The sequence below is a fragment of the Typopeltis vanoorti genome, chromosome 1 (assembly GCF_054136105.1).
Source record: "Typopeltis vanoorti isolate ZY-2024b chromosome 1, IOZ_Tvanoo_1.0, whole genome shotgun sequence".
NCBI lineage: Eukaryota > Metazoa > Arthropoda > Arachnida > Uropygi > Thelyphonidae > Typopeltis > Typopeltis vanoorti.
In genome coordinates, this window is record NC_143549.1 from 56952902 (window position 1) to 57097080 (window position 144179).

At 34.5% G+C, this 144179-nt stretch overlaps 3 protein-coding genes across 3 annotated transcripts; all 3 read right to left on the reverse strand.

Moving 5' to 3' along the window:
- Positions 1-4742: 4742 nt before the first annotated feature.
- Positions 4743-14131, reverse strand: LOC150110002 (monocarboxylate transporter 9-like). The gene is made up of 4 exons (XM_090390798.1): positions 13948-14131; positions 11337-11480; positions 8322-9251; positions 4743-4852 (listed from the first exon to the last, which is right to left on the reverse strand). The coding sequence occupies exons 1-4, from the start codon at positions 14129-14131 to the stop codon at positions 4743-4745; spliced, it is 1368 nt and encodes a 455-aa protein (XP_090246924.1).
- Positions 14132-38350: 24219 nt separating this feature from the next.
- LOC150110003 (monocarboxylate transporter 9-like) lies at positions 38351-88929 on the reverse strand. The gene is made up of 4 exons (XM_090390523.1): positions 88746-88929; positions 88253-88396; positions 44074-45003; positions 38351-38655 (listed from the first exon to the last, which is right to left on the reverse strand). The coding sequence occupies exons 1-4, from the start codon at positions 88927-88929 to the stop codon at positions 38546-38548; spliced, it is 1368 nt and encodes a 455-aa protein (XP_090246649.1). The 3' UTR covers positions 38351-38545.
- An 18587-nt stretch (positions 88930-107516) lies between these two features.
- LOC150110004 (monocarboxylate transporter 9-like) lies at positions 107517-119609 on the reverse strand. Its single transcript, XM_090391920.1, has 4 exons — positions 119426-119609; positions 118813-118956; positions 113096-114013; positions 107517-107626 (listed from the first exon to the last, which is right to left on the reverse strand). The coding sequence occupies exons 1-4, from the start codon at positions 119607-119609 to the stop codon at positions 107517-107519; spliced, it is 1356 nt and encodes a 451-aa protein (XP_090248046.1).
- Between the last annotated feature and the right edge of the window lie 24570 nt (positions 119610-144179).

Here is a 144179-nt window from a genome sequence, read left to right on the forward strand (position 1 = left end):
ACTTTAATCTAGTTTGTTTTTGAACTTGGTTAGGTTTAAATACAGAGTTAATCACACCTGTTTTAAATATTTCGCAATTTTAAAGTTTATATCTTTTTCATTTTTATATGTAATCATACATCCTAAATGAATGAATTCGCCTGTTCTAAAATCTTGTTATCTATTACTATTTTCGTTCTTATTGGATCTTGTCCTTTAAAGGCCATCGTTGTTAATTTTTCTGTTACTATTAACCTTCCATAATATTTGGCTATTCCATTTAAAGTAAAAATATCTTTCTGTAAGTTATTTTCAGAATTTGTAATTATTATTTGATCATAGCAAAAATGAGAGTGTTTAAGTTCTCACAGTAGAAGAAACTTTAATACCTAGATCGAAATTTATATTCCATTTCATTAGTATTTCATTTAGATAAATATTAAAAAGGCGACATCCCTGTCGGACTCCTTGGTTTTCTCTGTCGGATATGATAGTTAATAATTTGACCTTATTTGTATTTGATCATTTTCATATATACTTATGAAAGCTTTTTGAATATTATTTTGTATTTTTCTTTCTTTTAATATGTTAAATAAAATACTTCTTTTAACTTTATCAAATGCTTTTATAAACACATTTATTGACATTGAGTCAATAAATGTGTTTCTAAACTTTCTAAACTGTATTCTCTTTTTTTTCTCTTTCATTAATTTTATGCAACATGATCGTCCTTTTCTAAATCCATTTTGTACTTCTAACATAAAGCTTTCAGAATAATTTATTCTTTTTTAATTAAAACTCTGCTTATATTTTGTAACAGGAACTTGGATTACTTATACGGCTAGAATTTTTCGGGTCATCTCTACTGCCGTTTTTAAAGATAGGAATCACAATTTGTTTTTTTCCATTCTATTGATGGGTTACTTGTTGAATACATTTTATTTAGAAATCATGAGAGTCTTTCTTTGAACCTTATTCCTGCATATTTATATAATTATAAACCTAACTTATCTTCTCCAGGTGATTTTCCATTTCTTGTTTCTTTCAGACTGATGTCTAATTCTTCTTTGATTATTTCCTTTTCATTTTCATTAAATGTTTGTCAGATATCTTTTTTGAAAAACATATTTATCTGTCCACAATTCTGTGTAGAAATTTAGAAATTCTTCTAATTTCAATTCGGTATTTAAGCTTACGTTTCCTGTACTTAAATATTTCAAAATCTTATATACATTGGGTCTCATTTTATATAAATCATGTTCTCAATTAGAAACACATTTGTTCCATGATTCTCTATGATTCTCTGACTTTTCTTTTAGCTATGGCTCTTATTCTTTTATATTCTATTTCATCATCTAATCTTTTACTACTTAGCCATTTATGATACGCTTCTTTTTTCATTGTGATTATTTCTTTGATGGTATTGCCCCATATCTTCATTTTTCCCCTTTAATGGAATTTCTGATCTTATCGAAGCTTTTATTTGCTGGTGTATTTAGTATCGTTTTTATATTTATCCATCCTATTTCTATTTCTTCATTTCTTTTTGTTTTATCTAAATATTGGTTAATTCTTTGTTCATATAGACATTGTATATTTGTGACATTTAATAATTTAGTTTTATAAACAGATGTTTTAAATTTTCTTTCTGCTCTTTTAATTTGTAACCATTTAGGTGGTAATCTTAATTTTATTTTAACGAGGAAGTGGTCACTACTTATTTCATATCCTCCGTGAACTCTAACATCTAAAGATAACTTTCATGTATTTTCATTTAAGATAAAATAATCTAATATTGATTTTCAATGTCTTATTGCCCAAGTATATTCATGTATGTCTTTATGTTATAAAAATAATTCATCATTTTTAGGTTATTATAAACTGCAAAGTCGGTCAATTTTTATCATTCCTGTTTCGAGTATGTTCTCCATATATTCCTATATTATTATTAATTTTCGTGTTTCCAATTCTTGCATTTAATTCTCCTGCTCATATTACATAATCATTTTTATTTATTTCATTATATATATTTTGTAATTGATTATAAATTTCAATATTTTCATCTTCTCTTCCATCTTTTAGAGCTTATGAATTGATTATTGTTAAATAACCTTTGTCTATTTTGATTCTAGTTTCTATTATTCGTTCATTCCATAATTTATAATATTTTAACTATTTTGAAAGGGAATTGTGAATCCAAATCATAACACCTTCTGGTGCTCTTTGGTCTCTGTCAACTCAACTATATATCACGTTATTTTTTTCAGTTCTTATGGTTTCTTTTAATTTCTTTTTAGTTTAGTGATTACTGCTATTTGAAAATTTCTTTCATTTAATATTATCTAATTCTATTTCTTTATATGCTATTTCTCTTACGTTCCAGTTTGCTATATGCATTATATTTTGTCGTTTCCATTTTCATTTTACCTTTTCCACTCCAGGATCATTTTCCATATATTCATTTCGATTATCTTTCTTTTATTAGCTTTGAAGTAAATCAATGTTCTCCATGTCAGGTCATCAGCCTGGCGATGGATAGCCCAGTGGTAGGAGTGCTACCTTAAGGCAGCCCTACCACTAGCCTTCTTCCAAATTTAAACCCGTAGAAAGCATAGGGTATACTGAAGGGGAAAGAGTATATTTTAGAAGGGACATAGATATAGGCCAGAAATGGAAACACCATATAGCCCTTGAATATTATTATAGCATAAGAGTCGTAAAATATGAAGAATTGACTGATTAGGCCTTATAGGAGTGACTGAAGTATTAAAGTGAATTGATCTTCCTCAAAGTAGATGATAGATCGAGTTAGGGGATCATGAGAGTGTCATTTCCCTTACAATCAAGATGATTGCCCTTATGGCCCTGTTGGGCCACTAGTCCTTATTCAATATATTCAACATACGAGGTGTGGCTATTAAATGACGAGACTGGTTGCAAAAATGTGGTTTATTATTACAATTGTACAACTTAATTGTATCCCCGTCAACATACTCCCCTCTATCTATACTCCGTTGTATACGAATTTTCCATTTTTGAAAACAGTGCTGCAAGTCATTAGGTGTTATATGTAGCGCTGCCGTTTTCTCCTTTACCTCATCCACTGACTGAAAATGGGTGCCCTTCAATGCGGATTTCAACTTTGCAAAAAGGTAAAAGTCTCATGGAGCTAAGTCCGGCGAGTAAGGTGGATGGTCCAACACTGAGATCTTCTTATCAGCCAGATACTGCTTTACAGACAGGGCACTGTGTGCTGGAGCGTTGTCCTTATGGAGAATCCAAGCGCTGTTCTTCCACAGATCGGGTCTCTTCTTCCTCACTCGTTCTCTCAGCTTAGCTAATACCTGAAGGTAATAATGTTGGTTAACTGTCTGACCCTCTGGTACCCATTCAACCATTACCACGCCAGTGATATATAAACAAAAAAACAGCATTGCCTTCAGTTCGACTTGCTCATTCTTACTTTTTTCATTCTCAGTGACGTGAGAGTTTTCCAGTGCATCGATTGTCTCTTTGTTTCTGAATCGTTCTGGAAAATCCGAGTCTCATCACATGTGATGAAATCCGCATCATTGAAGGGCATCCATTTGCAGTCAGTGGATGAGGTAAAGGAGAAAACGGCAGCGCTAGTGAAGCAGATAACACCTGATGACTTGCAGCACTGCTTCTAAATGAAAAATTCGTATGCAAAGGTGTATAGATAGATGAGGGGAGTATGTTGAAGGGGGAATAAAAATTAAGTTGTACATTTGTAATAAACCGCATTTTTGCAACCAATTCGTTATCGAATAGCCACACCTCGTATATATATATATATATATATATATATATATATATACGAGGTGTGTGTGTATATATATATATACACGAGATTCCCCGTGATCATTATCGCCTAAATATAACATCTTGTGTTCATTATTTAGAATATTCTCGAAAACAGATTGTCTTTTTTGGTTCATTATCATCACCAGTTAGATCAAACCAGCACTTCTTTTCCGCTGATAACTCTTACACCGATGATGCCTAATCTTGAGTGTTGCTAATGTGCATTATGCCTAATAACTGCCTTTCCACTGCTCGCCCTGGTTACCTGAAAGAACTCGTAACTTATTTACCAAGTATGTGCTCCATCCTATAAGAAATTCAGTCATAGAGTACCATCATTTTCTTTTTACTTAAGCCAATGAAAATAAAGTTCGGTTGGCTAAATTACAAACTGGTATTCCATTCTCTTTCGTTCTGTGATCCATAATAACAGAATGCGAGAAGAGTAATTTTAGGGAAATGAATAGGGAGATGATACTCAGCTTTTATGTTCATCTCCATCCAATGAATATACAAAAGGCTACATCTCTTGGTTTAATAAGTAGTATTAAACTGTATGAACACGTGCGTTTCCTACACATGATTTTGCTAATATGAACAAGATTACTTATTCTCGTAAAACTAAAAGAAAAAAAAAGAAAAAAAAATCAAACAAGGTTGTTCTCGTGTAAATTTAAATATTCGAATCCTTGTGTTTAGTTGGTAGTGTAGCATGATGGAGATTATCAAAATAGTATAAAAATTCTCCATTAATTCTGATAATGAATCCAGACCTGTCGATTATATCGCATTACCAACATGACATAGTCCATTATAAATACAGCACTTGGTGTATACATAATCTAATGATTAAACTTGATGCTGAAATAATTTATCAGACGCTTAAAAGAAATCAGTTCAGTTTATGGTGAACATTCTGTTTTTTTTTTTTTTTCAATTCATTCAGGATTCTTTAAGAGAAATATAACCATGAGTGCTTCGACAGTGACCAGAGAACTAAACGTGTAGAATAAACCATTATAGCTACCTAGAGTGTCTCTGAAGAAACCTATTAAGAACAAAAATAAAAATAAAATAAATATGTGGTTTTGTATATATATATATATAAATTTATATTTTTCCAGATTCGCTCACTCATGTATACAAATAGAGATGGGCTTAGAACCTTTCGTGTGAATCATTCATATAAAAAAGGAAATGTAATTCATTAGGCAACAGACATTAAAAAAAGGTTTTCTACTCTAGTTACGTATTCAGAATAAATATCGTCTTAATTAAGATTCTTTTATTTTGAAAATAACTAGATCATTCCATGACACATGTGATGAATGACGTTGGCAATAAAGGAGAAATTACATTCAAGTAGGATGAAAATCTATCTTAGATAAGGAAGTAATAATGCACCGTTACTTAGTGATGCCTTATCATTCTTTTGCTATTAGTTTCTCGGATTAACCCTGTATTGTTTATCCTTTTCTTTATCGAAACTGTTAAATAACTTATAGTTATTTTCTTTGTGAACGTCGACAAGATTTCTTTTCATACCATGCATTGTCATTGCCATTTTGAGCTTCATTGTCCATTTTATTAGCATATGTGTTGCACAATCTATACCTTCGGTTATCCGATTTCACTGAGGAAAAGAGGCTATTGAATGTCTTCATATGTCGTCGTCAGATTTCTTCTCTCGATATGACACGCCCACTCCCCTTTCTGTAGTAGACAAGCACATATGGTGTTTTGAATTGATTTCGTTGTCTGGTCTCTACAGCAGGGATTTCGGATTATGCAAACATTATGTACAGATAATAGCAAATAAGCTAAAGCTTTACAACTTATACTATGAAAAATTCATAAAATCATTTTGTTTTTTTATCCGTTTGCTTATGATCGTTTTATTTTTTTGTAGGATTACTTTAACAGTTCAAATGATATTTCTCAACATTCTCAACTCTAAAAAAAAAATTAATTATTCTCTCCAGATAACAGTCATTGATCTTTATAGAAATCTCAGTGGGGGAGGACATGATTGTTTTACTTATATGATGATGATGATGATTGCTAGTTGGAAACTGATTCAATTTCAAATGGGATAAGTTTAACTATTTTTGTCTCAAATCAAGACCACATGTTAATAGAATATCTTGTACAAAAACATTCATATTCCCGGTGATTGCACAATAAATGGTATATAAAATCGCACTATTTATTTCATATTTAAATAAATCATAACAATCTCCGTAGCTCACTTGATATAGATGAAGCCCTTTAGTCAGAACGACCTGGGTTCGATTCACTAACATGAATCGAACCCAGGTCGTTCCCAGTTACTTTCTCACTCTAATATAGTGAAAGAGACCAGGTGAGAAACCTAATCTCTTTCGACGAAAGGTGAGTTAGCCAGTCTCCTACGAAGGTAGGAAGAAGGGGGAATTCTTTTACCATTAACTCTGGTATTTCGTCTCCTAAAATAGGCAACCTGGCACCGTGAACACACAGGGATCTATAGTCATTAATGATTGCCCTGAGGAGGGATGAAGCAGAGGAGTGATTAACTGGCCTCATTACAATTCACCGTGAACCACTCATTAGGGGAATCTACCGTCCTAAAGGAATGGATGAGACTGATCAATCAATAAATCATAACAATCTCTCTATGGGAATCATATTGTCAGATTGCATTCAATCATAATTATTTATGGTTTTGTTTAGCAGAAATACAAAACAATCATATTAAATGTTGTATATATATATATATATATATATATATATATATATATATATATATATATATATATATATATATATATATATATATATATATATATATATATATATATATAAGTAATTTTATAAACTTGGTTTTTTTACCCCTTCTCCCAAGTAAGCAAAACAGTTAAGTTTGCGCCTGAACGTAGTTCAAGTCTAAAGGTTCAACACCAGGGAAACTCGTTGTGAAGATGGGTAAAGCTCTGATCACTATTCTTAGTATTTCCCAAAATGTGAAACACATCTCATTAGGAGATGTATACTGTTATACATTATGGGTGGGGGGGTCACTACACAGACCGGTTTCAACCTTTTTTGAGGAGACCTCAAACTTAACTGTTTTGCTTACTTGGGAGAAGGAGTAAAAAAAAACAAGTTTATAAAATTACTTGGTATCCTTAATATATATATTATCCCCAAGGTAAAAACCTTTTCACATCTTTATCTCATCCAGAGTTTCTTATTCAAAGTAAAAGCACCTTGTAGTAACTTGTATAGGTAAAGTTGATAAGGCTCTGTATTACTAAAAACCTTGGTATTTCAGGGTCTAGGTATCACTGAGGAGACCTCAAAAAAGGTTGAAACCGGTCGGGGTAATGATCCCCCCCCACACACACCCATAATGTATAACAGTATGCATCTCTTAGTGAGATGAGATGTATTTCTCTGGTGTTGCACTACCTTTAGACTTGAACTACGTTTAGGCGCAAACTTAACTGTTTTGCTTACTTGGGAGAAGGAGTAAAAAAACCAACTTTATAAAATGACTTGGTATCCTTAATATATATTATCGCCAAGGTAAAAAACTTTTTACAAATATATATATATATATATATACTAAGGGGGGCTTCCCCATGGAACCTATGGTGTCCAACCCCTCCCCCCCCCCCGGAGTTCCGGGCTGGTAAGCCGGAGACAAAAAACGTGACATAAAAACGTTTAAAATTTCGATTTAACTTTTTATATATATAGAGTAGATATATTTGTATTTCTGCTAAACAAAACCATAAATAATTATGATCAAAATACTTATCCGGTTGAATGCAATCTGACAATATGATTTCCATACAGGGATTGTCATGATTTATTGATTGATTAGTGTGTTTCTGTGTATTTTACTCGAATCTTTTGCCATCATAGCCCTTCTTCGTAATTCATTTCCATCATATCTAGATAATATACCAACAATTTTTACTTTCTCACTCTTAAATAAATACATTGTTGTTGCTTGCAATTAAACGTTTAAAGATTGTTTTCTCTTTGGGTGATATAATAAGCTACGAATAAGACAAGAACAAACAAACAAAAGAAACTGAAAAATCTTACTCACTCGTTACTTTCCCAGATACATGGTCATAGAGATTACTTTAAACTTAGTTAACTGAAATTCAGAAATAAACACTCCAGTTGCAAACATATATTCCAATCCTTCTAGTGAAAGCTTAACGACAAGCAACAGATGAATATGACGAGCTTCTTTTGTGATAAACTTCTGCGTGTTTCTCGTTACAAAACAAAACAAATAAATTAAATAAAATGAAATAAAATAAAATGAGGGAAAGCAGAAAATCTAAATATAGAAAGTCTGGTAATTAGAAAACAATCATTTAATGTTAAATGGGAAGAGATTTTTCACTTCTGGGAAAAGAATGTTAAATTTGGTATTAGAAGTACAGGGTAGAAATCATATATTTTAATCTACCATAAAGGAAAATAATAACATATTGTAAGAAAATATTTTTACTTACCAATAAGAACAGGTACTAAGAGATTAGCACATCCAAAAATGAAGATGGACAGCCCAGCTGAAAGGGCAAAATTCTCTATTCCCAGAAATTCTTCGAGTAAAATTTTGAACATTGGATATACACACGTTGTGGTCCCAAAAATGATACAAGCCACCATCAGTGTTGTGTAGCTCAGAGTCGAGGGAAGGCAAGCAACGTCAATTCCCGTTATTAGCATAAACAATCCCACAACATTCTGTTTGCTCAGATTTCTTTTATCGATCACCCATCCAACTGAAATTTGAGAGATCAAGCCTGCTAGTGAAGTGGCTATCACAAGGTAAATAGCATATTCCCTAGCGATCCCTTTATCATTAGCAAAATCAATTATAACAATATAATGAATTCCAAACAAAACAGAATATACAGTATTCGAAAATGTAATTATGATGAATTTTAGATTTATCAACAAACCTAGAATAACTTGAAGAGTGGAAAGCGTTGACTGTAGAAATCTAAAACATAGCATTCTCTTATTCCCTTTCGTTCTGTCTTCCTCTCCTAAATGACCACCTGTTTCCAGCTCAGAGTTTTCATTTGTTTCCTGAGAACGAGAGGAATTGTTCACTTCTACTATAGAGTCAAAGTTCTCTTGATCAGATGGAAGTGCATTTCTTCCGCCTTGAGTGTCGGAATCACTGCGAGCGCACAACTTGGGAGGTGGCCTTATGACAATTGCAGAAATAAACACGTGCATACACACACCTCCTAAAATTAAAAAAAAACCACGAAGTCCGTAATATTCAATCAGTTTCTCACTTGTGATTGGCAGAACACTTCCACCGATGGTTGATCCGGTGTACACAAGTGATAATACGGTGGTTTTTGTTGTTTTGAAATGCTCACAGACAGAGACATAAACGATAATCAATAGCAAGCTCATTCCAAACCCTACAAAAGAAAAAAGAACAATAAAATATAAGTAACAATTTGCATTAAATTGTGTATTCAGTATGAAGGATAAAATACTTAGTGGATGTTTTGTTCACTACAAAAGCAGTTTCTGATTATTCCTAATGATTGTTTGTTTGTTTTTTATATCCTTCATGCAATAATAATTGTTTCCTTTTACGGTCTATCTTGCTACTGTATAATATTTGGCATATTCTTTTCTACCAAGAAAAACCGGACTGAATGTTTGTGCTTGAGAAAAAAATAATGATTATTAAGTACTTTATGGAAGAGTAATGGATCTACTCAGATAATTTCAGTGAAACGATTTGTAGTTATCTGATGACCATGCATCTGTGTCAGATTTGCCCAATCTGCACTTGGGAATTTTAGAAACATGAACAATATAGTGAGAAATCCGGACCTTTGCATGTTATGTTACTTCACTACCCCATCTGTGTTGCCTTCACGCTGAATGTGATGGTAATAATTTAAAATTCAAAATAATGATGTAGTGTGATATTCGTTTCTTGCAGTCGCTTTTGTTGTCAGTAACGCAAATTTACTAACATTCGTAAATTCAAAATTAGAAAGCTATATGAGAGTTCATATAGTATGTTTTAGATCGTATCTCGCCCTAAAAAATAAATATTGCTAAAAAAAATATTATTACATTCATTCCGCAAACAAACTACTAAAACGACACGAAGAAAAAAAAATGAACAGTTGAGAAAACTTAATAAAAATGGCTTTTGTTCCTGAATAAAAAATGAAAATTCACCCCAGGAAGGAGCAAATATTAAGCAACTATTCACACACACACACATAGACACTTGAATAAACAAACATGCCCGGAAGTCCTCACTTCTATTTCTTCTTTACTTATCAGGTGAAGAAGTGGAATACTTTAGGAAGAGGTAAAGCAGTAAACCTCAATTACCCAATCACTACAACAAAATAGTCGCCTGCCTGAGAGAGCTTGAAAATCTGAAACCAACGCTGTGGAAACCTATCATTGCTTTTACACACTGTTCTAAAACAAATACCCCAATAAAAGGGGAGGACCCTTTTTCCCCACTCCCTCATATATTCACATGTCCTTGCGTAAAACCTTCTTGGACTATAAATCTTGTTAGGGATTTCACGTATTCTGTTAGTAGTTACTTTTGTTTTCTGTTTTTTCTGGATTGAGATATTTCGGTACTTTCTTCTGTATGTAAGATAGAAGGTAAGAAGAATACAATTGTTGCTAATTTGCGTTTTTAATTCTAATTATTGCTGTTTGCATAAACATCATGTGAGTTTTATAGCCGACTTTTCTTAAAGGAGGAGAGTCTCCTTTTCTCTAATCTAAATTAGGAATAATCCTATACATATAATACGAAAAAGCTGAAATAATTCAAACATTGTCAAAACAAAATAAGTCCTATGAAGAAAAATTCCCTCTTCAAAAAACAGAATCGAACCTGTACTGTTTTCATTTCATAATCTGCGATTAAGTATGCCACGAGTTGAAAAGAAAAATTAAAACATTTCTATTTTAAATGCGTTAATGAAGCTAATAAGCACAAAAATAGTCAGAACTCGATCATAAAAAATGGGAATTGAGTAGAAGAACTGCAAATAATAAACTCAGAAAACGACTTTCATTCAATGGGTTAACATCGGGTTTATTACTAAAGGGATTTCTTTCAATAAAGGAGGTTTATTTATGAAATGTCAATTTGAACAAAGACGTTCATACGTACGTGGACAAGTCTGTAACGAGATTTAATATTTAAAATTATTTTTATTATATTTGGAATTTGAAGAAGAATTGTATACGCTTATCGCTTTTAATGATTATATATAGTCATATATATAAAAAGAACTAAATTCAAAATTTAAACTTTGAAATAATTTAAATACTTTATGATGATTTTAATTATCATCACCAGTGCTAGTTATTCATATCGTTATATCAAAGCAATTGGTGAGTAAATGTGACAATTCTATCTGTAATACGAAAATTTGATTTCACATTTTCGTATTACAGACAGAAAAAGATCACAAAAATTCTGTGGACAAAATAATAGCATAACTTACCCAAAATAAATCCGTAGAATATTGTTAGCCAAAGAAGACTTTTAGCGAATGTACAACATGTTAAACCAACTACCACAAGTAAACTTTCTCCAAAGGTGACTTTGCGACATCCAAAACTATAAACCAATATTCCTGAAAACAATGCTACAGGAATACAAAATTTTTGTTATACTGCAATACCGAATGACAAAAGTACGTGCTATTTAATAAACTGTTATGTTTAAAATCATCTTTCTCTGTATGAATTATAGAGCAAATATTATGCAATCTTTTCTACAAAAATTCACATATATTATACAGCTTGTTAATTATTTTATTACAGTTTGTGTGTGTGTGTGTGTGTGTGTGTGTGTGTGTGTGTGTGTGTGTGTGTGTGTGTGTGTGTGTGTGTGTGTGTGTGTGTGTGTGTGTGTGTGTGTGTGTGTGTGTGTGTGTGTGTGTGTGTGTGTGTGTGTGTGTGTGTGTGTGTGTGTGTGTGTGTGTGTGTGTGTGTGTGTGTGTGATTCTATAATAAAAATAAAACACACTTTAATGAACAGAATTCTAATGCCTTAGTACCATATTTCCTGCCAAAGAATGCAACACTTATTAAAAATAAGTGTTGCATTCTACGAGTGCTTCATAGTGGTGGAGAGGTTTTGATATATTTAGCGAAGAAGAGTATGCCCTCCCGCCATGAGTCCCTTGGCTCCCTGGAGGTGTCAGTAATAATAATAATTATAATGATAATGCTATTCAGATTATTCACATATTAAAAAAATTCCCAATACTTATATGTAAACTACAGCATAATTGTATTCAGGCTAAAATCCCAAGGACACTTCTCTTTTGAGTTATTGAACAATCTTAGTAGGTACAAACAAGACTTGAACTATTCCACCGATAACAAAAATAGCAATGAAACATGCTGTAGAATTACGTTTGAAGAATTCATTATTTCCATACTGTGTGCACATCACTGAATATGTTAAATAAGTGACTTGAGATAAGAAAAGCGTTGCAATTATAATGCCTCTTAGATCACGGTTAAGATGATAAGAATAACTTGCAAAATGTCTTCGATAAGTACAAGTGTGCCATTTCAATGAGCGGAACATTGTCATTTAATTAACATTCCTTTTAGTTCTAACATATGAATATCCGTAATTCATATACTGTTTTCCCAATGTTTATGAAGTAATGGTAATCGTGTTGATTTTTCAAATGTTTACAAATAATTTATTATTTGATCTTTTTTTTTTACTTTCACAAATAGCACTTTCATTTCTTTTCCAACTTGATGAATTTTCATTTCGCTGATGTCTTGCTTATTTTTCATAAGATGTCCGAAAGTTTTAAGTACATGATGAAAAAGCAGTGAAGAAATATGATACTGATATCGATCCTTTTCGAATGTGAAGATATTTTCACAATTTAGATCAATTTGTTTAGATTTCCTAAATTTGTTCATACACTCATGCTACTGTTTCGGCATCCTTCATGTTCAGTCCGTAATATGCAGCGTACATCGTGAATTGAGGATCCACAAAAATTACTTCACATTAAACCACTACGTCTCATATGTATGTATGGTTTGTACAAAATGACTTGACAAGCTTTATTATAAAGATGCTAGCTAATTTTATTGTAGAAGAAGAACAATTTCCCTCGTAATGTCCACTACGGTTTTAGAGAGAGAAGCTTTATCTTTCAGATCTAGGTTTCAGTTATATAGGAAAAATGAAAAAATGGTCTCCACTTTAAGTCTAATCAGTTGACGAAGAACTCTAAAGATGGATCACGATATTGGCTTGAGATTCCTAACAAAAATTCGACAAATTGATGAAACTACTGGAACGAAACATTCAGAAAAAATTAAAAATGTAAATATACTTAAATAAACTCGGGAACTTGCAAATCAGAGAAAACTGCAGAATACAACCAATAAATCCAAAACGGAAAAAAGAATTAAACAATGGACAAAAAAAAATGTTAGGAATTGGATACCGAAGTGTAAAAGAAATATATAAAGATGAGGGCACGATGATGTATTGTCTTTAAAAAGGGAGGTACCACAAGCATTTCAGCTTAATAAGAAAAAGATGTAAATAATTTTATTTATTCTTAAAATTCAAACAAATGTATTTATTCAATGTATTTATTTGTCTTTGTTTAACCTTGTGAAAATATTTTTCTCACGTTTTGCATCAATGAATATAATTTTTTCTCCTGTTTTACATGAATAAATATATTTTTTCTCACGTTTTACATCAATGAATATATTCTATCTCACACCAATTACTTCGGACAATTAAGAATGAGGCTTCTCCACTTTCCCACCACATATAGCTAATGATATGTCCGCAATGCAACTGTTGCAAGTGATTTTTTCAATTTATCTAAATGTTTTAATGGAGGATAATATTACTGTAAAATAAGACGTATATAAATTAATGTAATCTTTATATTTTTGCAGCTACATACACAATACGATAAACCATATAATTCATATTAAATAAATGTTTATTTATAAGCAATTCTTGTAAATAAACATCATTTAAATTAAAAAGAAAAACTGGAAACAAAAATGTCTAACGTACTTTCAATAATCATGAGAAACATTTGTACTTACCTGAAAATTGTGCGATAATTGAATTGAGGCTACTAACCCAAGCACATTTTTCTCTCGACTCGTTGAACACTGTCATGATAGCTACAAACAAAACTCCGCTTGATTGCATTATTCCTTTTATAATGAATATATTAATTAAATATGCTGCAATCATAAGTGCTTTAGTAATATTTAGATTTTTCATTTCGGATGATGATTATGATCACAACACACGTTAAAATCATTTTTTTGAAATGAGAACCGTCTTTTATAGTGACTCTTAAATCAAGGCTATGGAGATAAGAAAAGCTTGCGTAATATCTTCGATAACCAACTGAATACATTTACATTGTAATGACGTAGCTCATTAAACTAACGGTTTGGTTGTGAAAAGTGAATTTCTGTCATTCATTTGTGATGATTTTGGAAATAATTATTCCAAAACTATGAAAAATTAAACGTTTAGTTTTTCATTAGCAATCGTTTTCATCCAAACATTTCAGTAATCCCGCAAGAGTAAGTTCTTTTCTCGTCTTGATGAAACCTTAACCCTCTTCTTAAATAAGAGCTTCGTGAATCCCAAGGCTCTATATGAAGTTTATAAAACATTTAGCAAATCGAGGTAAAGTTCTTAGTTTCGACTCCACAGAACTTTACCCCTTAAATAGATTCTTAATTAAGAGATCTTTAAAATAAAGCACGCTACAAGTTCACAAAAAAAAAACATCCATAATAATTTATTTATTTAATCACATCATCACCAAGGCCTGATCCATTTTTCTTTCATCTTACTCTCCCAGACCATACCAATCCCATTCTTAACTTTGCAGTAAATGATTAATCCATTATAAAAAATAATAAAAAAAAGTAATCAAATGACTGTGGCTAATTCTTGTAGCTGTTCGAAGTAACTGTATTTTAAAATAATTACCTTTGTAGAAGGCGTGGCTACGATTTTGGACTTTTTCCAAAAATGCATTCTGTGGACCTCAGAGGATTCTTAGCGTTTCGATTGTCTTTCCTGAAATTGTATTTCCTTTATCATGCAATTACCTTCATTAGGGCATTAACAGTTTCTACAGAAGGTTGGCCATCCATATTTACACGTTGTGTACAAAAAAATTAGCCTTTTTCTAGAATACTTTGCAAATTCTTTGCCGCAAAGGTAAAATAATTGTTGAGCAAAATTTTAAATGCTTTCTTAATAGCAAGTAAACAACTACTAGTTCACAGATTCACAAAATAAATAGCAATAAATAACAAAGTAAATTTTATTTATTTATAAACAAATAATGTCATTAACGCCTTTTCAAACTTTAATTTATGGGGACTCAGTTTACCTGTTCAAGTTTAATGTGAAGTAATAAAAATATGAATTAGTTAAAAGGTATTCTAAGTTACAAAAAATGCCGTATTTTAAATATATTCTTTAACAATGAATGGTCGAATAAATTCTTCTCTATTTGCTCTTCATTCAGTTTTCTTTAAGAAAAATATAATCATCGATACTTCCACAATTTAAATGAAATAATAATAAAATGGAATAAAAATTTACATCAAGGAATTAAACTTTCTTCTACAGTAAACTTCAACACTCTCCTCTTTGCCGACGACCAAATAATAATTACAAATTCTGAAGATAAACTACAGAAAACTATTTTAGATCTAAATGATATATCCAAAGATTTTGGTATGATAATATCTACAGAAAAATCAAAAACTATGGCCTTTAAAGGACAAGATCCAGCAAGAACTAAAATAGTAATAGATAACAACATCTTAGAACGGGTGAATTCATTGAATTACCTAGGATATACGATCACATATGAACTTGAAAAAGATATAAACGTAAAAATTGCAAAATATTTAAAAATAACAGGAGTAATTAACTCTATATTTAAACTAAACCTAGTTCAAAAACTAACCAGACTAAAAGTATACAATACATTAGCCCTACCCGTCTTAATGCATGGAAACGAAATCTGAACAATGAAACAAAAAGACAAACAAAGGTTAACAACAGCAGAAATTAAGTTTATGAGAAAAACTGTAAATTATACCCTATTTAATCACAAAAGAAACGAAGAAATTATGAAAGAATTAAACCAAGAACCAGTAATAGAAAAAATTAAAAAATATAAACATAAATGGATGGAACACGTTCAAAGAATGAAAACAGGAAGATTACCAAAAGAAGCCTTAAAGTACAAGCCATTAGGGAAAAGAAAACCGGGACGTCGTCTTAAACGATCCAACGATGACTTCTAAGGCCGGAACAGGCCACACTAAGCCAAAATCCTTGTTACGCATGATGATGATGATGATGACTTCGACAATGGCTATAGAACTTTGCGTCTAGTTCATATCTATGAAGTTCATATCATATCATCTAGTTCATATCATAGCTATGAAGAGTATCTCTAAAGTAACCTATAAAATAAAGAACAGATTTTATTATTTTACGTTATTTTCATTTTTACTGCCGGTAATTAGTGCTTGCAGTGTTCTGAAATCGTATATATATATATATATATATATATATATATATATATATATATATATATATATATATATATATATATATATATATATATATATATATATATATATATATATCATTGTAGACTACATTCTTTTGAACCCTCAAATGAATTAGAAAGAAGACTGAAAGTGTAATATTAGTTATTATAATAGTTACAACTGGAACCACAAGGAATACTAAATAAATAAATAAATTAATTAATAAAGGAAGAAGAAGAATAAAAGAGAAGGCCCATAAACTATATTTTTGATTATTACACAAGATAAAGAAAACGGTGTCATTTCTATCTGCAGTAAAACAAAGCTTGCTAATATATCATTTATTGAGTAGTATTTAATACATAATTGTGCGGAAACTTTAGCGATCTACAATTGATACTAGCAGGCGAACCCTAATATCGCATATGTCCAACTTTGTTATGATCGCCTCCTGCACCTTTTGAGGGAGGCTTTCCACCATGTGCGGCGGACATCAGGTGAAATTTATTTCGATTCATCCATCAAAGCAGCACCAAGTTCAGCGACAGATGGAGGACTTGTTGCTATGGACCTCAAAGGCCACTCCAGTTCGCCCCATTTCCTGTCCATAACCCCATTTTCGATGGGGTTATGGTCAGGAGTCTGCGCATGACAGGGCAGTGGTTTAACATCCATCTCTTCATATCATTCCATAACAGCTGCAGCTTTGTGACATGGGGCATGTCGTCTTGATAGAAACAGGGGGTCTGTTCCATAAAAACTCCACAGTGTAGACAGCACGGGTGGCTGATAAAAATTTTAAATCGGGTGCTACATATACAAAATAAGAAAAATAATTCATTTTTTTCTAATCAATAACCAATTTATTAATAAGTACATTTACATATTACAAAAATTGCTTTATTAAAAATATTTCACCCTCACCACGATCATCACACATCAATAATAAATGTTTCTTACAAAGAAATAACGCACGCAAGCATACAATTTATCTGTAGCGACACTGCTTGTTGAGCAGTGTCGGTTTCAACATTCCGACACTGCGTTAGATCGCAGTGCATTTGTTTCGTATAACGATAATTTTTTATGTAACGATAATTGAAAAAATACACTTCTTTTTCATATTTTCAACAGTGACACTCGTCATAATAGCCTTGTATCTATAATAAATAAATAATTATATATTATTTTATCAGAATAAAATAAGATTTAGCAAAAATATTTCATCCGCACCCCAAACACACACCAATAATAAAAGTTCTGTATCTCACAGAAACAACGCGCGCAGCATACAATTTACTTGAAGTGACACTGCTCAACGAACAGTGTCGGTTTCACTTGTTACGTGCAGCGACAAGTGCAAACGAATATCGGCGAGTCTAGCCGGAACTGACCGACCGTGATGATTTCGACACTTCGTCTCTGCGACACGTCTCTCGAAGACAATGAGTTCACATCGTGTTGTCATACCACCTGTATTCAACTGCCACGATGAAATACTGCTTCCAGTATTTGTAAACTGGTTTTTATGTTATTAACTAACCTGGAATGTACCATATACTTCCAAATAACACAAGTGTCTAGACAATTATGTATAGATAGTGTATATAGATATTCAATTTTTAATATCAATATCTAGAATTTAATACATATCCTGAAACCTGGTTCGCAGAGTGGTTAGCCTCTCATTCTCCAACAACGGGTCGTCGTTTCTCATTCAAATGTGACGAGTCCTTATGAATGTATTAAGTTTGTTTTTGTTTCTGAACTTCAAGTCTCCTCATTATCTAACCATTCGCTATCTCACAATATGAGATAGGATCCCAACTATTCATATTCAGGGATTCATATAAAAGAAGACATAATTAATTAAGCAATGAACATTAACAAAGTTTTACTTATTTTAGTTTCTTCTTATTCACGATAATGTTCTTTTTAAATGAAGATGCCTTTAATTTCAAAGAGAAATAAGTCACTCTTCCAAACATCTGGTGAATAAAGTCAGCATTTTTGAAGAAAATTTCTCCTGCAGATAATGATGCATTGTTGCCACATTATCTGCAGGAGATAATTGCATCATGCTGTTGCAATTATTCTACCCAAATACCTCTTACTCTCATTCTTTCCCTTAATCAAAACTATTAGATAATTATATAGTATTTAACGTATAGTTCAGTTTCTGTTTAAACGTAAAAAGATTCCCAACCGATTTTCACCATGCTGACCTTCATTGGCCGTTTGGATCGCATTCCTCCTCTCCAGTTTACAAATTAAGATTTCGACTTCGAATTCAACACAGAAGTTGATAAAAACCTAAGGGGTGGATGACTGGATTTCGTTTTCCTACGTGAGACTATCACATCGAGAGCGTGATTTATATTATAAAATCCAAATATAAAATACATTTATGTGCTATCCCTTTGTTCTTATAAGCATATTTAACAGTTTAAATTCTATTGCTGGAGTTTTCCAGTCATCCTGGAGAGAGAAAATAATAATAATACTACAAATACGAATGTAAGACATGATAATTAATAAATCGCATAAAATCACATACCTTACGTATATATTTTTATTGTTTGTCAATTTTCGCCTTAGTAACAACGGCATCTTCAGTATGATTTTCAAATGAAACAACAAGAACAGAAACCGATATATTCAACAGAATGACACGCGCGAACTTCAAGTACATGATGTAAAGCGTGGTCTAATTATATTAAGGTTCTAGTAAAAGTAACTTTATCAGGTATTTTTAAAAAAGAATAAATAAATAGATAGATAGATATGCAGATAGTTTATACACAGACAAAGACGTTTGTGTTAAAAATAGCAATCTTGTGTGCAAGATTGACCTACTTTAATTTTTTTCTACAGTCGGACAGGAAGTATATATGCTCATTAAGTGTTAAAAAAGATAATATTACATGATAACGATAGTTTTTATACAATAATATTACTAATTACATAAAAAAAAATCATCTAACGCCATTTTATTCCCGTATACGGGGAGTAGGTGAGGCCATTTAGCCCTATCTAACTTTTGGAGACTGAGTGGGCAGTTCAATCTCCACTGGTACCAATCAGAGATAGATGGCCCAAGGCTATCACTAATTAAGTGGTACACAGTGAAGAGAGACGGCTCAAATGGGCCGCCATCTCGTGTTCCCTAACCCTAACACAATATATTTAATGTCTGAAAGAATGTGGGTTCTACGGTCGATTTTCTTGAGTTTACGGAACGAAAAACCCGAGTTTCCGGGAGGAAAAACCCGCTTGCCCGTGCCAGAGATCGACTAACTCGGGAACCGGTCGAAAAAAGGCTTAAGGCTTAGAAAAGTTTCCTCTAGTCGCCGACTAGACTCGAAACCAAGTCTTCCTTCGTGCGGCCAAGCGCCGTGGTGTGTAAACGCCACATCCACTGAGCTACACAGGCTCTTATTACATTAAAACTTACTAATTACATTAAACTAATAATAATCTAATAATCCCCAATCTTTGAGTTTCTTATTCGGTTTTAAAACAATGTGGGATTTAATATCCCCTTAATTTAAATAACTAAACTAATAGTTATTATACAATATTATTACAAATTACATGGAAATAGCAGTTATATGATCATTATTCACATTGTTTTGTTAAGTGACAGGAAATTTGCCTATTGCTTCTTTTTTTTAGGAGGGTGAGTACAATAATGTTACTTCTAAGTTGAAAGTGGACTGTTGCAGTTGCTGCTCAGCCAGCAGTTGATCCCCGTTAATTTCAGTCTCCATTGAAGAGAGAGTTTTTTTTCTAGGTTGTTGCTCTGCCTGTGGTGGTGATGATGATGATCATGCAGGAATCAGTATGAAGATATAGAGCTGCAGATCGAATGTTTTTTGACTGTGAGTGTACAACATTAAGATATTCCTCTTCTAAATGAAGACACCCACATGTTTAAGATACCGTTGTTTCCCGAGACGAATGGATTAATCTGCATTTTTCGAATAACTGTCTGCACTGCTTATGAGTCAGTACAGATAGTTATTCTAAAAAAGATAGGGAAATTTATGTAATATAGTAGGTGCGGGAACGGTATTGTGCCACATTGTTCACTAAATATCAGCGTCGGGTTTGGTGGCCCAATGAAGTGCTTATACTCTACAATATAAACCAAATCTATAGCGCCCTTATTTGCACTGTTGTATTAGGGCGCTATGGATTTGGTTTATATTGTAGAGTATAGTTCTCTCCCATGCATTGCTGGATTTTATCTGAAAGTTAGGCACCGGATCTTATGTCTTGGGAGGCCTGAGCCCATCTTTCATTATGCTATCACACATAGCATAGTTTTAAAGCAGATTTCATTGTATTTATCTGCTTGGTCCAATTACCAAATTCCATATTTGTGAGTCAATTTAAAAAACAGCGCATAATCCTGGGAAAAAGAATGTCATCTAAGACCCTCGTGCCTCGCCAGCTCCATGGAGAAAAACAAAATAATTCTCTCTCTCTCTCTCTCTCTCTCTCTCTCTCAGTGATAGTGTCAAACACAGGGGAGTCCGTTCGGTTTTCCATTCACTACCAAACAGTCCTGTAGTTCTATGTGCATTTAGTTTTGGCTCATGATTGCTTGGTATTGTTGGTATGCTGTTTGTACATTATAGAAATTCTCCTCTCTGCAAGCTATGATCATCAGCATATGCTGACTAAGTTATGGCTTGTTAAGAATATTGGGACTGAGTGCACTAAGCAACAAATTTACTTGCTCAGAAAGGGCTCTATGGCGATTGTGTAAAGAGATTTTGCATATAAAATCTTAATGTGTTGAATGAATCCTGGACCAAAACCAATACCAAAGGCTTTCAAGCAGTTGAATAAGTATGGATGTTCAATGCGATCGAAAGTCTACTTGTTAGTTATGCTTATCAAATAACTTATTAAGCGAAGGTTTTTCGTGGATGGATCTTCTTGAATTGGTGTGTTATCTTCTGCAGTTTGTGAAGCACTTTTTTCCATAAGAGGTATAATTAAATCCATCGTTTCTATTTCGATTCGGTTGATGTAGTAAGGTCTCACAAATGAGACCTTACTACATCAACTGTCCCAATAGAACATTGAAAGACAATTGTAGGCCAACGGATATAAACAGTTTGGTTATACCTTCTGAGATGCCTTTAACATAGGGAATGACGACACGATCGACTACCCCCCATCAAAATATACAATAAACGTTTTAATTAAAGATGTCTTCTTTCCTACAGAACAATCTCCTCTTAAGAAATCCTAACACGGTCCTCTATGAATACAACGACAACAACAAAAAAAAAACGTTTCAGTATAATTAAATAGGTCTTCTTCAGGTGTAAAAAGGCGGAAAATAGCAAACAGTTAAAGATTGACAAGTTAACAATCACTAGGTATCTACACAAGAACCTGATAATTTTAAAAAAATATTTCTATTTATGCGATGCATTGTTGATTACGTTATGCGTGTTTATGTATTCATATACACATGTTTAGCTAGATATGGGTATGATATATATTCCGTGAATTTGGTATTTGGGTTTGTATTGTTACGTCATTGTTTTCTTAAATATTTTTCCCTATTGTTCTCCTTGTGCTTACCGAGATCTGGCTTCTAAACTGACTTTCTGGGGCCGTTTCTCTCTTCGAGCTCTGACGAAATTTATATGTTAATGCTGCGCCAGTAAGAACTCTAAAATAGAAATTCTTATCTGAAGAAACTTTCCCAGAATTCAAGTAATACCTTATATAGATTAAGTAGTTAGGTAGATTGAGCTCTCAGTATACAGTTATGGCCTTGAAAATCAAAATTCCCCCTTTTTCCTCTAAACATAGGTTCGATATTTTCGTGAGCGGTAAAATTCAATCTCTTACTCAGACAAACTCAGGTATACATGGAAAAACACATTTATTATTTATCTAAGAACATTGCAATTTAAAAAGAACATATAATCAAGCAAATTAAGAAAAATAAATATATGATCTGAAAACCGGAGCTTCCGTAGCTCAGTCGGTATAGACGAAGCCCTTTGGTCGGAAAGGCCTGGACTCGATTCACGTCCATGACGTGAGGAATCTTTATCTGGTCTATTTCGACTAAAGGTGAGTTAACTGTCTCATGAGGGTGGAGTGTTCTTCTCCCCGTAACTTGGGTTTTTCAACCCTCAAAACAGACAAACCAGTCCCGTGAATACACACGGCTACAGTCATAAATATAATACGGCAAGGAAGGCAACAGGAACCAACCTTACTCATAATCATCTTTCTAGTATGGGAACTACCTACACCAGCCAATGGCTGAGGGAATAGAAAATAAAAATCTGAAATCATTAACAACAACGCAGTTTTTTATATAATTAGAAAGATAATTTCAAATTTATTCGAACCACCCTTAAAAGTTAACTATCAAATTAATGTTTCGATAATTTATAATACAGAATCTACATAGTATGCAAATTAGCAAATTGCTGTAGAACTGCTCGTTTATTAATTTATACATTTTTATTTTATTTCTGTTTTTCGAATATTTTTCTCTTTCCTTCTCCAACTCATATATAAATAATACCATATCTAAGGCTCATATCATATTTTGTCTCACAAGAGAGTGCTGTTTGTGCTTTGATGAAACATTTAGACAATATTTTAATTTGTACTATATTATTTTTTACCAAACACAGTGCTATTTTAATAAAAGTATAGCTATTCAAAAGTCAATACAAAATTCATAATTTATTAATAGACTCATTAATTTCCCTTTTCTGCAATACGATATGTAACCTGTTTTAATAATCTCCAACGATTTCGTTTCGATATTCAGGATATTCCTATAAGAAACTAAATGTGATGTTTCTAGTAAGTTTTCTAATCACCATCATCATTAGTAGTTGTTCCTTAATAATGATATCAAGAAAGATCTAAAAATAATTTATTGGATCTATCTTGTTTTGTTTGTTAATTTTTTTAAACAAAAATACACAATTCTTCAGCCACAGATTCTGTAAGAATTGATTGTTTTTCACACTTTTATTTTTCAAATATATTATAAGTTTAAGTAAATAAATTATGATCCCCAACTAAAAATGAAAAATAAAGAAATTGAAGAGCTCATGATATTTCCGATATAATATATACTTGTTATACATGTGATTTAGAGCCATACGATGTGACAGTTCTCTGCTTCCTCTTCCCCCCTCTCGGCATGCTTAATTCATGGATATGATCGTGCTTAAGAATTCAAGAGTGGAGTTGGGTGCCACATGTCATCAAAGAAAAGAAAAACGCTTAATTAGGTTAGAGTTCTGCTACGTCTTTGGAAAATAAAAGTCATTTTAGCACTGATTTCTTTCTTTTTTAAAAATAATTTATGTGTTCTGTTCAAAACTGAAAATTATTTACGACGGAGATAAAAAGTTTGCAAAAATGGGTTTACTGTTATTAATAAACATAAACAGCATATTGCCAATAGTTTCGTTAGCTAATACCTTGTTTCACTTCCTGTAAATCATCCAATTCTAGCTGCTGACATAACATATAAGTAAAATAATTAAGTAAGACATACATTATGAATTGCCTATGATGTCTCGTTTACTCCATATAATTTTATTGTTTATAACTGATCTTCTCTGAGTACCTGTCATATGCTTTTTCAATATCGACAAAACTTTAAAACTGATTATTATTTTTTTTTTCATTCTCCAAAAATAACTTCATTCTCTAAAACTGCAATACGAACATTTAAATCAGCAACAACATAAAGAAGATCTTGTCATAAACTGTCTTCCTGAAACTGCACCTACAGAAAACCTCAGAGACGTGGTTTTAAAATTAGGCCTGCAATTGATATCCCCCTACAGCTTAACGACATTCAGACCGCAAATCGGATTCCTAGAAAGAGCAAAAACCAAGGCTTTCCACCACCCTGCACCAGTCATAATTCGTCCTACGAGCAAGTCTACAAGAGACAATCTCATAAAAGCCAGCAGGCAAAAAAAAAAAAAGTTGCTAAGGGCTCGAACGCACAGCAAGAAAATACACCAATCTTCCTATCCGAATATTTAACACCATTCAACCAGAATCTGTTGTACCAAGCAAGACAAGCAAAAATAGAAACAAATTACCAATTTTTGTGGACCAGATATGCTAAGATATTCATTAGGAAGTCACAAACTTCAAAGCCGATACAAATTAAAAGCTCAGAAGACATAGAAAGGCTGCCACTGTGAAAACAAAGCCTCCTAATTAGCTCAAAAAGAAGCCCACAATAAAAAAGAATGTGGACCATCAAGACAGATGCAATAACACAGGATATATCGGCAATTTCACTTTGATCAAACCTTTCAGATCATTCATTTGACCTCCCAAACACCTACATACTTCCAACACAGCAACCAAATCAATAATCTATACAGGGTGTTCGGGATAAATTTGACATATTTATAATTAATTATATTTTTCCGTAAGTTACATGTATTAACACACACTTCTCTTCATTTAAAAGTTTGGACCCTTCTTCATTCATATACAAGATGTCAGAAAGGATGGATAGCTGGAACCCACCTGAATCATGGAAGAGAATAACTTGTATCATGATGATTCGTGCCCGCCATCAAAATAAGGATATTACGACTGCTGCCCAATGCTCCCTGAATACAGTAAAAACAATCAGGCATGAACTAGAGACTTGCAATGGTGACTACGAGGATGTAGCAAGAAGAAAGATCCCTAGCAGACGATCTGATTGCGTTCGTACAGCAGAATTCCTCGCAAATCTGCAGGAACAGGTGTTGAAGAACCCTGGCATTGGAATTCGGGCTTTGTGCGTGGAGTTGCTAACTGTAGTCAAGCCCTGGATAACAAGGGTAGGCAATGGTAGGCCGTATGTATGGCAGCAGGATTCGGCCCCTTGCCACACCTCTGGGAAAAGTCAAAAATGGTTGTCTGAAAATTTCTACGACTTCACCAGTCCAAATGTTTGGCCTCCAAACTCCCCAGACCTTAACCCCATGGATTATTTTGTATGGGGCGCAGTTGAAAAAGACACCAATCGCACTTCCAGTAATACAAAAGCCCAGTTAATGGATAAAATTAAAACAGTTTTTGCGGCCCTTCCCAGGGAGACTGTAGCATCAGCTTGTTCGAGGTTCCGAAGCAGAATTGAAGCTGTGATCGATGCTAATGGTGGTTATTTTGAGTAAATCTTGTTGATAGTATTGTAATTAACTCTGCCTGTAATGTTTTTTTGTCAATTCATTAAATTTAATAGATACAAAGAAGATTTTCTTTTTCCTTACGAAACTGTCAAATTTATCCCGAACACCCTGTATATATATAAAACCAATGTCATCTTCAGATAAGCTAATTACAAAGCTTCAAGGATGCAGTTGAGACATTACATCCCAGTAGTAGTATTTATCTAACATTATTGACTTAACATTCTGTAATTAATACTTATAGTAAACAGAAAATGTGATAGTAATACTTCAGTTATATATTTAAATTTAAAATTATATATTTAAATTAAAAAAAATATTATAACATAAACCTCAACATAAGTAATATTGTTTAACGTGTGTAATTGTGAATTATTAATGGTAATAATGGAAATAATGGTAATAGTATTAAATGATAATATTACGAGTAATTATAATTTTTACTGAACCATTTGCAAGAAAAAGTGGCATTGTTTCCTAACTTTTAGTATATTCATGTAATTATTCGTGAGATAATAAACTATTATTATTATTATTTAAAAAAAATAAAGAAGGAGAGAGCGCTGTGTTGGCATACGAACAGCTGCACAATGGTATTGCTGCTCCCGTTTTTTATAGTTTTAAAGCGGTTATAACTCCTATTTTTAATTTAAAAGTGTCATAAAGTAATTCTACTTGTCTGAAGACAGTGATATATAATTTACTGAAATAGGCTAAGTAGAATCCAAATTTTGAATGCTGAAAATTGAACAGAGTTCACCATGGTCACCAACCAGCAAAGAACAAAGGACGTCGCCATTTTACAGTTGCTCAAGGGTAGAAATATGAGTCATGAAGTGCAACAAGTACCTGACGGATTTATCGGCCGATGGAAATCATATAATCTGCAGGAAATGCCTTAGAAATCTTTACTTTACATGTTCCTGAACTCAGAAACAACATGGCAATGCAAATCCAATGCAAAACGAGAGGAATAGAAGTACCTATACTGCAGTGATTACAAAGAAATGTTTCCACCCACGGCGTAACCGATTACACTGGAGGCAGAATCAGATGATGAACTGAACACACAAAAAGTACAGGTGAGTCTTATAATTTGAATTCCGTAAATTTATTACTAGAAAAAGAAGTAAAAAAGAGAATATAGAATATAAAAGCCAGCTTAGTAAATCTTGTCCAAGAGCTCTTTGATAAACAGAACAAACAAATAACAAAAAATATTAACGAATATGAAGAGTTTGTTAAATATAATAATTCAACAGTCGAAGTCTTGCAAACGGTAAAAGACATTAAAATCAGCATTAACGTACTAACTGACAGGCAACACAAATTGATGAAAGAGACATCTTAACTCCGTCAAGAACTTAATTCCCTAAAACTACGATACGAACTTTTAAATCAACAACAACAACGTAAAGAAGATCTTGTCATAAACGGCCTCCCAGAAATTGCATCCACAGAAAATCTCAGAGACATAGTTTTAAAGTTAGGCCATGCAATTGACATCCCCCTGCAGCATAGTGACATTCAGGCCATAAATCGGATTCCCAGGAAGAACAAAAAACAAGGCTTGCCTCTACCAGCACCAACATTGTTCGTTTGACAGGTCCACAAGAGACAATCTAACAAAAGCCAGCAGACTGAAAAAGCCAGTTGCCAAGGACTTTAACGCATCGCAAGACAATACACCAATCTTACTAACCCAGTATTTAACACCGTTCAATCAACATCTGTTGTACCATGCACGAAAAGCAAAAACAGAAAAAATTATCAATTTTTGTGGATATTCTTGAGAAATTCACAAACTTCAAAGTCGATACAAATAAAAAGCTTGGAAGACATAGGCAGGCTGCCAGAGTGAAACAAAAGACTCCTAATTAGTTCAAAAAGAAGACTTCAACACAATAAAAATGAATGTGAACCATCAAATAGATGTAATTACACCAAAATACATAAGCAATTGTACTTTTGACTAGCTCGAAGCATGTAAACAACACAGAGTACAAGCGAGAGGACTCTCCATCCTGCATATTAACACCAGAAGCTTTTGAAATACGGGTTATAGTTATGGGCTTATCTGAGGAATTACACCGGTGTTATTGATATATCGGTACTAACCGAAGTATCCATAACCAATGACGAAGCGACTGCTTTAAAAATTCTAGCTCGAAGCATGTAAACAACACAGAGTACAAGCGAGAGGACTCTCTCTCCTGCATATTAACACCAGAAGCATTTGAAACACTGGTTATAGTTATGGGCTACCAACAATAACATCATGTACTAGAGAAGAAATATTCGGAAATACTGTCACTGATTCCAGCCTAGATCATATAAACATCCGAGCACCCCCAAACAGTAATACTGATTCAATCATAAAGTGCAAAGTAGCAGATCATTACTTCATGGCTCTAAACCTGCACACTACGACAATATCCATGCAACGCCCCACAGAAGAAAAGCGACACAAAACAATAATAGAAGAAGAAATGGTTAACCAAGAAATAATAAAAACCGACTGGAAACACATGGGATCAGATTCAGCAGATATCTTATACAACAACATTAAACTAACACTGAAGGATATATAAGAAAGATGCAAAGAAAGTCAGAATTCGTTCAAGAACAACCCGAAATCCTTGGATAATACAAAAGTTAATCCTAGAAATACACAGAAAGGACATCTACGTAAAGAATTAAAGTGATATCCAAATAGCGCAGCTTTACAAACCGAATATAAGATAACAAGGAATCGCCTTACAACATAAATAAGAAATGCAAAGAGAAACTGCTACAGAGACAAATTAACCTCTGCACAAAACAACATGAAACAAACCTGGCATCTGATCAATGAGATGCTAGATTGTGCTCCCAATACCACCGCCTCCGAAACCATAAAACACAGCTTCATGAAAGACGTAAAAACCTATCCGACAACTAGCAAATGACTTTAACCAATACTTTGTAGACTCCATCGAAGGACTGCAAAGAAATATTCCCCCAATCACAGAACGTGATCCTCCACTTGGACCAAAATCAAAACAGACATTATGGTTCCCAACAATAAAAAAGCATAACTTCTCTCTATAATACATCAAATCAAACCAAAAGCCCAGAAATTGATGGTATAAGACCTAAGGATATGAAGCAACGCAACTAGCTTAGGCCCTATCCTACTAAAATTAATAAATAAAATATTTAAAACAGGACAGATACCGAATATATTAAAGACATGTTTGGTATCATACCATAGTCCCGCACATACACAAACATGGAAAAAGAAATTTAATCAGCAATTACAGACACACAGCAACATTACCAATTATCAATCAAATTATGGAGCGGATCGTACTAAAGAAACTCGAAGCATATACAAAGAACTTTCATATTATCCCCAAAACACAATACGGTTTTAAGAAAAATAAGGGAACAACATCTCTATTGGAAGACTTTACAGAAGTAATTAATACCGTCTTAGACAAAATCAAAATTGCCATGGTAGTCTTTATTGATCTAACTAAAGCATTTGATACACTCACACATCAAACCTTATTAGAAAAGCTGAGACATGTTGGAACAGATGGGCCTCTGTACAGTGGTTTACAAACTATCTACAAAATAGAAAGCATATCACACGTATTGGGTCAAACAGATGAAGAGAGCTACCAGTAACCTGTGGAGTGCCACAGGGAGCTGTACTCTCCGCAACTCTATTCAACATATATATTCACGATATTAATCAGCTACCTCTCAAGGTAAGATCTTCCAATACGCAGACGATACAGCTATAATGTCCATTCATGATAACGCAAGCATAGCCCAAATAAATATGCAACATGACATAAATCTGTTCATATACTGGCTCACCAAAAACTCAATGCACCTAAACTCAGATAAGAAACAAATAATGATATTCAGATACTATTATAGCTGAACTCCACTGACTCGACCAGTTTGATAACAAATATATAACCATTCACTCTCCAACATAAAAAACACACAGAACAGTAAAACCACTTCAGTCACTGAGGTTAGAACAATGCGATACCTCGGAATTTACTTCGATGCAGATATGAACTTGAATAGCCACATAAAACAAAACAAACTCCGACTTACAATAGCTCAATAGCTGGCTTACAAAAACCAGCTTACAATAGCTGTCAAATTCTACAGGTTAAAATTCTACAGGATAAAAATTATTAGCGTGTAGTTCCCATACGTTAATAATATACTTAGTGTTAAAAACACTAATATACAAAGCACTATGCCAAAATATACTAAGATACGCTATAACAAGTATGCTTTCTGTGCACCCTACAAACTAAACAGATTAATGTCATTAGAGAATAAAATGATAAAACTGATCGTTTGGGAACAAAAAGACAACCTCGACTTTATATACACTGCGATGTCAGAACACAAAATATTTATAGCAAAACACTTAAGTCACTATACAGCTTTGCTAAAACATTATTTCGATGCCAACTACAGGACAATCAGAAATACACACAAGACCTCAGACAACTAATTATATCACATATAAATACAATAATCACTACAGAAAGGCCACACGATTGGTCATAATGTCCTGCTTTGTAATTCAGCATGTAACTTTTCCTGAATGGAACATTCATAAACTTAGTCACTTCACAAGTGAGTACCGCATGATCACTGTCACTATCTGGAGGAAGATTCTAGTTACTTCTTTAGCTGAAACGCCCTCTGACACTATGAACAAATCTAACACTCTTTGACTTCGAATTCCTTCTATCAGATGCTGCTTGAGGAAGTTGTCCCACAACAGCTCAATAAATGCATTTTCATTCTTCTCATGAACTTTTACTGCTACCCAATCAATATGTGAATAATTAGTCTTCTAGATTACTATTTTTTCGCTCAACTTTTCTATTTGGTGATGCATTTCTTCATCATTATCAACCGATCCGCCAGGTCTGTAACAACACTCTACCATTAATTAGTCTTGTTAAATTCCATCTCACACCACATGGCTTCAAACTCACTGCCATAGGAAATATATATTATATGCCAAATATAGTTTTAAATGAATAACTGTAATTTCTTCGCCCTTAAACTCTAAAGATTGCTTTCTCTCCGTTGGTATATAGTAGACTATGAAGCGGACAAAAAAATAAAAAATAAAAAACTTCCTACTCGCTCAGTACTTTTCCAGATTACGGATAGCACATATAAATTAGTGTAAACTTAGGAAACAGTAATTCAGAAGTAAACACTCCAATTGCATATATAATTCCAACTCTTCTAGTGAAAACTTAATGATGAGGAACAGATGAATGTGAGGACGATTAGTTTGTGGAAAACGTCTGTATGTTTCGCTTACAAAAAAAAAATATATAAATAAAAACAAAAAAACATAAATCAATAAATAAGTAAAATAAAATAACATACATCAAGAGAAATTGAGGCAGAAGCTCTAAATATAGCAAGTCCAGCAATTAGGAAAGTCATTTAATGCCCTGACTGGAATAAAAAATCGACCACCGAAGGAGCAAATATTATACGAATACACACAAACACACACACACACTTGAAAGCACAAAAATACCCAACAATTATTTGAATTTTATGAAGTATTATATAAGCTTATAGGCTTTAGTCATATTACATACTTATATTTTGGTTTAAAAATACAAATGTCCAGTGAATAGGTATAACAGTAAACCCCCCCCATTCCCACTCTGTTCACAAAAAATAAACCACAATGACAAAAAATATCTCCACCTACCTCAGAAACCGTGAAACTCTGATACAACGACGAGGAATCCTGTCACTTCTTTTGCACTTACTATATATATATATATATATAAGATTAGTTTTATAATGAATTATTTTAATTTAAATGAGGGGAGATCTCAGATTGCTTTAGTCTAAATTCAGATTAATCGTATATCCTTGTGCAAACGCTCAAATAATTCAAAAACTACCAAAATATATCTATGAAGAGAACGATTCCTTCTTCAGGAAGCAGGAATCTTCAGGAAATCAACTTATAAAGTTTTTATTTACTAATCTCACATCACGTAAGCGTCAAGAAAGCTAATAAGTGCAAAGATAAACAGAACTCGATGGTAAAAATTTGGAATTTCGTATTGGAACTGTTCAACTCTGTAATGACGTTTTATGTTTAAAATTATTTTTTTCCATTATTTTAATTTTATGAAGTATTATATAAGTTTATAGGCTTTAGTCATATTACATACTCATATTTTGGTTTAAAAATACAAATGCAAAATTTAAACATTAAAATAATTTATATATATTATGATAATTTTTAATATTATCTTAACTAGTGCTAGTTATTCTAGTCATAATATTAATGTAATTGGTGAGTTAAGTGACATTTTGATTTCAAATTTTCGTATTACTGACAGTTAAAGATCACAACATAAGCAACGCCAGTATTGTTAATTTCTATATAACAGTTATATATTTATAACTTACCCAAAATGCCTCCGTAGCGCAATTGGAAGAACGACGGTACATTGCGCCCTTCGATTGGAATAGGCCTAAGTTCGATTCTCGTCGCGACGGGAGGAATCTTTATCTGGTCGATTTCAATTCGAAGGTGAGTTAGCCGATCTCATACGGAGGTAGCAGGGTTTTTTCTCCCGGAAACTCGGGTTTTTCATCCCGCATACATACAAATCGGCTCTTCAGAACACACGCAATTTACAGACAAAATTACTAATTGTGGTGGTGTTGGAGGTGGGCGGTAGATGGCGTTGATGGAGATGATTCGTAGTAGCGGTTAGGTGTAGAGACAGTTGTAGATGTCCTCCCGTGATGAGTCTTCGGACTCCTTGGAGGTATCAGGAATAATAATAATAATAATAATAAAATCAACCCGTAGAATATTGATAACCAATGAAGACTTTTAGCGAATAGACAGTATATTAATCCAATTACTACAGTATAAGTAAATTATCTCCAAAGCTGACTTCACGACAGCCAAATTTGTAAATCAACATTCCTGAAAATAGTACTGCAGGAATATAAACTTCGTGTTATACTGCAATACCAAATAACAAAAATAAGTACTATTTAATAAACTGTTATGATTAAAATTGTCTTTTTCTGTACGAATTATACAGTAGATATTATCAAATGTTTTCATTAAAAATTCACATACTTTATGCAGTTTGTTAATTATTCATTACTGTGTGTGTGTGTGTGTGTGTGTGTGTGTGTGTGTGTGTGTGTGTGTGTGTGTGTGTGTGTGTGTGTGTGTGTGTGTGTGTGTGTGTGTGTGTGTGTGTGTGTGTGTGTGTGAATTACATTTCAATTAGAATTACATTTGATGGATTTACTGTTTTCATCTTGTATGCTCTGAGTGGATGTGAAATAAGTGACATAAGATAAGAAAAGCAGAGCAGTTTTAATAACTCTTAGATCAATGGTCAGAATGATAAGAACAACTTGCGAAATGCCTTGGATAAGTATAAGGGTACGATTTGAATGCGCGGAACACTGCCATTAAATTCACAGTTTTGTTTGTGACCAACGTATGATTTTTGTAATTCTACTTATGCTGATTTTCAAATGTTTGTCGAAAAATTTTAATCATGTTCGTTGTTTAAATATATATATAAATAATTCAATCATTTTGATCTTGTTATACCTTCTCAAGTAGCACTTTTATTCCTTTGATGTCTTGCTTATTTTGCGTGAGATATCCGAAAAGTTTAGGAACATGATGAAAGAGCGCGGTTAGCCGAGTGGCTATGCGCTTCGCAACCATATGCCTGGGGAAGGAGTGTCCTAGGTTCGATTCTCGTCGACGACGTGAGGAGCTTAAGGATCTTCCTCAGCCATAACCAAGTTAGCCGGTCTTGGGCGTGGACAGCAGGGTTTTTCCGCCAGTTTATCTGGGGTTTTTCATCCCGCAAGCAGGCAAATCGAATCCGTGAACACAGGCTACAGTCATAAATATACGGCAAGGAAGGCAATGGGAAACCACCTTGCTTCACTATCTCCCTGGTAATTAGCTGCAACCCCCTCAAGAGAGGAAGCCACAAGATCAGATCGGATGAAAGAGCAATTTTCAAGATGTTACCGATATCGCTCTATTAGGAATGTGAGCATGTTTGGAGCATATATTTATAATTTATTTTTTTATTTTATTTTCTGAGGCTGTTCACAAATTATTCCAATTCACTCATACTTTCGGCGTCCTTCCTGTTCATTCCGAGAATTGTAGCCCAAGTCTTGAACTGAGGATCCATAAAACATTTCTTCACACCAAATTACTTTGTGGCATGTGGCTGTGCGCTTCGCAACCATATGACTGGGGAAGGAGTGTCCCAGGTTCGATACCCATCGAAGATGTGAGGAATTTGAGGATCTTCCTCAGCCATAGCCACGTTAGCCGGTCTTGGGCGCGGGCAGTAGGGTTTTTTCCGGCAGTTTATCTGGCGTTTTTCATCCAGCAAACAGGCAAACCGGTTTCATGAACAACACGGATCTACAGCCATAAATACTTAACACTCCATAAGGGGGCTCAACTCGCCCCAATAGGGATGGGAGAGAAAAAGGGAAGAAACTCCATACGAATAAATAAACTGTGTGGCATATAATTTAATGTGTTATTTGTACAAAATAACTTGACAGGTTTGATTAAAAAGCTGCTAGTCTTATGTTTCGGTAGATGAATAAAAATTTACCTCTTAAAATCCACTACGGTTTTAGAGAGAGAGAGAGAGATTGGCTTTAGATTTTAAAGCGGCGTTTCACTTATATAGGAAAAATAAAAAATTGGTTTTCAGTTTCTTTAGATCCAATCATGAAGAAAATCTCTCATGATGGGTCATGATGTTGGCATGAGATTCACGACAAAAAATTAGGCATATCAATGAAACTACTGAGTTGAAAACCTTGAGAAAAAAAAATTTTAAAATTGAATGTAATTAAAAAAAACTCGTGAACTCACAAATCAGAGAAAATTGTAAAATACAGCTAGTGAATTAAGGGATCCAAAAACGAAAAGAAGAATTAAAAAATCATATAAAATTAATGCAAGATGAGAAAATTTTGTAAAGAACTGGATACAAAACTGAAAATGAAATAAATAGAGACCAAGGGAAAAATTCGGATGGTCTTTGAAAAGGAAGGCACTACATGCGTGTATGCTTAATAATTTGTGCATAAATAATTATGTAGAAGTAATCCAGTAATTGGAATGGCACGTAGTGTCCAATGCCAATAGTGTAATGTCACTTTATTGAAAATCCTGCTCTTCAAAACCCAGAAAACAATACATAATTTCAGTTCGTTCATTAATCCACCTTAATTTTCTCTCTCTCTCTCTCTCTCTCTCTCTCTCTCTCTCTCTCTCTCAGCAATACCATAAGCAACCTATTTTGAATATCCACAATGATTTCGTTTCGATTTCCAGGATATACACATGTGTAAGTATTGTAATAAACTATAAATTATTTTATCCAATAATATTTTTAATTAGTTTTAACCATTAACAGTTGATTATTGAACACTATGAGAAACACTTAACAGTCTACTTTGTGTATACATATTTGAATGCACGGTCAAGGAAGCTTGACTTCAACCTCCATTTGATTACGCCATTCAACTCACCGTATGAATCCATGTTCAATGTCTAATTTGACCGAGGAATTGCTTTCGATGGGAATTTTCTTGGATATAATTTTATTGGATACGAATGTTATAGAACACTCTCTAGTTATGAAAATATGCGTCTGAAAATATTTTGATATGCTTGGCGATAAGTCCTGCTTAGGAATTAGTCATCCTTTACTGTAAAATGAACTTAGTCATCTGAAGTAGATAATCATAGTGGAATTACTTATTTGATCATGGTGGAAATAGTTATAAATATTTTTTTTTCCTACACAACAGCACATGAAACCACCAATTTTCATTGATCGGCATAGCACATCAACCATCTCAGACCAATCAATTAAATATCGGCGATTTAATTAATTAAAGAGCAGCATTTTTAACGATTCCTTATTCATTAATATCAGCAATTCTATGAATACTCAGAATTTTATATCACAAAAAAGCCATTCTTTTAAATTTTCTCAAATTACTATTTTGAATTTTATTTTTTCATTTAATCATTAAAATAATTATAGACGGTTAAATTCGTTTGAAAACAAAGAAGCCAAAATAAGCAAATGGAATAAAAAAATAAGAATAAAATAATAATGTACATTTTTTAAGCTTCTGTTTTTGTTCTCCAAAAAGAATGAAGGAAGGAAGGAGAAAAAGATATTTTCGTATTAAATGGTTCATGCAATAAAAATCAAATTTTTACGTACCTGAGGCTTGTTCGTTGTAAATGGAGAAACAACTTTCGAAAATTAGTATCGCTGTGATTTATAGACTTTTCCATAACAAGCATTCCTTGGATCCCTGAAGAGCTCAAAATTTGTCGACTATCCTTCTGGACGATTATTAAGATATCTCCTCTACTTTCTGGCATTACTAGATTCTTCAGGTGGTAGTCGTACTTCCACATTTAAAGGTTTAAACACTAAATATAAATTTTCTGCAATAAATAAAGAATGTTTGCCACAAAGCAAATGTCGATTATTTTAGGAATGATTAGTTTAGCAATCAACATAAAAAAAGATACGTTAAATTAAGCTTCATAAAATATCATCTTCATCCTCATGATTGTCATCAAATTCCTGATATTGCCATCAAGGAATGTAGAGAATACGAGGAGCGTACAACGAGAAAAGTTCACAAAATTTATTATTATTAATTCTTAACTATTTTTTTTTTTTACAAATTAATCTGTTCTTATGTTGTGAGCATCTTACCTGCAACTCTCGTTAGAGACATACCACGGTAATTCGTGCATACTATTTCCTTTATTTTTTATAAATGGGTACTATGAGAGCTCTACTTAAATCATCCGTAACCCTTTGACTAGCCTTCTGCATTATTCTCGGAAGCCATTGTAAAATTTTATACCTCCATATTTGAGTTTTACTGGCCGAATATCTACTCAGCCTGCCTTTCCACATTTAAAATGATGGTTTCGCTCCTTCGATTACTGATATCTACCACTATTCTATCACTTTTTGTTTCAGTCAACAATCTGTCAAAGTAATACTTTGGAATACCATCAGTTTTCATGTCACGTTTATCACTTTTTATTGCTATCACGTCATTTTTCACAATGTCGTTTTCCATATCGTTTCTCTCCACACTGATATTTTTTTCTATATTCTTACGAAAGACTTCATGTTACTGTTGTCTGGATACTTCCTTGGATGAACAGGTTCGATTTCTTATTTGCTTGACAATCTCTCAGAGTACATGCTCACTTACTTGCTAGAAATTTGCGATACACTTTCTACTTTTCCATTACGACTCTATAACTTCTTCAGTTCTCCAATGAATTTTGATTTTTGTCCTTGTTGACTACTTCACCAAATGCTCCCCTGGCTGAATTAATTATAGTTTTAGCAATAATTAATTAACTAATCTTTATGGTGTCTAACCCTCCTAGTTCTGATTTCGAAGTGTTTCATTTTTGGTGAATAACTTACTTATATCGAAGTCAAAAGTTTAGTTCTGAATCTTCTCAACTTGGGGAACTTTTAAAAACTTTATTATACACCTTTCTAGCTAGCAAGACATTCTATTTCACCTAGATGCAAATTACACGTGGTCACATGGTATTTCAAATCTCCTGGTTCATATGAGATTTGAGTTTTCAACCAACATGAAGCTATCGTTACATGCGCTGAACGGAAGGCAACAGGTAATTACCATTATTATTATCTCTCCACTTTTTTCAACAGTTTCCTTCCTGTTTGCCCAAAACAGTTCCATATGTCTGGTGTTCACTTCCTACTTTGCTACTTAGATTTCCAACAAGGATAAATCAAAAGATTCCTCCACTAAATCACTAAATTCCTTTGAAGAGCCTCCTGTTGCACATATCATATACACAAATAAATCTTGTCTAATTCCTCATTTATATGTATGCCTACATCACTCAATTGCCTACCATTGAAGAAAAGTACTCTCTGGTTTTACATTGAACATTCTAATTGCCCACCTTTCCCCTGTTCATTATTGCCTGAATGTATAATTTTGTCTTTCTTATTTAGAAGACTCTCTCGCCTGATTTTTTCCATATATAAACGCCAGCACTTCTTTTTAGCTGATACCTCTTACACTGATGATGATGCCTATCTTGAATGTTGTTAATGTGGAGTTTGTTTTTACCTTGTATATACTCAGCATGTATGAATTAAGTCATCTCGTACAACATTTTATTCGATGTAACTCAGCAGAATTAGAGTTCGGTTGTCTAAATTCCAAATTGTTAACCCATACTCTTCCGATCTGAGATCCATAATAGCAGGGTGACCAGGAGTAATTTTAGGGAAATCAGTAGGCAGATGATATTCAGCTTCTATGCTGTTCACTTTCCAATGCATATACAAAAGCCAGGATTCTTTGATCTCTGTAGTATTAAACTGTATCAATACGTGTGTTTCCTACACATTGATTTTGATAATATGAGCAAAATTATTTATACCAGTAAAATTTAAAAAAAAAAAATACAGAAGGTTGTTCTCGTGTAAATGAAAACATTCGATCCATGTCTTATGTTTGTAGTGCAGTGTGAAGAAAATTATCAAGAGAGTAGCAAAAATTTCTCCTTTAATTCTGGTAAAGATTCAATAACTATCGATTATATCGCATTATCAACAGGACATCGTCCATGTTAAAAAGAGGACTTGGTTATACATAATCTAATGACTATACACTGATGCTGATATAATTTATCAGATCCTTAAAAGAAAAGAGTTCAGTTTATGGATGAAGTTCTTCTCTGTTTTATCAATTCACGAAGGTTTCTTTAAGAGAAATATAACCATCAGTCCTCCGACGATGACCGCAGAACTTAACGTGTAGTATAAACCATTGTAGCTTCCTAGATTATCTCTGAAGTAGCCTATAAAAAACAAAACGAAAAATAAAATAAAAATGTGTTTACACACACACACACACACAGAGAGAGAGAGAGAGAGAGAGAGAGAGAGAGAGAGAGAGAGATACGAGTATATATATATATATATATATATATATATAACTCACCAAGAGGTGATGAATGCATTCAATTGCAGCACTCATGGTTGTGAATATGTTTTCTGGATAAACGAATTCTATTACCGGTGTGAAACCAGTACCCGGCTCATTAGAAGCTGTAAGTGGCTGGAATAACTTTCATCTTTAGGTTTCCAGAATAACTAACTCGAATTAATCATGGGCTTACAACCTTTCTTAATTATTCATATAAAAAAGGGCATGTAATTAATTAGGCAACAAACAATATAACCACTTTTATTATCCTACCTGCGTCTTCAATTATCGTCTTAATCGAGACGCCTTACATTTGAAAAAGGACTAAATCATTCCATGACACATGTAATGAATATCTTTGGCAGTAATGAATGTAATGAATATCTAAAGAAAAAATGACACTGATTTTTGGCTGAAAATCTATCTTACAAATAATGTATGAATGAATCACCGTTCCTTAGTGATGCGTTATCATTCTTCTGCTATTATTCTCCTCGAGTAACCCGTAGTATTTTTCCTCCTTTTCTTTATCTAAACTCTTAAATAATATTTTTTCCCATTATCTAACATATCCATCTTTCTATGTAAAAGTCAACCAGATTTCTTATCTCATGCATTGTCATTGCCATCTGAGGCTTCATTGACCGTTTTGATAACGTTTACCTGATCCCGGGTTTGTAAGTTGCGGTTTCGAATTCCACTGGGGAAAAGAGGCAAACGAATGTCTTCGGGTGATGTCAGCAGATCTGGAAATCGTACTTTCAGGTTTCGTGCAATCGGATGTTTATTGTGATCATAATACGTTATGGTATATTTTGCAGGAATACAAAACTCTCATTAAATATTGCCTCAGTATACATTCTAGAGTTTCTTGATTTCTATGAAAATAAATTGTTATTAAGAGAGTCAGAAACTCATCGACAGATGCCATACTATTCGCGCCAGATGTCATACCTGTTCTTGAATTCATTCACGTTACTTGCATATAACATCTCACGATAATTCATTCTAATTAGGCACTATTCTATGAGAGAAAAATTTAAGCCCTAAATCCCCCCTTCTTGACAGCATTCATTCTTAACTTCCAAGGATGTCCCTGACTGGTTTCTCCCACTCTCCATAAAATGAAAATTTCCATCTACTGAAAATCTGTATGAATTTCTCAGAACTCTTAATAATATCATCCTTCTTTCAACAGTTCTCTAGTGTCTTGCATTCTACAAATGGTCTGTCTTCATAATCAGTATTCCGCAATTATCATTTTAACTCTCTACACTGTATCAGAATCGCCACGGAAACCGACAGACCAGACCTGCTCACAGTAATCTTAGTGAGATCTTATCATGGCCTTGTAAAGAGGCGAAATAACTTCCTTATCTCTACATGTAAAAGTTCGCTTCAGCATTGCAATTATCTTTTGATTTGTATTTGCAATCTTTGCTACATAGCCGCTCAACTTCCTTTCTGCTTACACTCCAACATCCGTAGCTGATCCGTTTCTTCTGATATAAACCCACCAATATAATAACATTGGATATAAAGTAACGCCAAAATGCATGCTTTATTTTGCATTTCCTGACCCATTCATTTTCTCAACCCATAATTTCAGCTTATTCAAGACATTCTGAAACAGTCCAGAAGGCTGATGTTCAAATACTGAATATCAGCCCAATTCCTGATTACTCTACCTATTTTTGCATCATCAGCAAATAGCTGTATGTCGCCTGTTAAATCCTTCGCAACGTCATTGATGCGCAGATTGAATAAGAGTGGACCAAGGACTGATCTTGTGAGTGGTACACCACTAGTTACCTTAAATCTTTCAGGCTGACATCCCTAGTATACTCTTTATTTGATGTCCGTTAAACAGCCGACCTTTTATCCATGTTAATATTTTATAATTCAAACCCATATCCTCCAATTTAGGCAATAGTTGATAAGATAGATGTGAGCCTTGATAAGACCCCACCTAGACTACTGTGCCCAGATATGGGCACCAGGCTTTCTTCTTGATGGTGACGAGGTAGAGAGGATCCAGAGGCGAGTAACCAAGATGATAGCCGGTCTATGGAATGAACTTTAGGAGAACAGGTTGAAGATTTGTGGGTTGCAGAAATTGGTTGATAGGCGGAAAAGGGATGATATGATTGAGACATTCAAATTACTGAAGGGTTTCTATAAGGTTAATTCAGAGGATATTTTTGAGAACAGGACTGGTGGTGAGAGGACTAGGGGCCATCCATGGAAACTGGGGGCAAGAGTGTGGTTAGCAAGGGTGTTAGAGTTAGGTTTTGTACTTGGAGATTGGTGAATGAGTGGAATAAGCTGCCAGAGTCTGTTATGGGTGCCGTGACTGTGAATGAGTTCAAGGCGAAGTATGATAGATACTGTGTGAATGTCGAATAGTTGTTCTTGACGTGATGTTAGGGCCTCCCTCGATGAGTCTGTCGACTCCTTGTAGTTGCCCGTAATAATAATAATAATAATAATAATAATAATAATAATAATAATAATAATAATAATAATAATAATAATGATAATGTCTTTCATTCTGTATTCTGTGAAACTTTTCGAAATCCAAAAGTATCATGTTTTATCCATTCCCCTAGTCTAGCGCAATGGTAATATTATTATAGAATGTGAGCAAGGTGCTAAAACATGACCTTTCCTTGGTAAGCCCATGCTGTTCATTGAAAAGTAGAGATTCACTCTCAACAGATATCTGAAGGCGAGGCAAAACCATTATTACAGAATCTTCCCCACTATTCCCGAGATACTAATTGGTTGTTTTTTGTCTTAATCGGTCTTTAACCACCTCTTATGAAATGGAATTTCCACGCATTCTTTTCAATCCTGTGGAATCTTCCCTCTTTTGAAACTCAGAGTTTCAAAAGAGGGAAGATGGTCAAAGGAATAGCCAGTTCATCTGAACATTCTTTTAGCATCCATGCTGATAACCCATCAGTTATGATTGCAGAATTCTTATTCTAGTTGTGCAACAGTCCTGGTACTTCTTCCTCATACGTAAAGAGGTAACGGTGAGGTTCAATACCTATGCGGTTGGTAGATATGGTTGGTAGCTTTTAATGGGCACTCATTAGTTTAATAATCCCTTGTACACCACTCATCACTCATCCGTATACAGTCTGCATTCAGTAGTGTTGTTCTTTCAAATTCATTCTTTCTTTTTATTGTAGTATGATGATAATTCTTTTGAGCTGTCTTTTTTGCACAGCCAGTTTCTTTTCATGCACAGCTTTCCATGCAACTCTTCTAACTCTTCTGGCCTACTGTTTATAATAATTATCATAACTGGCATCCCTTGTGCACATGGTGTTCCTTCCATACCATCTTTTTCTTACGAATCTTTTGCTTATTTAGATTACACATCCAATTTACTCTAGTTTATTTATTCTTCGAACTCTAAGAACACATTCTAATATCGCATCCTTTAAGTATCATTTAAGTACTTTAAGCATTTCGATATTTTTTCATTTAAAAACTGATACCTTGACGCAGAACCAAGCATCCTTCTCTGGTGGTCATAATTTCCTGCTTTGTAGTTCAGCATGCAACCTTGACTGGAACATTTATAAACTTAGCCATTTACTAAGTTAGTACTGAATGATCACTGTCATCAGTCGGACGCAGAACAGTTAAGTCGTTAACTGAAATTCCCTCTGACAGAATAATTAGATCTAACACTCTTTGATCAGGAGTTCCTTCTGTCACATGCTGCTTGAGGAAGTTGTCTCGCAAGAGATCATTATATTCAGTTTCATTCATGTTATGGAGTTTCGCAACTATTCAATCAATGTTCTGATAATTAAAGTTTCCCATTATATTCAGTTTCTATGATTTTTATTTTTATGATTATTCTTTCCTCACCTATGGTATTTTTGGTGATGCATTTTTGGTCAATAACAATCAATTAATGAGGTACAATAAACACTCAACTATGTATTTGATCTTGTTAGACATTTTATGCCAGATGGCTTCTTACTCACTGCCACATGAAAAACTGTTACTAGTATTGCAGTGATAGGTCTTAACTTGAACTGGATTCAAGTCATATGATATCAATAGCAGCACACATCCTCCTCTCATATTCTTTCTACCCTTCCTAAAAATATTCTACCGTTGGCACTCGATACCAGTCAATACCTCTGCTTCTGATAGTCAGATCTCACTAATGCCTACAGTACGAGGTTGAATATATTAACCAAGGCAAAAAACTCTACTCCTTTGTTTCTGATACTACTAGTATTCATATACAGATATATTAAGTTACCTGCATGTTCTTTTGTATACTCCTGTCTGCGGTCTGCATGACACAGTTGGACAACGTGAAGATCTCTATTATTCTCTATTGCCTTATATATGCAGACATCTTTGCCCATGCTTATAGGTTTGCACTGGACGAACACAGAGTTGATCTCTCCTCATAACCATTTCCAAAATAGTAACCATTCCCATCGTTAACACAGTTACCTCACATTATTGTTCTTATACACAGCGTCTCACGATTCCTTTCATCATAATTCTGTTTCAATGAATCTCTTTGTTAGGTATCATATTAATCAATACTTTTTCAAGACTCCTGATGGTAAATTTATTCAAGTGTAGGCATCGAATCGTTTGCCATCGTATCCCTTTTTCGTAATTCATTTCCATTATATCAGGTAATATGAGGTAATAGTATTCTATTTAACATAGTAATGATTTCTACTTTCTCACCCTTAAATGTGTAACTTGTTCTTCCTTCCCTTTACATGTCAACGACGGTTTTTTTTCTGTGTGCTATAGTAGACTATGAACCAGACATGAATAAATAAAACAAATAAAGAGAAAAAATCCGACTTTCTCAGTACTTTCGCAGATTAAATGTAGTACGTAGAGAATACTGCAAAGTTAGGTAACTGAAATTCAGAAATAAACACTCTCATTGAAACATATTCCAATCCTTCTAGTGAAAGCTTAATCATGAACAACAGATGAATGTAACGAAGACTTCTTTGGGGTATACGTACAAAATATCAATAAATAAATAAAATAACATAAAATAAAATTGAGGGAGAGCAGAAACTCGAAATATAGAAATTCCAGAAAGTCCGGCACTTAGGAAGCAATCATTTAATGTGAAATGAGCAGATAGTTTTAACCACTCAGGAAAGAATGTTAAATTTCGTCTTAGAAGTGCAGAGAATTTCGAAACCATATATTTTAATCACCAGAAAGCAAAAAAAATTAATAGCACAATAATTTGATGCACACGGATGTTTATACTTACCAATAAAAATAGGTCCTAAGAGATTAGAACATCCATTAAGGAAGGTTGACAGTCCATTTGAAAGGGCGAAGTTCTCTATTCCCAGAAATTCTTCGAGTAAAATTTTGAACATTGGCGCAACACACATTGTGGTCCCATAAATGATACAAGCCACCATCAGAGTTGTGTAGCCGAGAGTCGAAGGAAGGCAAGCTACGTCAATTCCGGTTATTAGCATAAACAATCCAATAACATTCTTATTGCTCAAATTTTTTTTATCGGTCACCCATCCGACCAAGAGCTCAGAGATCACGCCAGCTAGTGAAGCGGCTAACACAAGATAAACAGCATAATCTCTAGCGACTCCTTTATCAATAGCAAAATCAATAATTACAGTACAATGAATTCCAAACAAAGCACTATATAGCGCATTTGAAAATGCAATTATAATGAATTTTAGATTCATCAACAACCCTAGAGTAACTTGAAGAGTGGTAAGTGTTGAATGTAGCAATCTAAAACATAGCATTCTCTCCTTCACTTTCTCTCTATCTTCCTCTCCTAAATATTCATCTGTTTCCAGATCCAACTTTTCATTTGCTTCCTGCGAACGAGAGGAACTGTTAACTTCTACTATGGAGTCAAAGTGTTCTTGATCGGATGGAAGTGCGTTTCCACCGTCTTCAGCGTCGGAATCACTACGAGCGCACAACTTGGGAGATGGTCTTATGACAATTGCAGAAATAAACACATGCATAGATGCACCCCCTAAAATTAAGAAACAACCACGAAGTCCGTAATATTCAATTATTTTCTCACAAGTGATTGCTAGAACACTTCCACCAATGATTACTCCAGTGTGCACAAATGATAAGACGGTGACTTTTTTTGTTTTGAAATGCTCGCAGACTACTACAACAACCATTACCAATAACATGCTTAATCCACAACCTACAAAAGAAAAACATATAATTAATATAAGTAATAATTTGTATAAAAATTACATATTCAGCCTGAAGATTAAAAATTTCATAACCACTGGAAAAGATTTGCTAAAAGTAGTTTCAGATCTTTTCTAATGGGTGTGAGTTTTTTTTTTCCATGTATATCCTTCATGTGCAGAGATAAGTATTTGTATGTAGGGTCGTCATTACTAGTGTTTCTTTTTTGCAGATTTGTTTCAACAAACCAAAACGAGACTGAATTTTGGTGCTTCAGAAAAAGTTTCATTATTTAGTATTTTATAAAGCAACTGCTTGTTAATCGATTTTTTTCCCGCTTCTCTGCCTAGGCTATACTTCAAAATTATGCGAACAATATGTTAGTAAAATTCCCCTCTTTACAGAAGTTGGCTTTTTTAAAAAACTCGGGAAGGAAAACTAGGAAGAACAAAGACCATTGAGGGAAAATGACAGGCGAATACTAAGCATTCGTATCTTCTTTCATAGGTTAAGTCTCTGTAATAAAACGTTAGGATTTTAACATCTGCAAAAGTGTCACATTACTACTTAATGGATCTACACAGAAAATTTCAGTGAAAAGAGTGCTTATCTGATCATCGATATTCTAGTTCGATTTGCCTATTAGATGACTCGGTATTCCATGACCGCACGGTGGGATATGTCGTGAAAAATCAAGGCCTCTGCATGTTACGTTTTTTTATCTAGTCTATCTGTATTTCGACTATGGATGTGATGGTAATAATTTCAAAATTCAAAATTATAATAAATATTTTAATTGTTTCTTACAATCTCTTTGTTCTCAGTAATGCAAAATTGCTAAAATTCGGAAATAAGAACTATATGAGATTTCATGCACTTTGTTTTAGTACGTATCTCGCATAAGAAAATAAACATTCTGAACATGAGATTACCATATTCATTCCGCAAACAAAAGTCTTCCTCATAACGGAAAGGACACGAAGATATACAAAAAAAAAAAAAAAAAAAAAAAGTGGTTATTTGATGAAACATAACACAAAGTGCCTGCATAAAAATTGTAAAATCGACCACTGGAAGGAGTGCATATGAAAAAAGAATATTTACACACACACACACACACACACACACACACACACACACACACTTGAAAACACAAATATATGCTAATTGCTAAGGCAAATATATTTCCTGCCCACTCGAGTCCGCACAGCTCGATGGAAATAGTGACGACTCAAACTGTAGAGATGGCAGCCACTACAGTGAGACATTGCCTCATATAGCCCAGTGTTGCTTTCACACCCATGGGGTCCGCATGGGTGTGGAATCTCCATTCTGAACAACCGCTTTAAGAACAAAGGTTGGGAGACCGCGGTGGAACCACATTATAGGACCTCCTCGGGTTTGCGTAAGCTAGACTTAGTGATTAAAAGATATGGTGACGTTTGGGTAGTTAATGCCCAGGTGGTGGGAACAGGGCGCCCACTAGCCTATATCCATAATAATAAGGTAAACTATTGTAAGACTAACCAAGATCTAGTTAGTAAGATACTGGAGGAGCATGGGGCAATTCCGACGTTTACCAGCGCCACCACCATCTCTTTACATGGCGTATGGAGCGCAGATAGCTATAAGGAATTAAAACAGCTTGGGCTTACGCAGAAGGATATAGAAGTTCTTTCCTTGAGGGCCCTACAGGGCACACTGGTGGCATGGCGTTGCCACCAGGGAATGACTACAATAATAACTAGAACAGGCATAGGGTAAAACACTTGTAAAGGCTTAGGCCTCTAACAAGTCTGGACGAGATGTCTGGACGTGATGTAAGGGTAGTACTGCCCATAACCAGTACAAAGATTAATAAAAAATAATAATAATAAATAAATAAATAAATAAATAAATAAATAACCAGTGGTGTTCCATAAGAATCAGTGCTTGGTCCCCTGTTATCAAATCTGTATATGAATGATATTGGATAGGATTTGACAGTCGACATACAGCTATTTGCTGATGATGCAAAGATAGGTAAAGTAATCAGGCATGCGGTAGATATGCAGTACTTGCAGAATGATTTGAATAGACTGGAAGTGATAGTCAGATACCTATATAAAAATTTTATATGGGTATCTGACTATCAGTTCAATGTTAATAAATGTAAGGTCACATGCACTTTAGATTAGATATCTAATGTCATATTACAGTGGTAGGATTATGCGTGAAGAAACTGGTGAGGCTAGGGGTCTTTGAGTATTAGTAGTTAGGAGAAGTTCAGCGGTCAAATGTAAAGATAAGGATGTCATTTTACCTCTTTACAAAGCCTTAATAATATCTCACATGGACTGTTGTGCGCAGGTCTGGTCCTGATTTCCGTCGTGATTCTGATAAAGTGAAGAGACCGCAAAGGTGAGTGTTAAAATTATATCAGGATTGTGGAATACTGATTATGAAGACGGAGTGAGAATTGTAGACTGCAGACACTAGCAAAAAGGAGAAAGTGGGATGATATGATTGAGACTAACAAACTTCTGAAAGGGTCATACAGGATTTCAGTTGATGGAATTTTACAGTTTATGGAGGATAGGCGAGATTTTTCTTTCATAGCGTGGTGCGTGATTGGAATGGATTGGAACTGGATGTTGTGAATACAAGCAGTGTGAATAAATTCAATAATAAGTATGATAGCTGGTGAGTGTAGTATGTGGCCTCCCTCGATGAGTCCCGGACTCCCTGGAGGTCTCTCTTAATAATAATAATAATAATAATAATAATAATAATAATAATAATAATAATAATAATAATAATAATAATAATTTTGACAAAGTTTATTTTCATCATCACATATACAGATTATTTACAAATATACAATTGAAGTGTTAAACACAAAAATATACATTTTTGTTCTCTACAAATATTGAGTACATAATGTTAAGTGAATAGCCTGTGTAGCTCAGTGGATGTGGCGTTAGCACACCACAGCGCTTTACCGCACGAAGAAAGACTTCTTGGTTTCGAATCTAGTCGGCGGCTAGCAGAAATTTTTCTAAGCTTTTTTCGACCGGTCCCGAGTTAGTCGATCTCTGGCACGGGCAAGCGGGTTTTTTCTCCCGTAAACTCAAGAAAATCGACCGTAGAACCCACATTTCAGACATTAAATGGGGGTTAGGGTTAGGGACCACGATATGGCAGCATTTGTTGAGCCGTCTCTCTTCACTGCGTGCCACTTAATTAGTGATAGCCTTGGTCCAGTTATCTCTGATTGGGTACCAATGGAGATTGAGCTGCCCACTCAGTCTCCAAAAGTTAGATAGGGCTTGAGAAGGCCTCGATTACTCCCTATATATGGGAATAAAAAAGGCATTAGCTGATTTTTTTAATGTTAAGTGAATATCCTATTTAAATGTGTATAAATAATAATACTAACAGTGTATTTTACATTTTTTTCTCCATAATTATGTTTACAATGATTCATTTAATGTGTTAAGAGAAAGAGAGAGAGAGAGAGAGAGAGAGAGAGAGAGGGAGGGAGGGAGGGAAAGAGAGAGAAAGAGAGAGAGAGAGAGAAAGAGAAAGAGAAAGAGATTCTATCGTATTAATTAACGGTATTGGATGTGGAATCATTTTATATAAATATACACATAATTTTTTTCATCAATTTGTCATTTACATTTATAAAGTCTGGGCGGTTAACCTAGTGGCTGTGCGCTTGATAACCATACGCTGGGGAAGGAGTGCCTAGGTTGTGAGGAGCTTAAGGATCTTCCTCAGCCATAGGCTCATAGACAAGTTAGCCTGTCTTGTGCGTGGACAGTAGGGTTTTTTTCCCCAGTTTATTCTGGGATATTTTCATCCCGCAAACAGGTAAACCAGACCATAAACACACAGGATACAGCCATAGAACATAGCATGGCAAGGAAAAACCACCTTGCTCATAGTCACTACCATACTAGGATATGGTAGCATAGCTGCTTCCTACCATCTGTAAGGATGAAAGGAAAATCATCCATCATCCATCCATTTATAATTCAATGTGCAGTTCATTTTAATTTAAAAATTATATATGTTTATTTTATTTTATCAGTAGGGAAAGCTGAATGGGTCAATTTCACTTTTTAACATTGCTATTTTTGAATGAATGAATTTTTTTTTAATTGTTCTTTCAAATATTTACATATGTACAATGATCATCTATTCAGTATATTATTTTACAAGGTTCAGCACTTTGTGCTACATATAATGAGATTTAAATAGTAATGATGATAACAGTTTTTTTTATATAACAATCATAATAATAATTTACAATTATATTGTTCAGAGTTACATAAGTCGTATAATATTCCATGTTGTGGTTTACTATTTTTTTTTCAAGTTTGAAAAGGTGTGATTATACAACAGTATTTACACATATGCAATCTGAATATTATGTGTCCTTATTTTCACAAACATATGGTGTAAAGTCATGATTTACTTTTAAAATAATTTTTTTTACATTGCATACGTTTTTTACAGTTATTATATACATTACATACATTTGTTACAATTATTATATACATTACATTCATTTGTGTACATATGGTACATTACTTACATTTGTTTACATGTGATATTTACATTACGTACATTGGTTTACATATAATACATACATTGGTTTTCTTGTGATACGTACATTACATGTGTTTGGTTACATATGATACATCTTGGATGAGAACTAATTTTTTTTTCCTTTCATCCTCAAAGCTTAAATGTAAGCTTATCTGAGGATGACACCAGTTGGTTATTATGTTTTTTTTGCTGTGTTAGGATGCTACGGAATCTATGAATGAGAAATTCGCGCGCACGCACTCACACGCACACGCACGCACGCGCACGCACGCGCACCAACCCGCCCGCCCACCCACCCACCCACACACAATAAATTGGAATGTACTGATGCGTCGCTGAACTGGAAGCCTGAGCGAATATATTGTGTTTCATTAAGTTTGTATGGTATTTTGGGTGAGTGTTTCTTGTTCGTAGTATGTCCTTAGAGCTCTTTTCAGGCTATTGTAGTTTTTAAGGTTTCTGTATTCAAAAGGTAATAATAATAATAATAATAATAATAATAATAATAATAATAATAATAATAATAATGAAAACCTTATCTGTGTAATGTACTAATAGTTACTATAGTTGGAAATTTATAGTTGCAGTTGAATAACATTGCATTTATACAACAGCAATCAATTATATATATTTACAATTTTTTAACGTATTTAAGCGCTATAAAATAGCACTTAAATGTAATGTATGCATTTTTTTTTCATTTTGTTGATCTTGGTCGAGATACAATTTCCCAGCTTTCATCCATGAAGCTTTTTATTAAGCTTATCTGAGGATGACACCGGTTAATTATTGTTTATTGGATTGATTGCTGTGTTGGAAGTAGGCTGATATTTTATAGGTATGATATTCACTACAGTTGTATGTTAAGAAATTCATTCACACGCACACGCGGGGACACGCGCGAGCACACGCACACACACACACACAATCGCGATAATTTAGAATGTTATGATAATATTTGGTATATTAGTTCAGAACTGGAAAGTCTGAACTAATATCCTGTGTATCATTAAGTTTGTAATATGTATATGGTGCGTATTTCTTGTATATAGAGAGCCTTTTACAGGCTATTGTAGTTTGCAAGATTCCTCTATTCAAAAGGTAGTTTATTTAACATATCTAAGACCTAGAAGCTTCGAGTGGCTTTTCTGTAGTGATTAATATATTCATATCTGATATAATTAGTTGTCTGAGGTCTTGTTATATGGTATTTCTCGCTGTCCTGTACTCGGCATTGAAATAATATTTTAGCATAGTTGCATAGTGACATGAGTGTTTTGCTGTTAGTATTTTATGTTCTAACCTTGCACTGTATATAAAGCTAGTATTGTATCTTTGTTCTCAAAAGATCAGTTTTATCATTTTATCACAATCTATTTAGTTTGTAGTGTGCACAGCACGCACAGATTGTTATACCGTATCTTAGTATACTTTACTTAGGGCTTTGTACATTAGTGTTTTTAGGCATGTGGGAAATAGGTCTTTTTACCTTTTGAGGAGTTTGCCAGCTATTGATCAGAATTTCTTTTGTAGTGGTTAATGTGGCTACTCCAGTTCATATCTGCATCGAAGTAAATTCCAACATATTGTATTGTTTCAACCTGAGTGAGGGTAGTTATTTTACTGTGTTTTTTTTTATGTTGGAGAGTGGATGTTGAATGGTTATATATATATATATATATATATATATATATATATATATATATATATATATATATCAGGGACGAATATTCTGGGTGTGCTAGGTGTGTGGTGCTCATTCACGAAATATCAGTATCACCCATATTATATTTTTGCATTTATTCCCGTTAAAGCCCCCACACTTGTTTGCAGACTTTGCACGATTCCTAAAATTGAACACAATATACCAATGCTTCATTGTCCTCTTCACGAGGGTAATAAAGCATTAGTGCTTTATGAAGAAGGGGCATTTCGTCGCATAAACATTGCATCACATTTGTGTTAATAGCCAGGGTGTGCTTTCGAAATGCCTACACCTTTGCACCCTTTGAAAAGATGTAAAGATGGCACAGCAAATCACAATCTTGGCTTTGTAATATTTTCAAATCGCTGAGAAGACTGGGCTGGGCGAGCTAAATTTTTGAGCTCACCCAGCACCTAGCGGCTGTGATTGGTTATTGTGTCAACCAATCCAATTAAATGTTGTCACTTATCATGAGTTGAGCGATTACTAAATCCGATGGCTTTATTAAAAACAGCTGTTACATATGTTTTCTGGAACTGAAAATTTGAAAGTGGATGTTAGGAGAAAAAAGCTAAATCTTTCTCTTGCTATGTAATATAACATCTGTTGAGATTCAAAGTTTTTTAACAGTATAGAGACATTTTGTCTTTGGAAACAACAGACAGTAAAAAATATCTATTCCTGAATAAAAATGAATATTCTGTGTATTATAAGACATTGTTGATCTACAACAAAATACCAGCATATGTGAGATTGATAACAATAAGACAGAAGAACCTCTGATAGTAAAAAAAAAACTGAGGATTCTCGAAGGTGTGGATAATTCCGATAATGATCGGATGGTATGTATACTGAGTCTCAGTAAACAAAAGAAATTTCTTGGAAAACGGAGCAAAATATACACAAATTATAAATTCACTTATTCATGTCTAGACTTTATAGGATCGTGCTATTTGCTCTACCCAGCAACTCATAGGACACACATATCACAAATGTTAATTATTAATAATTCGTTTACCATTAATGAAATTATTTCTACTCACACTTATACTTTCTTTTCATTTCCTATTCTAACATGTCTTATAAAAGATGGTTTCACATATTTTCATCTTTGAGAATTTAAAATATACCAGCCAACTATAGCATTCTCTTTCATTGTTGTTTTCTAATAAATCTTAAAATTAAACAGATTGTTCTCCCACTCTATGCAGAAGTATTCAAAGTTATCCTTCAATTAATTGCATTTAACCAATTATGATTAGCACTGATGAGCTATGCACTCTCAAAACTTTCATACATGGATAAAAATGCAATCATACGGTCATGGGTGTCTGTAGAGCGAGGGGAAAATGGGAAACTCCCCCCTCCCATGCTCGAGTAAAAACTTCCACAAATTATAATCGTAAAAGTTTTTGAGATATGTAACCTTATGTCTTATAACCTTATATGTAAGCTTTGTCTGTCTTAAAATTTTATTATGAGTTGGCCTGTTTTGGCCCATGGCAGGTAGCCACAGAATATGTGTTTTACTGCAGCAATAAAATATGTGTTCCTGTTTTTGGTTCATCTCTTTCTGATTCGTGAACAGCAAGACCAGTTCGTTTGCTCTCTGTGTCTAGTGAGTCCATGAGTGAAGTGTAAATTTTAAATTTATAGGGAAACAAATGTATACAATTTGTTTCCCTAATACATTTTTAAAAGGTAAGTGTATGTAATTTAATATTATTTTACTTGTTAGTTTCATGATTTTTTGCTTTTAAACTGAAATAATTTAATTTAGGATTTTGGGATTAATTAAGTAGTTGATTTTTAATAAAATATGCTGGTCAATTTTTTTATATATATAAAATTCCTAAACTGTATTAATTCTTTTTTCCAATAATTAAAGATCATTAAAATCGATGTAAAATGAAAATAATATACTGTATTTATTGTATACATCGATAATTAATTATATCAAAAAATGCTAAAAGACGTTTATTGATGCAATTATTTAATTAAATCAATAATTATAAAAATTTATTGATGTAAGTATTTCTCTCCAAGCTTTGCCCTGTGGAAAATTTTCTGCAGATGCACGCCCATGCATATGGTCAAATTGACATGAATTTGTAGTGCGTGTTGGATAACCCACATGACAGCGCACCCAACCGAAATATATATATATATATATATAAAAAAACTTTTTTTGGCAACACTTCTAAAACCTACAAAATTTCTCACATACAAAGGTATATTAGAACAGCGCTTCCCAAACTCTGGGCCGCGGTCCCCTTGGGAGGCCATAGGTTTTGTTGAGAGGGGCCGTGAAATAATGAAAACACATTTAAAATGTTTTAAGACTAAGCAGATTTTTTTATTTTAAAAGAAACGTATTTACTTTTTATTATTTATTATTTCTTTTTTGTTATTTTTGATATTTTAATGGAAAAATTCACACATTGGTGTTGGTTCACAAACTTTGCTTCCTGCGTATTTCGGCGCTTAATGAATATTAGTAAATATTTCTTATTCATATGTTTCATTTCAAAGCAGTGGTATTTACTTCGAATGCTCTCCAGGGAAGCTCCAAATCTTCCTGTCCCTTTCATTATGAGTTCGTAATCAGGGACTGTTGATATTCACTTTATATACATATCAAAACTCGATTTATATTATCACTGTCATCCGAACTAATTTTCTGTTACCAATAAAAGTTTCGCATATACTTCACACATGAATAAAAGCTTAAACAAGTTCATTTGGGAAGATAGTAACTCCGCTTGCAGTGGTAAACAACACGCCCTCCCTAACAGCCACTATACTGCAGAGGCAATAAAAACAAGTACTTTTATTATGCCAGTGAATAAGGTATGAGGTGATATATATATATATATATATATATATATATATATATATATAAGAGAGTTAGCATTTCAACTCAATTGTCAGCTATGCTGTTTTCTTTCGGTTGCGCGATCTTTTGTTAATACTGCACCAATCATATGCATTTTAATAACCTGCCTTTGCTGTCTGTTTCGCCTTAGGCTTAATTACCGTAAAGGGAGAAAAGTCACAAAAGAGAAAAATGTTCCTGGTCCGGGGATTCCCTTATTCAGGTAATATTCACTAATTTCATGTTATCAGTCTCTGGTGTGCCAGTATCGGTAAGTGGTGATATTATTTGATCTATTCTACGTTAAAACATTTAACCCTGAGATGGATAAGTGGCTAATGAAAAATAAAAAAAATCCCTCAAACAATTAGAAGAAGCAGAAACAGACTCAAAAAAAGGACAGTATTTCATATTTTACCAGAACAGCCCGTCAATTTGCGGGTTATGTTTTCGTTCAAGGTGTGAACTGCTATCTCAGTTTTTCCTGTACTTTGCATCCTGTTTTTTTTGTTGTTGTAATTTTTGATTTTTGCATTATTCGCTGTGTATGTTTTATATTGAATATAAATTCAATATATATTATAATAATATATCTCTCTATTACGATTTTTTTTCGAGGGGGGGGGCGTGAAATATTTTAATTTTTGCAAAGAGTTCCCTGACATCCAGAAGTTTGGGAAGCACTGTATTAGAACACTACAACGTTGTTTACAAATTTCTCTGCCAAAAAGACTTTGATGTCACCTACACAGGTTCTACCATCAGATGTTTATGGTTAAGACTACAAGAACACTTCCGTGACTGTAACATCCCTATTCCAGAACATTTAAACAATAAAAGATGCAGCAACAACAACAACAAAAAAAAAAACAGGATGCAAAGTACAGGAAAAACTGAGATAGCAGTTCACACCTTGAACGAAAACATAACCCGCAAATTGACGAGGCTATAACATTAGACATACAAGACAAAGAAACAATGCTTAAAATATCGGAAACGATATTTAGGTGACGAAACGGAAATTTCGTCGCATAAAAAATGTGACGATAAGTCAATAAACATCCACCGACCCTACATAATCTCCGAGAATTGGAAGCTCCATAACATATTAAAAAATTAGGTCACCACTCCGACCAATAGGAGACAACACAAGTACACCGAAGACAGAAACATCTAACCGACATGACATAGCATCCACTTCCCCACACGAGTTCCGAAGACTACGCCTGTCGAAACGGCTCACATACCGTTACTCCCACCCTGACTTTTTCCCTTAAATCCCTCCTTTTTCCTCCAAAAAGTGATTTCTATCTTCACACCCTTCTCTCATCCCCCCCCCAAACACTCTCTACCCATCCTTTATAATAATAACATTACACATATATAAAAAACCCGGCTTTTTTAAAATAATTCCTCTACATTACTTTACCTCCACTTCCCCCCAAAAATATCTTCCTTTAACAGCATATGAAGGCATATCGCCGGGATAAGGAGACAGAAAACAACAATCAAAAAGGTATGTCCAAATTTTCCTCCTATTTTGTTCTACGTACATTAGTTTTATAACACTTCAGTAATACCCTAGAATCTGGGTAAAGAGCCAATGACATTGTAAAAAGAGGCACTCCCAAACAAACGTAGGCTATATTAGCCATTAAAATAATAATTAATTTTGTCTTTTCTGAATTTAGGTGTATGGAGTTTTTGATGAGCCAGTCAATGAGCTGATTTATGCCATGCTACATATTTGTTTTGGCTATGCTTGCATTATTATGGATCGATGATGGATATTATAGCTGTATTGTCTGCGTATTGGAAGAACTTGCCTTTGAGTGGTAGAGGGTTAATATTGTGCAAATAACTATTGAATAGAGTTGGGGAGAGAAAAGCTCCCTGTGGCACTCCACTGGTTACCGATAGCTGTCTATTGCGATTTCACCCGATACATGTGATACGTTTTCTATTTTGATAATATGATAATATTTTTTTTTAATATTGACAAGTTTATTGTCCTCTTCGCATATACATAATATTTACAAATATACAAGTGAAGGTGCTACCACATATTCTGTTCATTGCTATTTACTCCAGAAGGTTAAGTAAATAATATTATATATATATGTATTAATAATAAAAATGTATGTATTTTACATTTTTTCACATGCATATTTAAGATCACTCTTACCATATACTTTAATATGGTAAGAGTGATCATTCTTACCAATGTCGTTGGTAAGAGTGATCTTTTTCGTTTTAACGATATTGGATATGGATTAATTTTATATAAATATGCACAATAATAATAGTAATATTAACTTGTTTGAGTGGCATTTCTACTTTCTTCCTCGAAGCTTCTGCAGATCTTATCTGAGGAAGATAATAGATGGCTTTGGTTTCGTGGTTTTCTTTCAATACCCGTCGCCAGCCGTGTGAAAACCTTAACTGTTTGGATGTAAGTGCTGAAAACTTACACATGTATATATGCTTTTTGACGAGTAGCGAGTACATGCGCCCACGGACTACCACAGCTTGAACAGAGTTTAACATTTTTGAAAAGGGAGGAGGGGGGATTTTGATTTGGCGTGTTAGTGTCCTTATGATAGTGTTTTGAGAGGGATTTGTTGTGTTTGTGAAAGAGAGAGAGAGAGAGAGAGAGAAATTTATCTCTAATTTTGCAACGATTGTTTTGCAACGATTTTCTGTTAGTGTGTCACTACACAGTTATGCTAAAACATTATTCTGTAGGTTGGATTGAAGTAATGTTTCAGCATAACTGTGTAGTAGCATAAGTGTTTCTCCTTAAATATTTTGTGTCCTGTCCTTGCTACCTATATAAGTGTTCTCTTCGTTTCTAGAATATCAGTTTTACCATTTTATTTTGCAACGATTGTAATCTGTTAAGTTTGTAGTCTGCGCAGAATGCGTATGATATAATTGCGTATCTCAAAATGTTTTCGCATAATGCTTTATAGATTAGTATTTTTCATGTGTTGGAGCAATGTCTTTTAATCGATTTGCTTGCTATTATCCTGAGTTTGTTGCGTAGGTAGTTTGTATGGTAATTCCAACTTTAATCAGCATCGAAGTGAAGTCCGGGATAGCGTGTTGTTTACGCCTGTGTGATGATTGTAGATTTACTATCAGCACTTTGTGTAGAGGAGGTTGGATGTTGAATAGTGAGATATTTGTTTTCTATGGGTGGGGTCTAGGGGGGGGGGTGCATATCATTAGCTTTCTTTTTTTTCAGAGTTTATATATATAACGTTTTCAGTGAGCCAGTTGGTGATCAGTTCATGTGATGCTTTGTGTAACGATATTTGTGTTGTTGTGAATGGAGATAGAACAGCTCCTTGTGGTACTCCACAGGTTACCGGTACCTCTTTGCTGTGCACTGATCCTAAACGTGTGATGTGCTTTCTGTTTTTCATGTATGCTTTGAAACATTGGCGTAGACGATCTTCGATTCCGATATGTGTTAAATTGTTCAGCAAGATTTTTGTGTGTTAGTGTACAAACGCTTTTGTTAGTTCAATAAAAACGACTACTACTACTATTCTGTTTTTATCTAATGCAGCGTTTATTAAATCTATGAAATCTTCCAGGAGTGTTGCGGTTCCTTTATTTTTTGAAAGCCATATTGTGCTTTAGGGAAGATTTGGAAATTTTCAATGTACGTGGAGAGTTTTTTCAATACACAATGCGCTCCATGATTTGCTTGACTACGGGCAATGTGGCGATGGATCTATAATTGCTTATATTGTTTCTTTTTATATTTTTTTGTATAGGAGTGATTAATGCAGTCTTCAGTGTTTCAGGTATGTGTCCCGTTTCGAAGATTTTATTTAACAACTTTAGTATAACTGGACATAGGTTGGCGGAGTGTTTTTTCATGTGGTCTGTTCCGACTATTCCTGGTCCTTTGTTGGGTTAATTTGTTGGATTGTAAGAACAGTTCTTCTTTTGTTACTGTAGGGAATCACAGTGACTGGTTGCTCGTGGGCCTAGTGGAGAATATTTCTTTATTTGAAGGGGGGGGGGGATGTTTCTTGCAGTTTTTGGAGTTCGCGAAGTCCTGATTAAAGTTGTTTACCAACTGTTTGAGGGATTTGAGTTCTCAAGGAAATTTGTTTTTCATTGTTTCCGAGGAAGTGCTTTTGTGTGTATTGCCTAGCATTTCATTGATCAGGTGCCGGGTTTCCTTTATGTCATTCTAAGCTGTTGTTAATTTGTTTCTATAATAGTTTCTTTTTGCAGTTTTAATCTGTGTTTTTAAGCGATTCCGTTTTCGTTTGTATTCAGCTTGAAAAACGATATTGTTAGGTGACCTGTAAGTTGTTTCCATAGGGTATCTTTTCTTTGTATGTCTATTAATATGTTCTCTGTTATCCGTGGATTATTTCTGGTTTGGGAAAGTATTTTTATTTTTGTTAACGCTTTGTTATATATTTTGTGCAAAGTCCAACTCTACCTCCCCGTGGTGCACCCTGGGGTGTTGGGAATCCTAACCATTATCGGACCTCGACCCAACACTACTAACAGAGCTCTGGCAAACACTTCAGAACCCTGGTCAGGAGAAGTGCATATGCGACCACAGCAAAGATGCCATTACAACAACAGAAACGGCCATGAGTTCTGCGCTGCTCACACTCACCTTTCTACAGCGGCGGTAAGGCACCGAGTGAGGCCAGGGGGTGCTAAGAATCTCGCAGATGAAAACAGGCCGCCTCTTAAATCTATGAAAATGGTAATGGGTACCCTCAATACTCGAACTTTGGCAAGAGACTACAGAATAGATTTATTCAAAGAACTAACCAATATCAACTTGGATATCCTGCTGGTGAATGGAAAAAAAGATTGAAAGAACTGACAGCAAGATGGTACAATGGCTCAGAGATACTCCTCGAAGCATCCTCAAACAATGGCAAACAAGGCGGAGTGGGCTTCATTGTTAAATCTAAGCTCACCAAATCGATCCTTTCTTGTAACATCATATCTGAAAGAATAGGTGTACTGGTAATTGGAATAGAGAACGATATAACAATAAAATTAATATCCTGCTATGCTCCAACATCTGTAGCTGATAATCAAGAAATAGAAAAATTTTACATGAATCTTGAACAGGCATTAAATTACAAGTCAACATACACATTCGTTGGTGGTGACTTTAATACCAAAATAGGATGTGGTAAAGAAAACGAAAAGTTTATAGGACCACATGGCCTGGGAGAAAGAAATAGAAGAGGAGAGAGGGAGAGATTAGCTGAATTTGCTACAGCTGAACAAATCTTTGTCATGAACACTTTATTTTAACAAACGCCCAGGAAGAAGATGGACTTGGCAATCACCGAATGGAGACACAAAAAATGAAATTGACTACATTTTAACAGACTGTAAATACTGGTACAAAACGTTGGTACAATAGCCGAAATACACTTCAACATAGATTCTGGCCACAGACTCCTCAGAGCCATTATGAGAATTGACCACAAAAAAGAACAACATATCAGGGCAACATCAAACCACAAAAGACAACCCAAACAAATAGACTACCACACGATCAGGAAGTACATAGAAGAGACTGAATGGACTATTAAGAACTGTTACATAAATGATGACTATATTGACTTTATTAATAAATTCAACGAGTGCAAGAAAAACTCAGAAATTCCTGTGAAACAAAAGAAAAGAGAAAGACTCTCACCTCAAACTATAAAACTACTGAAAAAGAGAAACAACTGAAGAAATCTGAAACAAATTTCTAGAATACAAACTTATCTGTACGTTACTAAGGAGAAGAATTCCAGAAGATTACAAAGCTTTCAGAATACAAAACCTGAGAGAAGCAGTGCGGGCAAAAACCAGTCTGAAAATAATAGAGAAAGACTTGCATTTTAAACAGTCAATTCCATCTGCTTTACAGTATCAAAATGGAGAAAAACATACTAATAGAAAAAGGATAGAAGAAATTGTGCGGAATTTTTATAATGATCTCTATGCAACTAAGTGACAAGTTTCAGAACCTATCATTCCAAAACCAAGCAATATACCAAATGTGCTTCCAATAGAAATAGAACATGCCCTTAAGAAAATGAGTAAAAGTAAAGCCTCAGAACATGATCATGTTAAGGCTGAAGAAATCCAACAAGGTGTATCAGTTATTTTCAAAGCGTTGGCTGCCAGATTCATGTGGTACTTAAAGAAAGAAAGATTCCAGATGAATGGAAGACCTAAAAAACCATACTTCTATTCAAAAAAGGGAACAAGGAAGACATAAAAAACTACCGTCCAATCTGTCTACTCTCTGACATATAAAATCATGAACAGAGTAATACTGAACAGAATCCAAAACACTCTCGAAGACAACTCCAGTAGAGAGCAGGCAGGGTTCAGAAGAGGCTTCTCCACAATAGATCATATCCAGGTCATTTCACAACTAACAGAAAAATGCAGAGAATACCGAATCCTCTATGTTTCCTCTTTATTGATTTTAAAAAAGCATATGATACCATAGAACACAATGCAGTCATAAGTGCCTTACTGGAAATAAATGTGTATCCTACTTATATCCACAAGATAACGGAAATTAACAACAATCAGACCACACAAATAACCCTATTTGATCAACCTATAAATATAGATATAAAGAGAGGGGTACATCAAGGCGATGTGATCTCCCCAAATCTATTTAACGATACTTTAGAATACATTCTGAAAAAAATAGACCTAAACGGAGGAATAAGCATAGATGGTGAAAATCTGCAAATCCTTATGTTTGCCGATGATCTAGTACTGATATCCTACAACCCAAAAGACCTAGAAGAAATGGGTAAAAAACTATACACAAACGGCTTATAAATGAATCTAGAAAAAACAAAATGGATCAAAAACATCTACACAAGTGACAGTCATATGTATTGATAAAATCCCTATAGAACAAGTGGACTCCTACAATTACTTAGGACAAACAATAAAAATTAATAATGATTTATCTGAAGAACTAGCAAAAAGAAAGAAAGCTGCATGGTTATCATTCAACAGACTAAAAGAAACACTTACTGATCCAAATCTTGACATCTCTGCAAAAAACAAAAATTTTTAATAGTGATATTCTACCATCACTCGCATATAGATCAGAAACATGGAACACGACAAGAAAAGAAGAAGAAACTCTCAGAATAATTCAGCGTGCAATAGAACGCAGGATTTGTAACATCGGCAAAATGGAACGTGTTAAAAACACGGAACTAAGAAAGAGATCAGGCATAAAAGATGTGGTAGCTGCAGTATATGAAAGCAAGATGAGATGAGCAGGTCACATAACCAGACTGAGGGGTAACATATAGATGGACATATAGAATGGACATATAGAATACTCAAGTGGCAACCCAGAATAAAGAGAAAAGCAGGAAGACCACGTACAATATGGGAATATCCACTAGTGAAATCTGTGGGTATAACATGGAAGAGAGAGGCTCAAGATCGTTGGAGACATCTTTGTGACCTGCACTCATGGAGAAATCCTGAGTGAACTACAGGTCCATCAAGGTAATCAAGGTAATGTAACTCTAATGCAGTGACATAATCGTTTGCACGTTATGATGGCTGCTGAATAGCTTTTTTGAGTGGAGGACGTATATTTATGTGGTCAATACAGGATGAGGTTATTGTATTTTCGACTATCTCTTCTCGTGTATACGACTGTATGAATGGGGTTATGTTATATGCTGATAAGAGGTCTAGGTATTGTGCTGTGTTGTTATTTATGTTGCTAAGTTTTTATTCATGTCTCCAATTTTATCAGGTATTCTGAGGAAACTTATTCCGTGACAGAAAGCCATCTGTTTAATTTATCTAGAAATTTTGTGGTGCTTAAATTGGGTGGTCTGAATATTGCGTTTAATATCAAGGAGTTCTCTTGTTTGATATTTTTAACTTCGATACATATGTTTTCTGCAAATTCTAATTTATAGTTTATTTCTATTACTTCTAATTTATGTTTGAGAAATATTATTATACCGCCGCCTCATTTAGTTTATCTGCAGTGTTTGTGTTGTTGAAGGTTTGGCACTTGGTAGATGGTTGCCTCTTCGTTTGTTGTAGACACTTCTGTTAGTATTAAAATATCTGTGTTGTCCTTCAGATAAATTTGCAGGGTCAGCTATTATTTTTGATATAGAGAATAATAGTTTTTTTGTTTTTTTTCTGTGGTAGTCACTTGTTTCCATTCTGTTACCGAGTTTAGAATGTGGCAATTATCATGTTACCGGGGTGATTACATCAACTTGGTGGTCTTCATTCATGTAGATTGGTGTGCTGTTGCCTTCTTTACGAGTCGTCAACATTTCTTTTAATATGGCAGGCTGTTGAGGTCTTCTACGGATTTTATTTGAATTGTTTTTGAGTCTTGTGTCTTTTTAAGGAATATTTTGCTGTCTCTTATCCATATAAACTGGTAATTTGTGTTTGTTTTTACTTTCCTTATTAGGTAGAATAGTTTCTGATAATAAGGCGTTAAGTATTCAGGCAAGTATATTGGGGTATAGTTGAGAAAACCTTCTCTTTTCCGTTTTTGAGGTAATCGATGTATCGATTATATATCCTTTGATTCTTGGGATCAAAGATTCTTTGATTTTGATATCTTTGATTTTTTGAAAATTGGGCGTGTCAATTTTCTGGCTTAGTTGGATTACCGTGTCTTTTAAATGTTGAATAGCAATTTCTGGGAGACCATCTATGAGCAGATCGTTTTAATAATAATAATAATAATAATAATAATAATAATAATAATAATAATAATAATAATAATAATAATAATAATAATGGCATTGACAAGTTTATTGATTATCTTTTTATTGATTTCATTTGATTGCATATTTGATTGCATATATATATTAGGACAATTCATTTTTACTCGGTTGGAATATTATAAAATAAGTTTAATGACTATTACCAAGAGAAAAGATGGCAAGATATATTTAACAAGATACTACTAGTTTACTAGTTTCGTTACAAGAACATCGTCAGGTATCATACTCAAAGAAGTATATAAAAAATTACAGAGACTTAAAATTGTACTAACAGAACAAGTGAAAAACAGTAGCATGTTTGAAAAAATGCAAGTATGAGTTCCATACAAACGAATACTACGCGCTGTCGCGAGTGCGCCAGTACTGAACAGAAGCAACGTGTGCGTCCGAGAGATTGTAACTCAGGCTGTTGTTGATATGAGAGGAATCTAGAGAAATTTCTCTTGATTCAACAATCTTTCTTTCGAGTTCATCGTAGCACACATGGATATTAGCAGTTTGAGTCCAGTTTACAATGTGCTGGCGGCCTTCGTCTGAGTTAGCAGAAAAGAGAACGTAGCTAGAGAGAGCGCTGGCTCTAATCCTGTTATAGGAGATATCTCTACGGTGTTCATCCAAACATAGAAGGATGGATTTAGCAGTCTGTCCATAATATGGCTTTCCGCAATCACACAAAATCTTGTAGACTCCTGGAAACTGAGTAGGAAGATGTTTCTGTTTATGTTTGTAAAGTAATGAACGACGTTTTGGAAGCGTAGTGTAGCACGTTTTGAAGTTAAATTTCTTTAGAATCTTTGCCACGTTCTCTTTTCTGCTAACTCAGACGAAGGCCGCCAGCACATTGTAAACTGGACTCAAACTGCTAATATCCATGTGTGCTACGATGAACTCGAAAGAAAGATTGTTGAATCAAGAGAAATTTCTCTAGATTCCTCTCATATCAACAACAGCCTGAGTTACAATCTCTCGGACGCACACGTTGCTTCTGTTCAGTACTGGCGCACTCGCGACAGCGCGTAGTATTCGTTTGTATGGAACTCATACTTGCATTTTTTCAAACATGCTACTGTTTTTCACTTGTTCTGTTAGTACAATTTTAAGTCTCTGTAATTTTTTATATACTTCTTTGAGTATGATACCTGACGATGTTCTTGTAACGAAACTAGTAAACTAGTAGTATCTTGTTAAATATATCTTGCCATCTTTTCTCTCGGTAATAGTCATTAAACTTATTATATATATATATATATATATATATATATATATATATATATATATATATATATATATATATATATATATATATATATATATATATATATATATATATATGACTGACAAATGACTGACAAACCGAGAATAAGTTAGAAAACTTTAACGGTACAACTAGTTTCGGCTTATTATGGCCCTTCATCAGGTATCTTTGTAGGTAGAAGAAACAATAATAAAAGACTGAAGATATTAAGAAAACTGAGAAGCGCAGGTTAAATGTATTAGATAATTAAAAATAAAAAAACGTTGAATTAAAAAACGTTATCTTTTATAAAAGATCAAATGCTAGTGCCTTATCCAGCCATGTTCTCTTCTCTAACAATCCTCATGATAATTTTCAAGGTCACTCAGTTTTCCGGGGATAGATCTGAAAACATTTTCCGTTGCAAGGATGAATTTAAAACAAAGATAGTGGAATCCAGGGAGATCGTCCTTAATCCTGAGCATTTGAACAGTAATTTGAGCAATAATATCCCTGATAGCCATACTGCTGTTGTTCAATACTGCCGTTCTCGAGTCTACTACCACGCATACAATAAACAATGGCACGTAAATAGAACAACTAGAATTTTAATACAACGTTTTATATTTTTAATTATCTAATACAGTTAACCTGTGCTTCTCAGTTTCCTTAATATCTTCAGCCATTTATTATTGTTTCTTATACCTACAAAGATACCTGATGAAGGCCATAATAAGTCGAAACTAGTTGTATCATTAAAGTTTTCTAACTATAATGATATAACTATATATATATATATAGAAAGTATTTTACCTTGGGTATAATAAATGTTAAAAATACCAAGCAATTTTAAACCTGGTTTTACTCCATTTCCCAAGTAAGCAAACAGACAAAAAAGTCAAGTTTGCGCCTGCAAGTTATGCAAGTCTAGCTGATCCTACAGGTAGTGCAAGACCAAGGCAACTCGTGGTAAAGGTGGCATAAGCTCTGATCACTAATCTTAATATTTACCCTTAATGCCAGAACACATCTCCAAGAAGGGGATGCATGATGTTTTATATTAAAGGCAAGAGGCCACTACCCAGACCGGTTTCGACCTTTATTGAGGTCTCATCAGTGGGAGCTAGGCTAGAAATACCAAGATTTAGTAATACAGAGCTTATAAGTATTTTACCAAAACAAGTTGCCATAAGGTGTTTTAACCTTATTAAATAAAAATCTCTGGAGGAGATATAAGTGTTTTAGCATTAAGGGTAAATATTAAGATTAGTGATCAGATCTTAGGCCACCTTTACCACGAGTCGCCTTGGTCTTGCACTACCTGTAGGATCAGCTAGACTTGCATCACTTGCAGGCGCAAACTTGACTTTTTTGTCTGTTTGTTTACTTGGGAAATAGAGTAAAACCAGGTTAAAAATTGCTTGGTGTTTTTAACATTTATTATACCCAAGGTAAAGACACTTTCTACATTTATATCTCCTCCAGAGATTTTTATTAAATAAGGTTAAAACACCTTATGGCAACTTGTTCTGGTAAAATACTTATAAGCTCTGGATTACTAAATCTTAGTATTTCTAGCCTAGCTCCCACTGATGAGACCCCAATTGCGGCAAGACAGCATTGTATTTATTCATTGTTGAATTTGTTACTTACCAATATTTTGTTATTTATACTTGTTGTTTAGTTTGTTGTACTAACCTTTCGCATTCTTAGTACTAACTCTACTAACTTGCTGGTAGTGGGTTATACGCACTACGGGATTTTCTTACAGAGTCTTAGGACTCTTTATTTTTCTCTTTTTTTCTAGAACGCAGAGACTAATAATGAGCAGAGTAATCGCCGTCCCCCCCAGGATCCGGACAATAGGAGTGGAGATTCCAGGAATAGAGGATCCGAGAGCTCTAACTACAGCCCTTAAGGAGATAATAGGAGTTTCTAACATCTACTCCTTCACCCCGTATGGAGGAGGACGATTTCTGATAGTAGTCAAGAACCTAGGTTCGAAAGATCAACTTCTGAAGGGTTTCCCCGTCCAAGGGAAGCAGGTGACCCCTACCATGGTGGAGTCACAAGTACGTCAAATTAAGATCGACCGCTTCCCTATGGAATATCTAGAAGCCGGAGAAGACGTGCTTGTACAAACTTTTAGTAAGTGGGGGAAAGTGAGTAATATAAAGAAGAGCGTCTCTAAGGAGGATCCCGCCTGGTACTCCGGCGAAGTCACCTTTACCATGGACATGCGACAGCCAGTGCCAAACCTCGTTACCATCGGCACGTCGCGTGTCATGGTTAATTATCCCGGGGTACAAAGACAGTGTCTGCGATGTAGCTCGACTGAACATCTGGGTAGTGGCTGCCCCCGGGCCAAGTGTTTCTACTGCGTCGGCGTCGGGCACATCTCCAGCCAGTGCCCACACCCCTGCCGAAAGTGCTCCAATACAGAGCAAAAAATAACATCGTGTCCTTTGCGCACATTTGCAGAGCGGGCAGGGGCACCGATTGAACCGTTGAACCCGCAGCATGCTTGAGATGCCGGTGAATTTCCGGTACTCCCCAACAACATCGGGGAGAAAACATTCTCTCAAACAGTTCTAGGGAAAATTACGAAACGTCCTGCACCATCAACAGCAGAAGGTACTGTTTCCCCCACCAGCAACAACATCAGCTGAGGAAACATTCCCCCCCTCTCGGTCGTTTCAACCGTACCACTACCAGCGACGGAGGAACAACGAACAACCGAGGATGCAGATGAAGCTAAGGATAACACTTCACCAGCACCCCCCCTCAACAACATCGGAGGAGGCTTCGTCTGTAGCCGCTTCTAATGTTTCCCCTATAGTAGTCAGCGTCCACCCTACAGAAGAACAGAAGACAAAGGAAGGGAAAAATCAACTTCCACCCCCCAAAGAACCTCCTAAGAAGAGGAAGGAGCAGGCTTCCCCTAAAATGGGGAAAAAACATCGAAGCCGCTCCAGAAAAAGCACGGACTCAACAACATCTGAGTCCAAAATGGAGGTGGAAACCCCTTCCCGCCATCAAGAGAGCATTAACTCTAAAATTAGTAGACACACCAGCTCCCAATTGAACTGCTTTGACCATCAAATAGTGAACAATAAATTAGCAAGTTTCAAGATTAAGAACAGTCGTCACGAGTTCGAGGTCCTCTCGAGCTCGTATGCAGAACTGGCAGCCGGTCTGCAGGGTGCGGGATATACTACCTCACCCACACAAATTGAAGCCTTAATAAAATATGTCAAGCAATTGCGAATCAAGGACCTAGGCCGGGTATAACAACGTAAAACATCATAATGCCGCCACCCCATTTTTGCGTTGCCTCGCTCAATATCAGAGGGCTCCGCTCACCTTCAAAACAAGAGGAGGTGTGGAAGCTCATGCTAGCGTTCAACATCCGGCTTTTGTTCCTGCAGGAAACACACTTTTTCCACTACAAGGACATGCAGGAACTAAGCCATAAGTACCCCGTAACATCGTTTTGGAGCTTCGGCAACGGAAACAGCTCCGGGGTCGGGATACTTATGCTAGCCCCCCCCCCCCCTCCTCGGAGCCTTCCATAACATCCAGAGGGACGTAGAAGGGAGAGTTCTCGCCATTGACTGGAAGTACCGGGGCTGTACCACCAGGCACATTAACATCTACGCCTCGGCAGATCCAACATCAAGATCGACTTTCTTCCAGTCATTTTACACTTACTTATATGGCGCCCATCACGTCGTCCTGATGGGGGACTTTAACTGCGTGGCGGACCCGGCCTACGATAAAGTGGGGGGTAATCCCAATACAGGTACTGCTGGCTACAGGCAACTGGGAATTCACCTCAGGAATCTCCAGCTGACGGATATCTGGAGGGCTCACAACCCCTACTGTCGGGATTATACGTGGACAGGCCAAGGTATCGGTACATGGCTCGACCGGTTCTACCTGTCACCCTCCCTTGTCTCCAGATCCGAAGCCATAAGGCACGTTCAAATTAATTATACCATCTCGGACCACAAAATGGTTGTGCTCACGTATCATCCACTAGAAGCAGTAGAAGTTGGTCCGGGGCCCCTGGAATTACCATACTTCCCGTCCTTGTTCTCGGCTAAGCTTAACCAACTGTGCTCCACTTGGAGCACCGTTGGCTGGGACTGGGACGCGTGGGCACAACTAAAATCTAAAATTAAAGAAAACGTGATAAAATGGGGCCTAGAACGTGCCTTCCTCAGAAGATCTCGGCTTCGTGATCTATACAAGGAAAGAAGCTGGTTCGTGGCCAGCCAATGCCAAACTTTCCATGTCACAATGCCATCCGTAACATTAATCTGGACATTGAAGCGGAGAGACAGAAGCAGGTGGAAGACAAGAACACCAAGATCCGACTCCACCTCCGCTCGGAAGACCGGCAATCGGCTGCTTTCTACAACAGGCGCTATGTCAATTTTCGACAGGAGAGAACCATTACCACCATCACTGAAGGTGGGTGTACTTACACCACAACACTCAACATCCTGAAGGGGTCCTACAACACCCTCTACCAGGACAACAGTACCCCCCAAGATTATTTCTGTTGGAATATTGACCCCTTCCCTGTGCACATCCAAGCAGGGTGGGATGCACCAATCGCAGCGGCCGAAATAACATCAGCCTTCAAGCAGTGCTGTACGAAGAAAGCGCCTGGGCCAGACGGACTAAGCACAGAACTCTATCGAGAAGCCTGGGACTACATCCTCCCCATTCTCGTGGCGCTATACAACAACTTTCTCAACACAGAGAACGTGCCGCAAGAATTCGTGGAATGCCATACAGTATTCATCTCCAAAGCCAACAGGGATCCATCCAACATTAAAAACTGGAGGCCCATCAGTCTGTCGAACACGGACTACAAGATCCTCGCCCGTGTTCTCAATGACAGACTGAAGTTGGGGATGAGGTACGTCATCAACAGCACACAAGTGTATGGTGTTCCTGGCCGATCGCCGGAGTTTAATCTCATCCTCATCCGAGAACTACGTCTGGTCAACCTTAAGATGTACTCAATGGCACTGTTGACCATCGATCTCAACCGAGCGTTCGACAGCGTCCGGCACTCCTTTCTGTTTAACATCCTGCAGAAAGTCGGGGTCAGCAGCAGACTGCTTTCCATCATCAGCGGAAGCTACATGAAGAGCTCCACCTGCCTCCTCGTCAACGGACACCTTTCGGACCCCATTAACATCCAGAAAGGGGTCAAACACGGGTGTCCCCTCAGTCCACTGCTCTTTGCACTAGCCCTTGAGCCATTTCTATGGGCAGTCAACAGCTCACGTACTGTGAGAGGGATTCCACTACCACTCACCACGGATGACTCCAAAGTAATTGCATATGCGGACGACGTGGTGGGCACCCTCAGAGACAACGAATCCATACAGAGCTTCTTCAACATCGACAAAACTAAGATCAAGACGTAATGAGTCTGGGACCTAAATAACATCCCCATGGCTCTCGTCCCTACAGGAGACCCCCTCACCATCCTGGGGGTCCCATTTGCAGCAGAGCCCGTGCTCGACGTTCAACAACTTATCAACACCACAGTCGAGTGTCTCAAGGACTGGACAAACGGGCAGCTGTCGCTCTCCTCTAGGGCCACTGTCATCAAGACCATCTTGTGCCCTATGTACCAGCACGTCGTGAATATAACAAACATCAGCGAGGATCAAGAACTTCGGCTTTACAGGAAACCCTTGAAGTTCTTCTGGGGCAGTCTACGCCAGGAGGTTGACATGAAGATCCTTCAACTTCTGGAGAAGCTGGGGGGCTTTGGCCTCCCTGTCCTTAACATCAAATACCTGAGCAATACCGCCTTCCATCTTAGCAGACCAACCATCCCAGCAGCTATCCTGTGCAGTATTTCTTAGGCTTTAAGCTTCCCCTTTTTTGGGATCCCAACCTAGCAGGGTCCCAAGGCGGATATTGTTCCAGAGGATTACAATAGACTTTGCTAGCTAGTACAACAACTCCGCTCCTCGGGTGTCAACTCTGCCGGGATCCAGAACAGCAAGATGTGGTATGATCATTAACATCCTTCATACTGACGTTCCGGATCTAGGAATCAACAGCAATGACATCCTCTTCGGCTACCTCTCTAAACATCGAGGCTACCCGTCGAGAAAGGACCTGGTCGGGAGGATAGCCTATGGACACCTTCCAGTCAATGTGAATAAGTGGTGATTCAACAACAACTGGAACCCATTATGTAGCTTCTGCCGGAGCCTGGATACCGTAGAGCAGTGCTTCCCAAACTTCTGGATGTCAGGGCCCCCTTTGCAAAAATTAAAATATTTCACGGCCCCCCTCGAAAAAGAAATCGTAATAGATATATTATTATAATATTTATTGTATTTATATTCAATACAAAACATACACAGTGAATATTGAAGAAATCAAATGCATATTTTTTTTGCCTCTTGCCATTTGGTTCTGAAGACGATGCGGGCTGTTCAGGTAAAATATGAAATACTGTCCTTTTTTTTTTAGTCTGTTTCTGCTTCTTCTGATTGTTCGCGGGATTTTTTATTTTATTTTTTATCAACCACTTATCCATCTCAGGGTTAAATTTTTTAACGTAGAATAGTTCAAATAATATCACCACTTACCAATACTGGCACACCACAGACTGATAACATGAAATTAGTGAATATTACCTGAATAAGGGAATCCCCGCACCAGTAACATTTTCTCTTTTGTGACTTTTCTCCCTTTAAGGTAATTAAGCCTAACGTGAAACAGACAGCAAAGGCAGGTTATTAAAACGTGGATATGATTGGTGTGGTATTAACAAAAGATAGCGCAACCGAAAGATAAAAGCATAGCTGACAATTGAGTTGAAATGCTAACTCTCTTCAACCGAATTCCATATATATATATATATATATTACTTAGTTTTAACACTTTTACGAATTTTAACACGTTCGGTTGAATTTTATTGCTGCCTTGGGAAATCGAACTCACACACATCTAATTAATAACAATAGTTTTTAGTTAGATACTGTGTTTGCCCATACAACATATGGTTTTGTTTCAGTCTATATAGCATAGTTTCTGTATGAGGGGAGATATGATTCATTAATTAGTGTGTTTTTATCCCAGTTGTCTCTAATTGCACTATTTGTTGAGAAATATATTACACAGACTCCGCATACCTTATTCACTGGCATAATAAAAGTACTTATTTTTATTGCCTCTGCAGTATAGTGGCTCAGTAGTAGTGCAGCCACTTCTGACCAAATGCTTCCGGTGGGCGTGGCTTTTCCCTGAGGGTATATGTGTCAATGGCTTCAGCTCCTAGTAGGGGTGGAGGTTCTGACCAAATGCTTCCGGTGGGCGTGGCTTCCTGACGTCATTGTGAGTGACGTCATGAGTTTGGAATGTTAGGAATTTCCCTGTGGGCATATATGTTAATGGCTTCAGTTCTTCTGTTTTGGTTCACGTATGGGATTATGGGTGATGGTTGAGATAAGGATTCGTGTTGTGATTGGTGGGACAGTTTAAACCAAATGCTTCCGGTGTGCATGGCTTCATGGGTGTGGAATGTTTGGTTGTTGTCAGATGAATATCAGTGACGTCATTTGTTATTTGTAAATAAATGTTGTCATTTGTAAATAAGTGACGTTATTGTTTTGAATGGAAAGGGAAATATATGTGTGTATAAGTAATCGTGTTGTCATTGGTGGGCACTTCTGACCAGATGAAGATCAAGATAAGATAAGGAATCGTGACGTGAAAGTTTGTTGATATTGAGTTTGGAATTTCGCTGGGGCCCTCGTCTGTCGGGGACATCACGTGGTGTGATGGGTGATATTTAGCGATAAGAATCGTGAAGTTATGTCTTTATGTGGTATTTTGGTTTGGCTATGGAATTGTGGGCTATGTTTTGAGATAAGATATCTTTGAATTTTCCCAGGGTGACACACATCCGTCATTATCGTCTGTGGGAATTCTTAGAGTATGTCGTGATGACGGTTGTGATTAGATTTTTCTGAATAATTAATTATATACCGGTGTCACTCAAACATACGTTTTTTTTTTTTAATTTTTATATAGATGGTTGTACTAATTTTCCAATACATTTGGGGTATTTGTTTCCTGTTAAAGGGTGGGAATTCTTAGAGTAAGTCGTGATGGCGGCAGTCTTTCGAGCTTTTCTGAATAATTAATTATATACTGATGTCACTCAAACACATACTTTTTTTTCCATACCTCATCTGTATTTTCTTCTATATACATATTCTAATCAAGTTCATATTTTATTCATACTTCATCCGGATATTTTGATTTGTCTAAAAGTAAGATCTTAAAGTTCAATAAATAAATAACTAAATAACCAAATCGTGTGTGAATTCACGGTGATTTCAAAAGTGTTCTTACTTAAACATACATAACACATCAAAGACACTGTTTGTTCTTTTAAGTTTACATATTTATTTCACAGATATTATTTACATTGCAATATGCAAGAAATAGGAATTGAATTTACATATATCACCAATGCAAATGGTGTTTTTCTTGGCGTAACATTTCTTTGAAAAAAAAACAAAAAAACTTACATTTCTTTCCAGAATGGGAACATCGTGGTACTATCTAGGTTTTCTGAATATTCCAAATTGTTGATTAACATATATTCACAGAACACAAACACAAATCTTAAAAGACTTTTAATTATAGGTTACTGTGGCTAACATATTCACACCACAAAACACACAAAACATAGGAGTTGATAGATATTTCTGTAAATAACCAGAAAAGCTAGTGGACTACTTAATTTACTTTAGTATCCGTTTGGTTCTCTGTATTAATCTTTCCCACGGGTGCTCATCCTTGGTAGGAAAGTCTATGCGCTGTTTTGTTTAGGGTAAGTGTTATTTCCGGTTTCGAATTCCGATTGCTGTTAGAGTATGGAATTCAGACAAGTGAAATTATTATTTTTTTTTTCAAATTGATTGGTTGTTTTCTGTATTTTACTTTTAAAAGTCATATTCTAACAGAATAATGGAGTAGAATTAATAAATATATAAAGTATATGTGAATTTATTTTCCAACACTGAATATTTCTCATTAAGTCTTTTCTTATCCAGTTGCCTTTTGTTGTACGTAGGTGAGAAATCGTGTATTTTGTTTCGAACTCTTGGTTTCCGTTGGAAATTTACCAATATAACTATTAATTTTACCTTCGATTCCTTGTGCTCTTAACCTATTTCTGTAATAGAATTTATTTGTGAATTATTTTCCCACACTGTTAATTTTCATTAACCTTGTTTGTAGATAACTGAGTGACCCATTTCCGATCAGTCGGTCATCGTTCTTTTCTTAGCGGTTACTTCAAAGGTAAAATTTTTCTCAGGGATGTGTATTAGTCAACTTTCTGATGGGTAGCAAAGGTTCGTAATTTGACCTTGTGTGATCGATGAGAAATAAGTTATTCATTGTCACATGATGTGATTTTTGGTTTTCCATTGGTTCTAATTTTTTTATAAATAGACTAAAGGGTCGCTCTTTGGTTCCAATTTGAGTTTCTAGTAGTTACTTTCTCGTAGTATTTGTAACAGTTGTATGCATTCAGAAGATTATTATAGTTTCAAAATGAGTTTTCCTGGAGAAAAGGTAAGTTAATTTTGTTATTTTATAGCAATGTCATGTGAATTTTAGTGACTATATTAGCGATTTTTGTCAATAATGTTATAAGGTGGTTTTTGCAATGGAAAATGAATAATCATGTTCATGATATTCAATCTGTTTTGTGTTAAGTGAAATCCCATAAGTCACATATATATATATGACTGTTATTCGGTTTATTGATGGTAATGGGTATATATCCAATCATCAACCCACCATTGTAGAGGTAGATTTGTCTGGAGAAAATGAAGAAATCACAGGACGTGGTATTAATTCTAATATAACAATCGCTGGTGTGGCTGGAGGAAGTCGCGACCCTCCCCAAAATTTATATGATTCACATTCAATTACTGGATGTGAAACTAAACTCTCTACTTCTACAACTATCGAACCCTCACTCTACAGGGATTTTTATACTGTTTCGGTGGCCCGATCACATAAATCTATAAAGTATCAAACTCGACAATTAGAGTATCAAGTTCGATTTCGTGATCTGGAACTCTTTTCACCAGAGTGTTTTTTTGATATATTTCGAGATATGCTTAATGAGATCATTCAGCGTTTATCGGGTTCTGGAACTTTTTCTCATGTTCGGTTAGGTGTTAGTGCATCCAGTTTAGAAAGCAACATAAACTTACCGTTCATGTTGCTTTCTGAACTAACTATCCAAAAGATAGTTGATGCTTTTTATGCTGTTGCCCAATCGAAACGTGAGTTTCTTTTGGCAAATGATCTTGTGATCGATGTCGTACTTATCAATATCAGTAACAATGGTGGTGGCAGAACCAATGTTAAAAGAAGAATGCTGCTTAGCCTGGATGAATTTGTGAAAATAAAAAAACTATTGTGGAAATTAACAACAAAGACAATCTTTGCATGGCCTGAGCACTTGTTCTGGGTGTTTCTTTACACACTGATGATGTTGCAACATACAGACAAGTGCGTTTAGATCGTAAGCAGATATAAACAAAGAGGGCTTTAACTCTTCAGAAAATTGCAGGGGTTCCGCTCATTTCTTGCGGTATTCCAGAAGCAGATCTCTTTCAAAAGCATTTGACTCTGGAATACCAAATCGTAATTTTTTCGGCAGATGCTGATTTTTCTGTGGTGTTTCGGGGCCCAAATGCAAGTAAACAGATCTGTCTTTTATACCGCAACTCTCATTATGATTTTGTGCATAGTGTGCCAGCTCTGTTTGGGAATAACTATTATTGCCCCAGTTGCATAAAATCGTTCAAAAATCCAATCAATTTGAAAATGCATAGATGTAAAAACATATGCATCTGCTGTCGCACAAACGCCAGTCATAGTGTGCTGGACCTCCTTTCGTGCAAGTCGTGCAATAGATTTTTCTACGGCAACGAATGTCTGAATTTGCACATACAAAATAATATTTGTTCAAAACTCCATCATTGCAGACAGTGTTTGGCTACTTTCTCTACAGATAAAAGCCACGTCTGTCCACCTGAAAATTTCTGCACCTGCTGCCAATCAGTTCACCCAAAACAGAAATGCTTTCTGAAGAAATCAGAGGTCTCAAATAAACAGGTTTCTATGGTTTTTTTGAAACAGAAACTATAGCTAAAAATCATCGTCATCTACCAGTCTTATGTATAGCTGATTTTGGTAGTCATGAATGTGAGTTCTGGGGTGAAAACTGTGTGGGTCAGTTTCTAGATGAGCTGTTTTCTGTCAAGAATATCATGAAAAGAGATCGAAATGGTAAGGTCCTTCGAACTGTCAAACCAAAATATGAAAATATTCGTGTAATTGCACACAATTTTCGTGGTTTTGACGGGTATTTTATTTTGGAATATCTTTTTTTCAAAAAATTTCCAACCCCGTGTAGTGTTTGACGGATTGAAGATACTTGCTCTATTATGACCCTTTAAACATCATATTTCTTCATAGTTTTTCCTACATTAGTGTCGCTCTTTGGAAACTCCCAGCCATGTTCGATCTCCCAGAAGTTTGTAAGGGTTTCTTTCCTCATAAGTTTCACACATCCGATTCTCTGGATTATCGTGGAGTCATCCCCGAAAAATCATATTTCCAGCCGGAATTTATGAATAAAGAAACTCGTACAGAGTTCGAGACTTGGTACGAAAATCGGCTAGACACTGAATACTGTCTGAAAGCGGAACTTTTAGCTTATACGAAAGATGACGTGCGTGTTTTGCGAGACAGTTGCAACACTTTTCATACTCTCTTCATACAGCTCACCCAGATTGATCCCTTTCTCCATGACATTACAATTGCAGGAGTATGTTTGAGAGTATTTCTCCAAAACGTTTTGAAACCTAATACATTCGCCATACTTCCTACTCGGGGTTACATAGGGGCAAATGCACAAAGTCAAAAGGCTTTGGCTTGGCTCAAATGGCAAGAACAACAGAACAACATAACCATTCAACATGCACGTTCTGTGGGGGGGAAGTCTGCATCAGACCTTATTTTGTCGATGGGAAATGTGGAAGCATTTTATATGATTTCTACGGTTGCTTCTTCCATGGTTGTCAGTTTTGTTACAAGCCAAATACATTCCAACCATACAAAAATACAAACATGATAACCCTTTTTGAGCAAACAAAGATCGCGAAAACTATTTTCGTAGCCAAGGATTCGATGTTATCTCAATTTGGGAATGTCAGTTTAATGCAGAAATTTCTGAAAACACAGCCTTGAAAACCTTTATTGCTGCTCTTAATATTCCAGATCCCATATTACCTCGTAGTGCTCTGCATGGTGGCAGAACCGACTGCTACAAAATGTATCACAAAATTCAGTCAGAAGGGGAAGTTATTCGCTATTTGGACTTCAATAGCCTTTATCCATGGGTTATGAAATACCAGGTATTTCCTATGGGGGGAATCCCGAAGTTATTATCGATAATTTCGACTATTCTCCTGGGGTATACTTTGGTATTTGCCATGCAAAAGTGGAAGCACCTACTGATCTCTTTTTACCGGTTTTGCCCATCACAGTTAATGAAAAATTAATCTTCTCCCTGTGTGGAAAGTGTGCTTCCGAAATAGCCCCATTATGGTCTCATACGGACCGATCATTTACAGGTTATTGGTGCAGTCCAGAGTTAGATTTAGCACGTTCTCGCGGTTATAAAGTTATTGAATTTTACGAGGTGTGGCATTTTTCTCAAAAATTTGAAGGGGAAGAAAACTTCTTTGCTCACTATATTGATACCTTTCTGAAGCTGAAACAGGAAGCATCTGGATGGCCTGAAGGTCAAAACCGACAGGCTTATCTGGACGAGTTTTTGCTAAGGGAAGGTGTTATGTTAAATAGTGAGCACATTAGTAAAAACCCTGGTAAACGTTCACTTGCTAAGCTTTGTTTGAATTCTCTATGGGGAAGGCTTGGCATGAGAATGTTAAGAACTCAGACCCAGGTGATTTCCTCTTATGAAGACCTCGTAGAACTTTTTTTAGATAACAGTAAAGTTATCCAAGATGCCAGGTTAGTTTCAGAAGAGCAGATGATGGTTGCCTACTCGCCTGTTGAAGGCACTGAGCCTGAAAATAGGAAAGGGAATGCTGTCATCTCCGCATTTGTAGCTGCCTACGGTAGGATAAGATTGTGACCAAATGCAAAGGCATTACTTTAAATTCTCGCGCGGCCACTGAGATTAATCTGGAATCTATGATTGCAGCAGTAAGGGGTGAGTCACAAAATATCCAAATTCCTGTACCATTTTCTGTCCACAGAGACAAATGGAGCTGTCAACTCAAAACGACCTCAGTAACAAAACGATTTGGATACACTTTTGCGAAGCGCATAGTGTCAACAGACACATGCACTTTTCCCTATGGGTATTTTAAAGGATAATTCCTTACACTCATATACCCCATAAGCAAAAGATGCCATCTATGGGACAGAAACTAAACAACATTCTACCTGGTAGGTAAAAATCCATGGTTGTTTCCCAACACGATGATTTGCAGTGTTGCCCTTCTCTTGTACAATTTTTTACATCAATGTTATTGTTACTATTATTCCACAATAGCTTTTTTTTTCCTTAGAATTAAAAAAGAAAGTCGTCTTGGCATGATTACATGGTGACTGTGATAAACAAAATGTTGACAAGGAGATTTTTTTGATATTAAAACAAGTATCTATATGTTTTTACATGATCTCTGATTATATAAAAACAATCTCAGTCTTATTATGTTATCATTTTCGATATGTTCATACATCCATTTACATGTATAATTTCGGGAGCTACTCAGTCAGGAAAAACAACTAATCAAACCACCACCGGAACGAATCGTTTACTCTTACAGTGAAAATCAAGATAAATTTAAAAAATTTACCAATATACAATTCGTGAATGGTTTGAAGTTACCTGAATTTGATTCTAATGTGAGAAATTTACTCATAATCGATGATTTGGTTCACCAGGCTAAGGACAGCCAGGAAATAGCTGATGTATTCATAAAAGGTTCACATCACCGTAACCTAAGTGTCATTCTACTGACACAAAATTTATTCTCTAAAGGTACACATTTGCGTACAATTTCTCTCAATAGTCATTATGTTATTGCTTTTAAAAATCCCCGAGACTCTTTGCAGTTTTCTCATTTAGCTTCCCAAGTATTTCCAGGACAAACGAACGTGTTAGTTCAGATTTATAAAGATGCAACACGGGAACCCCACTCATATTTAGTTTTAGACTTTAGACAGGAAACACCTGATATTTTACGCTTGAGGTCACGGATTTTGCCAGGAGAAGAACCCAATACAGTATTTATCCCTGAATGGCTGATAGACTCAAACGCTATGAATATCTCATCAAGTACTTATCTCATTCCTCTCCCAAACAAGCAAATGATGCTTTAAAACATTGCACCTCCAGCCAAATCACCACACTCTGTGAAATTTGCAAAAATGTATTATGTGGAAATATTCCACTAAAAAACAAGCAAAAGTCACGCCTACGAAGGAAAAAAAAAATTATAAGAGCACTAAGTAACAAATCGCTTCCCTTCATAACCAGAAGAAAATTGGTTTTACAGCACGGAGGAGCACTGTTCCCATTATTAGGCAGTATCATTGTTCCTTTATTGACTTCACTTATTAGAAAATGAATATGTTTAAAAAATTTACGCTTCTCCAATCACCAGAGGAGCGTGAATTGTATACACTTCATGACGAAATGAGTGCTATTTTAAAAATAAGAAATAAACATGCAGATGAAAAAGTAAAAGCATATTTAAATGTTCTGCAAAAGTATTTAGGGTTGAAAAACTAATTGGCTCTCACAGAAGGAGAGCAACAGGAACATAGAATACCACGTCCAGAACCTTTACTGAACAAATCAAATACCCAGAACCATTCCCATCAACCATCAACGTCAGCCAGTCCCAGTGAAGAAAATGCTTCCACTCCAATCCCTCCCCGCAAGAGAGCTCGAAGAACGAGTACCAAATTCATCTCTCTATCTCCCCGAAAGCTGCGTGGGAATAAGAAACTGGTTTGGAAAAAATGGTAAGTGAAAAAAAAATTATTATTATTATTTTTTTTAATTATTTTTTTTATTTTCAGTAAATGATCTGTAACAGCATTAGTTACTACAATATCATTTAACCACAAATCCTTAGAATCACATTTGCTAATAATATTTTGCATAGAAAGACCACGACATCTCAATATTAAAAAATACACACAATGCAAACCACAAGCGACAGATTCCTTAGCTTGTACAGCTACAGAATTATAATACCATTTATTAGTATTAATATTCAGAAAGTTAACAATATCGTTTTCGGGTGGACGACCGAAGCTATCGAAAAAATCACCGTGTTTGTATTTAATATAGATAGCTTGCCAATGTTGTCCCGGCAACCAGGTCGGATCTGTGTTCACTACGAACATCGACTGTTGTTTTCTGATCGGATATTGTGGCAATTCATCACGAGCACAAACTCCTAAACCCACTTTTCTCGTACTGGGTTCTAACTCTAGTATGCTTACTAATTGTTCAGTGTTCATAGTCCAGTAACACAGAACGATCCTTTGTTACGGATAACGTACACTCAAATTCTGCATAAAGAACCACTGTGATGTTTTCAGGAAGAGGTTGAGCAAATTTAACTTCGAGTCGCACACTTCCTCTTCTTAACAGGCTGACATGGGGGGCAACGGCATTTTGATCTGGCGATAAGTCAAATCCATAGAGAACGTTTCCCTTTACGTATTCTTCATAAGAAATGTCATTACCACAATCTCTGTTCCATTTACCTAGTGATGTGAACAGTGACATGTAACATCTGCTGTAATGCCTTTCTTTGAAGTTCGGAGTCAAAGGTTGTGAGGGATACTGAATACCGTCAGCGGTCACTACAAGAAAATTCAGATTGAAATGATGAAAATTAAATGGATTTCTGTTGAAAGTGCCATTAAATCCATCACTAGCGACCAGTCCAATAATTAATCTAGATGGTATTTCACCTAGATACAGATTGTCTCGTGTGGCATCTGACATACCCTTGGGAATTGAAAAATAAGACAATTGCACACGATTGATGGGGTATATCATGTTTGACTTGTCTAACACAGACAGGTGAGCCAGTTGAATCTTTGAATTTATTTTGACTTTGCGGACAAAAAGTGTAGCCTCTTCAATTTGCACTTTAGCCTTAGAATCAGCATTTGCAGTCAGTAAACAAAATTCGGGAGAACTGCGAACCATACGAACACGAACAGTAACATTATTGATCAAGCCGGTCTTGATGCATGATATCAGCGTGTATTCGCCCAAGCATCTCGACACTTTTTGATTGGTTAATTCGAGCTTGTCGTCTACGCATCCCACATTCACTTTTGGTAAACATATCACTAACATTAGCCACATCATCTTTAACAAATAGTTCATTTGTGAGTTGACTGTTTTTAGCATCTCTGTCATAATTTAGTAGGTTTTCAATATAAGCCCTATAAGGATACGTGTCTGATGCCACATTCACTAGTTTATCTTGGAGAAAAACGTCAATTTGACTGAACAGGGAATGGAAAAAATTATTCACAATACCAACTGAAGAATCTTCGATAGGTTTATTATCATTGTCGGTGATGCGCACACGAACACGTAGGTATGAGTTTCCCAAATCCAAGTATTCTTCAGATGTACCTGGTATGAAAAATTCCACAGGACCTCCACTGTCAGTACTGGATATTGGTTGGTAGGTAACATAAGAACTTCTTTCCACACACATGTTGACACGAGGGTGGGAAAAAAGATCTAACTCTGACATCATATCCTCAGCAAAAGATGTCATCTCGCTTGCGTTTTTTAGTATTCGTTTTTTTCTTCTTGCTTCCTTGACCTCTCTGAAGTAATCTACTCTGAGCCTTTTCAGCAATGGTTTTCCCAGCTTCTGATGCTCTGTTTATAAAGGCTCGAAGTACAGGTACCCCTTCCAAGACATCTCTTATCATATGCTGACCGGCTTTTAAGGCTTGACGACCGACAAATTGAGCTGCAGGTTTTAAAAGTGGACTTAGAAAGGAGAAGGCACTTCTGAAATTGCTACCTAATCCGTACCCACGTTGTATTGGGGGCCCGTAAACATTTGAGCCCCACCTGCCTGCAATGTGTAATATCTGAGATAATCAGTCATCCTTCACTTGTCGGAACTGTAATTTAACTATTGTCTTGCCACCACGAAAGTGGAACAACTCGCCGCTGTCAGAACGATTTCAATGCTAATTGACTGAAATGTTTGTTTTCGTAACGGATAATAATCAGGTTGAGCAAAAACGAAGGAACACTTAGTGCTGCACTGAACAACTCGTAACAATGGTGCACATGTATCACCAACTATCTGTTCTTGGATTAAATCAGAATAAACAAAATACGCGGCTACACCCTTCTTTATATCAACTGGATATTTCCCTGTGATTGTACCTTTCAGTTTAACACCAATCTGATTAAAACCGAGTAGAAGACCCAAACCCGAGGCCTCCTTGGGAAACAAAAGGTTGTAATCTTTCGGCACTGTCAGAGAAATAGTATTATTTGGGTTCTTTTTTCCAGTAATCACAGAACTCACATCAAACATTGCTTGAAGAAGTTGAGAGGGTGAATTGTAACTGCCATGGGGAATCTTGTACACTTTGTAAAATCCTTCTTTAGACTTTTCGAAAACTTTATTTCCTGTGATGTTGTTGTCGATATTGTTCACTACTCCACCAATTGCATGTATCATATGAAACTCATCGTAACCGGAATCTATGTTATTAAATTCGCCCAGAAGATGAATTTCGGCAAGAGCAACTTCCCATTTACCTTTAAGTCTGATCTCGTGTGGTAATTCCACTTGAAATTTTGTTTGCGTGTTTGTAGGAAACATTTTCATACTGGCATTACTGAGAAGGGTTAAGTAAAACATCTTCGCTACGAACCCAAGAATTATACGATGAGGGATAACCGAGCCACTTAACAAAATACTGAAGCTTTCCTTTCTGTTTGCGCTGCTTAAGTACTTGTTCGATTAGATACACGTCTTCCGGAAGTTCATTGGGTATATTAGCCTTTTGCAGTTGAGCTTCGTAGAAAGTTCTCTCCACTATTTCTTCGTCCCGACTGCGAACTCTATATACTACAGGGTTTTTATCAATAACCTGAGCAATAGTGAACAATTCTCGTGTCCAGTTACCCCAATACCCTTTTCTAAATTTATGGGTATCATCACTTAAAACTACACTATCACCTACTTGAAATTTTGGTTTGCTAGCCTCCTCTTGGGTTCCGTACAAATATTTCCAAACACGATCCTCGTTGTGAAGGTTAACTTGCGAAGGAGCCATACTGATAGTGCGGTGTGGTGTGAGGTTATAAGTATGTACAAGGGTTGGTAATACATTCGTATAACTTTTACTTTTAGTATACGTCATCCACTTGTAGATCTTTGTTTTCAATGTTCTGATAAATCTTTCTGCAATGGGTGCTTTCATTTCACTCCTGGTCGTGTAGAAATGAATATTATGGTTCTTAAACAATGCACGAACTTTCTTGTTGCAAAACTCTTTTCCTTGATCAGTGTTTATGTAACATGGCACTTCCTCTTTAAAAATAGACTCGAAAGCATTAACAACATCGTCTGCTGATTTCTTCTTCAGTGTTCAAACCCACGCAAATCGGGAAAAACAATCAACGCATACAAGAAGGAAACACACACCCCCATTCTGTTTTGCAAGGGATGACATATCTGCCAAATCACATTGAAAAGTATGTAAAAGTGTCGGGACTTTGATTTGATTGCGTTTAAACTTTCTTCTAATGAGTTTATGTCTCACATAAGTAGGTTGTGTTGCTAACCAACTTTTCACGGTTTCATGTGGCAAATTTGTATGTTTCTGTAAAGCTTTAATACTTCCAAAACTAACTACTGTATTAGGATTATAGTAATCTGCTAACTTTTCCATTACTATCAATGATTTTTTTTTCTTTGCAGGTGAAAATCAAGAAACATCGCAAAAGCGGCAGTTACTTGCTTTTATAGCAATACTGCTAATATTAGTGACCTTAGAAATAACCATAATCATTTGGGAAGTGGTATCAAAATCAGGCAATCAAACTTGCCTCATCAAAGAAATGTTACGCCAAGAAAAACACCATTTGCATTGGTGATATATGTAAATTCAATTCCTATTTCTTGCATATTGCAATGTAAATAATATCTGTGAAATAAATATGTAAACTTAAAAGAACAAACAGTGTCTTTGATGTGTTATGTATGTTTAAGTAAGAACACTTTTGAAATCACCGTGAAATCACACACGATTTGTTTATTTATTTATTTATTTATTGAACTTTAAGATCTTACTTTTAGACAAATCAAAATATCCGGATGAATTATGAATAAAATATGAACTTCATTAGAATATGTATATAGAAGAAAATACAGATGAGGTATGGAAAAAAAAGTATGTGTGTTTGAGTGACATCAGTATATAATTAATTATTCAGAAAAGCTCGAAAGACTGCCGCCATCACGACTTACTCTAAGAATTCCCACCCTTTAACAGGAAACAAATACCCCAAATGTATTGGAAAATTAGAACAACCATCTATATAAAAATTAAAAAAAAAACCGTATGTTTGAGTGACACCGGTATATAATTAATAATTCAGAAAAATCTAATCACAACCGCCATCACGACATACTCTAAGAATTCCCACAGACGACAATGACGGATGTGTGTCACCCTGGGAAAATTCAAAGATATCTTATCTCAAAACATAGCCCACAATTCCATAGCCAAACCAAAATACCACATAAAGACATAACGTCACGATTCTTATCTCTAAATATCACCCATCACACCACGTGATGTCCCCGACAGACGAGGGCCCCAGCGAAATTCCAAACTCAACAACAACAAACTTTCACGTCACGATTCCTTATCTTATCTTGATCTTCATCTGGTCAGAAGTGTCCACCAATGACAACACGATTACTTATACACACATATATTTCCCTTTCCATTCAAAACAATAACGTAACTTATTTAGAAATGACGACATTTATTTACAAATAACAAATGACGTCACTGATATTCATCTGACAACAACCAAACATTCCACACCCATGAAGCCACGCACACCGGAAGCATTTGGTTTAAACTGTCCCACCAATCACAACACGAATCCTTATCTCAACCATCACCCATAATCCCATACGTGAACCAAAACAGAAGAACTGAAGCCATTAACATATATGCCCACAGGGAAATTCCTAACATTCCAAACTCATGACGTCACTCACAATGACGTCAGGAAGCCACGCCCACCGGAAGCATTTGGTCAGAACCTCCAGCCCTACTAGGAGCTGAAGCCATTGACACATATACCCTCAGGGAAAAGCCACGCCCACCGGAAGCATTTGGTCAGAAGTGGCCGCACTAAGCGACGTGCTCCGCATCCCCCCTCCTATTGCAGGAGCAAGTGATCTTCCTGCAGTTCGCTCCACCAGCCAACAACAGGCAGAAGTTACTAGTATTTATCATCAATGAATTTAAATATGACATCTGGAAGGTTAGGAAAAAATTTTCCAACTATGCTAATCCTCCCAGTCTGTTGGATCTCTCTCGGATCGTCCTCTACATGTTCTATGGCTCATTAAGGAGGTTTTTACATCTCGAGAGAGAGGCTCTGGGTGACACCAAATTTAACAACAAGTGGTGTTCACCTCCAATCCTGTGTACTGTCAGAAACAACACCATCAAGTTCTGCCTGCTGCTGCTTTAGGATCTCCATCTGCAGCAGCAGCTCCACTCCGAGTCATCTTCTTGGTCTCTGCGACCCTCCCGAGGTCTGTTTTGTTTCCTGGTCTCCCACGGAGGTAGTTCGGAAGAAAACCCAGGCAGCGCACGCCAACTCGAGGCGGGCTGCCCTGAAGGGGCGGGTCACCCTGGCATCGGCTACCTCCATGGTCCTTTTGATTTCTTGAGGCAGATCTCCGAGGAGGGTGAGGAAATATCACTTGACAGCTTTAAGCTAGCAAGATGATAATAATGAACTGATGCCTATTTTTCTTCTTTTTCCCTACCCCCACCTCCCCACCAGCCCTTCCCATCCTATTCCGCTTCCTCTCCTCTTCCCCTCCCCTCCCCCCCCCCAGCACCCCACCTTGACCTCTCTGTCACTTCCTTACCCCTCTTTTATTTTTCTTCGGGGGTACTCTGACTCCTTTATTTTTCAATAGGCTGATGATGGGTTTATTCTTTACTCTCACCCACCTCAATAAAGGTCGAAACCGATCTGGGTAGTGGCCTCTTGCCTTTAATACAAAACATCATGCATCCCCTTCTTGGAGATGTGTTTTGGCATTAAGGGTAAATATTAAGATTAGTGATCAGAGCTTATGCCACCTTTACCATGAGTTGCCTTGGTCTTGCACTACCTGTAGGATCAGCTTGACTTGCATCACTTGCAGGCGCAAACTTGACTTTTTTGTCTGTTTGCTTACTTGGGAAATGGAGTAAAACCAGGTTTAAAATTGCTTGGTATTTTTAACAGATATATATATATATATATATATATATATATATATATATATATATATATATATATATATATATATATATATATATATATATATATATATATGTGTGTGTGTGTGTGTGTGTGTGTGTGTGTAGAAAGTTTTCTACCTGTTTGTATTTATATATTTATAACATATACTATATATTAAAGATACCAAGTAATTTTTTGAACTTGGTTTTAATCCTTTTTCCCAAGTAAGCAAACAAACAATAAGTCACGTTTGCGCCTGCACATAGTGCAAGGCTGAGGCAACTGGTGGCTCTTGCCTTTAATGCATAGCATCATACATCACCGCAAGGGGATGTGTTTTGCATTAGGGGAATTACTAAGGAAAGTGATCAGAGCTTAAACCACCTTTAACACGAGTTGCCTCAGTCTTGCACTATGTGCAGGCGCAAACTTGACTTACTTGTCTGTTTGCTTATTTGGGAAAAAGGATTAAAACTAAGTTTAAAAATTTGTGAGTTCCAAAATTAGTGTTTCCGCATGTTCGAAGTGAGTTTGTTTTTCTGTGACATTGTATTTTTCTTTGATAAATGCCACAATGCCACCTCCTCTTTTGCTTGGTCGACATAGGTTGTAGGTTTGATAATTATTTATGTTGTATGCGTAAATTTCTGTGTCGTTTATTGCAACTTCGGTCAGTATTAGCGCATTTATATAATTGAGCTGTGTTATCAATGTAAGCCAGTGTTTTTTATACTTCTTATGATAGTGAAGTTGGTGTTGGTGGAAATGCTGTCTGACCATTTCTTCAAAGAGTCAAAGACCTTGAAGTTTATGTTGTCTGACTGGATATGTTCGCCTATGTTTGAGATCTCCATTATATAGTTTTTAAATGAGTTCTAATCTTATTCATAAGGATGTAAAAAGTTAGTGTTTTATATTGGTAGGCTGTGTAAGTAGGGGGGAAATCGTCCTATTATTGCTATTACTATTACTAGTTATTATTAATTACTATTACTATTACGTAGTTATTATTACTATTATTATTCTGTATAATAATATACAGAATAATAATAATAATAATACTTGCTTGGGTAGCATTTCTGCTTTCTTCCTCGAAGCTTCTGCAGAGCTCATCTGAGTATGATAATGGATCGCAGTGGTATCGTGGTTTCAATCTATACCTGTCGTGAGCCAGGTGTAGATTTAACTGTTTATATGTACGTATAATAATAATAACATTATTATTATTATTATTATTATTATTATTATTATTATTATTATTATTATTATTATTATTATTATTATTATTATCAGACAGTCCTCACTTCTATCTCTTCTCTACTTACTAGTGAAGAACATGAATACTTTGGGAATAGGTAAAACAAAACAATAAACACTATGACAAACATATCCCCCCTAAGGCCTCAGAGAACTCGAAATTCTGTTGTTGGGAAAATCTTTTCATAGCTTTACACTCATTTCTAAATAAATGTCATCATAAAAGAAAAAACATTTTCCCATCATTTCCCTTCTCATATTCTTGCACAAAAACAGTTTTTGGACTCAATCTTTCCTTATTTCCTTAGGCGTGTAACGCATTCTCTTAGTAGTAGCCCCAATATCTTTTGTTCTGCACTGAGGTATTTCGGTACACGTTCCTGCTTGCATTTGATACTGATGGTAACAAGAATACAACAGACATTTGTTGCCAGTTTCTGTTCCTAATTCTAATTATCGGTATTTACATTATTATAATAAAACTGTAAATACATTATAACGATAATGTAAATAATATATATATTTACATTATAATAATACAGTTCGATGACGAACTGCGACCTAGGTCCTGTACTCGCAGTGGAGTGAACTGGTTTAAATAATAAGCTTCTTAGTTAAAGGAGGAGAGGTCTCAGATTGCTTTAGTCCATATTTAGAACAACCATATATCCTTGTGGAGAAGCTCAATATAATTCAAAAATTGCTAAAAAAAAAAAAAACTAGCAAGAGAAACATTTGAATAACGATATTTATAACTCAATACATCAACTCTGTAATGATATTTTATGTTTAGTAATACTTTATTATAATTTTAATTTGATGAAGCTATTTATGCGTATAGTTTTAATCATATTAGATGATCATACTTTTGTTTTATAAACGAAATTCGAAATTAAAACCTTCAAATAATTTATATATTTTATGATAATATTATAATAATAATACGTGCTTGTTATTCTTCCCGTTATAATAATGTAAATGGTGAGTAAATGAAACAATTTGATTTCAAATTTTCGTATTATAGACAGATAAAGATCACAACGTACACAACGAGTTTACTGTATAATTAATTTCATTATACAAAAGATAATAACATAACTTACCCAAAATAAATCCGTAGAATATTGATAACCAAAGAAGACTTTTAGCGAATACACAGCATGTTAAACCGATCACCACAAGCAAACTTCCTCCAAAGGTGACTTTGCGACACCCAAATTTATAAATCAACATTCCTGAAAACAATGCTGCAGGAATAGAAAATGCATTTATACTGCAATACCAAAACACAGACGCAAGCGCTATTTCATAAATTGTTATTATTAAAATTATCTTTCTTTGTATGAATTATGCAGTAAATATTATCCAGTATTTATTATATATTTTTCCTCATAAATTCACGTATTATACAGTTTGTTAGCTGGGTGTGTGTGCGTGTGTGTGCGTGTGTGCGTGCGTGCGTGCGTGCGTGCGTGCGTGTGTGTGTGTGTGTGTGTGTGTGTGTGTGTGTGTGTGTGTGTGTGTGTGTGTGTGTGTGTGTGTGTGTGTGTGTGTGTGTGTGTATTCACATGTTAAAAACAAATCCTAAATACTTACATGCAAAATACATGACAATTTGATTTAGGCTATAAACCCAAGCACATTTTTCTCTTGACTCATTGAACACTCTCATGGTAGCTACAAACAGAACTCCACTCGCTTGAAATATTCCACCAACAACAACCATGTCAATGAAACAAGCTCCAATGAGAATTACTTCTGACGGATTTACTGTTTTCATCTTGTGTACACAGCAGACGTTAAATAAGTGAGCGTGTGATGAGAAACGTTGATCGGTTTTAATGACCGTTAGATCAAGGTTAGGATGATAAGCACAACTTGCGAAATATCTTAGATAAGTGCAAGTCATATGATTGAGCTGAGCCAATCATATGATTCACCATTAAATGAACATTTTTGTTCGGTTCTAATACATGAATTTCCGTAATTGTTTGTAAGTTAATTTTCCAATGTTTATCACGAAATGTTAATCATGTCGATTTTTCAGATGTTTAGAAAGATTCCATTTTTTTAAATCTTTTTTTACATTCTCAAATATCATTTTCATTTCTTTTGATATCTTGATTATTTTGCATAAGAAATCCGATAATTTTAGGAACATAATGAAACAGAAATTTTCGAGATGATTCTGGTAAAGTTCCATTCGGAATTTGAACACGTTTTTGCCATATATTTATAATTTAGGTCATTTTTTAAAAAATTGTTCATACCGTATTCCCATTCAGTGATGCTACTCTTTTGGAATGCAGCCCATGTTGTGAAATGAGGATCCAAAAAAATTTCTTCACATTAAATTTTTGTTCGGCATATAGATTAATGTATCATTTGTACAAAATGACTTGAAAGACTTAATTACAAAGCTAGTTAAAGCTACTGTAGAATAGCAATTTCTTCTTCAAGTCCACTTTGGTTTCAGAGACAGAGAGAGGCTGTAGATATCAGCGCGACGTTCCACTTATATAGATAAAATGAAAAAGTGGTCTCCAGTTTCTTTCAGTCTAATCAGCTGAAGAAAAAAAAAACTGTTATGATGGTTTCTGATGTTGGCAAAAGATTCATGAAAAAAAATTAGATAAATCAAAGATACTACTGAGATGAAAAGATTCAAAACAAATTGAAAGTGGAAGTGTAATTAAACAAACTCGGAAACTCAGGAAAAATTGTAAAATAAATAAATAAATAAATGTGATTCAAAACGGAAAGAATAAGTCAAAATCATGCAGAAAAATTCAGGATAACAGATGGAAAAAGATATAGTCTATAATTCTAAAATTCAGCTCCAGTAGACCGAACCCGAAACGTTTTCAAACCGATTTGGGTCTCCTCCTGTGTAATACGTCTAATACCGAGCAGTGTGAATTCACCTTCTGAAGAAAAATAACTCATCGATTCTAGTGGTGTAATTTAAATCCAGCATGTTTCTTTGCAAACTGCTACACTAATTATTCGACGAAATAGATCGGCAAATCCAATCGTCGAAAAACAAGGAATAATACGAAATCATTGAATGCTATTTGGTATCGGAAGAATTACCTAAGTTAATAGAAATTTGAATGACTAATGATTAGATCTTCTAAAAAGATGAGGGCTACAAAGTGTAAAATTAAAACCTATTCCATGTTGGAATGAGATTGTGCACCTCCAGTGAATTATTCTTGAATTCTATACCGTATCCGAAAAGATTAATATGTGATTTTCAATGATTTGAACATAAATATCTAAATATATAAATAATTATTCACACGAATCCAGTAATTAGGAAAATATTCGAAAACAAAGAAAGAAAAAAAAGAGTGCTTGCACACGAGTCATATTCTGATGATAAGCCCATCTAATAATGTAATATTTCTGCATCATTTTCAGAGGATGGTGTAGTTGCAGTAGCAAAATGATTATGGGAGAAAGTAAATGATGTGAAAAAGCAGTCGAATTGGGAAAATCAAGGTAAATCAATTTCAATAAAATACTAAACGGAAAAAAATAAATTCAATTGAAATACACTTAAAAAAATCAAGTCGATGACGAGTAATAATAGGAGATATACGGTTAAGAGGAACTGTTAAAGAATAGTTTACTTTATGAGAATTTTTATGGGTTTGGAAATTGTCACCAAACATATTGTGCAAGCGAAAAGTGAGAAATTCTAAGCTTATCAGACAGTGGTGATGGTAATAAAATTATTAAATATTACTTAAAATGTTACTTATATGTAGTGTTCATAATATGGATTACAGGAGGAGATATTAAACTACAAAATTCTCACTAATTTACATGAAATGATATGAAGAATAAGCAAATTTTATAATTGCAGAAAGTGCAACTGAAAAACGAAACTGTCGTTTTGCCAGAGTTCATAACCGTATTTTTACTTTAAATAGTTTCTTAAAATGGTTTTAAAACTGTTTTACTTAAAACAGTTTCTACTGGCGATTATTTGCAGATATAATATTCACGCAATGCTAATACTTCTTTTCGAATTATATTGGGTTCGATTCCCATCAGTGACGTGGGGAACCTTTATCTGGTCTCTTTCGACTAAAGGTGAGTTAGCCGGTCTGGTACGGAGGTAGAGGGTTTTTCGACCCGGAAACTCGGGTTTTTCGTCCCTCAAAACAGGCAAACCGGCCCTGCGAACACACAGTTCTGCAGACATAAGACACTCCTGAAATAAGGAATAACCAACCTATTCCGCAGGGATTTCGGTTTCGAATGCCTGCACGGTAAAGTTGGGGTCTACGCGAGAGCGTAAATCAGGAAAAGCCTGAGTAATATATTTGTGCAAGATCCACTCTGTATTCATAGTTATTGCTTTCTAAGATATAGAGAAAAGAAACTAAGGCATGAGACCAATGGATAATATCTGTTGATTGCGTTCGTTCTTCTGATCTGGTTGTACGGTGAAAGATCCTACTTTATATCTGACTGGATATAAAGTAGGATAACTTATCTCCAATTTCCTTAACGTCCTAGATGAAATTCTGACCCATGTCTTTGAAATAGAAATTAGGGTAAAGGATTTTTTTATCACTGAGTAAATGTCGTATCTGCATAGGTACGATAACTGGATGTGAATTCAATCGTTATGTGGAATGGATGTTTATGGCAATTTTAAGTACCAGATGTTTGTTTTATAGTCAAGCATTAGACTACTAAAATGGTCTATTGCAGGTCTGAAAGGAATTGAAAAAGTACCGTGTTGGATCTCCAAGTAGGTATTTCCAAACTATCCATTCCTTAACCCACCTCCGAAACTATACTTTTGTCATTTTTTTCAGGTGGCTAGGATTGCTCTAATAACTATGCAGAGGTAATTATAAAAAAAAAGTCTATAAACCATCTACTGAAAATTATTTCCGTAAACCTGTAAATGAAGTAGATTAAATCACCAGTCTTTCGGTTCACGGTATTGAATAGATTCTTGATAATCTTTCCAGTGCAGTCACAATACAAATACCACATAACGGTACTGTTTGTAAAAGGGTGAATGTAACGCTGTTTATACTCCACACGTTATCTGAATCGGGAGATGCGTTGTTAAGAGCAATTTATGAACATTAAGCTCCCCTTGTGACGGTTAGGGATTAAACGTTATCATTGGAAAGTAAAATGACTTTGAGACTTTTATGCTTGTAGAGGTCATTCGTTGTAGTCTGTAGCTTGTTGGATCAGTTGATTACGGTACGTGGCCGCGTTTGAAAAGAACGTTACTGCTAGATAGTACAGAAATTACGAGATATGTGGAATACGGGAAAACCTCGTTTAACGCGATTAATTAATCCATCAGTTAATGTGCGCTAAGCGAAATAGCGTTATGCGAATACAATAAACAATAGGAATAATTATAATTCATCCATCAGTTAGCGTAAATTTGGAAAAGCAAAATTGCAGTGTAATCTATATTAGAGGATAAAATCATCAAAGTTAATAAAAATCAATTGCTTACATTTTTATTTAATGTCTAAACATTTGATTGAGCTAATTTTTTACAAAAAAATTAAGTGAAGATGTTTGAATAATGCTCAACTTTTTCATCTTGTCATGCAATTTGCGATAGCTGGCGATCGCTTTATCAAGATTTCTGCGGACTTCGAAGCTTCGTTCCATATCAGGGTCAGCATTAAATAAACTTTCCTTAGACTGCTCAATGTGATTGAAAAGTAGTTCAAGTACTTTTGTAGTTAGCTTCTTAGTCATAACATTTTCTTCTTGTTCGCACTCCTTATCTTCTTCTTCTTCTTCATATGCATGCTATTCGTCTAGTTGAAGGACGCTTAACTGTCCTGAGTGGAAATCGAGCAAGTTTCACACATCTTTATTATCCAGTTCATTAAATCCAAATTCTTTTCCAATTGTGCTGATTTCTTCAATAATGTTAGATCTTGAATTTTGCCCGCGATAAACTAACATAGGCTTGAGTTTAAAGTTGCCTTCTGCATTACCTCCTAATAAAATCGTAAGACGACCTTTAGATAATTTTTATCCTGTTGAAATACTTCTATTTTAGCTAGGAAATTTTATGTTGGCATATGCTTCCAAAAGAGACCAATTTCTTCAACGTTGAATATTTGACGATCATCATAATCACCCTCATGAATTATCCTTTGAAATGCTTTAGGAAACTTGTCCGCAGAATCTTTATCAGCACTAGTAGATTCTCCAGTTATTCGTACGTTATGTAGTCCAGTTTCGATTTTTAAAACGGCCAAACCATCCCAAAATCGCAGTAAAGCTTTCATATTCCTTTTGAAATTTGATCTCTTTCAATCAGGTAAAATATTGAGAGCTTTTGCCTGAATATTCCCTGTACTAAGAGGTATTCTTTTTTATAATCCTCAATCCAGAGAGACAGAAGACGCCCCATCTCGATCAATGAATGTCTTCTATTTCGGGTGATGTGCATATTTAAAGAAGCAGTAACAACTTGCCGTTTTTCTCTGTATTCTTTGATCTTATTTAATAAAGTCCGAACTGTAGACTCGCTTCATCCCAGGTCTCGCACAATCATTGTATTGCTAGCGTCATCTTCATGTCTCTTAATGACTTCCAGCTTTTCCGCTCGCTGCAGATTGGCGACAAAAAATTTCGCATAACGAAAACAAAATCGCCCTAACTGGTTAACAACTCACTTAAAACGGGAAATAGTATCATTTCCTCAATCGCAATAACTGATTATCGCGCATATTGAATTCGCGTTAAGCGAGGTTCTCCTGTATCACGGTGAATCTGTTCGTTTCTGTTGAACCATGGAGTATATAAGAGTACAGCTACACATTTCAGGGTTTACTTGGAGCCTTCAGTCTGCGAACCATTTTTCTAGCATCGCCATAAGTTTTTTGTTTACAAGGTAAGGACGGTGCGATCTTGCTAATACATCCGTGCCGTCTACATATAAAGCCGTAATAGACGCAGTAGGTTTTTGTGGGAGATATCTGCCATGTAGACTGTGAAAAAAATCGGGGCCAGAAAGAGCCTCCTTGTGGAACTCCAACCAAACTTTTGCGTTGTGAATAGCTTGTTCCATTAATCTGGACCTGTATTTTTCTATCGGTAAGGTATGGTTTGATTAGACGTATCATATTCGTTGATATGTTGACTTTAAGGATTTTGAATAGGAGCCGTAGTGCCAGATTTTTCTCAAAAGCCTTGGCAATCCGCAAGAGGATTTGGCTTTTAAAATAGTTGTAGTTTAGATGACTGCTGCTAATGCTTTATTGAGTAGTGAGGTTGTCTATTGCTTTATCAATCTTCTCTTTATCAATCCTCTCCAGTTTGAAAAGTTCTCGGCCTCGACCATAGATGGCAACGAGGATTTTTTTTTCTAAGTTGGTACATCTGTCATAAGCATTCATGTGAAATTGCAAGTCATTCTATCAGGTAGTTTGTTTCATACAGCTGTCTGAAGCAAAAGTATTGTCTGTATCCCTTGAAATGGATAACATTGAGTATCGTGCAGTTATAAAATTCTTTATTAAAGAAGGTTTAACGCAAAACAAAATTCATTCAGTTCACAAAAGTTTATGGACACTCTTCTCCTTCGTTTTCGACAATTCAGAAATGGCTGAGGAGTTTAAACGTGGCCGTACCAGTCTTGAAGAAGATGCACGTGAAGGACGTCCAAAACAGTGTAATAGCAACACCAGAAATATTGATCAAGTGCACAATATGGTATTGGGTGACCAGCGAGTCAAAGTGCGGGAAATTGCGGACACTATAGGCATTTTAAAAGAACGTGTAGGATTTATTTGGCATAAAGAATTGCAAATTAAAACGTTTTGCGCAAGATAAGTGCCGTGCTTGCTCACAGCATCAAAAACGCACTCCTATGAAAATCTCTGAACAGTGCTTGGAGCGTTTTAAGAAATAATAATCCCAGGTTACTGTTTTCTGGGAATATTATTGTTTTTCTGGGAAAAACAATAACAAACAAACAGTAAATAAACAAACAATTTCTGGGAAAAGCAATTCTGGGGTTATTGTTTTTCTGGGAAAAACAATAACCTAGGAACATTATTTCCAGTCCCTGGAAATAATATTCCCAGGTTATTGTTTTACCCTTTTCATTATCATGAAAAGGGTAAAACAATAACCTGGGAATATTATTCCGATCTCTTAACTAGACGAGACGAAGCAATTCGTTAGAAAAGACCCGGTTTGCAGAAGAAAAAGATCATCTTTCATCAGAACAATGCACCTGCCCCCAAAGGTGTTTTGGCAATGGGAAAATTACGGGATCTGCACTATCAGTTGTTAGAACATTCATCCTATACCGCAGATTTGGCTCGGTCTGGCTTCTATCTTTTTCCAAAACTAAAACTCTTTCTCGTTGGTGAGCATTCTTCTTCGAATCAGCTGTGTAGGGGTATATTGAGGATCTTACTGAGAACCACTACAGGGATGGAGCATCTCTGGAATAAATGTATTAGTTCTTAAGAAATATTATTTTGGAAAAAAACATATTTTTGAAATTATAAATTCGTTTTTTCATTGTTAGGCCTAGAATCTTTCACAACAGAAAAGTTCCTTCCCTGGGATCTTGATCTTAAAGATCTTTGATTGAGAGAATTAGATCATTAGGTATTCTTCGTCATCTCATTCGAAAATTTATTATGATCAGCGCAGTCAAAAGCTTTCTTATGATCAATAAAACAGATATATATATATATATACTTGCTTCTGAAATTTTCTTGTTCTTTCCACAATTCACCTCACGTCCTTTATCTAGTTTCTGGTTCCTCTACGCCTCTTAAAACATGTATGTTCTTCTGGCCTTTCTCTATTCACATATGTTTCCATTTGCGTATAATGTAATTTTACTTCCGTGAATATTAAAACAACAGTGTTCAGCGATTCGGACTACGAAGTTCATCTCCCAACAAAAGACACAAACACACAAACATTCTTTCCCACGGCGGAATTCAAACCCGCAGTCTTGAAAGGTGGATACGCTAACCACTCAGCCAACCAGGCCCGCAATGTGCATATAGTCTCAGCATACCTGAAATAAACTAAATAAGAAAAGAAGAAATTTCATCATTTACGCGATATTTAGATAATATCAACACGCAGACTGAATCGGCCGAATCTCATTGATTGTTCTTTTTTTTTTAATGTAACATCTCTACTTGAAAAGCTGTATTGCACATAAGTTGATGGATGAACTAAGAATTAGAATAATCCGAAAAAAACGTTTTCGGATTATAATTTAGAGCTTTTTAAAGTTACATCAGGATTTCTGCAAAGTAAGTTTGTGGCAGTCTCAGTGGTTAATCAACTTTGCTACCTTAAAATAGAAGGAATAAAAAGGAATAATTTCGATGGATTTCTAGAAAACCTTTGCTCTGTTTAACGAAAAATAACTTAAAAATTATTAATGAAACAAGTCTTCACACTAAGAGATCTCTTGGAAGCAATAGCTACCATTACTGACAATCATCCAAAGAGATGCAATCAAGGAATTAAACTAACTTACACTTTGAACTAGTATCAAATGTTTCAGTGATGATATAACAGTTGTAATTATGCATCATATATATATATATATATATATATATATGTATATATATATAGAAACTTTTCGACTTATTAGACAGAGCAGTCGACAAAGAAAAAAAAAAGGAAAAGATGGTCATATCTAAATAGCACCGAACACTCCTTTCTGAAATTATGTTAACTAATAATTAAATCAGAATTGTGCATCTAAAGAGAAATTATTAGAAAATGAATACAAACACAAAATTGTGATGGGAAAAGTTAGAGAGAAGAGTTAAACTAATAATAACGATAAGTACCCATGGGATTTCTTTTCAGGTCGCGGTCAAGCCATCACTAACATCATGCTCCAACATAAGCATGTGAAAACATTCACGCTGATAAAAAAACACAATAATAAGAAAGGTCTCACTGACGATTTTAATCAGGATAGAGCTATCTTCGTGCCCGTTCGGAACTGAAGAGTATATAGAGGATTTTAAATTTAAAGTGATCACCATTTAGTTTTTAGTATGATAAAATTCAATGTTATACCGAAAAGAAAAATATATTAAAAAGTTTTAAAAATAATCAGCGTTGAACAGTTTTCTGAGGAGAAGAGTTGCAGAAATTAAGTGTACAAATATTATTAAAAATGAAAGGAAGTGGCTTACTCGATTTATAAATGCCCTAAGAGAATATAGATAAAACAAAGTAACAGAACTAACCTCTGCGTAAAAGCAGCTAAACAAAGGCAATGGAAACAATACAGAAAATAAATGTCAGGAAGGCAATAAAATGTTCTAGTGGCTATTGAAAAGATTGAAGTAGCCACTAGAAATAGAGTAAGGAACACATTAAAAGGAATTAGAGGTGATAGGACATATGATATATGACACAAAAACTAAAACCAAAGATATCATAGCTATCTGTAATAATTATTTCGAAAGACTTAAATGAAACCAGAAGTGACCGATAGTAGAATATATTCAAGAAGAATACAATTAGGAGTAAATTTATCAGTACTTGAGGTAGAAAATGCCAACAAAAATCCCGAGTTATTACTTAGAGTTTTCCCGTAGAGAAAAATAAAATTGTAAAGAAATCATTTCAAAAACAGAAAGAAAAGACTAAGATCATAATTGTTGTAAGTACTAAACTAGGAACTAGGACATGAAAAAGTTGTTGGAAGACTGAGAAAATTAAAATAGTAAGTATATTAAATAGTAAGTATTACCTCGATATGAAAAAAACGAATTAAGAAGAAAGGCTATGATGGCAAACAATTCAATGCGTAGACTGTATAAAAGGAAGGGATGCGAGTTTTTGGATGTGTCGAGTGAGTATGAGGGAGGATTGGATTTGCATAAGAGGGAGGGTCTACACCTGAATGCGTTTTTTATCAGAAGTTCTGAAAAACTAATAAATGGAATGAGATCTACTACGGAGAGTCAGGAAAACTAAATTATAAAGGGAGGAAGTTATACAATCTTGTATAACTGTGTTAATGACAGCAAAGGGCTTTATCACAGAAATATTGACGAGAAGAGAACGATTTCGACTTTGTGTTCGTCCGATTCGGACCCATCAAAACGTGTGCAATGATGTCTACATGTACAAGGCATTAGAGAAGAATAGAGATCTGCAAGTTGCCCAAATGTGTCATGCAGACTGCAGACAACAGTATACAAAAGAACATGCGGGTAGATTATTATGTCTGTACACGAATGCTAGGAGTATCAGAAACAGAAGGGTAGAGTTTGTTAACTTGGTCAATATGCAGTGACCAAGTGAGACCTGGCTATCATCATCATCAGACATACTAACTGGTATCGAGTGTAAAGGGTACACTATTTTTAGGAAGGATACAGAGGATAGGAGAGGAGGAGGCGTGCTGCTAACGATGTCGAATGACTTGAATTCAGTTAGAGTTGAGACCTATGATTGTAGTACTACTACTAACGGTATTTCATGTAGCAGTGAGTTTGAAGCCATCTAGTGTGAGATGGAATCTAACAAGATCAATTATGTAGTACGGTTTTGTTGCAGACGTGGAGGATCGGTTGCTACTGATGAAAAAATCCATCACCAAATAGTAAAGTAATGATAAAGATATTTTAAAGAATCCTTATTCAAAATATAAATATACTGATGTTGAATTAATTAAATCGCTGAAATTTAATTTGTACAAAATGGTTGATGTGCTATGTTGATCAACGAAAAAAATGTTTTCATATGCAACTGTGTTGAAAAAAAAACATTATCACTATGATCACTGTATAAGTAATTCGACTATGATTAATTACTTCAGACTACTAACTTCCCTTTACAGTAAAGGATGACTGATTCCTAATTAGGACTGATTTCCAAGGATATGAAAATATTGCTACACCCAGCTAGAGAGTGTTCTATAACAATCGTATCCAATAAAATTATATCCAAGGAAATTCCCATCGAAAGAATAGAAATTATAATGTCAACAGGCTTACGAATAGGGATTTAGTTTTTCAAGGTTAACCGAATCTTGGGATTAGCAAAAGAGGCGCCCGCCACGGGCGTAACTAGGTTTGGGAGCGCAAAACTTAAAAAACGTAAAAAATAAAAATAAATAAATAGGTATAAAAGTCTGCTATTTTATATTGTATTTTTAAATTTCGGCAATTAGCCGCTTTAGACATACAAATTCTGAAACACAGCGGAATTCCGCTACATTTGGTAACACCGGTGAGTTCCAATTCGTGTCGAGTTAAATGGCAACGACAGCGCCTAATATCACGACTTGAACCACTTGAACATAACATTTCTTTGCAATTGTTCTCCTTTTTGTCTCAAATGAATTGTTCCGTCGCACCATTAACTATTAATGGATGTATTTTCCCATTTTATGATTTTGTAGAATTTTGTATCTCCAAATTCCCGTCTAATCCTAAATATTTGCATAGATAATCTAATACATTCTTTTGTTATCCTCCCAATGTGTCTATCTGCCCATCCCAAGTTTATTACCTTCCGTATTATAATTTTAATCCCTTTATGACCTTCTTCGATATCATTCATCTACCTGGATCCTTCGTTTGATGACCCACCCACAAAAATTATTCGCCAGTACTTATTTACACCCGTCAAACCCAAGATCCAGTGAAAATCACAATCTTCCCACCCTCAATATTTCGATTCGTCTGTACTTCTTGTAGATAAGAGAATTTCAAAAATCATGTAATTATTATTAGTCTTGTTTGCATTCATAAGATTAGTTGTGTTGTTCATCACATCATCATCATCACGAACCATGGACTCACTGCCTGTTGATGTCTGATGCCTGTTTCACTATTTTCTTCCACCTTTCTTTGTCCAGTACACAGTGTCGCAGTTTTTGTACACCCATTCCACACCAGTCTTTATATCGTCTATCCATTCTCTGTATGGTCTACCTCTTCTGTTTAAACCATCCAAAATACCAAACATAAATGTCTTTATCTTCCGGTCCTCACTCATTCTACAGATGTGTCCAAATAATTGCAGCTTCCGTATTATAATCTTATGCATTAGATTCTGTTTTGTTTGTATTTTCTGATAGAGCTCTTCATTGGTGATTTTCTGTACTCATCCTATTCTTAGAATCTTTCTGTAACAAGTTCTTTCAAATGCCAAAATGTTTTTCTTGATTCCTTATTTATTAACCTCTTATCAGATCCATATAGTACACTGATGAAGATGCATGTTTTCAGTACTCTTAGTTTTGTTCGCAGGCTGATCACTTTACTTTTCCAGATGTTATCCATGGCCTTCAGATTTGTTCTTCCCTTTGCAATCCTGATCTTTATTTCTTTTTTACAGTCCAACTTATATGTCAGTTTACTTCCCAAATATGTAAATAGTTCTACATTTTCTATATCAGTTCCATCCACTTGTATCTTTTGTTTCATGTTCTTCTCACCAGATACCATTGTCTTTGTTTTTTCCAAGTTCATAACAAGTCCAACCTCTTCCCTTCCTCATTTAACAGTTTCAGTGTTTTTTGTAGTTCTCTTTCGTCTTCTTCAATAATAACAATGTCATCTGCAAATCTCAAATTGTTAACTCTCATTCCGTGTACAGATGTTCCTTTAGCATCTTCCTTCAGTTTGTCCATTGCTCTTTCTAAATGTGCGATGAAAATGCTTGGTGATATTGGGTCTCCCTGTCTAGTACCTCTGCTTGTTTTAAACCATTTCCTCAGATCATCACCTATTCTAACTGCTGCAACTGCATTCTGCTAAACATCTTTTAATATAGCTATTAGTTTTTTTTTTATCAATTCCATAGGATTCCATAGGACTACTAATGTCACTTTCTGGACAATACTGTCAATAATGTTGTGTTGTTGCTGTGTCGTAATTACTGTTAGATATTTTCGCTCTTTTGTGGAACAAAACATACTGAAAAAGACAATTTTGTTTATATACAACATACTGGCATACTGAGTAAGTACTATAAATAATAATAATTATTATTATTATTTGTCACCTCCAGGGAGTCCAAAGACTCATCGAGGGAGGGCATCTACTCTACAGCTCTGCTTCCACCACTCACAATCCACCAATTGACCGCAACTACACCAACGCCATCTACCGCCGACCGCCACCACTAGTTTTTCCACAGAAAATCACAGGCGTCGATGCCCACGGTGGGATTCGAGTCTGCAGCCTCTTGACTGGAGAGCGGACACGCTAACCACTCGGAAAGCCAGGCTGGCAATTAATAAATTGCCATTATTTTATTTTTTTTTAATTTAATTTTATTAATTATGATAATAAAAATACACATTTAAATTAAAAAACACTTCTAGGATTATATGCCACCAAAAAAACCTTCCTCTGCACAGTTTAAAAAAATAAGAGAACAGAATATTGAAGATATAAAGAAAAATATAACTCCAATTGATATTTTTATTAAAAAAAATTATCTATAGCTCTAGTTCATTCAAGCTTAACAACTCCATTAAATTTGCCTTCTACAAGTAGTCATATTTCATGTGAAATTGAAACAGAAGAGAAAAATACAATTGAACATCAAAATCAGGAAATCGAGAAGCAATATAATAATGATAATTATATGGTGGATGTTAAATTAGAAAATATTGATAATGCAAAAATAACAGATTTAATGATCCCACAACGTGGCACATACCAATAGTAACATACAAATATTTGTTCAACATGGACCCGAATTGTGCGATAATACAAGTGTTTATCCTGATACAGAAAATCGGCATTTTGATGAAAAATGGTTTGTAAAAACGATGTCAAACGCAGAACAAGTACTCAGAAATTGGTTGATATATAGCGAGCAAAAAGATGCACTTTTCTGTTTTCCATGTATTTTTTTTGGAAAAAATCAGAATGTATGGACCACTGTGAGGTTTCGAGACTGGCAGCATTTTAATCCTATGTTACCACGTCATGAAAATTCATTATATCACAAAAAAAATTACGTCGAATGGAAAACTTTCGATCAAAAATTAAGAAATGTGTTTTATAGACGATCAATTACAAGAAGCAATTTTGAAAGAAAAAGAAAAGTGGAGGCATATTTTAAAAGTTATTTTGGATGCCATTCTGCACTGCGTAAAAAAATAATAACGCCTTCAGAGGAACTCGTGATAAAATTGATCATCCCGATGTGGAAAATTCTTAAACACGATAGAATTAATTAGTCATTAGGATCCTATTATCGCGCAACATATTGAAAGTCATACGAAAAATCAAGTTAATTATTTCTCTCCTATAATACAAAATGATATAATTAATATAGTTGCTTCTAAAATTAGACAGCATATTATTTCAAATATTCAAAAAGCAAAATATTTTTCTATTTTATTTGATAGCACACCTTACACTTCTCATAAGGAACAGATAACTCAAATTTTGCGCTATGTTAACATTGATCCTAACACGAATAAATGTAGCATTGAAGAAACCTTCATAGATTTTATTGTGACACATGAAAAAACTGGCGAAGCACTTGCGAATGACATCGAAAAAAGGTTAATATCAGACGGATTAAATATAAGAAATATAAGAGTCATATGATGATGGAACGAATATGGCAGGTAAATACAAGGGGGTACAATCCAGGATATTACGTTTAAACAATATGGCGAGGTTTGTTCCATGCACTGCTCAGCACCTTAATTTAATAGGCGTTCATGCCGCACAAACATCTGTTCAAATGAAATCATGTTTTGGAACAATTCAACAATTGTTTAACTTTTTTGTCAATTTTACTAGTAGATGAGATCTTTTAAAGGAAAAAAATATCTGTTCGTCTTAAAGTTTTAAGTGACACAAGGTAGTCCGCGAAAGCTAATGCGGTAAAAGCGGAAACGCGGCCTTACGAAATCAAACGCGTTTAATAATACAACTTCTTAATGAAATGTGTGATGGACAAAGACAAGTTACAGTAGACACTCTAAGAAATGATCGAATTTTGCTAAAAGTATTAACAAAATTTAATTTTGTTGCATTATTAATATTTTGGGATACAATATTAGGAAAGATAAATTTACTATTAGAGGAAAAAAAACACAGTCGAAAATGCTGCGAAAATGATAAAAGCTTTAAAAAATGCAACTCAACAATACCGGAAATGATTTTTTCGATTCGCTTCACAATTCGGCAAAAAGTTTAGTCGAAACAATAAATATTGAAACTTACATAGCAGAAAGGAAACGGCGCAAAATAAAAAATATGCCTGGTGAAAATGTTACTGATGATTCGTTTGCCATGAATTAATTGCAGTGCCGTAACGAGGACGTGGCGAAAGAGGCGCCAGCCACGGGCGCAAAACGTAAAAAATAAAAATAAATAAATAGATATGAAAGTCCGCTATTTTATATTGCATTTTTAAATTTCGGCAATACGACGCTTTAGACACACAAATTCTGCAACTCGTTTTGATGGAGTTAATAGCAAGTATTTATCATATTGCATTTAGTAAAATTTAACTTGTTACATTTAAATTTTTCAAACTTTTTGTCATTTTGGGGTTAGGAGGGGCGCAAGTTAGACCCTTGCCACAGGCGCTTCATATCTTCGTTATTGCACTGAGTGGAGTAATCAAAAGAGGTTGAAGTCAAGCTTCGTTGATCGTGTCGTCAAATATGAATATACAAAGGAGATTGTTCAGTGTTTGGCATAGTATTTACCATTAATAGTTTAATAAAAATTTTAATAAAAAATTTAATAAAATATTTTCATAAATAATTTAATAAAGTCCGCGCGGTTAGCCGAGTGGCTATGCGCTTCGCAACCATATGCGTTGAAAAGGAGTGGCCTGAGTTCGATTCCCATCGCTGACGTGCAGAACTTAAGGATCTTTCTCAGACATAGCCAGCTAAGCCGGTCTTGGGCGTGGACAGCAGGGTTTTGCTCCCAAGTTTATCTGGGGGTTTTCTTCCCGCAAGCAGGCAAACCGGCCCCGTGAACACACGAGCTACAGCCACAGGATATAACGGGAGTCATAGGGCTGGTCACCTAATCCTCAGGACGGGTACGACTTAGAAGGGTTTAAGATAGCTCTGTAACAGGCCAATAGGCCTAATATGTAGAAAGAAGAAGAATTTAATAAAAATTTAATAAACTCTCCTCCGAAAACTTGAGTTCAGTTGTCATTAAACATTAGAGACCGGCCATCACTTCTCTTCGAAAATATTAAGTAGGGGGGGGGGGGGGGGGGAAAGGCTACTCCCTCTGGGAGATACCAGTCGTTTGCGGATTAATTTCTTTTTGAAAGATTACCAAAAAGTTTCGTTATTGTTCTACGATGTTAACCAAATTTGTAAAAAAAGAAAAATCTTGATATACACAAACAAACATTAAAAGATCCTTTTACCACATAAATTACAGAAGATTCCATTCACCACATCTTACGACATTTATATTTTTAGGCATTGTAGAAATTATTAACTTCTAAGGTAATTACATTTAAACTAATAAACCACATTCATAAGCTTTATAAAACTAAAAACAAGACTTATGTTGTTAAAAAGGTTTCCTCTTTTTAAAAACTAAATACAGTAATCCGGGTCTTACTTGACATGATCACAAATCGAACCACACTTGAATACAAATTCATTCTCTGGTTGTCTATAAACAGTTTCTATCTTGTATATATTTATAACAATTAAACTGTCTTTCAAATGGCATACCTTTACGAAATGCGTTTTCTTTTTCATATTATTATCATTTAATTATTAAAATGAAAGAATGATGAAAGGAATAAAGGAAAGAGAGAAAAAAAAGATTTTTTTTGCATTAAATGGTTCATGCAACATATATCAATGTCTGGTTAACTTTATTCATAGCTGTGGCTTGTTCCTTGTATCTATTCCTTCTGAAATAAGTGAATGGAACAACAACTTTCGTAAAATTGTATCGCTGCAGTTTTTTGACTTTTTCACTGCAAACATTCCTTGAATGCTTGAAGATATTGAAAGTTGTTGCTGACCTTCGAATGTTTATTAAGCCACCGGCACAAACTTACCGGCACATTCTGCAGATGGTAGTTGTACCTCCACATTTAAAGATTTAAACGCTGAATATACATTTTCTGCAATAAATGCAAAATATTTACTCCAAACCAAATGTTGTCGATTATTTTACAATGTTTTCGTTAATAGCAATGAACAAGTAGAAGCAACTCAACTAAAGCTTCACAAAACATCATCGTCAACGTCATAAAATATGACAGGAAAACTTTCACCAAATTTACATCATTACTAAATTCAATCAATAACTTTTTCTCTAAATTAATCTGCTATTGCGTTATGATCATCTTACCTGCAATACTCGTTACAAAAATACCACTGTAATTCTCACATTCAGTTTTATTTCCCATTTTTTATATAAATAAGTACTATGAGATCTCTTCTTCAATGATCCCTAGCCCTTTGACCAATCTTCTGAATTATCCAAGGGACCCACTGTAAATCTTTTATACCTCCACGTTTGAGCATTTCTGGCCGAATATCTTCTACGCCGGCTGTCTTTCCATATTTCAAATTTTTGATGACTTTCATCCGTCGATTATTGATATCTACCACTATTCTGTCACTTCTTCCATTTCGCAATCTTCCAAAGTAATTAGTTCGGAATATCTTCAGTTTTCATGTCGGCAGTATAATTTTTTATTCCTTTTTACGGCATTTGTTCTCCATATAGTTAGACATTACATTTCGCCCCGTCGTGAGATTTTTCTTCTGTATTGATATAACCGTGTTCACATGACTGATGATTGTTTGGATACTTTGACGAACACGTTCGATTTCTTACTTGCTTTTTTCTTACTCCGAGACAGTCTCTCGGAGCACACGCAGACTTGCTAGAAATTTTCCATGCACATTCTTCTTTTGCATTACTAACTGTTTAACTTTAGACCCACCATTGCATTATGATTTTTGTCTTTGTTGGCCACTTTACCAAATGCGTCCATGGTTGAATAAATTATTGTTTCAGCAATTAACTAATTAACTAATCTTTATGGTATCTGACTCTCCACGGTTAGATATTGAAATGTTTCATTTTTTGTTGAATAATATACGTACATCGAAGTAAAGAGTTGACCTTAGAAAGTTGCTCAACTATGAGTAATTGTAAAACTGTATACACCTTTGTAATATGACATTCAATTTCACCTTGGTACAATTAAACGATGATCGCTTCGTACTTTAAACCTCCTCTATACTTTTATGATTTGAACAGCCTGAATCCATCGCTATTAATAATAACATAATTAATGAGATTTTGTTATCACTTGTCCATTTTCTCCATGTGAATTTGTTTACATCTTATGAATGGTAGTGGGGAATATTTCACATTCTGAGCGGAAGCCCAAAAGCTATTTGCCATAATTATTATACCGCTAATATTTATCTTATTTTCCTAAAAAAAAAAAAAAAAAAGTATCACCTTTTCGTTTTTCTTTATCATCTACCTTTTCTGATGAATCCTTCACTTAACCCATAGTAAAACCTCCTGTTGCAGATTCATATGCAAGAAATCTTGTGTAATTTCCCATTTTGATGTATGCCTATATCCCTCTGTTGCCTGTATTTTAAGAAAATTATCCATAAATTTTGTGTTGCAGATTCTAATTATACATCCTTATCTTGATGATCATTTCCTAAATATAACAGCCTGTGTTTCTTATTCAGAACATTCTTACATGTTCTTATTTTTTCGCTTCACTAACAACTATTATGTCGACCCGTCACTTATTATTATTTGATGATTCTTACACATCCTACGCCTCTCTTGAATATTGCTAATGTGGAGTTTGTCTCAATAGCTGACTTTCCATTGTTTGCTATGGTTGTGTATATGAACTGTGAACTTGTTTAGCTGGTATATGTTCCAGTCTGTATGAAATTTAGTCATGCGGTATTATCATCTTATATCGTTTTAAGACAATCAGAATAAAGTTCAGTTGGCTAAATTCCAACGTGCTAGTCTACTCTCTTTCGTTCTGAGATTCCTAATTTCAGGGTGCATCAGGAGTAATTTTATGGAAAGCAATAGGCAGATGATATTCTTTTTTCCTCATTCCTGTCCAGTGCATATACCAAAAGTGACATCCCTATTCTAAGTAGTATTAAACTGTATGACACGTGTGTGTTTGCAATATCGTATTAATAATGAATCATCCAGTATATAGTCTATTTTTAAAAATGATTAAATAAAAGAAGCAGTTTATACTTAATCTAATTATTAAACTTTAACATAAACACCGATGCTAAAATAATATATCAGACACTTAAAAGAGAGACGTTCAGTTTATGGATGAAGTTCTTGTTTTATCAACTCATTCAGGTTTCTTTAAGAGAAATATAACCATCAGTCCTCCTACGGCGACCGTAGAACTTAGCATGTAGTATAAACCATTGTAGCTTTCTAGAGTATCTCTGAAGTAACCTGTAAAAAACAAAATATAATATATAATATAAATGTGGCTATATAAACACGATTATATGTATCATCTATCTGTTATCCAACCTATTGTTATTTTCTATGTAAATATCGGCAGGAATTCTTATTGACCCATCTCCTGCATTGCCATTACCATTTTGAGTGTCATTGAGAGTTTTGATGGCGTACCTGTTCACCAGTCTGAAAATTGCGGTTTCGAAATCCACTGGGGCAAAGCGATTAGTGAATGTGCTCAAGTGATGTCGCCAGATGTCATATTCCGATATACCACGCCCACTCGCCTTTCTGAAGCAGAGGAGCATACCTGGTGTCTTGAAATGCGTTCGATGTTTGGTCTCTACAGCAGGGATTTAGGTTTATGCAAACATTAGCCTACTTATTAAATTAAATGTTCTAGAGCTTCACGACATATCCTAGGAAGGATTCTCATAAACATTCTTATAACAATACTTATTTTTTGGTAAGATTACTTTAACAGTTCCAATGTCATTTCCCAACATCCCGAACTCAAACAAAAAATATTCTGAAATTCGCTCCAGATAACAGTCATTGATCTTTAGGGAAGGTGCTTCGGGGAAGGGGCATGATTCCGATACTTCTGTGAAGATTACTAGTTGAAAACTGATGCAATTCCAAACTAGGTAAGTTTTACTATTTTTTTTACCTCAAACTAAGACTACGTGCTAAGAGAATATTCTTGAACCCAAATATTCCCAGTCACTGTACATAAAGTGGTGTATAAAATCGACTTATTTGTTTATTATTTGAAGAAATCATAACAGTGCCTCTCTTGAATCGGATTGATAGATTTAATAAATCGATTGACTATTTTACACATAATTATTTATGGTTTGTTTTGGACAAAAACAACCATTCGTATTAAATGTGGCATCAGTATATATTTTAGAGCACGTTTCTTGATTTTTATGGAAATGAGGTAATGTACACCTTTTTGCGTCCACTTTCCAAATTTATCGTTGGATTGCTCGTATCTTGTGGACTGTAATCCAGTTATATAGTATATGTCTAATATATCTTTAAACGAATAACGGTAATTTATTTGCTCTTAAACGTCTAAAGATTATTTTCTCTCCGTGTGGTATAGTAGACTATGAACCAGGCAAGAACAAACAAATAAACAGAAAAAAATGCTATTCACTCAGTACTTTCCCAGTACATACATAAAGGGGACCGGAAAGTAATCAATTATTTTAATAGGTCAATTTTAGTCGATTTTTTTTCTTAAATAACATGTAAATTATTATATTTGATTTTTATTTAAATATTAGCATTACTTTTCTATTTAAAAAATCTGTTTTTTTTTATTTTAGATTATTATTTTTTAATATGGTGGACTTTAAAGTTGAAGAGCATCATTTACGTCATTGTATGCTGTTTTTGTTTCACCAAGGAAAGAATGCTGCTGAGGTTACCAAACTTTTGCTCAACTTATGGAGACGTATTGAAGGATAACAAATGTCAGCGATGGTTTAGGATATTTTCAGAAAAACATTTTGATCTCTCTGATCGTCCTCGATCTGGATGACCTCTTACTCTAGATGACGATGCTCTTAAGACTCTCGTTGAATCAGATCCAAAACAAACCATACAAGAATTAGCAGAGAAACGTAATTCATCATGGTCAACTGTCTAAGAATACTTACATAAGAGTGGCAAGGTTCTTAAACAGGGTGTATGGGTACCGCATGAACTGTCAGAAAACAATAAAGCACAGAGACCGGCGATTTGCAATTCCTTGTTGAGCAGACAACAAAATGACCCTTTTTGGAACGAGTCGTAACTGGTGACGAAAAATAAATGCTGTATAAGAATAATAAACGCAAAAAACAGTGGCTTTTTCCAAATCAAACTCCACAAGAAACTAAACGTAAAAAATGGACGGTATAAGAAACCAGAGAAATTATGAGATGTTTTTATAGATCAACAACAGAAAAACGAGGTTTCAGGAAGCGTATGCATTTAATTTGGAAACAAAAATTGCCAGAATCTGCAATAACAGAACAAAGACTTATGGACCAAAAGAATTTCATTTTCCGTAACAAAATATTTACTGAACTTGAGCTGCAAGAGTTACGTAATAAACCAACAACTCCCGTAACAGAAAATGATCAGGAAGTAGCTATATCAAACTTTGGAATTCAACTCAGTAAACATCAAGATGACGACATACCTCAGAATGTTTTGACAGAAGGGCAGTATAAAATGAAGTCAGGGATATTGGAACATGTGAACTCCATAAATGAACGTATACAACAACCACCATTAAAAGCTTTACAACGATCTAAGCTAAAACAGTTCCTCTTAGACGAAAATGCTGTAATTGAAACCATCACAACCAACGGTATAAAGGAAACAAATCAGCTCCTATACAGCACAGCCTATATCATTTCAGTGAAGCTTGGTTGCAAACCGAAAGAGCAAAAGCTGAGGATGAAACAATGTGCACCATGGAAAATCCGGTTATGACGAAAGGTCAACAGACTTCGAGCTGGTCTAAGCAACATAAAGAGTCTCAAAGAAGGACGGTTGAAAAATAATAACATCAAAAACAAACTGATTACCACATATAATTTGGCAACAAAACAATTGCTGAAGTTACCGAAGAGCTAAAACAAAGAATAACAGCGACTGCACAGAAAATTAAAAGATATTAAGCAAGAATAAACTAATATGTGCAAAATATGCAATTTCGACAGAACCAACGTCAGTACTTTCATTCTCTCCAGAGAAATACAAATGCAAACCATCATTCACCTGGAAAAGAAGAAAGACTCACATTTTGGAAGTCAATCTGGGATAATCCTATTTAAAACAATAAAGATGCTTCGTGGATTAGTGAAATAGAATCATAAATGAAACAAAAACAAATGCAAAATGTCGTTATCACTAAAGAAATGGTCAGTTCTCAAGCTAGAAAATTAAAAACCTGGAGTGCACCTGGCAAAGACGAACTACATGGATTTTGATTAAAACATCTAACCAGTCTACATGATCGAATGGCAGAAAAATTTAATTATTTGTTGCAGTCTGGCTCAGTGGAAGACTGGATGATATCTGGGCGCACTTTTCTCTTCATCAAAGATAAGGATAAGGATGCAGTCCCAAGTAATTATCGTCGAATAACATACCTACCAACTATGCTTAAGCTGGTTACTGCAATCATAGCAAATTTAATATACGCTACTTGTCAGATAATCAGATTTATCCGATTGAACAAAAAGACAATTTTCAAAAATCTAGTGGAACAAAAGACCAGATCCTTATTAATAAAATGATTCTCAGAAACTCAAAAAGACGAAAAACTAATTTGAACATGGCATGCATAGACTACAAGAAAGCATTCAATTCCCTCCTACACTGCCGGATCCTAAAATCACTAAAAATATTTGCAATTAGCAAAAACATATGTTCGTTTCTGGCTACTGCTATGAAATCATGGAAAACAACATTAATAGTGAATAATCAATGATTAGGAGATAGTAGCATTAAACGGAATAATTACCTTGTAAAATTCCTTGTAAAATGGAATTTTACAAGGTAATTCCTTGTCACCATTGCTCTTCAACATTTCTTTGATACCTTTGTCTATGATTCTGAAGAAAACAAAACTTGGATATGAAATTCCTAAATGTAATATTAAAATTTCCCATCTGTTGTATAATGGATGACTTGAAGCTATATGGAAAATCGGCCCAGCAAATAGACTCTTTATTGAACAGTTCGTATTTTCAGTCAGGACATCAAAATGAGATTTGGTTTAGATAAATGCGTAATTTTATCTATTAAATGTGGAAATATTAATGACACTAGCAATTTTCATTTTGATCAAGAGAAATATATAAAAGCAATTTCAGCTGACAAACACTATAAATACCTAGGAATATTAGAAGCCAATGATATTCTCCACTTGAAAGTTAAACAACAGGCAGCGTCAGAATACATCAAAAGAGATAGAAATATTCTGAAAACAAAACTAAATGGATTAAACACAATTATAGCAATGAATTCTTGGGCTATACCAGTGATTCGATACACAGCTGGCATAATAAATTGGACAAACAAGACCGCAAAATTTGAAAACTAATCACTATGTCTCATGCATTACATCCAGGAAGTGATGTTGACCGGTTGTATACCTACCGAGGAGAATAGGTGGACGGGGTCTGCTGCAAGTGAGACAGACTGTGTAAGAAGAAGAAATTGGTTTAAGAAATTACATCGACAATAGCTCTGAGCCAATGCGTCAAGCAATTGCACAACAGGGCCTTCTAAAAGCAACAGGAAACAAATCCGATTACAAAAAGGAACAACAAAATATCCGATGTGTGCGCTGGAAAAATAAACCCTTGCATATCCAATTTCTTCGAGATACTGAGGACAAAATTGGCGTGAACAAGACATGGCAATGGCTACAACACGGATACACTAAAAATGAAACAGAAGGATTTATTCTAGCAGCTCAAGAACAGGCATTATAAACTAATGCAATCAAAGCAAAAATTTTCAACATCTATAATAACAGCAAATCGCGATCAGAAAGATGAGACTGCAGAACACCTAATCAGTGCCTACAGCAAAATAGCTCAAATTGACTATAAATACCGCCATGATCAAGTGTCCAAAATAGTTCATTGGCATGTATGCAAAAAATATGGCTTTCCCACTTCTGATAACTGGTGGCAGCATAAAATAGAGACTGTGTTGGAAAAAGAAACAGCAAAAATTCTCTGGGACTTTAGAATACAAACTGATCGGCATTTGGAACATAACAGACTTGACATCACAATTATCGAACACCGACAAGTTTGGATTATTGATATCGCAATACCCAGTGATAACAACATCAACAACAAAGGACTGGAAAAAATTACGAAATATCGTGATCTGGCAATCGAAGTGGCTTAAACACATCAAAGTCATTCAATAGTTATCGGTGCACATGAAGCAACTTCAAAGAAGCTGTCCAACTATTTACAGCAATTAAAAATCAATGAAGTGACCCCATATGACCTACAAAAAAACAGCATTACTTGGAACAGTCCATATTTTACGACGCTGTCTGACGGACTATTCTTAGATTCTTGGGTTGAATCTGAATTGTTATGTATTACCGGTCAAATTTTTGTTTATATGATATCTTGTTTTGACTGTGTATCAATTATGTGAATAAAATAATAATAATAATAATAATAATAATAATAATAATAATAATAATAATAATAATAATAAATAAATAACATAAATTGAATGAGAGCAGAAACTCTAAATATATTAATTCCGGCAATTAATAAATAGTCATTTAATAGTAAATAATCAGGTAGTTTTCACTACTTGGGAAAGGACGTTAAATTTGACCATAGAAGTGCAGGTTATTTTAAGGTTATTTTTTAAAGTTATTTTTATTTACCAACATCAAAGGTTATTTTTACTTACCAATAAGAACAGGTGTTAAGAGATTAGCAAATCCAGTAATGCAGGTGCCCAGCCCAGTTGAAAGGGCGAAGTTCTCTATTCCCAGAAATTCTTCGAGTAAAATTTTGAACAGTGGAAAAACACAAAGTGTGCTCCCGTAAATGATACAAGACACCATCAGAGTTGTATAGCCAAGAGCCAAGGGAAAGCAAGCGACGTCAATTCCTGTTATTATCATAAATAATCCAACAACATTATTTTTGCTCAGATGTCTTTTATCGGTCACCCATCCGACCAAGAGCTGGGAAATCACGCCTGCTATAGCAGCGGCTAACACAAGATAAACGGCATCATTTCTAGCGACCCCTTTATCAATAGCAAAATCAATGATAACAGTATAATAAATTCCAAACAAAACACTATATACAGTGTTTGAAAATGCAATTATAATGAATTTTAGATTCATCAACAACCCTAGAGTAACTTGAAGAATGGGAAGTGTTGACTGCAAAAATCTAAAACATAACATTCTCTTCTTCGCTTTCATTCCGTCTTCTTGTTCTAAATGTGCACTTATTTCCACATCCGATTTCTGCGAACGTGGAGAACTGTTCTCTTCTGCTACAGAGTCAGAGTGCTCGTGATTGGATGGAAGTGCTTTTCTACCGCCTTGAGTCTCGGAATCGATGCGAGCGCATAACTTGTGAGGTGGTCTTACGACAATTGCAGAAATAAACGCGTGCATACACACCCCCCCTAAAATTAAGAAACAACCACGAAATCCGTAACAGTCAATCATTTTCTCACTCGTGATTGGTAGAACACATCCACCGATGGTTGTTCCGGTATGAACAAATGTCAAGACGCTGGTTTTTTTTGTTCTGAAATTCTCGCAGACTATTACAGTAACCACTATCATTAACATGCTTATTCCACTACCTACAAAAGAAAACGGATAATTAAATTAAATATAAGTAATAATTTGCATAAAAATTATGCATTCAATTTGAAGGATAAAAAACGTACAACCACTGGAAAAACTTTTCTATAAATAGTTTCAAATCTTTTCCAATGGCTGTGAGTTTTTTCATGACATCCTTCATATGCACATATAAGTTTTTGAGTATAGGGTCTTCATTAAAGCATTTTTCATTTTTTTGCATATTCGTTTCAACAAACTAAAACGTGACTTTTTTGTGCTTCAGAAAAAGTATTATTTAGTATTTTATAAAGCAACTGCTTATTAATCACGTATTTTTTCCGCTTCTCTACCTAGATTGCGCTTCAAATTTATGCGAAGGGTATGCGAGTGAAATTCCTATATTTATAGCTATAGGCGATTTTCACTTGCCAACGAATGTACCTGTGTGTGCAGTTCTTCAATAAAATACAATTTAAATTTAACCAACTTCCAGCGAGGCGTTTTCATAAAACACCTCATTATTGTGGCCTTCTGATATCTTCTGTTATATTCAGCATTAAGATATTTCAGTACACGTTTCTATTTGCATTTGGGACTGAAGTTAACAAGAATATAACCGACATTTGTTGCCAATTTCTGCTTTAATTCTAATTATTGGTATTATTTGCACATATGTTATATAATTTATATAGTCGACATTTCTTAGTTAATACAGTCTGATGGAATCACCTGTGTTCGAGGTCCTATGTTCTCAGTGGAGTGAAGAGGAATAAGTAAGCTTCTTATTTAAGGGGGGGGGGATTGCTTTAGTCTTGTCTTTAGTCTAAGTTTCATTTGGTCTAAATGAAGCTTTAGTCTAAGTTCAGAATACCTATATACCTTTACAAAAGCTTCAGAACTTGCCAAAAAAAAAAGTCTACCAAGAGAAACGATAAACATTTCCTCTTCAGAATGGAATCAAAACTTTAGAGTTTTCATTTGCTAAGAGGACATCAAATAAGCCTCGACGTGAAAGAAAAAAAATTGAAACATTCCTATTTTAATTGCGCAAAGAAAGGCAGAACTCTATTTAAAAAATTCCGAATTTGGTATAAAAACTGCAGGTAATAAACTGAGATAACGACATTCATTCATTCATTCATTCATTGGAATCTGTCGTCGTGATTATTTCTGAAAGCGATATATTTATATAAAAAGCGTTTGTTTCCAGTCTCAGGGCTCACATTGGTGAGTACGGGCATGGCAAACCCAAAATACCCAAGCTAGACGTGATCTTACTTCATATAACATACACTTGGTATATCATATCTGGAGACTGGTCTTCTACTCTACTTTCCCTCTACTGTCTCTTACTTTTTACTCCCCCCCCCCTCAGTGCTATTAGAGCAACTCGAGGGCGAGGGGGGTCTCCCTTTCCTTTTGTAGTTTCCGCTATCTACTAAAAAAGGCAAGCCTAGTTGGCTTAAGGTGGCAGCCCCACCACTAGGAACCCTATCGGCATGCCAGTCACTTGACATAGGGAAACACATATTACTTTCAAGTCTCTACGAAATCCAAACCGGACAGAAAACATGGGAAACGACCGCAAACTGGAAAAGGTTAAGAAACTTTGGAAAAAGAAAAACCTGGCGAAATATGCCACATGGAACATTAGAAGCATAGCACATAAATAAGAAGAATTAGATAAAATTTTAAATGACGAAAATATAGAAATTGCAGTTCTTACAAAAACAAAAAAGAAATTAAAAGGAAAAAAAGAAACTGCTAACTACAATATCATATATAGGAATGGACAAAGAAATACATGCAAAAGCTGGTGCAATGATTTGGATCCATAAATCAATTAAAGCAAAAATAACACATCATACATACTGGAATGAAAGAGAATTCGTTGAATGAATGAAAGAGAAGTTCGATTAAAATTAAATAAAGAAAATTTAACAGTTGTCGGAGTGTATTCCCCTTAAGGAGGAAAAGAAGAAAAAAATAATAACTTTTACAAAGAGTTACAAGAAATAATATATGAAAAAGTAAGTAAAACAGACTATAATTATAGCCGGAGATCTTAATACCAGGATAGGAATGAAAACAAATTAACAATAATATACAAAAATTTGGAGAACCAACAGTAAACAAAACGAGAAAGCAACCCATTGATTATACAATATATAATAATTTAAAAATAATGAGTATATTTTACAAACATAAAAATATACATAAATATACGTGGTGTGCAAGAAGACAAAAATTAGTAATAGACTACTTTATAGCAAATGAAAAAGCACCAAACCTCTTCCTAGACGTTAAAGTCAGAAGAGGGCTAGAAATTGACACAGATCACTATTTAGTACAGGCAAAACTAAGAATTCCACCAAACTGGTTACAAAAAATACAAAAAAATAAACAGATATAGAGAAACAAAATCTAATTAGAAAGTAAGACTACTAAATGATTCAAGTATAAGAAATTTATACCAACAGAGGATTAATAACTACCTAGAAAAAATACAAGAAAATGAAGACATTGATAGAGAATGGAATCATATAAAAGAAATTATCGCATCAGCAGCATATGAAAGTCTAGGAACACACAAAAAATATCATAAAAATAAAAAATTACATATATGGGACAATGAAATAAAAACAGTAATTGAAAATAAAAAAGCTGGCTCTTTAAATATGATTAAGTAGCAAAAAACAAGAAGATGAAATTGAATATAAAAAAGATGAGCAATAGCTAAAAGAGAAACCAGAAAGAGACACAGAGAAAGCTGGGAAAAATTTGTATCATATCTAGAAAATGGCATATACAAAATAAGACCCAGTGCGTACAAAATACTAAAACACATGAATGCAGATAATAAAAGAAACTTCAAATATAAATTGTGAAATAGATGTAAAAGAATTCTTGGATTACTTTACATATCTTTGGACGGATAATACTAGCATCAAAAATAATTACACCAGAAACTTACAAACTACCTTAAATGATATGATAACGATGAAAGAATTAAAGGACAACCTAAATAAAATAAAAAATGGCAAATCAGCAGGAGAATTTGGAATAAACTCCGAACTGTATAAATCTGCTAGAAAAAAATTTCATCAAAGATTACTAAACGTTTTTAATAAAATATATACAAATGGACAAATACCAATAGAATGAAATACAAGCCTAGTAATACATATATTTAAAAAAATGAGATAAAACAAAACCTGCTATCTACAGAGGTATTAGTTCATTGAATACATGCTACAAAATATATAGCAGAATACTTAATGAAAAACTAAAAATATACAGTGAAAAAATATTATTAGAATGTCAAAATGGATTTAGAAAAGGACGCTATACAATGGATGAAGCTTACTGTTTAAAACTACTTATAGAAAAAAGAAGAGAAGTTAATTTGGAAACTCATCTTTTGTTTATAAATTGCTATAAAGCATTTGACAAAGTAAAAAGATATATACTGTTTGATATATTACAAATAATAAATATACCTAATATTTTTCTACATGCAATATTGAATATATACAAAGATAATGAAATAAAAATAAAAATAAATGAAAAGTTATTCTGAAAAATAATCTATAAACCAAGGAGTAAGGCAGGGAATGCCCTCTGTCTCCAACACTTTTCAATATTTACATTAATGAAATATTAATACAGTGAACACCTTATACAATCAAGGTATAGAAATTTCCCGGAATAACAAAATAAATACGCTATTATTTGCAGATGAACAGGTAATAATATCAGATAAGAGAGACAATTTACAAAGAGCAATATATAATTTAAACGTTATAGTAGAACAGTTTGGAATGAAAATTTCCATACACAAAACTAAAACAATGGCATTTTGTAGACAAACACCAGTTAGAAGCAAAACAGTTATTAATAATAAAATAATAGAACAGATAAATACTTTCAGTTATCTTGGATGTGAAAAATCATATGAAATAACATATCATAAAATTAAAAACTTCAAAATTTTTGCAGATTATAGGACTGATTAATAGAACACTCAACTCAAATATGGTACAAAAAGAAACACGCTTGAAAGTATACAATACTTTAGCGTGCCCACATTATTTTATGGCAGTGACATTTGGGCAATAAACAAACAAGATAAACAAAGAATAAAAACAAGTGAAATGAGATTTATGAGAAGAACTGAAAAATACCCATTATTAGATCAAAAAAGGAAAGAAGACATTTTAAAAGAACTAAAAACAAAATCAATACAAAAAAACTAAACAATTATAAACAAAAATGGGTTGAACATATAAACCGAATCACCAACACCCGACATCCTAAACAAATACTAAAATATAAACCAATTGGAAAGAGAAAGCAGGGTAGAACTAAAAAAAGGATATTGGATGGATAATGAGACCGGAACAGACCAATACGGTCTATACCGTAATTAGTGTTATGATGATGATGATGATGCGTTTATTTCCGAAACTTCAATTTGAACAAAAGATATTCATATGTTCCAGGTCAACTCTGTAATGTCATTTTATGTTTAAAATTATTATATTATAATTTTAATTTGATGAACAATAATATAAGCATATGGGTTTTAATAATATTAAATGATCATATTTTCGTTTTAAAAATTTAATTCCAAATTTAAACATTAAAGTAATTTATACATTTCATGATAATATTAAATATTATAATAACAAGTGCTTGTTATTCTTCCCTTTATAATAATGACAATGGTGAGTAAATGAGACAATTTGATTTCAGGTTTTCGTATTACAGACAGTATTGATAATTTCTGTATACAAAAGATAATAACATAACTTACCCAAAATAAATCCGTAGAATATTGATAACCAAAGAAGACTTTTAGCAAATACACAGCATGTTAAACCGATTACCACAAGTAAACTTCCTCCAAAGGTGACTTTGCGACTGCCAAATTTATAAATCAACATTCCTGAGAACAGTGCTGCAGAAATAGAAAAGTCCTGTTATACTGCTATACTAAAAAAATAAAGACAAGTGCTGTAAATTACCTTCCTCTGCGTGAATTACGCACTAAATATTATCGAGTATTTACTGTTTAATTTTCCTAAAAAATGCACATGTATCATGCAGTTTGTTAGTTATCTCGTGGCATTTTGTGTGTGTGTGTGTGTGTGTGTGTGTGTGTGTGTGTGTGTGTGTGTGTGTGTGTGTGTGTGTGTGTGTGTGTGTGTGTGTGTGTGTGTGTGTGTGTGTGTGTGTGTGTGTGTGTGTGTGTGTGTGTGTGTGTGTGTGTGTGTGTGTGTGTGATTTAAAAAAATTTAAACTAAGTTAAGACAGTATTCTGATGCCTTTGTACTAAATTTCGTGCCAAAGAACAACACTTATTTCTAATACTGAGCGCTTCTTTAGATTCAGAGTATGCACTTGTTAAAAAAATCCTCAATACTTACATGCAAAATATATGATAACTATATTTAGGCTATAAACCCAAGCACACTTTTCTCTTGATTCATTGAACAATCTCATGGTAGCGACAAACAAAACTCCGCTCATTTGAAATATTCCACCAACAACAATCATATCAATGAAACACGCTGCAATTAGAATTATTTTTGATGGATTTACTGTGTTCATCTTGTATGCACAGCAGATGTTAAATATGTGACGTGAGAAGAGACAAGCGGAGCAGTTTTAGTTCAAGGTTAGTTTGATGTAAACAACTTGAGAAATCTTTTCGATAAGTGTAAGGATACTACTTCATTGAGTGCAATATTATCATTAAATAAACAGTTTTGTTCGGTTCTATTACATGAATTTCCGTAATTTTCTTAGTTGATTTTTAAATGCTTATAAAGAATTAATAATTTCTTCTTTTTCTGCGTTCTCAAATAGCACTTTTATTTCTTTGATGTCTTTCTTATTTTGCGTGAGATATCCGCAAATTTTAGGAAGAAGATCGAAGAGCAATTTTCAAGATGATTCTGATATGGCTTCTTTCGGAATATGCTTCGAGTATATATTTATAATTTAAGTCATATTTTAAAAAAAGTTATTTATAACTTATTCTCATTCTCTCATGTTACTGTTTCAGTATGCTTCATGTTCATTCCAAAATGTGCGGCCCAAATTGGTAAATGAAGATTGACAAAAATTTCTCCACATTAAACTAGATCACTGCGTTGGATATAGTTTAATTTGGCATTTGTACAAAATGACTTGAAAAGCTTCATTACAGAGCTGCTACTTAACGTTACTATAGATGAATAACAATTTCCCTCTTAGAGTCTACTATGGTTGCAGAGAGAGAGAGAGACAGAGAGAGAGAGGATTTAGATTGAGAGCGGCGTTTCACTTACATAGGAAAAATTGTCTCCAGCTTCTGATGTCCAGCTAACAGAAGAAAATGATGTTTGCATGATATTCATGATAAAAATTAGACAAATCAATGAAACTACTGAGAAAATCATTCAGAAAAAAAATTTAATGTAAATGTAATTAAATAAACTCAGCAACTTGCAAAATGTAAATTTTTGTAAACTCCGAAACACGCTCACATAAAATTGTAAAAGACAACCAATTAATGATGGAATCCAACAACGGAAAGAAGAATTAAATAATCATACAGAAGAATGCAGGATAAAAGATGGGCACAAAATGTATTCTTATAATTCGAAAATTCTGCTCTAATAGACCGAACACGAAACGTTTTCAAACTGATTCTGGTTAGCAGGATGTCTCATAACAAGCAGCGTGAATTCAGCTTCTAAAAAAATTCATTATTTCCCTTGGCGTAATTCGATTCCGCAGCATGTTTGTTTGCAAAGTACTACACTAACTGTTCCATCAAGCAGATCGGCAAATCCAATCGTTAAAAAACAAGGAATAATACGAAATCATTGAATGCTATTTGTGTTACGGAAGGATTACCTAAATTAATAGAAACTGGAATGACTAATGATTAGATCTTCTAAAACGATGAGGGCTACGAGATGTAAAATTAAAACCTATTCCATGTTGGAATGCGATTGTGCACCACCAGTGAATTATCCTTCAATTCGATACCGTATTCGAAAAGAATAATATGAGATTTTAAATTATCTGAACATGAATATCTAAATACATATACTAACATGCATTCGTAATCCAGTAATCGGAAAAATATTAGAAAAAATAAACAAAAAAGTGCTTGCACCCAAGTTGTATGTCATATAACTAATCCTGTAACATCTTATCTTTGAGACAGTTGCATCTAATGGCGCGGAAGATATGACGCAAAGTTTCCCACTACCTTCCTTGCCATAAGTATTTATGACTTTAACCGTGTGTCTTCACGTGACCGATTTACTTGTTTTGGGGGACGAAAAACCCCTACCTCCGCAGGAAACCGGCTAACTCACCCTTCGTCGAAAGTGACAAGATCAAGTTTCTTCACGTCGCTGACGGGAATCGAACCCAGGCCTTTCCGACCAAAACGTTTTGTCTATACCCACTGAGCTACGGCTCTCTGGCGATAAATCCATTTGATAATGTAATTATTTCCGTATTTCAGTAACATTTTCAGTGAATGTTTAGTTGCTGGAGCAAAATGATTATGGAAGAAATTAAATGATATGAGAAAGCAGTTAAATTGGGAAAATGAAGATAAATCAATTCCAATTAGCTAATAAACGGAAAGAGAAAATAAATTCAATTGAAATACACTTAAAATGCAAACAAAGTCAAGGTGATCACTGGTAATAACCGGAAGAATATGGTTAAGAGAAACTGTTAAAGAAGAGTTTACTTTATGGGAATTTTTATGGGTTTGGGAATTATCACCAAACATTGTGCAAGCGACAAGTGAGAAATGCTAAGCTTATCAGACAGTCGTGATGATAATAAAATGCCTAAATGAGGCATGCTAAATGTTACTGACAACTTTAATTCTATCTAATGTTCATGATATTAGATTTATTAAGGAGTTATTAAGCTATAAAAAACTGACAACTTTACAAGAAATGACATGAAGAATATGCAATTGCAGAAAGTGCAAGTGAAAAAAAGAAATTGTCTTTTTGAAAAAGTTTATAACCGTATTTTTACTTTATAGTAAAATTCTTACATTTATTAAACAGAGAGAAATTCGTGAAACGTTGTGCAAAAGTCATATTTCAAATAGAAAAACACTCAGCAAAATCTCTAATGGCGATTATTTTCAGACATTAAATTCACGCAATGGAAATACTTCTTTACTTGATTTCTTCAGCCCGGATTATTAATAAAATCAGAGAATACAACTGAGTACATGAGAATGAATTCGATTTCGAAAAATATCATTCCCCATTTTCAGACTGCATCTTAATTCTGTCATTTCACAAAACTACATTTTGAAAAGAATTACCCATATGCTAAATACCAAATTCATACTAAGTCTGAATAATATACGGGGATTTGTGAAAGATCCACTCTGTCTAATAATTTAGCAGTTATTGTTTTGTAACGAACATAGGGAAAAGAAACTAAATCCATGAGACCAATGGATAATGTCTGTTAATTGCGTTCGTTCTTCTGACTTGGTTGTAGGATGAAAGATTCTACTATCGAGTTATAAAATTCTACAACATTTGTATCAGACTGGATAACTTATCTTCACTTTCCTTATCATCTTAAATGAGATTCTGATCCATGTCTTGACGAATATGACGATGCACCTTGTAAACTAGATTAATGTTTATCTGCTATGCTGGACTGCACTGTTTTTCCAGATTACTTACTATAGCTTCTGCGTTTTCAGCATCAGTGTGTTTGCTAAACCTAGATCGGTTTGCATAGGGGGAGAAAGATTTGTGTTTATTTCTAAGATTTTTTAAAAAATTTGCAGATTTAATGATCTTCAGGACTACGAGATGTTAACTTATTTTCCCATTGTTGATTTCTGAGATTTTTTTTTTTGAGTTTCTCTGACTAAACTGTTCAATGTTACCATCCTCCAAAGGGAACATTCATCTATTTAATACTAAAATTCCATGGTAAACAGAAACCAAATATCTTGGGTTACTACTAGTCAAAAGACTTTGTTTCAGTAATCATATCAAGTATATCTGTGCAAAGTATCCAAAACGCTCAGCTCTATCCTCTAATTAATCGTCGCAGCAAATTGAATACAAAGAACAAACTATTACTCAATCAGATGGTGATTCGTCCCATAATATATTCATAATATCTTATCAATGCTAATGCTGCTAATGATTTATTGATTTGACTAATGAGGTTATCTATTGCTTTCGTTAATCTCTTCCCTAGTTTTTATGTTGGGTAGTACTGGACCAATGTATTCGGTGAATACTTTGGATAATCTTTCTCGAGCTATGAAGGATTGAGAGGAAGATAACTGTTGTTCATTGCTTAATTTGAGTAAGATAGGGTTGTGATCCGAGAATAGCTCATTCACAAATTGTAAGTGGTATTGGTGTTTGATGCTCTGTAGAATGGCAATATTTAAATCATCAGAACTGTCAAGAAGACCATAATGAGTAGGCTCAGTAGGACCAGTCACAGCAATGAGGTGTGACCCTGTGCAATTATATACTAACTTTTTATTGGTTGTTTTACTGTTCTAAGCTTGGTGTCGTGAGTTCAAGATCCCGGCAATGATGATCGATTCTGCGGAGTAGGATGGCATCTAGGTCAGCCATTAGTAAAGTTTTGGTCGATGAGTTCTAAGCAGCATAAATTTTGAGTTCAAAAGCTTTATTGCTATAGAGTTCAATACCTGTAATCTCTAAATTTGTTGTTTGAGCGTTCCATATGGGAAGCAAAGGATTAAAACCTAGCTTATAAAATTGCTTAGTATCTTTAACATAGTATAGCAAAATTAAAAAACTTTCTACATATATATATATCATGAGAATATGACATTGATTTTTTAGGATGAAGAATATCTTCTATGACTGAAATCCAAAGCTCAGTTATAAGCAACTGTAATGCTAATTATATTCATAATTATCTTTAACATAGTATAGCAAAATTAAAAAACTTTCTACATATATATATATATATATATATATCATGAGAATATGACATTCATTTTTTTAGGATAAAGAATATCTTCTATGACTGAAATCCAAAGCTCAGTTATAAGCAACTGTAATGCTAATTATATTCATAATTATGTTGTATCCAGATATCTGAATTATGCATCATTGTACTAACACTGCATGTTTGTAGACTATGTAAATATTACAGTTTAATTTGTAAGTTTATTAAAATGCGTTCAATATTTATTAAATTTAATATCAGAATTGTAAATTTATTGAAAATTAAAATTTTATGAAAAAGAATTTATATTTATTTTGATTTTACAAAAAAAGATCAAAAATTATTTATTACTCCAGATTTATAGCTAACAGATCCAGCTGCTTCAAACAATGTCTTCCATGACGGTTATATCGTCTACAACTTTTAAATTGTCTTTAACATCTTACGTTTTGCTGGATCTTTACCAAATCATCCATAATATAATCACAATATACAACCCTGCTGCTTACCTTTTTTGCACTCGAATACTGTCTGTCCATTTCTCAATAGACTTATTTTACTGAAGCTTGTTAGTTTGCAGTGGAAGTAATTATTTGAGAAAATTAGATCATTAGCTTTTCCTCTTACTCCTATCTCATTCGACAATTTGTTATGATCGACGTAGCCAAAAGCCTTCTTATGATTAATAAAATAGTTATATATTTGATTTTGAAATTTTCTTGTTCTTTCCACAATCCACATAACGTTTTTATCTGGTTTCTGGTTCCACTACGTCTTCTAAAACCTGCCTGTTCTTCTGACATTTCTCTATTGACATATGGTTCCAGTTGCATTTAATGCAACTTTGCTACCCTGAAAAAGTAAAACAACTGTTATCCCCAATTCTCAAGTTCTCTGCGATTTGATTTTTTTAACTATAATAAATATTTAATTTTAAATCTTTTTGTAAATTTCAGTTAATATATTCACCACATTTCTTTATTGAGATGTAAAGCAAGTTATATCAATAAAGAAATGCATGACCGTTAACAACGGTCATGCATTTCGTGAAGTATTCATTTCGTAAAGTATTCAAACTGATTACACATTACCGAGAAGCGATGACGCACGGTAAAGATATATACATAAAAGTGTTTCGGTGCATAAGACGCATCCTAATTTTCAGATAAATTTACAAAGCACAAAAAGTACAAAAAATAGCATCTTATAAGGCGAAAAATATGGTGATATATATATATATATATATATATATATATATATATATATATATATATATATATATATATATATATATATATATATATATATATATATATATATATATATATATCACCAGCTGTGATCAGCTAGACTTGCATCACTTGCAGGCGCAAACTTGACTTGTTTGTCTGTTCGCTTACTTGGGAAATGTAATAAAACCAGGTTTAAAATTGCTTGGTATTTTTAACATTTATTATACCCAAGGTAAAATACTTTCTATATATATATACAGAGAGAGAGAGAGAGAGAGAGAGAGAGAGCTCCAGAGCTGAATTACTGCGTTGGTGAGTCAGGTAAGCTATAACTTAAATTGCTGTTCATGTGTGAGGGGGTCAGTATTATGGGAGGCACTAGTGACCAGATCAAGATCAAGATAAGATAAGGAATCATGACGTGATTGGTTGACGTCATTGTGGGCGTGGCTTCATGGGTTTGGAATGTTAGGAATTTCCCTGTGGGCATATGTGTCAATGGCTTCAGCTGTTGTGTTTTGGTTTGCGTATGGCATTATGGGTGATGGTAGAGACAAGGATTCGTGTTGTGATTGGTGGACACTTCTGACCAGATGAAGATCAAGATAAGATAAGGAATCGTGACATGAATGTTTGTTGTGATGAGATGTAGATAAGTGACGTCATGTGTTAGTTGTAAATAAGTGACATTGTTGTTTTGAATGGAAAAGGGAGATATATTAGAGATAAGGAATCATGTCGTGATTGGTGGACACTAGTGACAAGATCCAGATCAAGATAAGATAAGGAATCGTGACGTGAATGTTTGCTGTTATGAGATGTAGATAAGTGACGTCATTTGTTAGTTGTAAATATGTGACGTTGTTGTTTTGAATGGAAAGGAAGATATATTAGTGTATAAGGAATCGTATCGTGATTCGTGGACACTTCTGACAAGATCAAGATCAAGATAAGATAAGGAATCGTGATGTGAATATTTGTTGTTAGTTGTAAATAAGTGATGTTATTGTTTTGAATGGGAATGATGATTTTAGTGGTTAAGTAGTCGTGTCGTGATTGGTGGGACACTTCTGACAAGATCAAGATCAAGATAAGATTAGGATTCGTGACGTGAATGTTTGTTGTTATTGAGTTTGGAATGATAATTAATTTAACTATATGCCATGTCACACAAATATACAGTTCTTTTAAATCATGATGACGACAGTCTTTCAAGGTTTTCTGAATAATTTAATTATATGTTATGTCACTCAAACATACAGTTTCTTTCTTCTATAGATGGTTGTACTAATTTTCCAATACATTTTGGGGTATTTCTTTCCTGTTAAAGTATGGGAATTCTTAGAGAAAGTCGTGATGGCTCTCGTGTTTCGAGTTTTTCTGAATAATTAATTATATACATAAAAAACCTGTCCTTAAACACACACATACACACACATACATAATAGACAAAAAATCGCTAATGTATCCATGTTGATACTCTAATATATACCCTATGATTATTCTTATGGAAAAAAAAAACTATTCAGTATTAGAATTACGCTTACCAAAAACATACGAGCAGTTGTTATGGTTAAGTTAAAAAAGTACTTACAGCTTTCCAGATGACTCTTCTAAATACGAATATTCCAAAATAGTTGAATTTTATATTCACAACACAACACAAACACAAAAACCACAAAGAATGAAATTTCTGTAAATACTGTAACCTGAACTAGTTACTTCCTCCTTTAGATTACAGACTGTAGATGCTGTGGTTTCGTCATTTGCAATATCCCCCAGTGAGCGGTTTTCTTCAAAAGGGATGACATGAGTCACATCCGTAAATTTGGGTATTGCTCAAAAGGTAGCATTTCCTATTTCCTCAAGTTTGGAAATTTCTCAAATACTTACATATGACTAAGGGATTAGTATCCACATGTTTGAATGATAGATATCCTAAAATTATTCATTCTTCGTTACCATCGGAATTCATTGGTGTAGTAAATTAATGCTTACATTTAATTTTAATTTAGATTACTATCCGATTGGTTCTCTGTATTAATTCTTTTCCACTGTTGCCCAAGCTCGGTGGGAAAGTCTATACGCCATTTTGTTTAGGTTAAGCATTATTTCCAGTTTCGAATTCCGATTGCTGTTAGAGTATAGAATTCTGACAAGTGACATTATTATTTTTTTTTTAAAATTGAATGGTTATTTTCTGTATTTTACTTTTAAAGGTCATATTCTAACAGAATAACTGAGCAGAATTAATAAATATATAAAGTATATGTGAATTTATTTTCCAACAGTGAATATTTCTCATTAAGTCTCATCTTAAAGTTGCCCAAGCTTGGTGGGAAAGTCTATGCGGCATTTTGTTTAGGGTAAGTGTTATTTCCAGTTTTGAATTCCGATTGCTGTTAGAGTATGGAATTCTGACAAGTGAAATTATTATTATTATTATTATTATTTTTTTATTGATTGGTTATTTTCTGTATTTTACTTTTAAAGGTCATATTCTAACAGAATAACTGAGCAAAATTAATATATATATATATATATATATATATATATATATATATATATATATATATATATATATATATATATATATATATATATATATATATATATATATATATATATATATATATAGTGTATCTGAATTTATTTTCCAACACTGTATATTTCTCATTAAGTCTTATCTTAAATATATCTCACTTATCCACTTGCTGTTTGTTGTACGTAGGTGAGAAATCGTGTGTTTTGGTTTGAACTCTTGGTTTCCGTTGGGAAATTACTGATATAACTATTAATTTTACCTTCGATTCCTTGTGCTTTTAACCTATTTCGGTAAGTGGAATTTATTTATTTTATTTATTTTTTCTTTAGCATTAGTAAATTTTAAGTAACTGATATGAGACAAACAAGGTTTTGAACTCTCCGCAGTTTTCTACAGCAATCTTTTTAAGAGTTTTTGTAATGTATCGTTGGTTTTAAATATCTAATGGCTCTGTAAAATAACCAAACTCTAACAGTATTGTGACTTTTCAGGTGAAATCTTCACCACTAAAATTCTAGCTATTAATTTAATACCCGATTATTTCTTTTGCTTCCGAGATTTGATAGGAGTTTCTTTTAATATTTGAGAGCTTGCATGAACAAATAAGACTTTTAATTCACTGAATCAAAAAAAAAATTCTCTGGTTACTTTGTGGCATGAAATTTCACAAGGAAAAAAAAATGTTATCTTCCTTCTTAAATTTGTATAACACATCTATGACACCCAATTTGTTCATTTAAATTTACACATTTTATTTGAACGAAATTTTATTTACAAATTGTATTTACTGAATCTAACAATACAGAAAATAAATAAATTGAAAAATACATCAAAGGTTCTTCCATGCTTGTGGAATTGCCATCGTATGGTTTTGACAATGTGACACACATCTGAAAGTTAATTTTCATTTGGTGTTTGTTGGGAATTTATTACTGTAGTAAAATTAAGGGTTGTATATTTATATTTTCGAATCCAATACGTATAATTCAGAGAATTATTAAAAGCACAGAATCTTTCGTTATGTTTCCAAAAGCATTTAAAAGTACACATTATGTTTTCACGTTTTGGGCATCCAATTTCATTTACATCAAGAACAGGCCTCCCCATTAACTTCGTTAATGTTTTTGATTTTTCTCTTCCTTTGGCAAGTAATATATGATATTTGCATGTTAATTCTATCATGCAATCTCTTAGTTTGTCCAAAGCTAGTGAACCAATTTCCCATTTCAGCTGATGGCTATATTTTATTAACCAAGAATTCTGTTTTTTAACTCTTTCAGGTAATTCTTTCCAACTACAAGGTGATTTTGTCACTGCATATCTTACACTAATTCCATCAGAAATACAAATTTCTTTAGGAAATAAATTTGAACTCTTATTCAAAAAAAATTGTAAAACAATTATCCCAATGACAACTGAAAATTCGTACTTTTCACCCACTGTCGATTTTTCATAATCGTTTTCCTTCATTCTTCTTCTTCTACTTAGATTACTTCATACAGCACCACAAATAAATAGTTATTTATTATTATTTCACTGATTATTAGCTCTGATCGTATACTTTATGGTAACATTCGTTTATAAAATTCTAAACAATTAGAACTTTTCACAAAGAAACTTTCAAAGAATTTGTGACTCACCCATTATTTTTGCATTACACAACACAAATCACAAAACAGCAGCTGCAGTGGATGAACTATTACCTTAAGTACAAAGTCACTCGACTCTATGGTATTTTCTTATAGTACTAGTTACACTTACCATCCCCTACCCTGACCGTTCCTTCAAAAATGAACCTTTTGCGCAGACGACTCAACGATATGTTTTCACATGCTGTTGGATATACTGTTGGCGAGTTTTTATACTACTTTGTGTAGGGAAAGGTAAAATTTGTATATGTGTTATCTGTAGAGGACAAACATTTTCTCTATGCCAAACTTTAAAGAAGAGTTAAAGTCACGTTTTGTTGGTTTAATTAGGTGCTTCTCTCTTTCTCTCTCTCTCTCTCTCTCTCTGTAAAATAACCAAATTCTAACAGTTCGGATTTTCGATTATGTGAACGATTTGTTTTCAGATAACTCAAATAATGTCAATAGGTAGCATTAGACAATTTCTAAAATAATCAATTCATGGATATTCGTTTTCAACACTCTTTTTTCTTCCTGTCCTGGCATTAATTTCACAGTTGTGATTTTTTTAAATAATTAAACAGAATTGCATTAAGATATAAAGTTGTGGATTTAAATATCAAGACCTAATCAGAATAACTGAATAAAAATTCACTGTGAAAAAACACAACAACAAAAACACACATCTTTGTTCATTTAAGTTTTCAAATGCACATTTTATTTTGCTGAAATACTATTTACAAGTATATTCACTGAGAAAAATTCGAAACATGTAATTACCTAAAAATATTTCACAATATTTAGTTTAGACTCTTAACATTTTCCAAAGAGTTCAATGAATAAAATTTTTGTTACTCACTGTTTCTTGGTTACATTACATCAAAATAGCTGGTCACGCAAAAGAATTTTTAAGTCAGATACCATGGTAACCAAACTTCCGTATGTTTGATATTGTGTCAGTCTGGAAATGACACCATGCCTCACTAAACATTCTGTGTATTCTTTTGTTAGCAAATATACACAAACAGTTTTTGTAAAATGTTCGTAAATGTCCCAAAATAAAGAATCTTTATCAAATTGGATAAAACCTTGAAAGTCTAATTTTATCATTGATGAATTTAAATGATTAGCGATAATTTTTCCCATTATATGAACAGATGGTAATTCAGTTTCCAAAAACAGTAAATGATTATCAATGTCGTACATTTTTGGTGAAAATCTCTCAGCTTCTTCACAACTAATAGAAAAAACCTTACTTCCATCAGCTCCTGTATCATCAAGTATTGGTTCCCCATCTTGGCATTTCAGAATATAACACTCACCGAGGTCGATTTTTAGTCAACTCTTCTTTGCAAGTAGCCGAGGATATCAGACCACTTCCTGCATAATTTTTCCCAAGTGGTCCTGGATAAATACATCACAATGTACGTGTCTTCTAAAATAATAATCGGTTTCCATCCTTTTAGAGCTAGGTGAAGAGTTTTGTCTCATGCTATTTTCCTGAAGAAAGAAAATTTCAATGACTTTTGTGGCTCACCCACTATTTTACTTTACTTTACTTTACTTTACTTTACTTTCCTGGATACCAATCACCACAACACAATACGATAACTGCACAGGATGAACGAATTGTCGTAACTGCAAAGACACTTGACTCGTTTATTTTTCCTTATAGTACTGTTTACCTGACCCTTAACCGTGACCGTTCCTTCCAAAATGAAACTTTTGCACAGATGATTCATGGACATGTTTCTACATGGTGTTGGATAAACCATGATGACAATGACGGATGTGTGTCACCCTGGGAAAATTCCAAGATGTCTTATCTCAAAAACATCACCCACAATTCCATAGTCAAACAAAACATGACAACAATGTCATTATGTGTTTGGAAAAAAAATAAAAAAACGCGTTTTTTTTATTTTTTTCCTAAAAAGTTATCATAAAAATCGCGTTTTTTAAATTTTTTTCCCCAAAAAAGGTATCAGTATCAATTGGAGGTGACATCACTAAAAGATATCCGCAAACAATGAGCTCACTCATCTCCACTAGGCTGAGCAGCCATCTTCTGGAGGAGAGGGGATGGTGAGAGACTAGGGTGATGTGGTTAGGTTGGGGAGCATTGCAGGGAAGACATCTGTCACCCTCTGTGATATCACAGAATGAGAGACATATGTTCCCCAGAAATATCCAAACACATAACAACATTGTTGTCATGATTTTTTTGGCTATGGAATTGTGGGTGATGTTTTTGAGATAAGATATCTTGGAATTTTCCCTGGGTGACACACATCCGTCATTGTCGTCATGGTTTATCCAACACCATGTAGAAACATGTCCATGAATCATCTGTGCAAAAGTTTCATTTTGGAAGGAACGGTCACGGTTAAGGGTCAGGTAAACAGTACTATAAGGAAAAATAAACGAGTCAAGTGTCTTTGCAGTTACGACAATTCGTTCATCCTGTGCAGTTATCGTATTGTGTTGTGGTGATTGGTATCCAGGAAAGTAAAGTAAAGTAAAGTAAAGTAAAGTAAAATAGTGGGTGAGCCACAAAAATCATTGAAATTTTCTTTCTTCAGGAAAATAGCATGAGACAAAACTCTTCACCTAGCTCTAAAAGGATGGAAACCGATTATTATTTTAGAAGACACGTACATTGTGATGTATTTATCCAGGACCACTTGGGAAAAATTATGCAGGAAGTGGTCTGATATCCTCGGCTACTTGCAAAGAAGAGTTGACTAAAAATCGACCTCGGTGAGTGTTATATTCTGAAATGCCAAGATGGGGAACCAATACTTGATGATACAGGAGCTGATGGAAGTAAGGTTTTTTCTATTAGTTGTGAAGAAGCTGAGAGATTTTCACCAAAAATGTACGACATTGATAATCATTTACTATTTTTGGAAACTGAATTACCATCTGTTCATATAATGGGAAAAATTATCGCTAATCATTTAAATTCATCAATGGTAAAATTAGACTTTCAAGATTTTATCCAATTCGATAAAGATTCTTTATTTTGGGACATTTACAAACATTTTACAAAAACTGTTTGTATATATTTCCTGACAAAAGAATACACAGAATGTTTGGTGAGGCATGGTGTCATTTCCAGACTGACACAATATCAAACGTATGGAAGTGTGGTTACCATGGTATCTGATTTAAAAATTCTTTTGCATGACCAGCTATTTTGATGTAATGTAACCAAGAAACAGTGAGTAAGAAAAATTTTATTCATTGAACTCTTTGGAAAATGTTAAGAGTCTAAACTAAATATTGTGAAATATTTTTAGGTAATTGCATGTTTCGAATTTTTCTCAGTGAATATACTTGTAAATAGTATTTCAGCAAAATAAAATGTGCATTTGTAAACTTAAATGAACAAAGATGTGTGTTTTTGTTGTTGTGTTTTTCCATAGTGAATTTTTACTCAGTTATTCTGATTAGGTCTTGATATTTAAATCCACAACTTTATATCTTAATGCAATTCTGTTTAATTATTTTAAAAAAATCACAACTGTGAAATTAATGCCAGGACAGGAAGAAAAAAAAAATGTTGAAAACGAATATCCATGAATTGATTATTTCAGAAATTGTCTAATGCTACCTATTGACATTATTTGAATTATCTGAAAACAAATCGTTCACATAATCGAAAATCATCCCAACTGTTAGAATTTGGTTATTTTACAGAGAGAGAGAGAGAGAGAAGCACCTAATTAAACCAACAAAATGTGACTTTAACTCTTCTTTAAAGTTTGGCATAGAGAAAATGTTTGTACTCTAGAGATAACACATATACAAATTTTACCTTTCCCTACACAAAGTAAGATAAAAACACACCAACAGTATATCCAACAGCATGTGAAAACATGTCGTTGAGTCATCTGCATGAAAGGTTCATTTTTGAAGGAATGGTCAGGGTAGGGGATGGTAAGTGTCAACAGTACTATAAGAAAATACCATAGAGTCGAGTGACTTTGTACTTAAGGTAATCGTTCATCCACTGCAGCTGCTGTTTTGTGATTTGTGTTTGGTAATGCAAAAATAATGGGTGAGTCACAAATTCTTTGAAAGTTTCTTTGTGAAAAGTTCTAACTGTTTAGAATTTCGTAAACGAATGTTACCATAAAGTATGCGATCAGAGCTTATAATCAGTGAAATAATAATAAATAACTATTTATTTGTGGTGCCATATGAAGTAACCTAATTAGAAGAAGAAGAATGAAGGAAAACGATTATGAAAAATCGAGAGTGGATGAAAAATACGAATTTTCAGTTATCATTGAGATAATTCATGTACAATTTTTGTTGAATAAGAGTTCAAATTTATTTCCTAAAGAAATTTGTATTTCTGATGGAATTAGTGTAAGATATGCAGTGACAAAATCACCCTGTAGTTGGAAAGAATTACCTGAAAGAGTTAAAAAACAGAATTCTTGGTTAATAAAATATAACCATCAGCTGAAGTGGGAAATTGGTTCACTAGCTTTGGACAAACTAAGAGATTGGATCATAGAATCAACATGCAAATATCATATATTACTTGCCAAAGGAAGAGAAAAATCAAAAACATTAACGAAGTTAATAGAGAGGCCTGTTCTTGATGTAAATGAAATTGGATGCCCAAAACGTGAAAACATAATGTGTACTTTTAAATGCTTTTGGAAACATAACGAAAGATTCTGTGCTTTTAATAATTCTCTGAATTATACGTATTGGATTCGAAAATATAAATATGCAACCCTTAATTTTACTGCAGTAATAAATTCCAAACAAACACCAAATGAAAATTAACTTTCAGATGAGTGTCACATTGTCAAAACTATACAATGGCAATTCCACAAGCATGGAAGAACCTTTGATGTATTTTTCAATTTATTTATTTTCTGTATTGTTAGATTCAGTAAATACAATTTGTAAATAAAATTTCGTTCAAATAAAATGTGTAAATTTAAATGAACAAATTGGGTGTCGTAGATGTGTTATACAAATTTAAGAAGGAAGATAACGTTTTTTTTTTTCCTTCTGAAATTTCATGCCACAAAGTAACCAGAGAATTTTTTTTGATTCATTGAATTAAAAGTCTTATTTGTTCATGCAAGCCCTCAAATATTTCAAGAAACTCCTGTCAAATCTTGGAAGCAAAAAAAATAATCGGGTATTAAATTAATAACTAGAATTGTAGTGGTGAAGATTTCACCTGAAAAGTCACAATACTGTTAGAGTTTGGTTATTTTACAGAGCCATTAGATATTTAAAACCAACGACACATTACAAATACGCTTAAAAAGATTGCTGTAGAAAAACTGCAGAGAGTTCAAAACCTTGTTTTGTCTCATATCAGTTACTTAAAATTTACTAATGCTAAAGAAAAAATAAATAAAATAAATAAATTCCTCTTACAGAAATAGGTTAAAAGCATAAGGAATCGAAGGTAAAATTGATAGTTATATCAGTAATTTCCCAACGGAAACCAAGAGTTCGAACCAAACCACACGATTTCTCACCTACGTACAACAAACAGCGAGCAGATAAGTGAGATATATTTAAGATAAGACTTAATGAGAAATATACAGTGTTGGAAAATAAATTCAGATACACTATATATATATATATATATATATATATATATTAATTTTGCTCAGTTATTCTGTTAGAATATGACCTTTAAAAGTAAAATACAGAAAATAACCAATCAATAAAAAAATAATAATAATAATAATAATAATAATAATTTCACTTGTCAGAATTCCATGCTCTAACAGCAATCGGAATTTGAAACCAGAAATAACACTTACCCTAAACAAAACGCCGCATAGACTTTCCCACCAAGCTTGGGCAACTTTAAGATAAGACTTAATGAGAAATATTCACCGTTGGAAAATAAATTCACATGTACTTTATATATTTATTAATTCTGCTCAGTTATTCTGTTAGAATATGACCTTTAAAAGTAAAATACAGAAAATAACCATTCAATTTGAAAAAAAAAAAAATAATAATAATAATTTCACTTGTCAGAATTCCATACTCTAACAGCAATCGGAATTCGAAACCGGAAATAACACTTAACCTAAACAAAACGGAGCATAGACTTTCCCAACGAGCTTGGGCAACAGTGGGAAAGAATTAATACAGAGAACCAATCGGATAGTAATCTAAATTAAAATTAAATGTAAGCATTAATTTACTACACCAATGAATTCTGACGGTAACGAAGAATGAATAATTTTAGGATATGTGTCATTCAAACATGTGGATACTAATCCCTTAGTCATATGTAAGTATTTGAGAAATATCCAAACTTGAGGAAATAGGAAATGCTACCTTTTGAACAATAACCCAATTTACGGATGTGACTCATGTCATCCCTTTCGAAGAAAACCGCTCGCTGGGGGATATTGCAAATGACGAAACCACAGCATCTACAGTCTGTAATCTAAAGGAGGAAGTAACTAGTTCAGGTTACAGTATTTACAGAAATTTCATTCTTTGTGGTTTTTGTGTTTGTGTTGTGTTGTGGATATAAAATTCAACTATTTTGCAATATTCGTAGTTATAAAAGTCATCTGGAAAGCTGTAAGTACTTTTTTAACTTAAACATAACAACTGCTCGTATGTTTTTGGTAAGCATAATTCTAATACTGAATAGTTTTTTTTTCCATAAGAATAATCATTGGGTATATATTAGAGTATCAACATGGATACATTAGCGATTTTTTATGTCTAATATGTATGTTTGTGTATGTGTGTGTTTAAGGACAGGTTTTTTAAGTATATAATTAATTATTCAGAAAAACTCGAAACACGAAAGCCATCACGACTTTCTCTAAGAATTCCCACACTTTAACAGGAAAGAAATACCCCAAAATGTATTGGAAAATTAGTGCAACCATCTATAGAAGAAAGAAACTGTATGTTTGAGTGACATAACATAACTAAATTAATTATCATTCCAAACTCAATAACAACAAACATTCACGTCAGGAATCCTAATCTTATCTTGATCTTGATCTTGTCAGAAGTGTCCCATCAATCACGACACGATTTCTTAACCACTAAAATCATCCTTCCCATTCAAACCAATAACGTCACTTATTTACAACTAACAACAAATATTCACATCACGATTCCTTATCTTATCTTGATCTTGATCTTGTCAGAAGTATCCAGCAATCACGATACGATTCCTTATACACCAATATATCTTCCTTTCCATTCAAAACAACAACATCACATATTTACAACTAACAAATGACGTCACTTATCTACATCTCATAACAACAAACATCCAAATCATGATTCCTTATCTTATCTTGATCTGGATCTTGTCACTAGTGTCCACCAATCACGACACGATTCCTTATCTCTAATATATCTCCCTTTTCCATTCAAAACAACAACGTCACTTATTTACAACTAACAAATGATGTCACTTATCTACATCTCATCACAACAAACATTCACGTCACGATTCCTTATCTTATCTTGATCTTCATCTGGTCAGAAGTGTCCACCAATCACAACACGAATCCTTATCTCTAATATATCTTCCTTTCCATTCAAAACAATAACGTCACTTATTTACTAATAACAAATGACGTCAATTATCTACATCTCATCACAAACATTTACGTCACGATTCCTTATCTTATCTTGATCTGGATCTTGTCACTAGTGTCCACCAATCACGACACGATTCCTTATCTCTAATATATCTCCCTTTTCCATTCAAAACAACAACGTCACTTATTTACATCTAACAATTGATGTCACTTATCTACATCTCATCACAACAAACATTCACGTCACGATTCCTTATCTTATCTTGATCTTCATCTGGTCAGAAGTGTCCACCAATCACAACACGAATCCTTGTCTCTAATATATCTTCCTTTCCATTCAAAACAATAACATCACTTATTTACAAATAACAAATGACGTCAATTATCTACATCTCATAACAAACATTTACGTCACTAATCACTTATCTTATCTTATCTTGATCTTCATCTGGTTCAAAGTGTCCCACTAATCACAACACGAATCCTTATCTCTACCATCACCCATAATGCCATACGCGAACCAAAACACAACAGCTGAAGCTATTGACACATATGCCCACAGGGAAATTCCTAACATTCCAAACCCATGAAGCCACGCCCGCAATGACGTCAACCAATCACGTCACGATTCCTTATCTTATCTTGATCTTGATCTGGTCACTAGTGCCTCCCATACTACTGGGGTCCAGAACTATTTCTTTTGATTCTAAGATGCATCATTCTAGGTCGCCAGTGCAATTATGTATATTAGTAGTAAGATTCCAGTCTATCTGGTGTTGACGCACTTCTAAATCAGGGTTGGCAGAGAAAAGTACATGACTGGAGAGTGCCCTTTTTGCACGAGTTCTGTTGTAAGAGATATCACGTTGATGCTCTTCGAGACGTTGTGAGACCGACTTATCGGTTTGCTCATAATATGGTTTTCCGCAACTGCAGATCATTTTATAAACTGCTGGAAACTGAAGTTGGTTACGTTTTGGCTTGGGTTGACTTAGGAAAGAACGAAGTTTTGGTAGGGTAATGAAGTAAGTTCTAATGTTAAATTTCTTATATGTAGCACAAAGTGCTGAACCTTTTAAAAATAATATACTGAATAGATGATTATTGTACATATGTAAACATTTGAAAGAACAATAAAAAAAAATATTATTATTATTGTTTCGGGGAACTCCAACGAGTCGACAGACTCGTCGAGGGAGGCCCTAACATCATGTCAAGAACAACTATTCGACATTTACACAGTATCTATCATACCTTGCCTTGAACTCATTCACGGTCGTAGCACCCACAACAGTCTCTGGAAGCGTATTCCACTCATTCACCACTCTTCAAGTAAAAAATCTAGCTCTAACACCCTTGTCAACCACGCTATTACTCAGCTTCCATGCATGGCGCCTAGTCCTCCCACCACCAGTCATATTTTCAAAAATATCTCCTGGATCAATCTTATAGAAACCCTTCAGTAATTTGAATGTCTCAATCATATCACCCCTACTTCGCCTATCGTCCAATTTCTGCAACCCACAAATCTTTAAAATATTCTCATATGGTTCATTCCGCAGACCTGCTATCATCTTGGTCACTCGTCTCTGGAGCCTCTCCACTTCCTCCCCATCACAAAGAAACCCTGGTGCCCATAACTGGGCACAGTAGTCCAGATGGGGTCTTATCAAGGTTCGATATAGAGTAACAACAACATGTTTGTCTCAAAGTATTTTTCAGAAGCCAAGGGATTTGGTGAGCTGTTTTAGTCACTTTTGCAATGTGCCCCCTAAACTTCAATTCGCTATCCACCAACACTCCCAAATCCCTGGCCTCATCAATCTCCTGGAGTACGGTTTCACCAATGCGATATACTGCTACTATTCTTTTCACCCCTAAAGCGCATAACCTTACACTTTTCCACATTAAATTGACATCTATTTTTACTAGCCCAGTCCTCCAAACTATCCAAATCATCCTGTAAAATTTTGACATCCTGTGCACTCACAATTGCTCTACCCAACTTTGCATCATCAGCAAACAAGTGAACACTTCCTCTCAAATCCTTTCCTATATCATTGATGAACAAATTGAAAAGCAGTTGTCCAAGAACAGAGCCCTGCGGCACTCCACTAGTCACAAGCCGTCTTTTAGGACTCCACTCCTGAATAAACCACTCTCTGGTATCTCTCCTTCAACCACAAATAGTCACACCATCATCCAGCTCAACAGTATGGTATCCTATAAACACAAACTTACAGAGCTAAAGCTATTTGTTCCAATAACAATGCTCTTACTGCCGAACTTAGTCACTATGTCACACCTTCTTAGCCAATGGCTATAATCTTCATAGCATAGGGGAAAAAAGAATAAGTAAATGCTCCCCAGATATCCACTTCAATATCTACTACACAAGACCGCAGGAAAACTGTTACTGTCTCAAACATTCAGCACATCTAAAAAGATATCTAGAGTGTTCAGTAAATATCAGGTATCTAGAGACATCTAGATATCTGATATTTAGTAAATATAGATATCAAAAAATATATCTAGAGTGTTCAGCTATGCATCGTATTTAAACCTTTAGAAGAAAAATCAATTGGAAGAAAACAAAAGTACTCCATAGAAGTCATTATAAGTCAGAGAGATTGTTTTTGGAATCGACAGAAGCTTTAAAATATGCCCCAAACCTCGACATCTATGGCTCTTTAAACTTACCAGAAAGTCTGGAGACAGTCATTTTAAGATGTAATTATATTTGTCTTCTCTTTTTATTCCAATATAGATGACACCTAATTAGGACTTTTGTTCCTTGTGTTGTTTGTTACAATTTTTTAAACTAATCCCACTGTAATACCAGATTGTTGTGTTTCGCGTACTGTGACAAATCGTTTTTTGCTCTGAAGATGCTGGATGTAATGCCAGCGATGTATCAGGAAATAAGTTTAATAAATATTTTTTTTTTTATCATTCTGTATTGTCATTAATACCAGAAAATAAATAACATGTAATGTGAATATACGTTATTTAAGCGGTAAAATAAGCTACCAATAAGCTTTCATCATAATACTGTCATTTGAAGCTTTAAAAATATATTCTTAAATGTCAGTATAAAAGTTCTGTACTGGACGACAAGTCAATAATCAAAACTAGGGAAGTTATCTCAAAATCAAGGATCTAATAGCAGATTTCTATGATGTTAATAGCCTGTGAATATGTGAAATCTTGCAATAGAAAGAAGTTATCATTTATTTTCAATAAATAAAGAATAAAACACGAAAAGTGAATCGTCTTGTATTCTGAGATGTATTTCTTGTTTAATTTGAGTGTCACTACTCGTATTTATTTATGTTGCTAATTATATGTTTATAAATAAAAATGTTAAACCAACAAGTTAGAGCAAATAAAATATTTATTTATTTTATTTGTATTCATTTTATGGCTAATGAAACAAAACTACATTTTACAAATATTCTTTGTAATGTGATGTTTGTTTAATTTTGGTGTTAAGATATCTCTTATTGAAGGTGTTTGTTACGCAACAGATAGTGATTCATCCACCTCCAGCCTACAAAGCGATCTCCAGGATGTACAAAAGGAGAGAAAAACTACAGCACACAGGAGAAAAAGTCTACATTCACTCTTAAATACTTAAAGTGTACTAATAATTTTTATGATTATTCAATAATTAATTGTTAATATTGCAATGTATTATTAATTAATTCTTCTTCTTCTCTCTTCCATCATCTGTGTGGATGATGATGAGGCCGAATGAACTCTTTCCACTTCTGTCTGTCCCGGGCGAGTCCGACAATTCTGTCCAGTTTGGCTTCGTTATGTGGATGATGTGTTTGCTATTTGGCCACATGGCTCAGACACACTCCACTCCTTCCTAACACACTTAAACAACCAACACCCCAGAGTCCAGTTCACCTTAGAAAAAGAGGAAAACAACACCCTCCCCGTCCTAGACACTTTAATCACCCGCCAGCTTGATAGAACTTTGGTTTTCTCTGTTTACAGAAAATCCACCCATACTGGCAGATACATTCACCAGCAATTCCCCCCCCCCACAACAATATGGGGTTATAAAAACACTTTATAACAGGGCAAAATTAATCTGCTCAGGTGACAAGGCCCTAACTACTGAACTAAACCACATCCTCAACACTTTCTTAGCCAATGGCTATAACCCCCAAAAAAATCCAAACAATACTAAAACCAGTAAACCACACCCCCCCTTCCACAATAGAGATTACACCAAGTCTATCACCATCCCCTACATCCAGGCACCTCTGAGAAAATAACCAATATCCTCAAAAAATATGACCTTACTTCCTGTTACAGACCATATAAAAAGTTGGCATCCCTCATCCGCTCTGCCAAAGACCAACCACTTCCCCCAGACCTACCTGGTGTATATACCAGGTCCCTTGCAGCTGAAAATTGTCCTACTTTGGCCAAACAGGCAGAACAACAAATATCAGGATTTCAGAACACAAAGACTACATCCGGTTTCAACAGTAAAGCCGCTTTGGGCTGGCAGACCATGCCTTAGATACCCACCATAAAATTCGTTGGAAGAAAACAAAAATAATTCATCGCAGCAAGTTTAAATACGAAAGATTATTCAAAGAATCTTCAGCAGCTCTAAAAAACGTTCCTAACCTCAACAAATTTGGGTGCATGAAACTACCCAAAATTTGGGAGATTTACATTATGAGAACTTCAGCCCAACCGCCAAGACTACCAAATTAGCCCGGCAGGGGGGCACCATTAGGACTTTAGGAACAATATTAGTTTCTTGCTTTCTTCCTCATTTGCTTTGTGTTAGTGCCTGCGTGCACATACCATATCTTTATGTTCCAAAAGATGGAAATGTGACGTTGCCGAAATATAGAAGTTATTCATTAAAGTTACCTTTAATTAATATACTTTATATGCGTTGTTAATTCCGTAAACTAATTACCAGTTATACCCAGTTTGGTGTCGCTTGTTGTGATTTAGTTTTCAGGTCCTTTTTTATTTTGTCTATCCATCTAATTCTGGGAGCTGTCCTTTGGATCGCTTACCTTCCATCGTTGTATTCAGGGCTTTAGATGGTAGTCTTTTTGTTCCCATTCTGTTCACATGACCAAACCATCGCAGTCTTCTTTCTTGGATTTCGTCTATTATTGTTATTTCTTGTTTTAGTCGTTTCTTAGTCGATCCATTAGAGATACTCCAAGTAATCTTCTCAGCCAATCCATTTCAGTAACTAATAACTTTTTTCTCTTCAGCCTTTTTGAGATTTCAGCATTCACTTCCTTAGAGGAGTATTGGGAGGACCATTGTTTCATAGATTCTTACTTTTGTTACTTGTTTGTCTCTTGACTTCCATATTTTATTAAGTCGTCCAAAAGTTTGGGATGCTTGACTGATTTGTCTGTTTATATCTTTTATAGTTTCACCATTGTACTCAATAACTCCTACAATGTAGGTGAAGTTTTCTACCTGCTCTAGATTCTTACTATCGATTTCAATTTTTAGATTGGTGCTTCTTTTCATATTTGCATGATTTTTGTTTTGTCTATATTTATGTTTAATCCAGATTTTATACACTCTTCCTTTATTTTATAAGAAATTCGCTGTAGATTTTCTTCTGTACCTGCAAGTAATGCAATGTCGTCTACAAACTTTATATTTGTCTTATATATTTTGATTCCGGAGTCTTCTTTGTTTAAGACCTTACTGGTTGCTTCTTCCAGTGTAAGATTGAACAGGTCTGGTGACAGATTGCATCCCTGCCTTACTACACTCTATGTGTGGAACCAGTTGGTTAAGGTGTCCTCCATTCGTACTGCACTTTCTGATTTCTCATAGAGATTCTTTATTATTCTTATGGTTTTGTTGGGATTTGCAAATTCTTCCATAGTTTTACATAGTTCTCTTCTACGGATTGATTCAAATGCTTGACGAATGTCTATGAAGTTTATGTAGCGGCTTTGGTTGTACTCTAGTATATTTTCTATTAGCTGTCTTAACGTGAATAGTTGATCAATTGCTTCGGTCTGGACTGAAACCTGCTTGTTCTTCTTCTCCTAGTGTCAGTTTTATATATGGCTTAATTTGTTTTTGGAGTACTTTCGTAAAAACCTTACATGGAATACTAAGGAGTAATTATTTGCGTTCTATTTCATTTTATTTGCCCCCCCCCCCAGCTACGCCACTATACCAATCACTAAGTAGCAACAAGAGAAATAAAGAGTCAAAAATAACTAAAGAAAAAAAAAAGGTTCCAATCAGTACAAAACAAAGTAGAGTTTGAACTAAACAAATTAGTCAAAAGAGAAAATTCCTTAGAAAAAATTTAAGGAATTTCAACACAAATGAAATCAAACAAACCCTAGAACAAAGTACTTCTCTAAAAACAGCAAATAATGGCCTAAAAATGGCAAATCCTGATCCCTTCCTAAGTAGATGACTTTTGGTCATAAAACAAATAACAGATCCGAAATTCTCAAAATAGCAACAAAATTCTATTAAGAATTATATTCAAGTAATCAAGCAAATAATCTAACAGACAGCCAAATAAATAGAACGTGTGATGATCCTATCTTGGGAATCACTGAAGAGAGGAAATATAACACGCAGTGAAACAAATGAAATATGATAACGCACAGGGCGGTGATCCAATTCCAGGAGAATACTTCAGTGGCATCCTACACACAGAAATAGTATACCAAGGAGGCAGTGGTTAAATTCAGAAATAATACTATTTCAGCAGGGTGATAGATCAAATATAAGCAACTACTGACCCATAAGTCTCATATCACACAATTATAAAATATTTATTAGGATTATCCAAAACAGAATTACAAGCCAACTACATCAGAACCAACCATGTGAAAAAAAAGCAGGATTTAGAAACGTTTTTTTGAACTATTGATCATCTACACACTATCAACCAAATTATTGAAAAATATCAAGAATGTAATAAACCGCTATACATATTCATAGACTTACCGAAAGCATTCCACTCGATAGACCACAAACCGCTGTTTCTGGGAGTGCAAAATCAAGGTATAGAAAATAAATATATCAGAAAATTAAAAAATATTTATAATAGTAGCACAGTAAAAATCAAACTCAGACAACAGGAACATCCTTCAACCTAGTAAGACTAGCCAAACAAGGAGATCCGATAGCACACAAGCTATTCACTTCCTTGCTGGAAATGTTAT

Bases quoted from the DNA above. Each gene is read 5' to 3' on its own strand.
- LOC150110002 (XM_090390798.1), bottom strand. From the start codon at position 14,131: ATGAAAAATCTAAATATTACTAAAGCACTTATGATTGCAGCATATTTA. The intron at 9,252-11,336 runs GTAAGTTATGCT...TTTCTTTTGTAG, and splicing joins ATTCTACGGATTTATTTTGG to GGTTTGGAATGAGCTTGCTA. The intron at 4,853-8,321 runs GTAAGTAAAAAT...TGTTCTTAATAG, and splicing joins CTTAGTACCTGTTCTTATTG to GTTTCTTCAGAGACACTCTA.
- LOC150110003 (XM_090390523.1), bottom strand. From the start codon at position 88,929: ATGAAAACAGTAAATCCGTCAGAAGTAATTCTCATTGGAGCTTGTTTC. The intron at 45,004-88,252 runs GTAAGTTATGTT...TTTCTTTTGTAG, and splicing joins ATTCTACGGATTTATTTTGG to GTTGTGGATTAAGCATGTTA. The intron at 38,656-44,073 runs GTAAGTATAAAC...TGTTTTTTATAG, and splicing joins CTTAGGACCTATTTTTATTG to GCTACTTCAGAGATAATCTA.
- LOC150110004 (XM_090391920.1), bottom strand. From the start codon at position 119,609: ATGAACACAGTAAATCCATCAAAAATAATTCTAATTGCAGCGTGTTTC. The intron at 118,957-119,425 runs GTAAGTATTGAG...CTATTTCTGCAG, and splicing joins AGTTATCATATATTTTGCAT to CACTGTTCTCAGGAATGTTG. The intron at 107,627-113,095 runs GTAAGTAAAAAT...TGTTTTTTACAG, and splicing joins CTTAACACCTGTTCTTATTG to GTTACTTCAGAGATACTCTA.